At 46.7% G+C, this 126,299-nt stretch overlaps 1 protein-coding gene across 1 annotated transcript; it reads right to left on the reverse strand.

Moving 5' to 3' along the window:
• Positions 1-59,957: 59,957 nt before the first annotated feature.
• Positions 59,958-119,825, reverse strand: KTN1 (kinectin 1). Its single transcript, XM_086614039.1, has 43 exons — positions 119,303-119,825; positions 117,565-117,702; positions 114,967-115,134; positions 112,505-112,635; positions 110,219-110,335; positions 107,460-107,600; positions 105,232-105,338; positions 103,594-103,726; positions 97,669-97,756; positions 97,195-97,361; positions 96,494-96,562; positions 94,621-94,658; positions 93,921-94,011; positions 93,540-93,608; positions 92,774-92,811; positions 92,566-92,656; positions 89,174-89,242; positions 87,797-87,831; positions 87,572-87,662; positions 86,592-86,660; positions 85,646-85,683; positions 84,882-84,972; positions 84,656-84,724; positions 83,019-83,056; positions 82,259-82,349; positions 82,075-82,143; positions 81,401-81,438; positions 80,394-80,484; positions 80,221-80,289; positions 79,753-79,790; positions 78,728-78,818; positions 76,553-76,639; positions 74,588-74,677; positions 73,406-73,486; positions 72,855-72,941; positions 72,672-72,764; positions 71,249-71,320; positions 70,708-70,791; positions 70,430-70,513; positions 67,948-68,031; positions 66,540-66,632; positions 61,161-61,284; positions 59,958-60,031 (listed from the first exon to the last, which is right to left on the reverse strand). The coding sequence occupies exons 1-43, from the start codon at positions 119,823-119,825 to the stop codon at positions 60,027-60,029; spliced, it is 4,080 nt and encodes a 1,359-aa protein (XP_086470165.1). The 3' UTR covers positions 59,958-60,026.
• Positions 119,826-126,299: the final 6,474 nt, after the last annotated feature.

Below are 126,299 nucleotides of genomic sequence, written 5' to 3' on the forward strand. Positions count from 1 at the left end.
AGCAGGGAAGACAAAATGTGGGTGTGTAATTAGGTGACGGCACGTTCTGGCAGATGATTGCAGTGATAAAGCATGCCATATGCTCCGGCTCCTATGTAAATCTTCCTCGGCTGACATCGTTATGGAGCATTTGAGAACATACGCCAGTCCCTTATGTTTTCTCTGTCCTTCGTAAATGTTGCCAAGCGCCGAATACCTAAACACGATTAACCTCTGACATTGCATTGAAAGGTTCTGCTACATCCTCAAAGAGCAGGGACCTCTGAGGGTGGTGAGTCACTGGAACAGGTTGCGCAGAGAAGTTGTGGCTGCCCCATCCCTGGAAGTGTTCAAGGCCAGGTTGGATGAGGCTTTGAGCAACCTGGTGTCGTGGAAGGTGTCCCTGCCCATGGCAGGGAGGTTGGAACTAGATGATCTTTGAGGTCCCTTCCAACCCAAACCATTCTATGATTCCATGATTCTATGACCTCCCAAATATCCTCACAGCTCACAGTACCTCTATGGCGGGGAGATTGCCTTCCAGGGCCAGAACAAATCCATAGGTGTTGCAGCAGCACACAAGGGGAGCAGACATCTCTTGTCCTCTCCAGCCTTCGCCGACCAAAGAATTGGTGAATCAAATGTACCAAACTGATCCCAATTTGAGATCAGCGATACAAGACCCAAATGAGATGGTGTATCCGGGCAACGCCCAGGCCATCAGCCATGACCTTGAGCTCAGCATCCAGAAAGCTACCGGTACGAATTGTTAAGCAATTTAGAAGTATTAGATCAGAGGGAAATCAGGGGAAGAGAAATTGCCAACAGGGATTTTTCAAGAGCAAATTCCTGTCAATCCTTTCTACTCTTTGACAAGAAAACCAGCCTGGCTGATGGAGGGAAGCCGTAGCTGTGACAGATCCTTACTCCAGGGAGGCTCCTAGCACCGTCTTGGTTGACAACTTTGCAAACAAGAGAAACCTGATCCAGGTGAGGTTACAAAGGGAGGGCACAGCCAGAAAGCTGTTATCAGGTGTTCCCTACCAGGCTGCCAGGGGCACATGGTCCACATATATTCAAAATTTGCATTATTAGTCTGGATAATAGACTAAGGAGTACATTACAAAGTGTGCGGATAACTCTGGGCTATGAGACCTCAAGGTTTTTGGAAGGCAGATAATTAGAAACAATCTTAATAAATTCATGGCATTTATATCGTGTGAGCAGAACAAAATTCATTAAAAACAGAGAAGTAAAGAGCTGTGTTTTAGATGGATAACTAACGCCCAAATCCAAGTTGGGGAATAGCCTTTGGTGAGGTTTATAACCCCCCGCAAATAGCTCAGGAGTTTGTGATGGGATCCAGCTTGGGACGCTGCTCAGGAGGGAAAGGGCAGGCACAAGGGCCACCCTTGGGCGCATCCATGGAAGGTGGCACCTCTCCTTGCACGTGATGCTTCGACTCCCTGCGATGCATCATGGCTTAAGGATAGCACAGATGAGCTGGAGCCAATCCAGGAAAGAGCAACCAGACACGTTCTGGAAACAACGGCCGACGTAGAAAGGATTAAAGAATTGGGGGCTGCAGACTTTTTCACCATCTGCTATTTAAAAAAAAAAAAAAAACAACCACCCAAGCTCAGGTTTTCTCTACTTTACCCAGAGACAGAATGATAATTGGATACGTCCAGCTGCATATTTCGCAATAAGCAGCTTCACAACAGTGGTTGGATCTCCAAAGCAGGTCGCTGCCCTGCGAAGGGCTCCTGGGCTGTGGTATCCCCAGGCAGCACCTTCCCTTCTCCGCAACGCACCACAGCACACGAAGCTTGGTCGCAATTTCCCTCTGCTGTGCTGATCATTCTCAGCTGCTTCTTAACTCCTGGAGCTCACAGAAATGCCAGTGAGGAGATTCTTTTGTTTCTATTAATTTTATGAAAGTCATGCAATGGACACATACGTGCATTTCGCTGTACCTGTCCTGGAACGGCTGTAGACATCGTTCTTCATTCAGTTGCTGCTTTCCATCATTTTTTGCAAAGTTATTTTCTGAATCACTTCTTTGAAGTAGCTTTTTTTTCCCTGGGGTAGGTTCTCTGAATTTGCTTCATTCCCAGTGGAGGTCTGGGCATCAGTAGTAAGGAAGCAGGATAACAGGACCCGTCACACAGGGTGGGCAGAGCAGGCATCATACCTATTGTTCTCCACATCCGCTGTGGCTACGAGAGGAGGAAATCAGCTGTATTTGAAGCTAAGAAAGACATCAATTAGGAAAATTATTAGGAAAAACTTCCTGGCAATAGAGTAGCAATGCCTGGGAACAGACACCGCAGGCATCTGCGGAAACAGATGTATGTTTGAGAAATAGGCCTATGGGAGATGCTGTCCCATACGCCACCTCCTGCAGTGTTGTCATCTCATCGTCTGTGGTCCACACCTGATCTTCATCCCATGCTGATTTACAGGGTTCACCTCTCTTCCTACCCCATCACATCACCTCTTCTGGGGTCCCTGCATCCCCCCTCCTCTGAGAGCACCACGCTCCATGGTCTCACCCTGACTCTGGACACCCACTATGCTTACCATCCCTCTAAACTTTAAAAAGATGGTGCACCTTTCCGAAGGGCTGGGAGAAGGGCAGTGCCTTTTCCAAGGCAGTAGGGAGGATGGGGGGACAAGGGTGGGTGTTTCACATTCCCTCGTGAGCAGCTCTTGGCAGGGGGACCCGCATGGTGGTATCTGCTGTGAGCCCACTGCCGTTGGCATTGCCTCTTAACCAACAGCAGCAGAGGAACGTGCTTTCAGGGTCTGCCCTGGAGCCCACCCAAGCATTATCTGCATGCAGGGGGTCCACGCCACCAGAAAAGCCACCTGTTATTCCCTTACAAGGGCAACAAAATCCATTTTTCTTCTACTAGGCCTAGCAAAGCAAGCAACCAATCAACCCAAAAAGCTGTCAGCTCCCTTTTAACCAAATTACTCCCTATGAACAATATTCAAGGGAAGAAAAGAGGGTGCCGTGTAGACCCCCCTGCTTGCCAGTTTGCCTGCTGCTGCAGAGCCAGCCCAAGCAGCTGAAGGCATCTCCCAACAAAGGGGCTACGAAAGGGCCACCACGGTTTGGCACACAGCAGTGGATGAGACCAAGAGGAGAGTAATCTGCTGGCACGCAAGTGGCTCACAAATCAGAGGCTGGTAGGCTTTGCTTATTTATTTATTTGTTGGGGGGAAGGAATCAAACAATGACATAAATTATTTGCTCGGCACTTTTCAGGTGTCCCTCTGCCCCGTGTTGCCCCGAATCTGGGACAAAACCAGGATGCTGAGCTGTAGGGCACATCTGAGCATGGCAACGTGCGTTGGGATGGATGTCTCAGGAGGCTCAGCAGCTCACCATCCTGCCTACAATGAGCACACATTTCCTAAAAAGCCAGAAAACAGAAAAAAAAACACAAACCCACCTCCTCCACCTGTGTCCTTGCTAATCATCTCAGCAGATATCTCAGCCCATCAGGCATGACGGAGGGAACCCCCCCTTGTCCCATCAGTTTGCTGAACCCCTTGGCGTGCGGCAAAGCCTGAAAGCCATTTGGATGCCTGCGGCACGGCACGAAGCCGTGCGGATCCGAGCCAGAGACCAGACTGGCAGACCTGCAGGCAGGAGGGTGCCGCCGGGACCCTGCCAACAAGCTGCTCCTGGCATCCGCCGCTCTCCGGCATCCCTGCCCTGCCGGCAGCCTTTCTGCTTCAACGTACACATCTATTTGGTAGCAAACCCGTCACTGTACTGAGATCATCGCTATCACAAATGCAATATTTAGGATCACATCTTTCCCCTGACTCAATGCTTGTTGGTCCTCGACATTCCCTGTTTTGCCTCTGCAACTCTTCATTTCCAGCTAATAAAATTACGCCGTTTGTTTTCCAACTGGCAAAAAAAAAAAAAATCTCAGACCCCAGGCTGAGGCTCCCTGAGGTCTTGCAGGGTTGGGGCAGCTCATGTCGCGGAAAAGCCATGTCCCGCAAGGGAAGGAAGCTCCAGCAAAGAGATGTATTTTTGTTCCCATGGCTGTGTTTTAAGTTTCTATAGCTACCAGAAGCAAGCTGTCGGGAAATACTGCTGCACCCTTCCCCACGCGATGCTTTGGAGTGGAAAAGCAGGAAACGGCGCCCATCAGAAAGGGTTTTTAACTTCCCATATTTAAGTATTCCTCCTCCTCTCACCTCCGTATCCCCTTTCTGGGTGGGGTGAGCACATTTGACCGTGCGCTAGTGATGCTTCACCGAGCTCGGCGATCAGATTGCAAGGCCAGATGCAGCACAGTTTTCCTGCAGAGCTGCGAGAGATGTTGGCCAAGGACCCCGAAATCAGCTGGGAAGCAACATGCCAGGCTGAGCAGGGACTGCTGCCGGAGGGGTCGGTCCCCAGCCCTCGGGTCTCCTGGTCTGGGGAACCGACATCGCATGCTGCTGGTCATCCCTCTCTCTGCTCTGCCAGGATCCTGCAGCAAACCAAACCCCACTCCATTTTTCCTCCCATTCCCTGTTTCTATCAGTCCTTTGGCATTGACCTACACATATATAAACACATCAGATAACCTTTAAATAACTTGTAATTCTGCTTTCTGATTTTGAGGGACTCAAGCCCTTGGAACAGGAGGAAAAGGGCCAGAGAAAAGTCACAACCTCTCAAAAGTCAGAAGATCACACCGAACCCTGAGGCCACCTTCACATTTTGGCACTTGCATCCCCAGCTCATCGCCAATCCACCTTCCCTCTTCAAACAATGAGCCAGTCTTCCATATGTTTTTGGGAGTAATGTGCATGCTGTTATACATGGTAGATAAATTGCTCCGGGGAGACAGAGGGGTACTCGGACACAAGACAATCAATAGGGTGTAAGGACCATTTCCCCAAAGGGGTTGAGTTATTTGAGGTAACAGACCTCGTCTTGTTTGGGGATGAACGTGTTTCTGGAGGTACTATCTAGATCCAAGGTGTTTCTTCTGCTTCTGCTGAGTGCTGGGACACAACAGTCCAGAGTCATGCACTCTCATCCCTGTTAGTTTATATTCTTGTAACAATTTGGTCATCTTTCCACAGTGCACACACACATGTACATAGATGGACTGGTCCCTCAGTACTTATGAATTACTAAAATGTGAGGCTCAGGAGGTCAGAGGTCGGGTTCATACAAACATCCTCAAGTTCAAATATTTTCCCAAAGCTTGTCTGAACTTTATGTGACCTTCTTCACTCTGGAAATGTGAGGCGGCCGTTGTTCCTAGCAAAGTCTGCAGCATCATCAGCAGAAAAACACGTTTCCTGGAGCATTCAATCCTCGGCTTCAGCTGTCGACCAGGGCCAGGACGGCTGGGCTCTGGGTTGTGGTTAGACACTAAACGATGCTTCAGACAACTTCCAGCTGGTCTCCAACAATGTGAACGTGGTCTTCAGGCATTCCTCCACCTGTCCTTGCTGCAACCCTTGAGACTCAAGACCCAGAAATTGGTCAAAGAGGTTTCCTTATCAAGCAAAAAAAGCCTATTCTGAGCTCTGATTTGCCAGCTCTAAGGCAGGGATGGCCATTAGCCAGATGCTGGAGTAAGCCTTGAAGATTACAGATGCACATCATTACCTGTTACACTGTTATTCTGCAATTCCTGCCATGTCCTGCCCTGATTTAAGGCCCAGCCTGCTAAATACTGGGCACACGTCTAGCAAAGGACAGTGGCACATTCTGACCCTCATCATAAACTCTGTCTCCTTCCCACAGCAGGGAGATGACTCAGATGCCGAGCCTGAACACAGTATTCTGCAGATATTTGCAGAGTAACCAACTACCCAAAAGCGATAATGAAGATCAGGATAGAATCATAGAATGATTAGAATGGTTAGGGCTGGAAGGGACCTTCAAAGGTCATCTAGTCCAACCCCCCTGCAAGGAACAGGGATATCTCCAACTAGATCAGGTTGCTCAGGGCCTCATCCAACCTGGCCTTGAACGTCTCCAGGGATGGAGCATCCACCACCATGTGGACACCATGTGTCCTGGTGGACATTTTGCTGCCTGCTCATTGACGTTACAAGACGTTTCACGACATCAAAATCACTATTCTTTCACATGACTCAGAAACAAAACAAAGCCACCTCAGACCCGTGTTCCAGTTATAAGTTGCTTAACAGCAGGCAATATTTCTGCTGTTGTTTCGAACGTGAGATTCGTTGCTTTTCTGCTGTTGTCTGAAATGCCAGAAGATTAACAATCTCTTTTCTGGGTCTGCAAAATCTCCTTTTACCACTGAAACTAATTACGCTGCTAACCACTAACGCTGCTGAAGGAGAGCTAATGAGTTGCTAGACAGTGGGCGTTTTATCTCCCATGCACAAAAAGGCTACAGCCATACAACATGCAGCACCGACAGAAAACTTCTGCGGCAGCTGCCGACTGCCCGGCGAAAGAGAAAACCGTGGAGGAGGAAAAGCAACTGCTCCGAAACACCTCTCCCTGTCTCCGTCACCTGCAACGCTCAGAGAAACAGCCGTGGAGATGTAAATGAAAGGATGCCCCGCTGCTTTTACACCCCCAGGACATTGTCAGCCTTAATGAGTTAATATCGTTAAATCCTTCTGCGCTCATCAGCTGGGAAATACCGTAGGAAAGGCACTTTCGAAGACGGCCCTCCCAAGACGGCGTTTGTACCTTCTCGTTTCCTCCAGCTGTCTGCTGCCTTTCCACGTGCCCCCAGGAGACGTGTCCTGCATTGTGCACTGCTGTCATGGCTGCTGCTTTTGTTACTGTCATCATCATCATTTCTTGATATTAATATCACAGACGCAGCTTGGAGCACTAACGACGGTTCATGTTGCACAAACGCTGTCGGAGACATCCCACCCAGTCACCCTCCAGTGTAAACTGAGTTAATTCAGGGCTCTGCTGAGCATTGTCCTACCTAAAAATCCTCTACACCCATCTCTAACAGGCTGATGGGCTGCACCACCACAGCCTGCAGCAGACCAGACCAGAAGCAGAGTTTGGAAGGAGGCAAGTGAGTCATCTCCTCCGTGAGGTTTAGACGGTGTCCAGGGAAAACACTCATGATTTGGTTCACCTCAAATGGGTACCTCTAGCAGGACAGGCTATTTCTCCCTATCACAGCTGCATTAGACATCTGTGGTGGGGTGGAAAGACTCCTGCCTGGGATGAAACACAACCCAGCACCACGCAGCAACTGGGTTTTTCAGATTTGCAGCATCTGGTCCTCACAATGGTACCCAGCAGGATATGGGTCAAAACTCCCAACTTGCTTTTCTTCCTCCAACACTAACCCACTTCTCAAAGGCCTTATTCATCACTTTGTCCATAGGGTTGCTGATGTGATCCATTGTCCCTCGGATATCACAGGAATTAAATTAACATGCCACAGTGGAGCTCAGGGGTGAAACATGACCAGAGGTGTTGGCGATACCACCAATTTTACATTGGCCCTTCCTCCCCAAGCAGCTGATTCAAATTCTTCCTTTTCCCCACATCAGCACTGGTATGGAAGTGCTCCTGGGAGCCGAGCCAGAGCTGGGGTACATCTCCGAAGTGCCAGCACAAATACGTGCAGTGGTGGACACCTAAAACGCTGCAACTCCGTTTGTGTTCCCTGCAGACCTTAATACCTATTGCTGATCATGCCATGGCTCATGTTTATTGAATCCAATAGCAACAAATTCTCCTTGACCTCAGCAAAGCCAAGGCTTGGTCCTGGGAGTAGAAGGAGTTGTGTCTATTGCTGACCTAGGGTGCACAAACCCCAAGCTAGGTGCAGGACAGACCCTGCCGTGAGCCCTAGCAGATGAGGATGCCCAGACATGCTGGTGAGATTTCCAGCTCCCTTTCCATCCTGAAGAACGCTAAATCTGCTTTCACACCTACACTTTATCAAGCATCTTGCCTGTCCATGCAGCAGGCGATTTCCCTGCATGTCACCATTTTTCAACCTGCATGATCATGGTGTTAATTATGCTCAGCAAAAGCGGCCTCATCACCATCATGAAACACTCTCCACACTTGTCTGCCTTCCTTCCCAATTCACATAACTCCTCCACGTCCTCTGTGACCAACTTTCTATGCTGTGCAGCCTTTCCCAGCTCCCCCCCCCCCCAGTTTTGAGCGTAAGAACATTTTTATGTTGTATTCTTTGATGGATCATTCAAAGGCTTCAATAACCACATCTTGGGTTTTGCAACCTTTCGTGAGCGCTGCCTACTGCTGTTGTTTACATCTGGGACTTTCGATTGCGCAACGGTTCCTTCATAAAAACATTAGTTCCTTGCACTTGGGTTGAATTCGTGGCTCGAAATTGTGTCTTTCCATGTGTTTGTATACATTTTCTGTGCCTGCTATGGCCAGACAGCAGCTCTCTGCTTCCTGGGGAGAAATTGCTGCTTGAAAAACATCCCCTGCATAGTTATGATGAGTTTTGAAAGAAGAGAATAAAGTGTATGGTGCCACCAAAGTAGAAAAAAGGAGGTCAAAGCACTTCAGAGACTTACACAAGCCTGGAAAGCTTCTTGAAGTGGAGCTGGGAGTGGGGAGGACTTGCAAGGGAGTGGATGCTGAAGGGAAAGTTGTTTTCCCCCATTTTTAACTTCTCCATCATCTTCCCTGTGTCCACCATGGAAACACGGGGTGCTTCTGCTCAGGAAAGGGGACAGGTCCCATCATAGGTCAACAAGTCAGACCAGGGAGCCAGAGATCAGGGCATGCAGAGCCCTGGGGGGCTGGACCCCAAAGATGAACTCAAGTTACGCATTTGCAAGATAATTTCAAGGCAAATTCAGCATTTTAGGAAGCTCAGGAGTAATTAGCATTACCAATGCAAACCGACCCATCACAGAGGCACCCTTGGGGTTTCACATCAGTTAATTGGGACCTTGATACATGTCATCTACCACTGTGAAGGTCTCTTGGGGCTCCTCAGCTTTCAAGATGCCCTACCTAATCCAGGGCAAAGAAAACAGCTTCCCTGTAGGAGGCAGGTACATCTTTAGGGGCTGTTGCCCACCCTGGTCTGGAGCCTCTGGGCTCCTTTCTCCTCCACAGATCATGGGAAGGTCATGGGTCTTTCCTTCACTCAGGGCTCAACATCTGCATCACTGATGGTGACAACCTCACACCTTGCACAGCCTCACGTTGTCACCAAGAGCAAATTGAACCCAACCAAGTGTGGGCGTTGCACAGCCAGAGGTGCTGGGAGTGGGAACTGCCTCCCCCACCAAGCGTTCCTGCAGGGGGTGAACTTTGATGCCTCCGTGTAAACATCTTCCTGCTCGAGGAGCACCAGCTGGAAAACAGACTGTTTCTGGGAAAGGCAGCTTTTTAAGGTAACAGCAAATATGCTGGGCCCGAGATGCCTGACCAGGTATGGACAGTTTCAAGAGTGTATGATGGTGAGCAAACTCTGCCTGCACACAGAACTGAGCAAACCCCACTTGAACAAGGTGGAGAGAAAATCAAAACGAAACTCCTTTTTTTTTTTGCCTGGAAAGGTTTGCTTTCGTTTGTGTCTTCTCTCTCAAAACCAAAACTGCATAATTCTAGAAAAAAAAGCCAACACCTGAGTTCTCTTTCTGGCTAGACCCAAGAGAGTTCATTCAGCCCAGGAGCACTGCTGCTGGGCCTCCTTGGGCCTGGGGCTGAGGTATCTCTTGCTCCTCTTTTCCACCAGCTCAAGTTTTTAAGTCCAAATTCATCTCCCATGACATGATGCTGTATGCCAATGAAGAGCAGTGCATGATAGGACAAGGGGCAATGGCTTTAAACTGAAAGAGGGGAGATTTAGATTAGGTCTAAGGAAGAAATTTTTTACTCTGAGGGTGGTGAGGCACTGGAACAGGTTGCCCAAAGAAGCTGTGGCTGCCCCATCCCTGGAAGTGTTCAAGGCCAGGTTGGATGAGGCTTTGAGCAACCTGGTGTCGTGGAAGGTGTCCCTGCCTGTGGCAGGGGGTTGGAACTCGATGATCTTAAAGTCCTTTCTAACCCAAACCATTCTATGATTCTATGACATAGACCTCGTGATGGTGGTGGCCAAACGTTGCTCATTGCAAGCCCACCAGCGTGGGACTGCATTGTGCTTGCAGGCTACTCTCCTGCCCAGGGCTCTGCAGGTGCCCTGTGCTATGCCCATGAAAACAAGAGCAAAAGGCTGGTGGGTGCTGGGGAAAACAGTGGTGGGGGGGGTTGCTACTTTAAGGTGTGGATCAGAAAGGACAGTCTTCTTAACAGACAAGTCCAGCTTTGCCACAAAATCTGGCTACAAGCCGCAATGGCCCCAGAGCATTAATTTAGGAGAAGAAAAGGCAGGATCAGCAATCGATTAGCTGAATTATTTTTTAAATAGGAGGTTTCAGTGTCCATGACTTACCTGGCACACTGATCCAGCCCCAGGCTTTGCAAAAATCAGGCATTACTGCTTCCCCGGCTCTTCAGGAGCTTCAGCCCCAACCCCTCGTGTACAGCAGTGCACATCTGCTCCAGGGGCTGCGAGCGTGGGCAGGGGGTTCAGATGGGCAGGGTGGCACGGTCGTGTCCCCCCCGGGCCAGGGGTGCCCGTACAATAGGGAGCTTGGGGCGTCTCACATAGTGGTGCCAGTGTGAGCTGCAACAGAGGCTGCAGTCAGGCTGCCGAGGGGCTCTCCCGGGGTGGCACTTGGGTCCTCGCTGACCCCGGGACAGGTTTTGCTTAGTTAAATAAAATACTGTGTGGAAAAAAAAAAAAAAAACCACAAACAAAAAACCCTGTGTTGGATCCAGGCTCAGGCAGCCTGATGGTCTCTGACTGGGGTCAGAGAAGGCGTATGATCACCCAATATTCACCATAACAGCCAATATATAGAATCACAGAATCACAGAATGGTTTGGGTTGGAAGGGACCTCAAAGATCATCTAGTTCCAACCCCCCTGCCATAGGCAGGGACACCTTCCACTACATCAGGTTGCTCAAGGCCTCATCCCACCTGGCCTTGAACACCTGGGATGGGGCAGCCACACCTTCTCTGAGCAACTTGTTCCAGTGCTTCACCAATCTCATTGTAAAAAATTTCTTCCTTAGATCTCATCTAAATCTCTCCTCTTTCAGTTTCAAGCCATCACCCCTTGTCCTATCACTACACACCCTTGTCCAAAGTCCCTCTCCGGGTTTCTTGTAGCCCCTTTAGGTACTGGAAGGCTGTTAGAAGGTCTGCCCCAAGCCTTCTCTTCTCCAGGCTGAAAAGCCCCAACTCTCTCAGCCTGTATCCATAGCAGAGGAGCTCCAGCCCTCGGGTCATCTTTGTGGGCCTCCTCTGGACCCTCTCCAACAGCTCCATGTCCTTCTTTCATGTCTTTCTTATCCCCTCTGGGAACGCAACTTGAAGCCAGAGAGAGATATTATGGATGCCACCCTGCAGGGAGAGACTCACGATGTCCCTGGGTTGTCAGACATGGGTGAACACGACGTGACGGACAAGGCACAGCAAACCCAGCACTACAAGCTGGAGCACTTACATGGCTTTTGTTGCTGACATTTTTAAACCAATTGGTTTGTTGATGCGCCGGAGAAACAAAATGGGGAAAAGGCAATTATGGAGGAGGCCAGCATCATATTAGGGATTGCTGCTGCTGCCATTAATGTTATTGCCCTCTTCCCTCTGAGCCTGATTAGGTGCTTACATGAGAGCTGGGCTCTCCTGAAATGTCAGTGAGCACCAAGTGCTTGAAAATCCAGCCCTGAGGTGCCTTGAAAATCTTGTTGATTATGTTAGACATCGTATGAACATGGGAAACTACAGCAAGCCTGCCCTTGGGTGAGTCCCAGCCACGTACGACAGCGAGAAACAGGGAGCAGAGGCAGGCAGGGCGAAGGGGAGCTGCACCTTTCAGACTTCTTCCTCTGAACCAGTCACGCTGGGAACATTTCTCAGCAACCCTGGGTGCCAGGGGACAAATCCTGTCGCTTGCATTCAATCACAGCGGCCAGGTGACAGGTCCCGTTGCAGTGCAGCCGTTTCGGCAGGCTCGGCACCAAGTTCCCCAGGACCACGGGTTTTCTGAGTACTGCAACTGTGCTCTGCTCCTGGTGTTCAACAAAGGTTTCACACGGTGACCGAACTCATTGCCTGCTGGCAGTGGGGCATCAAGAAGGCATCCTGCCATATTTCCAGAGCAAACATCCTCAAAAATGATATATTCCAGGGTTTGTATTTTGCTACATTAACGTCCTCCAATGTAACACATCCTAGAAAGTGTCCTTCCCTTCTCCTCATTCCTGGATCTCTCTTTTCCTCTCTCTTAGCACTGCATGAGCTCCTATTTTCCCTTGCTCTTCAGAGCAAGCTCCCACATTCTCCATTTCACATAGGGGAAGGGACTCCCGTGCATCCTCATCCATATCCAGAGTTCTCCATCAGCCTTATTAGAAATGAACGAAGTAATGACCTGATTCCAAAGGAAAGCCAGATTTTCCCCACTTTTCCACAAAAGCCAAGCGACTGCAGCTGTAGGAACAGTCCCCAGAACTCTGGAGCTGAGCAGGACCTTTCCTAACGTTGGGTCACATTACAGCAAGTAGAAATGGCTGGGTCTGGTTTTCATATTGGAAGCATGTGGAGGTACGTTCAGAGAGCCAGTGCCAGCCCAGAAGAGCTTTTGGTTCAAAGAGCCAAAGAGCCGGATGGGGAGCAGACATGCTGGAAGGGAACTGGGCTTGTTCCCACACCTCTGCTCGGCCAGGACTGGAGAAGCAGTGTCAGATCTCCTGGTTTCCAGGCCAGAGACCTGTTCATGGCTAATGCTTCTTTTGAACTTTCTCTCCTTGTAGGCTGCTTGGCCATGGACGGTTGTTGAGTTCTTGACTTCTCCCCTCTGTAGGACGTCGGTGGTTTGAGTTTTACAGACGTCTAAGGCACAGGTCCTTGCCGAGGCAGACACAGTGGGCTTGCTGTCTCCTGGGGAGTTATATTTACTCTTCCTTTCCTTGTTGTTTTCCTTAACCTAAAATAAGATGCCCTAGACTGAAAGAAAAAAAAAAAAAAAAGCTGAGCATGTTTTTCTCCCAGTGTCTGGATAAACATATCACTTCCCAATCCTTAAATAGAGCTAACGGGGTGAGCCATGGGGAGATCATTGAGATGCGGCGACTTCAGAGGCTAATGAGAAATGCAGAGGTGATGGGACCCCGTTGCCTTCTTCCACCTGCCCTGCCAGACCCACAGGAGAGTTCTGCTTGGCCATACCCCACTCTACAAGCAAGGCTTGAGAAATCAGCCCCTGTCCGCTTTGCTCGTGCTCTCCTGCTGCGCTTCTCGTTACGAATACGTGGCTGTAATTAGCGCAGCCCATGCCCGCTCGGAGCCCCTCCTCGGGGACAGCTGCTGACTGGAGCCATCTATTTTTTCCCAACACGAAACAGCATCTGTGTGTGAACATGTCGTTTGCTGGGAGCTCAGCTCCGTCGTGGCACGAGTGGCTCAGCGCTCCTCATCCCCCACGAGCCGGGAGGAGGTCTGGGAGGGTTGGGTTTGCCTCAAAGTAAAGGCAATGATCTGGTTTGGCCTTTTGGCAGTGGAGGAGTTGGTATTTTTTTGCTTGGATGGGCTTTTTTCTTTCACATTTTGCATCAATTTAAGAACCAAAGATAGTGATAGCGAGCTTGAGATCTCTCAGAGACCTTCTGATGAACCTCCATCAGCTCTCAAAGGGGGTCCAGGCAAAAAAGCAGCCCATTTGGCCAGGCTCAGTATCTCAGGGAAGACCAAGAGGAATCACCTGCACCATCCTCTGTGGGAAACTCCTGGGGTGCAGGCAAGCCCCATATCCCAGATCCTCCTGTGCATCACCAGTTCTTTTCACTTGTGCCAGGGAATGCTGGCAAGAGCACGTTTCACTCAGTCGGGAGAGCGTAGCACATGAAGAGTCTGCTGAAATTTTGGCATAAGTCCTTCCTCAGCAGTAGGCAACTCCAGGCATCCGAGTAGCAAGGGGACATTTGCTCACGATGCTTGTTCTCAGCTGGGCAGGGCAGGGAAGATGCTTTCCTTGGGTCACAGCTGGTTTCTGTGAAATCCTGCATCCAGGTTTGCCATTCCTTCCTTCTCCCACCTCCAAAACATGACACAGGGAACAGGTCCCTCTCCTCCCCTGCAATGGTCTGGATGCAGAGACTTGGCTAAAACTACTACATCACATGACCAAAACCACGTATCTTCTACTACATGATAAGAGCTCGAAGTTACCTGTGCTCAGCAGCAAGAGCAGCCCATGACTATTTCCTCTACAATTTTGCTTCTGCCATCAGATACCCATATAGGAACCACAGCTCCACCACCACGAGTGATGGAGGAGCAGAGCAGAAGGAAATCCTCCTCTGTGCATCAACACCAGGCATCGTTCAGCCACTACACGAGCCTTGCAATGTCTCTCTGCCCTTTGCAATGTCCTCTCTGCCCACAAAGTTGATCCGAGGGCTGGAGCACCTCTGCTATGAAGACAGGCTGAGAGAGTTGGGGCTGTTCAGCCTGAAGAAGAGAAGGCTCTGGGGTGATCTTATTGCAGCCTTCCAGTACTTAAAGGGGACCTACAGGAAAGCTGGAGAGGGACTTTTTACAAGGATATATAGTGGTAAGACAAGGGGTGATGGCTTTAAACTGAAAGAGGGGAGATTTAGATTAGATATAAGGAAGAAATTTTTCACTCTGAGGGTGGTGAGTCACGGGAACAGGTTGCCCAGAGAAGTTGTAGCTGCCCCATCCCTGCAAGTGTTCAAGGCCAGGCTGGATGAGGCTTTGGGCAACCTGGTGTAGTGGAAGGTGTTCCTGCCCATGGCAGGGGGGTTGGAAGTAGATGATCTTTGAGATCCTTTCCAACCCAAACCATTCTATGATCCTATGATTTCTAGGTGACATAATTTTGGTTGCCTTCTTATATCTTTTGAATTAATCCCCTTCAAAGCCAGCCTTTTAAAAATAATCTCACCTCTGGAGAAAGAGCCCATCTTCTTCTGCCCTTGTCAGCCCAACGTGCACCCTGCTTGGGAGGATGTTCCAGCTGGAGAGGTCCTCTGGCCACCGACCGCCCACTCCACCTCCAGGCTTCTCATTCATCCCAAGCCAATTTCCTGGATATATTTCAGAAAAAAAACACACGTTCAGCCCTTTGAAAGTCTCTGCTCAGCCTCTCTCAGAAAGCAGATGTCACCAGAGCCAGAGACTTGCCAGCCCAAAACATCTCTGTTGACAACTAGAAGAGCTTTATGCTGCTGATGGGAAACGACCCGCTGAGCGAAGGAAGCTGCTCGGCAAGGGAGGCTGATTCAGCAAAAACAACGTGAGTCAGCAGAAGGAAGAACAAGCATCACTTCCTTCAGCTCCAGGGCAAAAGTATTTAAGGACAAGGACTTATCCAAGGAGAGTCCCATAGTGATGTCCAAAATGTCCTCACAGACAGCTGACTGGGAAATAAACCTTCCCATGAGTTACTGAGGATCAGGAACCTTTGTTCCCCTTTGTTTTTCACGGCAGAAGCCCCAGAGCTGTCAACCCCATTTCCTCCCCTCTCTCCCACACAAATCGCAGCTGGTGGAATCCAAAGACTTCATTACATCTATTGCAAAAACAGCTGCAGCACAACATCTGTGCTATGTGCTAAACCAGATATCTGAGCTGTTCATTGCAGGTCTCTGCACCACAGAAGTATCTAGAGGCCCAGACAATGGTGTCCAGCCATGCTGGACAAGACTGGTTCCTGCACTGAAGACCTTACTGAAGGCAAGGGGGAAAGAACTACAACCTCCATTTCCCAGAGGGCAAGCAGGGGGACCACAAAAATATGTGACCTCGGTCACTTTATAGCAGAGCCCTCTTGCACATGGCCCAATGAGCTCTTGTTGTGTTTGGCAAAGCTTCATGACGTTGTCTTATAATAATAAACTAATCTTTTATTGGACATTTTCTTTGTGCAGCAGCAGGCTGAAACTCTTGTCGTGGCACAGTTTAAAAGCCAGGCTGTAAAAGCAGAGCAATTCATCCCGGATCATTAATGTATTTCCGAAAAGTGTTCTCACTTCTTTACTTTGCTTTTCACAGCCTGGATGAGAAAAAGGCTTATGTGAGCAAATCTAAAATTAATCACCTGAGTGTCTTACAGATTTCCAGGTAACAAGGGCAACTGTGAGTCGTTGTCTGTGCAAGATGCACAGACCTCAAAGATTGTACATCTCCTCTCTCCTCCTGCCCTTTCCCTGGGTTTGTTGCTCCAAGACCAGAGCCCACCTCGCATCCTTACATGCAGGCGTTAGAGGCGGAAACCGGGCAGCCTCACATGGATGGGCAGAAACTTGCAAATATTAAGACAGTTCTACCTCAGAAGCAGGTCATGGATGGTAGATCCCTCCCCATCGCTCTGCCCCATCCCCATTCCTCCTTGTCTGCTACACTGTCAGGAAGGAATGATCCTACCCAAGCAGCCAGGATGCTCCAGAAATGATCGCAGAGTCAATGTGACAAACAGGAGCTAACAGCTTAGATTACCACTAGCACGAGTAGCATCATTTCTGACACCAACTGAGATATTTAGACATGCTAAACCTTGTTTTTAAGGGTGCACAAAGCTGGGACCTAACACAGAGTGCAGAGACACATCCACAAGTGTTGCTCACGTTCTGGCTCATGTTCACAAAGAGCTGAGCTAAGGTGGCAAGGAAAGTGAGATGTTTAAAAATCAAGCATGCCTTAAACGTTGAGCAGGCTGGACGTCAGACTGGTCTGCCAGCAGGATCAAAGTCAACAATTTCACCTACGGAAAAGAAACATCCCTGGTGAGATGTTTCCCTGGTGGAAAACATTCCTGGTGAGAAAGACCTGCCTAAAACTCAGCTGATAGAGAATTGCCGTCTACGTATGCTTCACCAGTGATTCCTTTGGAAATGAGTGAGGGATAAAAGGGCATTTATTGTGTAAGCATGAGTGTTGGGGCAGGCTTGATCCAAATCTGTTGGATTGGATTCTGTTTCCATTGACCCAAACCAGACCCCAGGCCAGTTACACTCCAGGAATCCTTACTGCACTGCAAAGTCCTTAGAGCTACAGGTCAATCTTTGAGCTGATAGGAAAGTCTTTGCAAGCAGGGATTAATGTGTAAGATGAACTGAGAGCTGTAGGTGTAAGACAGGGCCCTGACCCAGCATGGCAGGTTTCTTTCATTGCTGCAGTTCAATAATTATTTGAGCAGTGCCTACATTTCACCCAGATACTGCCTTGGAAAACTGTAGAAAACTTGATGTACAGCTTGGCAAAAGGTGCGTCTGCTGCCCACCTGCAGCAAAGACAGCATTTGCCTACCAAAAGCACGGTCTGAACTCCCTGGGATTCAGGCTGGAATTCGCAATATCCTGCCTGCCAAGCTGTTGAGCACATATCCAGCTTTGTGTGTGCAGGGGTAAAAGAGGGAGGAGATCCCTCTGCCACATCCAACATCCTCAGCTGCTCTGAGAACACATTTTCTAGAAGATTTTTTTCCCGTTTTTGTCCAGCCTCTTCCTCTTGGTGCGGTGTTTTCCACCCTTCTGGTTTTCTCAGAGAAGCAAATCTGTGCAGAGCATTAGCAGATCTCCCAGATCCATCATGATCACCTTCTCCCGTTAACTGGAAGTTCATCATTTGCAGCCCGTTCAAAGACACATTTGGAGGATAAGGATAATCACCTTGCCACACCTGGAGATTCTTCCACCCATCCTGGAGGCACTGCAGAGCGTTCAGGCAACTTTGCAAACTTTTCCTTGCCTTTCTTGTTTTGTTGCCACAAAACAGGCAAGTAGGTACTGCCCTGACTTCTCCTAGCAACACAAATCCAGGCTGAGAAAAATTGGAGCCCAAAAATGAAGGAGCTGATAAAGTTATAAGCAGAAGGGGAATATTTCTGCAAGGTCAGGGATGTGCACCTACATTCCATGTAACAGTAACACACTGCACAGCCACCAGCCCGTCCAGGTCCCTGTCTCAACATCACCTGCGGTCTCCAACATCGGGAGGTGAAGCAGTTTTCTCACAACCACCCAGGAAGCATTTGCTAAAACCAACCATCTCTGCTGGTCCAGCCTTGTGCTGTAACCACTTGCAACCCTGGATTTGCAAGACGAGGATCTATAACAGTGCATGCACAAAGCAGATGATTGCAAACTTATGGTCACGTAGGATACTACTCTTCATTTATCCCACATACATCTTCGGCACGGGACGAGGATGGGCACTCAGTAGGCACCAGCCCTTTGGCTGACACAACCTGTGGAGCTGACTCCTCCATTAGACTGCATATTTTCCAAGTGAATATGTCCTTAGTAACGTTCATTGGAGATCATCAGGAGACAAATGCAGACACTAAGAACACCTTACTTCCTCACCATCCCAACAAAACTTGCAGGGAAGCAGCAGTGGAGGAGACTCCTATGCAAAGCTTTCCCACGGAGCAGCACCTGGGGCTGTTGTGGATCTCTGGTGTCTTCCCTGCAGAACAGCAGCAATGAGGGAAGGCAGGAATAAAGATAATCCAAGTGGATGGGGAGAAGAAACCTTGATTTCCCTGCTAGGATCCCAGTGCTGAGACTACCGTGGTTTGGTCCTCTCCTCACCTCTGTGCTTATGGATGGGTACACGTAGTGTCAGCCTGGCAGGTGTCCCTTGTGTCAGGGATAAGGAGCCCCAGTGCAACATCTGCCAGACGTGCCCTACAGAGTCAAATGATTTCTGGAGCCAATGTAATGGTTTAAAGCTCTCTGTCCTTGTCCAAAAAACCCCGCAGGAGCAATCTCTGCTGCTGTGTGCTGTCACTGCTGCCTGGCTCAGTTGGCTCCTCACATAGCCCTCCTGGGACCATGTTTCCATGCTCAACCAGGGCTATCTTGCACCCACCACACTTTTGCGTTTGATTTTCATGGATGTTGTCCTCAGGACATGTCCTCCTTTCCAGCCACTCTACACAACCACCTGCTCAGACCGTTTCCATCACCCATGAGCTACATCCCTACATCCATGTCTGGGACCCTGCTTTTCCATCAAACCCACTCCCAACTTCTGTCTTTTTCTTGCTATCAACCCCCTTTCTGTACAAAGGCTGGGGGCTTTCTAGCCTAGCTTGAGGTAACTTTCTGTGGCCAACAAGAAGGCAGGGTGGGGACAGCTTAGCTCGGAACTTCTTGCAGCCTCCCTGGCTTCAGGACCAGTCAGTCCTTCTGCGAGGATATCTCTACTCTCCATCCACCAGCTGCTGGGAGTGGCGATGCAGGGTTTTAAACCAAAACCCATGCTACAGAGGTCCAGCATGAGCGGCGATCCCTTGTGTTTGATGTTCCTCTTTTTGGCAGAGTTGAACAGAGGTCCACTTTCAATTGGTGCCTCAAGTGTCTTCATTAGAGGCTACCTGAAGGCCCTGGACTGGCGCTGCACAACCTTGCCAGCTCCACGGGAGACATTTGCCAAGAAGAACACTGCAGGCTCGGTTTGTTTTTTCTGAACTGATAAGTCTGGGAACAGGGAGATCAGCTTAAAGCATTCCAGTTTGGAGGCCCGTTTCTCATAAACTCCTAAAGCCTCTTTTCTTCCAGCCTAACCCAATCCAACACATTTGTGACTAGGCTAACATCCAGCAGAGTTTTATTTTGAATGCCAACAGCAAATTTTTATGACCACAAAATAAACCTTGAAATACGACATGTTTAGATAAGCGATGGGAATGCTAAGAGACTCTCAGCGAATTGAATCGAGAGGTGTGAACAGTTCAAGGACATTCAAAAATAATGACACCGGGGCTGTGCTAGAGCTTCCAGGAGGAAACACGCTGGAGGCAACAGTCAGCAGACCATAATAATGCTGCTTTGAATTATGGCTCTGCAAAGACGAGCTATACAGGAGCAAGAGGACATGGATTATGACCAGCCCTGAAGCAAGGACGAGGTCCCAGGGAGTTCAGACCCCAAAGACAGGCTCCGAATTTGCCTCCTGAGGGCTTCCTTCCAAAGCTGCCGAGCAGCACAACTGGTCACATCATTGCTGTCTCCTGTCAAGCAAGGAGAGAAATCTTCTTCCCCTGCTCATCCATATCCAAATAGCCTTACGTATCCCAGTGCATTTTTTTTTTCCAAGCATTGCGCTGAAGAGATTTACATGCTTCCAGATGAAACACTCAAGCTACTCCAGCGCTTGACCTGCTCACCACCACTGCCCATGTCTCTACCACCAAGGTAGTCAGTGTTGGACAAGACCAGTTTCTGTGTGAAGAACAGCTGTCAGAAGGTAAAACTGAAGGGACACATGCTTTATGGATATCCAGGGACCAAACCTATCCCTGCTCCTCCGTTTTACCTTCCAACAGGTATTTTGACAAGCTGCTTGGAAGGGATGTGATCTACCTCGAACAGCCTGGATGGATAGTGCATGTAAGCTATAGCCACAGCTGTCCTACTCAGGGCTCCTCAAAAGTCTGGGGTGGCCACAGCATCAGTCTCCTTGTCTAGGTGCTACACAGCCTAAGCATACCCAGACATGTCCAGGATTTCTGGACATATAGCAGACCTCAACAAAACTGCAGTGTTACTGTGGGTTCTCAACTATTGATGCAAAACTCCACAAATACTAAAGATTATGACTGAATATTTAGAAATGCTCAAAATCTGCCCAGAAGAGATTTCCTGGTGGAAACAGAAGACATTTATGCCATGTAGCCCCAGATGGAGCAATTCCTGGGGAGGAAGAGCCTGCGGCTGTTTGCATGGTCGGAACATCACAAACTCCTGATTTCCCTTCAATGATGAATTCAGACATCACAGCAGCACCCTGTGACCGTTCCCCTCATCCTGATGAGCAACCACTCTGCCCAGGCAGGCAGACAATGACCTGCCCTCAGGCAGACTCCTTGCCAGCTCAGGGCTGAATTCCAGCTGCGGCACAGACCCAAGCCTGAGTCGTCATCGATTTGGAAACCCTGGGGAGATGGGGATGTTGCAGCTCGTGTCTTCAATCCTGTCCTGTCCTCCCATCTCAGTGCTTTCTTCCTCTGAGGATTCAGAGTCACCATCTTAATCCTTGAAGCACACTGTGGTCAGGCTCCAGACCAGCTGAACAAACCAGTAACAAGCTAAATTGCTTGCCAATGGTGTTGCTGTGAGCGGGGCAGAGCTCAGCTGTGCATTAGCAGTGCCTTCTCAAGGGGGTCGTTGGCGATGGGGATGAACTCCTCCAAGAATCGTTGCAGACCTCCCCATCGCGTGCAAAGGGGTTTTTGCTTACCTCAGGAAGGCAAAACAACACATTCTCAAATTAGCAAAGACAAAACAGCATGAGCGGCTGCTCATCTTGCTCCCAGAGGAGAGGATAATGCGACAAACACCCAGCAGATGCTGGCCACCTGGCTCCAGGCATGATGCTGAGACGCTCCAATGTGGTGCACCAGCCTGCAAAACAAAACCTGGGCTCTGACAGTCCAGTGCTTTCCCTTAACATTGACATCACCAAAGGTGTTGGGGGAACTTGGTGTTGACTAGTCTCCAACTGAGGTGCAAGTCTCATCATGGTTAATATTTCATTTAAAGCCCCAGGTTCTGGAGCCAATGTGGTGATGGAGGTGGCTCAGTTCTTTATATTGCAACCAAGTTTAGCCCCTGAATCCTGCATTGAAGCTGAAGACGTAATTTCTTAAATAATTTAACAAATCTATTATCTGAAGTCAAGCCCAAGGGTGAGCTGGAAGCCACTCTAACAAGCTGTATTCAACAACGGGGCTCCATGGATGGCTCCAAGACATATCAGGTATCCTGCTCAGGCAATGACACCCTGCCTGGGTGTCCTGAGCCTTCTGCTAGCTTTCACTGTGAATTTTTCAAAAGAATCAACCCTAGCCTGGGACTCCTCTCTATTTTTATCCTGTTCCATCACTCCCAGCAAGAACCAGACAAACAACCCCAAGAAATGCCTCAGAAAGTCTGGAGGACAAAAATAAATACCCAGACTGTGGTTAGAGGGGCTGAGCTTGGCCAAGCCAACTTGGGCTGGAAAACAAGCAAGCTGTTTTCTTTTAAAATAACTCCAGCGCCCAGAGAGGCAGAAACACCATCCCGTGGGATCAGGACGGCATGGATCCACGAGGAAGGAAAGAAGGACAGGTCTGGACAACCTCAGCCTCAACGTGCCCAAGGAGCGAAACTCTCATAATCCTGATGTTACATTAAACAGCTTCTTTCTCTCCCTTTCTGCCTCCTCCTTTCCCTCTGCCTCTCAGCCAAGCCTGCATCTGGATGTGCCAAAAATAGTCTCGGAAATCCTGTTTTCGCCCAATTCAGCCACCCACGGGCAGGGCTGGGGAGCAGATGTGGGGCACAGTGGCTTTCAGTTAACATAACCCAGAGAAGAACTGGTTTTAGTCTCCTGTTTCACTATAGAGTTTCTGTGCAACCCTGGGCAGGTGAGCACGATGCATCACCCTTTGGAGCATCTCTTCCCTCGCATGGAGATGGCAGCACCATCTCTTTGTCCACCTTATCTGAAAGGTGCAAAATCTGAAATTTTGCAGGTTGAAATAAATGAAACGGGTATGAAAACAGCTGATGAAATAAAATCTGTGATTTCTCCAGACCTAATGCAGGCAGAGAGTCACCTCACCGATGCCCTCCAAGCCAATGCATTGAATTAAGCGGTCCATGGCCAAAGCTGAGCTCAGGAAAGGAGAGACTTGAAGACCTGTGCAGGGCATAGGGAGCTTTCCAGAAAGAGCTTGATCCTTCCAGGGTGAGAAACCCAGGCATGTGGGTGGGATATAACCCAGGAGAAGCTTTTCTAAAAACTGAGATCAAGAACCAAAGGAGAGAGGAGGCACCAACATCTCTTTAGCAAGAAAAAAAGGATCTTTAAGGTAGCCTGTACTAAAGTCCTTGCTAAATCCTCTGCTGAACACAGGTTTGATCTAAAGCTGCTCTTGTGAGTGTGGAGAGCACCTTGAACAGGGGTGGGGATGGCTGTACCAAGCAAGTTTCTACCTACCTCTAAATATTATCTTGTCTAGGACCCTGGATCATTTGGAGATCTTAGTAAAGGATCTAAGATGCTGGCTCTGGGTCCAAGCCACACCTTTGGCTGGCCTTGCAGGCAGAGCAAAACCCTCCTGCTCTTTGTTTGCTCTCAGTAGAGAGACAGCCTACCTCAAGTCTTCTGTATTCTTGGTGAGTCCTAAGAAATTCATGCAATCCTTAGTAGTCAAAATAATGAGATTGTCTCCTAATGTGAGATTTCCTTTGCAGGATAAAGTACACCTGAGGGCTGCTGATGTAATTCTCTCATACTAAGCTGATTAAATGCTGAGGAGTTAGAGCCTTTTATAATTTTATTACATTAGATTCCAGAGATGAAATGAATAGAAATGACCAGACACTGAAGGAGGCAGAAATCTGTGTCCGCAGATTTGAGAGACTATAAATTACATTCGGCCAATATAGCTAGGTGTCTGCAAGAACAAATCTAATAATAGAGTATCCGTCTGTTCGACAATATGGATAAACTTGGGCTATCGGTATGGTACAATATTAAAAGGAGAATTACAAGCGGGACCACAGAGAACAAGTAAAGGTCGTCGTATCCCAAGGATTCATGCCATCCCTTTGAGGAAGATCAGCGGCCGTTAGTACTGCTTAGCAACTGACTGCAGGATATTGTTACCACCACTAATTATTTGTAGCGAGAGATGAAGGTTTGCTGGGCTGGACAGAGGATGCAACATGATAAATCCATCATTTCTGCCCAAAAAGGTCTGAGCTGGACCCAGCTGGACCACATTTGTATATAGAAGCTAGTAAAGTCCTAGATTTGGCTGAGTTTGGGGAGAAATAAGGATTGCAGATTTCCCTGAAGAAGCCCAGATAAGTTTCAAAATCAAGGCAGAAACAGCAAAATGCCTCAAGGTGCAAATCTAGATGCGACGTTGACTTTGGGTGATTTGACTCGTACCAGCCATCCTGGCACAAAACCCTTCATTTCACTAAACTCTGGCTTAGACAAGGCAGCTGGGGACAGAGATTACAAATGGAGCATCTGCTTTTTGAGGCCCTTCTCGTTTTCCTTCGCCAGGAAAGCTGGATTTATAAGTAGCTTCCAACCAGGTCTCTGTGCACACTCTTGGGTCATATTGGCCATATTGGCCACACGATGTGGTTTGCAGTTGCCTGACTGGGTGATTTATGCAACTCATCAACAAAGCAGCCAGTGTGAGTCGGACGACCTGATGTACAATGTGAAATTCAAGGGATATTCATGCACCGATGCTTTACATTTTTCTCCAGGCACCGCCGTCAGCAAAACGCTCCCGTATTCAGATGAGGGTCTGTAAAAGGTCAAATTGAAATTTGCTTGCATATCTGAACAAATATTTGTGAACAATTTTCCCCATTATCCTCTAAGCTTTCCATATGGCCCGTTCAGCTGAGGAGCGTGGGCCTTTTTAAAACACGGGTAGGGACTGCGACGACTTAAAAACCGCCTGAAAGCAATTAAGAAGCTGGCTGTTCAAATGTATTTTCTGCAAACAAAAGTTTATTTGCTATGTATAGATAAATGCTGTCAGTGGACTAATTTGGAAGCACTGTTGATTACCCATTGTAATGAGGCCTATTACATAATTAAAAGAGTTTTCTCCTAACTGCCTTTTCCTGCTAATTAACATTTTATGCCATCTACAATGGACACTTTGGGCTGCATCAAAGACATTATTATGCAATTTTATCCTATGAGGAGTCTATGAATTATTAATTAATATCAAATCTGTTGATTAAAGGGTAATTTGTAAGTAAGCCAGTCATAGCTAGGAACATGCTTTGCCCATAAGTATTCCCCTGAAACAAGCTCCAAAATAGTATGGACTAAACCAAAGGTAGAAGACTGGGAGTGCGAAACATGGGAGACCGGGATAATTTACGAGAACCTCTGATGTTTTTCCAGAAATTCCAGTTGTTGGTGTTTTAATTAAAGAGCGTCTTCTAAACCACTCTGTCATGTCCCGGCAGGATTCACTAAGTGAAAACGGCAGAGGCCTTGCTCTTTGTGCAAGTCAAACAACAACAGACACCTACTGCATGAATCCACCGCAACCTGGTATTTCAAATCGAAAAATACCCGGGCTGGGGGTGGAAGCGTGTTGGCAGAGATTGGAGAACACCTACTGAAATGCTTTTGCTACAGCATCACCTTAAAAAATGAAATATGGGCCAGACCAAGGCTGCAAGAGGACCATGGGGAGGTCTAAATATAGGTTCTGTCAGTCAAACCATGCTGTCAAATGGTTACTGGGAAAAGTCCTGGCTTACTGGGGTCGAGAGCAGACTCCCTTCAATGTGAGCCAATTCATCATCTGAATTACCCACCACGGGTGATAATCAATGCACATCAGGTCCCGTAACATCGCATCCAGCCCAGCTGCACCCCCTGCACCTCATCCGTGATGAGTTGGGGGACTCCAGAGGGCAACGGGTACCCTCTGGGCTTGCTGAGCCACTGGCTGGCAACCACAGTTACGCTAAAAAGCCAAACCTTGGGGCTTCATTAAAGACCAGGCACCCCATGGGACCGGAGGAGGAGGATGGAGAGTGCTCTTCAGTCACCGTGAAGTCAGGGTTCATTAATCACACGCGCCGGGACACGGCACCGTCCTGGGTTTCAAAGGTGAAGGCGCAGCCCGATGTGCCCTCCCCCAGCCCTGGCATCTGCTCACTGCTGCTGCAGCCTGTTTCTGCTCAGTGCTCAAGCTTAAATCGGCTGCAGCTCATCCCGAGGTCAGGAGTGGTGGAATAATAATAATAATAATAATAATAATAATAATAATAATAATAATAATAATAATAATAATAATAATAATAATGGAAGAATAAGAAGAATAATTATATTTATTGTTGTTGCTATTATAATTGCTGTTATTATTACTATTATTATTAATCACCCTGGTGATGTGCATGCTACAGCCTAGCTGGAGATACCTGAAGTGCACTCCACGTGCTGCACAGATTACATGTGAGCAGGGAGATGCAACCTGGCTGCTTTTTCTCCAGCAAATGCCTGTTGGGAAAAGCTACTTGTAGCAATCTTGTTTACCAACATGAGGAGGCTGCAGGAGCACTGTGCGTCACCATGATGGACACGCTGCAATCAGGCTTTAATTAAAATACGGGAAGGGGAGAGGGAAGCACTGGGGGTCATGGTGGTGGCTGCAGTGTGGTACAGCCCCAACTCTGTGCAGCAGCTCGTCATGTGTCTCACACCCAATGTGATCAGAGTGCCATGTGAATCAGGTGAGAAAAAGAGCAAAATAGGTCATAAATAGAAAAACAGGTCAAGGAAACAGTCACACTTCAGGCCTCAGATGTCCACAGATGTCTTAGATGGAAGGGGCATTTCTGAACGCTAAAGGTGGACATGACATCTCTCCCTCAAGATGAGCTCCAGCATATTCCCACCCCAAAAAAACGTGAAAATCTCCCAGATTCCTGCTTCAAGCACATCCCCAACCCTAAAGGGGAAGGTCCTCTCCCTTCTCATCACAACAGCCGCTTGTATGGACTCACCTTCTGCAAGCCTGTCCCCGCACACAGCCTGGCTGGAGGCACGTTGTTAACTCCTGCAGTGTCTGGGAGTGGTAACGAAGCCCAGGACCAATTACTCGTTGTCCTCCTCCCAAGAAAAATACACACAGAAAATAATTGTTGGAATTCATAAGCCCTTGGATACAACGGTGATTAATGAGAGCAGCTAACTATAGAGACCTGTGGAAGATACAGCTCTGTTTACATCAGCCTTTTTCATTGTGTTTTTCTCATTGTGACTTCTCCCATTACTTCGGAAGACATAATGAAGAGCTCCTTCAGTCATGCAAAACTGAAGCCAGACGGTTCCTGAGGTTTATGGCTCGTAGAGAGGATCTGGAAAGCTTTTCTTTACGTACTGGGTAATTTTGAAGGCAGACTAAAGGAAAGGGCTGATCACATCTTTTCTTTACACTGTATGTAGTCATCTCACTGTTAGCAAGAAGTTTTGCACTTTGGGTTAGCTGACAGGCCCTATCTCAAGGGAAAACCACACTGCAGAAGACATCAGTAATAGTAGGTCTCCCAGGTTTGGGTGTTTTTCTTTGGTTCCCAGCACCTATAGCCCTGCTGTACCATAAAAACGAGGAGGTGCTCCCCAAAACTGAGGAGACATTTGTCTGTACCTCCCAGTGCCACATAGTTTCTTTGTGGGCATGGCACCATTTGGGGCTGTGTGAAGAAGGCATCTTCTTTTCTAACACCTTTCTGGCTATCAGGACTACAGAGAGAAGCATCAAAACATTAACTGGATGCAAACAAAGGCTTAAACAGTGCAAAAAGAGCCCTTTCATTGTTATTTTTCTGAGATTTTAAAAGCAATGTCTCACCTGGCTGATTTCTGCTCTTTAACTACAAGAAGGTGGAGAGCATGGGGGTCCCCCATTTACTACCCACCGTAACTCCAGCCTCAGCGTTTCACCTCCTCGCTGACCATTCTCACAGTGAAACCAACCCATTCGTTTCTAAAGCCATGAAAACACAGACAACAGCCGCCTCTCCCATCCTGGTAAGCTCTCTGGGTGGTTAAAGCCATGCCATATTTCCTGCTTCTACCAGACTGCGCTGTGGACTTTCTGACCCCGGCCGCTGGCAGAAAGCCAGGCCATCCTATGGACTACAGCATTTTCTTTTTTCTTTTTTTTTTTTTTTAAATAAATGTTTCATGTATGAGAGCCTATAAATATCCAAGCAAATTACTGCAGATTTACCACTCTCCGTTTTTCTGATCTCAGCACTGGTGCTCCAAGTTCAGCCCCAACCCAAATTAATACACAGCAGTAGCTTTGCATGTCAATTAGAGGGAGAAGGTTATTTTTCTGGCCCGACCTCTGAGATCAAGTGCTAATGCACTACAGAAAAACACAGTGATCCGTCATCCAAACTCCAGCAAGGACCACTTTTTCCTATGAGAAAGGCTTGCAATAACTTACTCGACACCATCAGTCATTTCTTGGCCTTCCCCTTGGGGGTATTCATGGCGTCACGTCCAAGTCCTGCAGGACCAGGAGTATTCAGACCCAGACACTGATTGAACACAACACCTTATTATTCATTTTATGACAGTAGCTTGGTACCCAGGTCATGGAGCAAGACCCAGCCATGGAGAACAGCAGACCTCATGCCCACAGACATTTTGGTTTGAGGATATGCTGTGTTTTGATGGCGGTGCAACAAACGCTCCTCCCTACGGAAGGGTTGCTGGAAAGGGCAGGGGTAAAGGAAGGAAAAGTGAACTGGTAATGAATTATGTCTAGAAGCAGTCAAAAAGCAATGTTTTTAAGCCATTCCACTGCCTTGTGTCATGTGTATTGGAAATTACAGTCTAATCTGTTTTTCTGCACAGACCAAGCGGGGAAGCAGCATCAAACGATCCCTGGGGCCAAAGAGATGAAGCTGCAGCCCCAAAGAACGAGCTACCCATGGGGACATGAGAAGAAAGGAGGGGGCATCCATCACTGCCATCCTACTCCTCTTCCTCCTACTCTCCTCCTCTTCCTAAGCCCCAGACCCCAAACCCCTATGGCTTCGCTAGAGCTGTGACTCTGCCATCCCACACCAGTGCAGCCTCTTGTCTCGCTGGTGAGCCCGTGCCCGTGCGTGGTCGGGACAGGCAGTAGCTATCAAGATGCTGCCGTCAGCCTCCCCTGAGACATAAAGCAATGCCCACCCTGGTCTCACGCCAAGCTGCCTGCACATTGCCACTGGCCTGTAGCCTCCCCAGGCTGTGACAGCGGCACGTATGGGGGATTTGTCCCTGCCTTCACGGATCAGGAGCCCTGGCTGGGCTTGCTAGCGGCCAGGAGGAGCACGACTAGGCTGATGTCACGTAGCTGCAAGGAAGAGCTTCCAATAGAGCTGCTGGAGCCTGGCGTAGCTCAGGGTAGTCTTTCAAAGGGAATATTTGAAGGCAAAAAGGAAAAAAAATTCTTTATTTTTTCTCATGCTGACCTTATGCTTTCCTACTCTTTCCCTCCTCCCCTCCTCCTTTCCTAAAGGGAGGCTTTTAGGCTGGGAACAGGTGAAGAGATAGAAAGTCTTCCCCTCCAGCACAGTACCCAATGCTGAGAACTGATGGCATCGTGTCCCTGTGGGTAACACGAGCTGGGAAGGATGCCCAAAACCTGGGAAATATTTCCAAATACCTGCCACATGGTGCGATCTGCGCATCCCCGGAGTAAAACAAACCTGCTCATCAGAGATGCTCCTGTGAAAGCAGTGGTGGGAGATGGTTTGTGGGGAAGGAAGGATCTCTCCAGACAGAACGGTCCCTAACACAGCTGGGGAAAGTGCCCCTTCGTTTTCAGGAGCAAAACACTGTCCCAGGTGCCCTTCGGGGTGGCTCAGAGCCTTGTTTGCCTTTTTTTTTCCCCGATCGCATATTCATCTGCTTAGTTTGTAAATCCCTGGAGCCTTGTTTGTCCAATTAGTGCTTGCTGAGTCTCTTGCTACTGGCAAATAATAGGCTCTTCCATGCGCTATTGCATTACCCAAAATAAAATTACTTGGCAGCTAAGAACTGAGGCGTCTTAGTGCCACAAGGAATTGGAAGAAGGAGATGCAGCTCCTGCACCTTAACCAGCCCTGACATAAGCCCTGTGCGGACGGGAGGGCTCAGCCTCAGCCCTTCCAGGGATGTGAGGTCGTTTCAGCAGTGTTTTGGTGTTCTGGGAACTGGGATTTGAGAAAAACTTGCCCGATCCATCCCTATCCAACCACTTTAACTTCATGCTTCTCAGCCTTCGCGTTACAGGCGCTGTAGCATCTCACAGCTCCTTAACGGCGTTTCTTACTTTACCCCCCCATTACAGCTTACTGTTGGTGAAAGTTAATCTGGGAGCCTCCCCTCCAGCCAGACCTTTTGCAGAGAATAAATCATTTGAGTGGGTTCAAAAAGATTCCCAAGCATTTGAAGAATGAGAATATATTTTTAGCCAAGAAAAAAAAAAAAAAAGCTTTTTTTTTTCCTTCCCCCCTCCTTCTACTGGTGCAGTTAATCACTTGGTGAGAAGGCTGTTAACACCACCAACACCCAGTTCCCTCCAGCCCACCAAACAGGAGGCTTTTCCCTGCCCACCAACTGCAACGTTATCAAGAGACCGGTGAAAATTAAATTAAACCCTAACGAACTGCCTCAACCCACCTTGAACAGATCATCCCACTTTTCCTAATTAAATCTCTCCAAATCCGGTCCAGGCGTTTCTGGGCACCCCTCGAAGCACAACTGAATGTACTGACATTAATGTTGGAAACACTAGTGGAAATTCAGCAGCAGACCTTGACAATTTGGGGCTGGGGCACCTAACGTGGCGGCGGGACGCCTTGATGGAGACCCATCACTTGGTTTGTTGAGGGGGGGAAAAAGAGGGGGGGCAAAAATGCAGCATCCAGACACAAGAGCAAAGAGGGAAATCACCCACGCTGGGATGTAGCAGGACCACAGAGCTCAGGTTTTCTTCCCTCCAGCCTGACATTTAGGCTAGACATATATATTCCTTGACAGAGGTTTGTGAGCAATTTGACCTGCACTAATTCTTCACCCCCAGCTGGGAGCACACCAGAAATCAATCTGCCTTGCCTCCACTTCTTGTCCGGCTGCGTGCAGTTCCTTGGGAAGAGGCAAGCGTGTCCTCCTCTGATTTATCATACAACTTTAATAAGTGCATTTTATAGTTTAGGTCATATCCTTTCACGAGGCTCATTATTTTAGACTGGGTTTATAGCAACAAAAATGTGCCATAAAAGTGTCTTTTTTCCAGTGGAGTCAACTAGCCCTTCAGTTTAAGCCCCCCTCGTGACTTGGAAAGAAGGCATTTTGTTTGTCAGTGTTGAATAAGACACCAAGATGACAATATAAGTGCCTAAAAAAGGTGTCTAAAGTAATTATGGCTGCAGTTGGAATCTATTGAGTGTGGCTGTAAGGTCACTCACTCCCCCAGGAGCGGTTTGGATGTGCTGTCTATTTACAGCCTGCCAAATCCTGCCCCTGGAGAAGGCTCTATGCCCACAGGTCTGTTCTCCCCGTGGCTCAATTTTGGCTTTACAGAGGGGTAAAGGAGGGCAGAACTGGGCTTGGATCTGCTGGAAGACCATCTGTCCACAGGCCAGCTTGGTATCAAGTGAATTCAAAGCTCCATCAGAATTCAAACCCTTAGTTCTTCTCCAAATAAAACCAACATTAGAACTGGAAATAAGCCAAAACCAGAAATACTTGCCAAATTTCAGAATAAGCTGAGTCTGAATCGAGTTCCTAAAATCTAGAGTTCAAACTAAAGTAGGGATTGATCTGAGTTTAAACTAGGGATCAAATCCACCTGGATTTTAGGGACAGCTTGGTACCTAAGTTAACTCCACCATGTGTCCTCCTTGCTAGAAAACACAGGACCAAAAGTCAAAGCGCCCTTACTTGGCTTTTACAGATCTGGGACAGTAAAGTTTGGATATGACAGAGGTGTTCCCCATCACTTTTCACTCTCTGCCAAGGCAGGGGATCAGCCCTGACCACTGCTTAGCTCCAGCAGAAGACACACATCATTGCATATCAGGAGACCTTTCTGCCACGACCCAGGATTGCACCCTGGGGCAGCCAAGGAGAGATGTGGGACCTCTTCAAGCAGGAGACCATGGGGCGAGATGTGGACAACTCTGTCCTCTGTCTTTTAAAACCACGTTTCCAGCTAGACAGACAGAGAGGAAACAGCTCTAATTTTTTTTTTAAAAATCCCAAATTAGCAAATCTGAACTGAGCCAGACTGAAGGATTAAATAAAATAAGACAAAGGCTGACAGTGTCTGTTAACCTACTCAGGGCAGGGTAAATATTTGCATGCCAGGTCTATTTTGCTCTTCCAGCATACACATCGCTGTCAGCACATAAACCAGGAGATTTTGTCTCTCAGATGTGATCAGAGGTCTGCCTTCACCACGAGGACTTCACATGGATCCTGTCTCCCTCTTTTCTTTGCCTTACTCCAGAAAGAAATGGAGACCCACCTGCAAAGGACACATAGTGGAAGTCGTTCCTGCCCACAGCAGTGGGGTTGGAACTAGATGATCTTGAAGGTCCCTTCCAACCCAAACCATTCTGTGATCCTATGATTTCCTCAACTTTCTGAAGCCCAGACCGAAGTGGGGTGCGAGGATCAGCATGGACACGACAAGCTATGTGCCACCCGTGTCAGCAAGGCTAATGGGGCCAGTAAGCCACAGGCTGAGCCCTCCCCATCCACCCATGGATCACTTTCAGCTGGGAAGTATTTGATCTTCTCCATCTCACTCATTCAAACATCCCTTTGAAAGTGGGAGGTGAAACCCTCAGGAAGGCGTACTTGCTCCACCACATTTTAAGGTTCACATATGCTCTCTTCCTCACAAGCACAAAGACTGGAAAACTGCGTTTCTACTCAACCACCACCCAAAACTCTCCAGCAAGTGGCTGAAGACATGGGCTCCTCTTTACTCAAAAAGCAGCTAAGCTTGTAATAGACATAACTTTTACTCAGTTCTACACGATTTTCCCCACTGGGACTACAGCCACTGGTCCTGGGCTCTGCTTACCTTGGAGAGGCTGCAGATGCTGTCCTCGCTCCTGGTTGATATTCCTCTGTATTCTGCAAGGGGAACTGTAGAGCAGAGGTTGGAGAGGAGTGAAGCAGGGATTTATGGACTGAATTTGCCTACTGAAGAGGCAGCTAGAGGAGTATCTGGCATTAATGCACTTCGAAAGAACTGAAAGGTTTTATTTGAGCTCCTGCTATGTTTGCTGGGAGCATCACCAGTAGTGGCAAGGTTTGACAGAGCTGGCCATGCAGTGGACATCCTGGCAAGACACAGCGAATGCAGCAAACAGGAGCCATCTCCAGCCAACGGGAATAAAAATGTACAGCTGGGTCACAGCTACAGTGCCTGCATCTGGTCCTGGAGCTGATTTTGCAGATGCTAGGTGAAACATCATCCTTGATCTGACGTAGAAAAAGCTAGCAGAGATGTCTACTCACCTATATTTAAAAGACACTGCCTGTGACAACTGGTGTTTAAGGGTCCTTGCTTCACAACAGGACTATGACAACCTTTCCCAGGCAGAAAGGAGATACTCTCTTTTATTTCTATAGTCACGTAGTCGGGAAAACAGACAACAAAAATTTCCCATACGAACTAACAGGGTACACATAGCGTCACTCCCAAATACTATCCCTTCAGCAAAAACCCAGACATCTGCCTTTGAACCTCACACTCAGCATCGCAGAGCGATTATTCCTTATAAGCCTAAGAGGAACCGAGCACCATGTTCTCAACTCCAAGCCTTCAGGAGGACAAGTTGAAGCCATGATTCGTGGCTAGGTCAGCTTTTGGCTCCACGGAAAAGGCTGCATCTTGGATGCTGTGCCTTTATTCCATGATGCCATTATCCTCACATGGCCGTATCCCCTCCATGCTAGAAAATTAGCAACTCCCCCTTCCTTCCCAGCTATGTTCAGACCTGCAAAATGCTCCAATCTGAAAATACAAACCACATGGAGCTGGAGAAGGACCTGCACAGGACCCCACTGCTGCCATCACGGACCCTATAGCAGGGCTGGCCCAGGTCTGCTGTGCACCAGCACATCCTCCAGCCATGGCAAATTGATTTAAGGAATTAAAAACATCACCAATTTGTGCTAAGAACAGAGAGAATCTGTTCCTAACGCTGCATTAAAACACCTAGCTTGGTGCTAAAACAGGTTTTTCAAACATTTCTGGCTCCGGTATAATATTTTAATAACACTGATAATATTTATCATGTGGTTAGGGATGTTTGGGCTAGAACAAGCCATAACTCCAGCTGGCAGAAACCCCAGAAGCCAAAAAACTCCTTTCTCTCTACTGTGAGCTGACATCCCTCGCTCATAAGCTCCCCGGACCATCCCCAGTGATGGGAAGCAGCGCTAAGCCCTTTGGGAAAAGCTTTTTTAATGGCCTAAATGACTTAGGTAGGTAATGCCACATAAAGCCAAGGAGGCTTAAAGCCAGATGTTTTAAAGCAATTCCAGCATGTACCGAAGCAAACATGTTCCTGTGTCAGCCTCCCCAGAGCTCCGGGGAATTATGTTAAGAAAAAGTACAACAGCTCCTGGAGCATCACCTGGAGCAGGCACAGAGCGGGATGCAGAGGAGGTGGTGGGTTCAGACAAGACATCACGACCACTGGATGCCACCACCCCACTCGCCGAGCGCGGGTGCTCCCACTCCAGGGTCTGCAGAGATTTCCTAGACCTCATATCCTGCCAGTACCTTGCCAAAAAGCCTTATATTAATCAATTCTTTATTAAGACAACTCTTTCTACTCCCTTGGAGATGTCAATCAAATGGTAGTGATGTTTGTAGGAATTTGCGGCTCGCCGGTGGGAAGCGGGGTGGGTCGTGGGGGTTTAGGTAAACAGGATATTCCCTGCGAGGAGCGCTTGCATCTACATCCCGCAGCAGGCAGGAAAGAGGCGGATTCCTGGAGCAGAGCATTTTCCACTTACTGATAGAAATAGGTGGACAGAGCCCCGGTCTATTCTTTTCCTGTTATGTGAGCAAAGTTTTTGGTGGGTTTCTTTTTTTTTTTTTTTTTTCTCCATTTCTCTCAGACATTCCAGATCTATTTGGTTGATTTAGTCGAATATCTGAGCATGCCACACCTATTTATTGGGGTTTTCTCCCTGGCTTCAGGATGTCTAATGTGTATCCGTCTACTTGTGCACGTGCATCAGCCCAAGATGATTTTTCCACTGCTTGGAAGGTGCTCAGGGGTTAGAAAGGTGTCCCAGCAAAGACACCAGCACAGCTCCAGCACAGCAGAGGAAATAACACTGAACAGAAAACTGTCAGCTGAAATCCCAGGTCTCACAAACTATGCATACAGCCTCCTTTTTTCCTATACCATCAGTTAGGTACTCACTCGCGCAGCATAAGCAGCACCAGGTCACTGTGTGCAAATCCGTTCACTTGTCTTCTTCACTAATTACTTCTAATTTGTAATTTCTCACTGCTGCCGGGGCCCTGTGCTTAAAAGAGAAAGCTTGGTATGAGCACAGCGCATCACCCAGGCTCCTGCTAGCACCATCCCACCCACCCCATCTGGTGAGCGATGGTGATGAGGCTGGTGATGCCCATCCTGATCCTCATGGAGCTGCAGGAGACACGTGGAGGGGAGAGATCAGGTCTACGATCTCATCTCCTGAAAGGTCCTGCAGCATCTTAACCTTATCATGCTAGCCCAGGAGACTGTGCATGGTATAATTAAGCTTTAAGGGAACTGGGAGAACGTGCTTATGAGGAGATGATGACACCCCCAGGACATCAGCAGCTGTAGGCCTGCCCGGCAGAACCCAAATCCCTCGGGAAGGCGATTAGCAGCTGATAAACATTCCAGCTGTGATTTACCTTTTTGCATGGTAACTGAGCCAGGAGGGGACAGAGACTGGAACTGGGGGGCTGAGGGCAGAAGGATGCAACATCTGCTATCCCATTTAACCACATGCGTGCTGCACTTGAAACAACATCTGGAGCAGCGCGCGGTGAAGCCTGGATTAAGCCACTGCCTATTTTTTTTTTATTTTATTTTTTGGCTATAAAAGCAGGAACATTCCTCGATGGATTATAGGACTTTAACAAGCACGCACCCTACAGTGTCTATGGAAGGAATGAATTCAATGAGAAGAGGAAGGATAGGAGGTTCAGTACCAGGAGTTGGAGCCTCAGCTGGTGTAAAATTGGCTTTGGTGGAGCTGTACTGGTTTATCACAGCTGAAAATCTGAGCTGAGGTGGAAGGAGCAGCTGGCAGAGAGGCATGGAAAAACTTTTTTGCTGGAGGGTGGTGCAGCTTTGGAGCAGGAGCCCAGGGTGGCATCTCCCTCCCCGGGGGTTTTCAGGACTCAGCTAGACAACAAGAACCATCAAAATCCCATGTTGAGGGGCAAGTTGGATAGGAGATCTCACAGACATCCCTTCCCGCCAGCACTGGTGTGATCTATGACTGTGTGTGTGTGGTTCACTCTTGAAGGACACAACACAATGTGACTTCTTCCCCATTAGCTCATCCCCAGTCGTCCCACAGCACTAACCCAACACGGTGGCACATGCAAAAATCCTTATCAAGAATGGTTTGTCAACACATCTAGACCAGCAACCCATCCTGGGTCTCCCTTTTATCAGGCCCAACTGTGTCACCTGTCCCCTTGTCAAGGCAGAGACCCCCACGGTCCTTCAGCAAGCCCTGGTGTCACCACTGACCCTTGAATCTGCTGCCACACAAATTATTAACCATAACAAACCCAAAAACAAGCTAATGGATAGCATGAAGCAACAACAAGGGTCTTCCACCCCGTTGTCAGCACTGCAAGGTGCGGGGCTGGGGTCCCGTGGGCTGGGCAGCGAAGAGCCTGGCACCACCAGGGTTTGCAGACACTCGGCGTCCCCAGGTCCGCTGGTCATTGTGCAGCAGCACTGCCCACCCTCTGGGCTGAGTTTTTTGGCAGGCACAGCTCCCTAGCCAGTGCCCCAGGCTGCAATATCAGAAGGAATCTGAAGCAGCATTGAATTTCACTGGCATCTGATCCCCTGTCCCCCCAGGTCCCTTTCCAAACCCCCACCCCCAGTCAGCAGAAGCAAACACAGCTCTGGGAGAGCAGCATCGCTTTATCATCAGCAACACACACACCTCTTAGATTAGTGCTGGCCCTCCATCTCCATGGGCCTCAAAACACGCTGCTCCCAGGGAGGCCAGCTCCAGCAGAAGACCCCTCCACCACGGGTCCATGTACCAACCGACCTGCTGCTGCTAATTACCCTTGATATTAGTGCTGTCGAGAGCTCATAAGCCTGTAATTAGAAGCAGAAAGAGGAGATGGATAGGTGGCAGGGGGAAGACTGGAAAGTATGAGATGCTGCGGGTCAGCGGGCAGGCTGGAGAACATGTGCAACAAGAGACCTCCATGGGCATCGTTAATCTGGATCCTTTAATTGGGTGTTTGGAAGAAGCCTTTTCCATCTGTCTTCAAAGAGGCAGGGCCAGAGCTGCCCCGAGGAGGCTGGAGCAGGATGACTACCAGCCCCTGAAAGGCTGGCATCAGCTCTCTCGCAACGATTTCCATCTTCCCTCGCTGCGAGCAGCCCCCTGGACAAGGGACACATGTCACAACATGTCCCTGGCCCCTTCCCTCTCCCGTGCTCGTTCAGCCCAGCAGCCCCAGGGGAGGATGAATTTCCATTACTGCTTTCAAGTCTTGCTGCTGGTTATTGCTTACCGCTGTATCAGCCATCAAAGTTCTCGGGAAAACAGTGAATAGGACACAAATTGCAAATTAGGCTTTAATTAGAAGCTGGCACCTGCTTTCTGACCAAGAAATACAATGAAGACGTCTCTATGTTGCTATGGCAGTCCAGAAACATAGATTTCTGCTTCAGGACCCTTTGAAGGCAAATTTACTCAGCACTATAAACTTGTATGCCAAAGTGATTAACACTTTAATGCTAATATCAAGCTGGACCAGTTACACACATTTTATTCATTAGAAGGCATCATTTTTCAACTGTGTCTTATCAGTATGTAAATGAGATTTTGACTCGGTCGTCGTCTGCTCCCAAAAGCGCAGCCGAAGTGAATTCAATTAATGCGATTTACATCCCAATGTGACACGCGAGGCTGTGCGGGGCTCGATAAGGCGGCCAGATGGGAGCCGGGCTCCCAGCACAGCCCTGCCATCACCCTCCTCCTCCTCAGCTTCCTCATCTTCCTCAGGCACCCCCGAAACAAAGACCGCCAGCCAACCCCAACCCAAACCCCATTGTTCCCCTCAATGCTCCTACCGGCATGGGCCATTGATGGCCCCACTGGAGCCGTTGAGATGACGTTGAAGCCACTGGTGCCAGCCCAGGGTCGTGTAGGGGTAATCGAGGACAAACTCCAGCCCTTCTTCCCAGCTCAGGCAAGCCCTTGCAGATGTGCAAAACAGCTGGTTAAGCGGCTTCCACTGCAAGGACAGACCCTCAGGAGATCCTGGCTTCTCCCTTAAAAATCCCTCTAGCTTTTCCTTGGTTTGGGCCAAAATCCTGATGCTGCTTACTCCAGGGCCAGACTGGAGGAAGCCTGCTGCTTTCGGCACTGCGTCAGGCACCAGCCACAGATTTCGGTGTATACACCAACGTAGGATGATGTACACAGGCTCAGGTACTGTTTGGCTGGGCTGAGGGGAAGAAGGACACTTATTCTCCCCACTCACACTGTATGGCATTTCTGCACATGGTCATTTTAGCCAGAAACCTGAGTTTTGTTTCATAGCTGAGGGTTTTTCCTATGGATCCCATGGCTCTGGACACCTATTTGGCTCAGAGGCAGGGAACACACAGGCAATCCTTTCCTGGGAATGGCCTCATGGATATTTTGCCAGTCCCTGGTCAAAACGGAATGTGGTTGAGTCTAAGAGTCATCCCAAAACCTCCAAAAACAAGGCTTGGTGTCCGCTCTTAATGCAAAATGCAGTAATTTGCCCAAAAGGGCTACTGGTATATATGGTGTACGCAAGAACACATACCCAAAAGCCTGGAAGGAAATTAAAAAAAAAAAAGCGCCTTTTCCTAAAGTGACTGAGCTTCATCTGAAAATTAAATAGGTGTTTCTGCCCCTGCTTGTGCCAGGACACTGCCCAGACACTCCAGACGAGGCACCTCCTCGGCTGGAGGGCCGGGTGCGAGGTCGAAAGCATCATCGCATGACTCGCCAGGCCAATTTGTGCAGCGCGTAATAAATTTTCCAGCGAGGGAACGAGCCCTGGCTGAGGTTTCCCAAGCAGGCAGTATTTATTGCTTTGTTTAGGCAGTGTCACTTGTACCCAGGTAAATCACTGGTGTCTCTCCCAACCTCCAAATCTGCCCTGACCCTGGTCCATGCGTTGCCCCCCAACGCGGATGCTCATGGTTGAGCGCAGGGTGGGTCCGCGATGTCAATACAACACACGGCTCCAAGTGGGCACCTGTCCTGAGCCGGCAGCTCCGGCAGAGCTGGGAAACACAGCGGCTGAGCAAAGCCCACGCGTCCGTGACAGCTAATTAATCCAGGGAACGTGCAGCCCTGCTGCTGGTGGGGAACGCAATGGCCGGCTGCACGGGAAGAGCCAGGAGAGCAAAGTGGTGCTCAGCTGACGCTGCAGCCAAGAGCCATCCGCGCTCTGTTGGCACCTCTGCAGGGAGCTGAATTTGTCCCCAGCGTCCCCAGGCTCACCCTGCCCCCTCCGTCCCCTTGGAGACATCATCCCTGACTCTCCTCTCTCACTTCCAAGAAAGCCTCTTGTTTTTTGTGGTTGCACAGTTCATTTTCGCGGCTGCGTAGCACAAGGTGGGAAAGCTTTTCCAGGCATCTCCCTGTCCTACCTTCAGCTCCCACCCAAGCAGGGATGCCATCCTCTGCCTCCCAATACTCCCTGGCCCATTGCCACATCCCCACCACCACCCCAATCGACCAGCTCCCCTGCAGCAATCCCCCACCACAGGCAGGGATCCATCCCAGCTCAATTTGATTTCCAGGCATGGATTTTGTTGGGCAGACCCGTCATGCCGAGCTCCCGGGCAGGAAGCTACCATTAATTCATTGCATGCCATTCTGCAGCCAGCCAGCAGTTTTTTATCTCACCTGTGAGCAAGGTCAACCTTTTTCCACAAATAAAACTTTCCACAATCATTATTCACCTTAACAGAGTGATTCTGGAGGGAAGCAAAGAGGGAAAGATATTTCCAGAGGGGCGAATTCTGCTGGGGAGTTGGAGAGGTCCCCGTGACCCCAACCACAAAGTCAATCGTTGCTCAAAGTCTTCCTTTGTAGGGTTCAAAGGACAGGCAATAAGCGAGCTCAAATTAGCAGCCAGCCTTAATGAAGTTGCATTCAGCCCGAGCAGAACTGCCTGCTTATTCATGCAAATTCACTGCAACCAGCACATTATCCAGCGCGGAGACCTGTGGGAGATCCTGGTTGCCTGGGGGAGATTAGGAGAAGAAACTCAGGACTTTGTATCAGTTCCAGCAGCTAAGGTGCTTCCAAATATCCCGATTAATTCCCAGATTGGGCCCGCATTAAGGCAATAATAGGCCCTTATTGTCTGAGTGCATATGACTGTTAACGACGGGGAAAGTCCCCGAGCACCCGGGACAGCCTCCAGCCGGGCAACCCTACGTGTCCAACCAGGGAAAAACAGGAAAAACAGCACCGTATGGATCAGCGGGTTCCTGGGACTTGATCAATACGTGCTTTGGCTACATGGAAATGCTCATTTATCTGTCGCGTGCAGTTAATAACGAGATTGTCGAGGTTGCTGGCTGAAAGAAATGCCGCCTCCCGGGAGGATGCTAAGGACCCCCGCAGTGCCGGCATCCGCGGAAATTCTCATTTCTCGTTCCCACACGGCTGCGAATTTTAGATACAAAACCTCGTTGGCTTGTGCTGTCTGGGGGAGGCATCTACAAGCCACCGCTCGCCAGAGCACACAGGGGCAGGACTGTGTTTTGCACAAACCAGGCAAGCTCCCAGGGTTTGCTTTAGAGAAATTTGGGCACCCAGCGCCCATGACCTTCACCCAAGGACCCTCCCGAGCACATCTTCAGCCCTGCCTTTGGGAGGAAACCTGTGTTAATCTCAGCAGTTTCATACCAGCTAGTCCAGAGACCTCCCTGCAGTCATCCAGGCAGGACCTACCTCATCCAAGGAGGACTTCTACCCAAATATTGGCCACCAAGGCCATGCCTGTCATGGAGGAAATGGATGCTGGCAGGGCACAGCTTACCTTGTCCTGAGACAGAGGTGCAAAAACATAGAATGGTTTGGGTTGGAAGGGACCTTCAAGATCATACAGTTCCAACCCCCCTGCCATGGGCAGGGACACCTTCCACTACATCAGGTTGCTCAAAGCCTCAAATGGGTCTGTGAACTCATCCAGGGTTTGTCTTTCATTGACAGGATGAGTTGAACACGGAGATTTGCCATAGGTACCCAGGGGCTTTCCTTCTCCAGCAAGTGGTGGCCATAGGTCCAGAGACACCTGCAAGAGCAAAGGGAGTTACTCCAGCTGCAAGGGCCACGGTTTAGCGTTGGTTTTCAGTTACTGTGGGGTAAATGCAGAGTGATCCAAATGCACACCACCACTCGTGTGCGCCTGCAGTCTTGCAAGCGATGGCAGAGTTTGGCCTCGTTGATGAAGCCCTGTAGGAAAGAGCAGTTGGAGGAGCTGCTTGGGACTTGGGGGACTGAGGGAGGAGTGAACAACATCGAGCTGGGAATCCCCCAAATCTCATTAAATTTCATATATAGTACAAAAAAAAAAAAAAAAGAAAAAAAAGATTTGAGTGCATTTAGCTCAAGGCTGGAGTTTGAAGAACGGGGTGAAGGAAACCACAGGGCACAGCACAAAGGGCAACGGCCAGCACAGACCATCTGCTCCCCAGTTAGACCCATCCTACCACCAATTTTTCCAAGCAGATAGCACCAGTCTCCAAGAGGGGCTGGAGTGTTCCCAGGGCACGTGGCAAGCCCGTTCATGGGGGAAAAGCCACATTCGTACAAAACACATGAGCAACACTTGCTCTTGCATGGTGGGAGGAGAGGCAGCCCAAGCAATTATTTTCCAGCTTCAGGAAAGAAGGGTACCTCTGGAAACGTGTTATTTTTCCATTTGTTATTTTCCTATTTAACGAGGCTGTTGCAGGGACACAAACATCAACTTCCTTTTCCTTATCAGCTGAGGGAAAAAGAAATACCAGGCTGCTGACCCCCGTTAACTCCTTCCGGCAGCCACCAGCAGCAGGGTGCTCCATGCACGTTGACTGCATCCCTTTGAGGTCAGTGGGTTATGGCTTTTCCCAAGGGCATCTATTTCAAACCCCAAAAAATCCCCCGCTGCCATAAAACAACAGCTGAAGGGGAAAAAGGGGCTTGTTTTTAACTGAACCTGTTAAAACCATTGGGTGCCATGAAAAAAGAGCCACATATTTCCAAAAGCAGCTTTGTGGCCCTAATACAGCCCACCCAAAACCCACTCCCTTCTACTAGATGCCTTCAAACACCCTGAAAACTGCAGGGCAGAGGCACTGGATATCCAAAGACAGGAAGGGCTAAGGGTGAAGGCGATTTAGTAGAGGCTGGACAGAAGGTGGGCAGGACAGCCAGGGCTCAAACTAAGACCTTCCTTCACTACAGCACTGGTCCAGGCTGTCCAGGGGGTGGTGAGATCTCCATCCTTGGTGGTCTGAGGTTTTCAAGACTCTTTAAAATAGTCTATTGCCATCACATTCACATTCCCTTGGTGGAAAGGTTTCAGTCACATGGTTTGTATCTCTCACCAGCTCAGAACCACCAGCCAAGTGAAACGCTGCCATGACCTAAGCAAGTCCCACAAGGAATCTCTTGCAGCCAGGGCCAGCCTCCAGCTAATCTAACAGAAAGACCCGGCTGCAAACCATCCACGTGCGGGTATAACCCTAGAAAGCCAGAGTTAATTAAGCCTCTCACTGACAAAAGCTTTTAATTGCATAGCAGCAGCCTGGCCAGAGGCTGGGTGATCTGTGCAGAGCTCCAGAGAGACTTTCCCTGCTCATGGTGCCACGGCACGCAAGCCCGTCCTCCGTCTTAAGCAACATCCGTCCAGCCCCACACATTGCTCCGAGGAGGGGTAAAAGACCTCCACCACCCCTTCGCACCCCAAAATACTGCTCTGGGGAGCACTCCTGCATGGTTAGCAGCACATCCATTGCTCTTCCCTCCTCGGGTATTTAAGGTCTGGACCTACAGAAAGGTTTAAGTCCACTCAGGATGGAAGTGCTGGGTGAGACCAAAGGTCCACGTGGGTGTCGATGCCCAAAAACTCAGCCCCAAAGGAAAAGCACAATAGCAGCGTTCCTGCCAGTGTCATAAATCACTGCCCCACACTCCGCTGTGCCTAGATCCCCCCCGTCTGCCCCCACTCCAGAGTCAGGAGCTGCTCTCGCTTCACTTGCCAGCCAGGATGCCCCATCTGCAGGTTTGCACAAGCAAGCTGCACTGAACCCTCATGCTCTAACGCTAAAAGCAAAGGCACAGTCCCTGTCCCTTTGTCCTCCCTCTCATTTTCAAGTGCCAGCTTGAAAATTAAGCCATGTTAACCCCCAGCCTAACCCTGGCTGCTGTGACCTCCCCAGCTCATTCCCACCATCCCTCCCAAATTGTCTCCTGGTGCCTGGACTCGTTCGGCTCAGCCCTCGCGGTGGCTCGTGGCTGTGATTATCTGTGACTCTTTTAAATCCCTACAGAGCTGCGAGGCTGGTGCCTACCCAGGGAGAGGAGCAGCTCCTGGAGCCACAGCTGGCAAATGTGGCCTCGGGGTGACATAACGAGGGTTGTTGAGAAACGAGATGCTGGGGCTCATCAGCTGGAAACAGGGAAAGGGAGATGCTCCAGTGATGGAGCTGAAGGAGATGCAAGATGCTGCTGTGGCAGCCAAAATCTTGGGGTTCTCAAAGCCACCGGTCACCAGCTATGGGCTCAGGTAGCAGCTGGTCCCGTGCTTGCTGAACCCAAAGCTGCATCTGCACTGTTGTCCCTGAAACCCCACCACTCCCAAAACATGGACAATGGAGGGAACTTTACTTTGCAGAAACCACGCAGAGGAAGAGGAGGAGTTGGCTCATCCAGGTCCTCTCCTCCCCATGAGGATAACAGCCTCCTTCCCCCGAAACAAATGCAATCACATCCGATGCCTACTGCACTCTCCTCCCCCAATAACTGGTGCTGCAGCCAGCGGGGACAGTGCTGCTCCCCTGGGGCTGCCATCACCTCCCCACAGCACCCTGGCTACATCACTCATGGGCCAAAAAGGGGCAATGTAAGTTTGGCATCAGACCACAGTATCGAAGCCTTCCTGGGGTCACCATCGATTGGTGCATCGGTGAAACAGGGAGATGGTGGGAGAAAAGGTCTTTCTGCTCTGGTTTCTCCAAATCAGCAGAAATAACATCATTTACAGGTGACACCAAACCAGAGAGGAACATGGTTTTGCCTACAGGTTGAGCCTCCCTGCTAAGAAACCCATCGCTGCAAGGCAGGCTGCTTTCTCCAGCTTTTGAGGATGTTGTCGTAGGCGAGCTCCAATGGCAAACCCAACGGAAAATTGGGCTGGGCAGCCAGAGGCTGGGACCCTGAACCATCTCCCCAGGCACCCACCTCCAGCCCCAGCACATCATGCATTCAGATCTCCATCCCTCTTCAAATCCCATGAGGGTTTTACATCCTGAAGGGACACAATATTGGTATTTTAGGAAACAAAAATTAAAAACTCAGCGCTTATGTGACAGGCAAGAACACACCAAGCGCAGAGCCCAAGTGCTTTCTCCAGCATCATTCCCTTCCAGTAGCAGTGGTTAGACCTGATGTTCTGTTGAGGCTCCATCACAGCTTAAAGACAAGGTGACTCAATGCTCCCCTGCCCATGAAAACCAAAACCCATGAGCAATGCAGGGTCCAGCATGGTGAAAAAGGCAACGCTGAGCCCTGCAAACACCAAACGTGCAGCTGGTTGTGGCTGCGGGACTTGGGATCACGTCAGCCCCTCCACCCCAGGGTAGGAGCCCAGCAGCACTATCCCAACCCAACAGAAACCTGCCACTCTAAATACATAAACAAACCAGCTCAGCCCCAGCAGACAGTCCTTGGGGACGATGAAAAGGTCACTGTCCCATCAACTCACTGCTCACAGCAGAGGGCTCAGAGGGGTTTGCTCCCGTCTAAAATGCCTGTTGCAAAGAGGCTGGTTTGGCTTTTTTGGGGGGTTTTTGTTTCCTGCGTTCCTTCTGTGTTTTCCATTCAAAAATAAAAGCAACAGTAGATCTTTTTAGGAGCGGAGAACAAAAGAGCTGTAAAATTAGGTGACCACATCTGAAAAGCCGCTGTCTGTGTTGCCTGGGCGTTCGGCAGTGCCCCTGCTTCCCTTTTGAAGTGTTCTTGTAAAACCCCATTGTTCTTCACTCCAACACACAAAACAACTGCACTCGGGCCCCTGTTGAAGGAATAATATCTTTGCTTCCATGCCAGCACTTTGCCATTAATGTCTGATTGCTTTTAAAGCACTTCACAACCTCCCTCTCCACGTGTCCCCCCCTTCCTTTTCACGTACCAAGATGTTTTGCAACTTCCAGAGGTGGGCACATGGGCTTCAGCAAACCTGCCGCCCAGCCCTCGATCCTCGCCAGCCGATGGGCTGAGGCTTCGCAGGGGCTTGGCAAGAAGCAAGACTGCTCAGCCCATCGCAGGAGAGAGGCTTTAAGAGACTAAAGACCAAAAGGCAGCACCTGGGGAAATCATTCCTCTGATTTCTGTCGTCTCCTGCGTTGAAGATGATCCTCGGGCTTCTCCTCAGAGGATGATCCAAGGGCTGGAACACCTCTCCTATGAAGACAGGCTGAGAGAGTTGGGGTTGTTCAGTCTGGAGAAGAGAAGGCTCCAGGGAGAGCTTCTAGCAGCCTTCCAGTACCTAAAGGGGCTACAGGAAAGCTGGAGAGGGGCTTTGGGCAAGGGTGTGTAGTGATAGGACAAGGGGCAATGGATTTAAACTGAAAGAGGGTGGATTTAGATGAGATCTAAGGAAGAACTTCTTCCCTCTGAGGGTGGTGAGGCACTGGAACAGGTTGCCCAGAGAAGTTGTAGATGCCCCATCCCTGGAAGCATTCAAGGCCAGGTTGGATGAGGCTTTGAGCAACCTGGTGTAGTGGAAGGTGTCCCTGCCCATGGCAGGGAGGTTGGAACTAGATGATCTTTGAGGTCCCTTCCAACCCAAACCATTCTATGATTCTAGGATTGAATTCAGCTCTCCTGCTTTAAGCATCCCTCAGTAACAGAGCAAGCCTCAGCCTCACTCTCCCCGCTCCTCTGGATTTATTTTGCTGTCCTGTATTTATTTCCCATAGGCAAGAAAATTACTTTTTTCCCCAAGAGAAAGACTGGGAGATGATATTCCAGGGAAATCTTGCAGCAGCTGCAGGCAGGGACCTGCAGCGGGACAGGGAAGGATGCCCACCCGCAGCGACACCCATCCCAGCGCTGCCTCACCACATCACCCATCCAGCTGAAAAGTCACCACAGTTTCCTTCCTACAGGCAAAATAAACCACAAGCATTCCTGAATCAAGCAACATCATTAACCAAAAAGACCATTGACATGGGACAATGCTATCCCCAACTCTCCATAGATGCAGGGAGGAGTAAGGTATTTGTTTCGAAAGGCAGAATAAATGAATCCTCCCACCACTTCTATCACTGTGGCATAATTTCCATTATACCCCACAACCGATGGAGATGTAATCATGTCATTTGATGGATGGCGGTGTACGAGGGTGCCAATTGTGTTATTGATCCGCTGAGTCCAGGCTGCTCCCGAGCAGCAGGACAAGGGGGCACCTCCACCTGCCGAGGGCCCATCAGCTGAACCGGCGCAGCACCGATGCTCCTGTCTGGCCACAGTGGCTGGGGGAACGGCCCCGCACCCCAGCATGTTGGGGTCATCTCGCAGGTGGGCCTTCCATGGGATGCAAAATGACCGTCCCCTCACCTGGGCAATAAAAACTCATTAGCAAAAAAGAAACCCACCAAACGAGATATTTGTAAGTCAACAATATCGCTCTTGTTGATGTCTTTAAACTGTTAATGGCTTTAAACTGAAAGAGGGGAGATTTAGATGAGATCTAAGGAAGAAATTCTTCACTCTGAAGGTGGTGAGGCACTGGAACAGGTTTCCCAGAGAAGTTGTAGATGCCCCATCCCTGGAAGTGTTCAAGGCCAGGTTGGATGAGGCTTTGAGCAACCTGGTGTAGTGGAAGGTGTCCCTGCCCATGGCAATGGAGTTGGAACTAGATGATCTTGAAGGTCCCTTCCAACCCAAACCATTCTATGTTGGAGCAGCTGGCACTGCCATGGTAGGGCTGGCTCTTCCAGGCATTGAGTAGCACAGTCAGCACCTAACTGTCCTCCAGCAAGCTCTATAATTAGGCAAAGCATTAGGACATATTTTAAACCCCTTGTTTACGACGGCTGCATGGTCAAGGAAACATGGCAGGGAATTGGCTATTTCTAGGGAAGGGAAGAAAGTCCCAGGCGTTACGTGGGCAGCTCTGAGCAGGGCTCAGCCTCCTCTCCCACCAACCATCCTTCTCTTAGCACGTGGGGCCGCTGCCCAAATTTTTCAGGCCGGCCAAAGTCCATCACCCACTCCTCTTATCCACGTCCTCAAAGAGGAGAAAGAGCTAACGGCAACCTCCGTCCCCAGGACCGCGCCGGTCACGTGCGGGGCAGAAAAATGCAAAGCACAGTAATTATCTGTTGCAGAGCCCTGTTAATGATTAAGTTTGGGAGCCGCTAACAATCAAGCCTATTGAAAAGACTACAAGGGTTTCAAAGTGTTTCCTCTGAACCATGTGACGGCAAATTGTTCGGAGTAGACGGTTCTTAATTCAAATGCTCGTTGTCATGGGGACGGGATAACACCCCTCCTATTCAAGGATGCCACACAAGAAGCCTACTATTCGCTACAATAGGCTTTTTAGTTCAAGCTACACTTTATAAATAGCCCCCCCCAAAAAATATCTAGAGATTAATATCGGCGCTGACCTTTCCTGGCACGACAGAGCCGAAAGGCCCGCGGGCACCGGGGCCGGACAAAGAGCTGTGAGCACATGGATGGACAGACGGACGGGGGAAGCGGCTCGCTGTGGCCCGTGCTCTCGTGATGTTGACAGGGCTCAGCCACGCGTGCATGGGCGGAGAGTTTCTTTTTAATCCCAAAATGTCACCAGCAAGGTCACCTCCTCCTCACACCAGAGCTGAAAAGCAGCCCAGATTCAGAGCAACCTCCCGTAAAGGTGTTTGCACCAGCGCAGCCCATTTCACACATCGAAGAGGCACAGGTTCTCCGATAAAACCTCTGCTCCCACCAGTGTTATGGACAGGGGCAGAAGCCTGAAGGTGGAAGAAGGCAGCTCCGCAGTGAAAGAGGAAGAGGAGGAGGAGGAGAAGGAAGAGGAGAACTGGATGTTCCCAGCATAACCCACCTCGATGCACCAAAGCAGACACCGTTCCTAGACATTGCTCCAGCCTCTCCACAGGCACATCACTTCCCTTGATCCTCTGGACCACGCAGCAGCAGGATCGAGACCCCCGACACCCACCCTTTGCTGATTGCCCTTAATCCCGCTTCACTCCGTCCCCTAGACCACAAAACAGCAGAAGACTCATCAGCTCCTGCTACCATGAGTGGAGCCCCAGGAGGCCCCAGCAGCATCCATGACAGGAAGAGGCATGTACCGCTGCCCGAAACAAGGGCTGAGGGGGTAAAGGCACCAGCTAAATCTTGGGGAAGTCTAGGCTTAAGCTAGATGAGAGAAGCCACCACCAAGGGTAAAAATAGGAATTTCTGGAACAAACCTCGCAGGCTTTATGAGCTTTGTTTGTGTTTGGGGTTGCACACACAGGACTGATGGTTGTGCAGGATTTAATGACGGATCCCCAAAAGTGCAAGTGCTTAAGCAGAGAATGATAGAACGGTTCGGGTTGGAACGGATCTCAAAGATCATCTAGTTCCAACCCCCCTGCCATGGGCGGGGACTTCTTCCACTACGCAAGGTTGCTCAAAGCCTCATCCAACCTGGCCTTGAACGCTTCCAGGGATGGGGCACCCACAACTTCTCTGGGCAACCTGTTCCAGTGCTTCACCACCCTCAGAGTGAAGTTCTTCCTTAGATCTCGTCTAAATCCACCCTCTTTCAGTTTAAACCCATTGCCCCTTGTCCTATCACTACATCCTTGTAAAAAGTCCCTCTCCAGCTTCCTTGTAGCCCCTTTAGGTACCGGAAGGCTGCTAGAAGGTCTCCCTGGAGCCTTCTCCAGACTGAACAACCCCAACTCTCTCAGCCTGTCTTCATAGGATCAGTAGATCTCCTTGCTTCAGGACACCAAAGTTAGGTGGGCTCCATGAGGGACTACATAAGCACATGGCCTCTTACTAAATACATGGAAACCACATGTGGCTCCGGACATCCCATGCTGCAGATCGCCAGCAGCTGGGAGAGCATTGCTACACGCTGCCCAGCCCCTGGGCTCTGCCCTGCAGCTGTTGGAGATGGGACAAGGGGCTTGGAGGGCTTTGCTTCTTGCCTTGTCTGAAAAGTCTACTTTTTCTCCTTAGGTGAAGCACAAATCCACAGCTCTCCTCAGGTGTGGGAGGTGTGCAATGGCACTGGAGGGCCACAGCGCCCCCACCAAAGGGTCCCGACCAGCTCTCGCTAAAGGCATCTCCAAAAGCAACCAGGACTTTGCACTGCAGGAGACAATGGGCTCCGACAGCTTTATTGTTTCCCCTGATGAGGAAGGAGGAAAACCACCACCTTCCTGCGTGGGAGCAGCGCTGAAGGGGGAGAAGCGACCTGCCAGACAGATGACTCATTTCCATTGCCACCTCCTCCTCCAGTGCTAAGCGCCCCCAGAAAAGGAGAACAGGAGACAATCCTTCCCCTTCCAGCTCCCACTTTGCCTGTGAGAGAAGAGAAAAACCAGAAAAGCGGCCAAAGCCCCATCCCTGCAGCCACAAGGGACACGTGCTGCTCCCCAGATTCAGCAGTGATGGAGCAAAAGCCCTCAGAGCATCACCCGCACCCATCAGCATCGCTCTCGGGTGCAGACTCGGACCACATCAGCAGCCACTCATGAACGTGATTTCCCAGCCCAGGATTTCCCCCACAGCGACACCCCAAACCACGAGAATGGGAGGACAACCCTGCTCATGAGTGGCAGCATGCCCCAGCCCCCCAAAACCAGCTCCATGGAGACATGTGCTGTAGCAGCCCTCAACACCCTGCCACATCTCCAGCTGCTGCAGGTCAGCTGTTGATGAGGAAGATCTCCATCCTCGCTAATGAAACAATGGGAAAAGGCAAGAGGGAGCACGGCGCATCAACCAGGGGCTCTACCGCTCGCTCCCACCTTGGGAGAGGGGTGAGGGACAGCTCAAGCCTCTCCCAAATTCCCTTCCAGGCTGCTGCAGATCAGCCATGCTGATGCTTGTCTCATCTTGCAGCTCCAAGCCACCAAGAGCCGACTCGACGGCGCAGGCAGAAAGCTCCTGCAAAGCCAAGGCTGCCTTCACCGCTCTCCAAGCAAGTGGAAGCCATGTAGGAAGGGATACGAATCATCCAAAACCACTTAAAACTGGCAGGACACACACCACCAGCCCTACCCTTGCTCTGTGCAATGTCTGAAGACTTCAGATGCACAATATTAATTAAGATGCTCTTCATTGAGCGTCTACGCCACAGCTCTGGGAGACAGAGGTAGGAGACTGCGCAACTGAGATGCGGCATTTTTATCGACCAGCGCACAGGATCCATCACGAGCCATCGTGGAAAGAAGAACTGCACGTATGTCGTCGAGAACATCGTCTTCTATCAAGTATCAACCCATTTTAAAAGTCTTCCTACCTACAGGATACGTCGTTCTCCCCAGTCAGCAGCAACCAGACAAGACTCCGTGGTTTCACATAAAAGAAGGGGTTTTTGTGGGAGAAAAATGATGAAAGCTGGGGAAAAAAAATAAATGAGTGGAAAATATTGAATAAAGTCAGGATGCAGCAGTTGAGACCAGCAGCCCTGCAGGCTTTATGTAAGATTAGCTGCTTTAATCTGAGCCCACGTCTCCGTTCCGTAAGACGCCCATCGCTCTGCTCACAATGTGCACAGTGTGTTTATCGTGCAGCCGCCGAGCAAAAGGTAACAGAATATTTTAATCAGATTTGAACAAAATTAAAGCCCGTGCAACCCGAGTGGGAGAGCATGGCAAACACCAGGAAGGAAGGTTTAACGTGCCTTTCCATCCCACTGACTTCAGGCTTGCTACATCAACCAGCTCCAGCAAAGCGCCGCGGCCCCACGTCCTCACCATTGCATCCGTCCCAGCACAGCACGATGCCCACTGCTGGAAGGGCTCCTGCCAAGGACAACCCTTCACCAGCAGCTCCCCACCGTCATTCTGCTCCCGAAGCTGACCTGCTCCCACCACTGCAGCTTACCCCCAGTGCTTAATCCCCATTTCTCTCACTATTATTCCAGCCTAAGGAAGGCGTTTGGCGACGGGGGACGCGGGGAAGGGGAGGAGGAGCCTCCCAGTTCCAGAGGGACTGATTAATGAAAGGTTTTTCTATTATCGGGTTATCGTTCCCTATTTTTTCTTAATTGAAGCGGTGTACCTCCATCCTCTGAACTTCAAGGATGGCAATAATTAGCACAGCCAGTCTTTATTACTCTCATCATCTCTCCCCTTCAGGAAGCACAAGATCTAACGCACCGGCGATGAATATGAAAACCGCCTCTGCGAGGCACACGCTTACGGACCTGGCGAGCTGTCCCGCGATCTTGTAACGAGCAGGTTAGCATAGAATACATATGTGGCCCTTTAAAAGAGAGTATTTATTAAAAATACATCAATATATCACTGCTGGGGCACACACGTGGCTTATTAACAAGAGATCCCCCTCCCAAGCTGGCTTTTGTCAGCAGCAAACAGAGCCACCGAGGGAAACAGCAGCTCCCGTCATTAAGAGCAGCCCTTGTCCTAATCATAGAATGGTTTGGGTTGGAAGGGACCTTCAAGATCATCCAGTTCCAACCCCCCTGCCATGGGCGGGGACACCTTCCACTATACCAGGTTGCTCAAAGCCTCATCCAACCTGGCCTTGAACACTTCCAGGGATGGGGCAGCCACAGCTTCTTTGGGCAACCTGTTCCAGTGCCTCACCACCCTCAGAGTGAAAAATTTCTTCCTTACATCTAATCTAAATCTGCCCTCTTTCAGTTTAAATCCATTGCCCCTTGTCCTGTCACTACACACCTATGCCCAAAGCCCCTCTCCAGCTTTCTGCCTCATCAAGCAGGCAGAGGGCTGGACCGAGCATGCCGTGCCGCACGGGGACACGGCAGCAAAGCCATGCACTGGCCCCAGGTCCCCCCAAAGCCAGCACAGAACCCAGCTGCCCTCCCCCACAAAGCAGAGGGAAAGAGGCAGCAGAGTGTGTACACGCATATATATATATAAAAAAACCCATATAATAATACGTATATTATACACACATATATATACACACACAGAGAGAAGTTTGCCTTCCCCAAAAGTCTCATCTTAGGCTTTTTCCCTACAAACTCTTACTAAAGAGAGGATTTGAGTTCTCCCCTGACCAACACCAGGTTGCTCTTGCTGTTTTTCCTCATCAGGTGTCAGAAGCACATTGAGGGAAGGGAGGTATCAGTTTCTCCTTATTTCAGGTGGAGAGACATCAAGCTTACAGTAACGAAATGCCTTGCTGGGTTGGGAACATGGGCAGATCCCGCTGCTGACAGTGCAGCCATCGGGTTGCACAGACTCTTTAAGCCACAATTATCACTCCATCACAGGAGCCCAAGAGCTGGAGATTCAGGAAAAACATCCTATAGGAGACAACACAGCCTTTACAAAACCAAGGACAAAGGACACGGACCCTGGCATTTGCAAAACAACTCTTTTTTCGCCGTGACTAACAACTGGTTGAAGGCTGGTGGTCCCGTTCAGACTTGCTGAAGATCCAGTAAAACACCTCAATGATGCTAGGCCGGAAGTAGCTCTTAGAATTTTGGCTGTTGTGCTTCTTCAGCTGATTCACAACTGCATCCATTGAATTAATAATGACCAGCCAAGTCTGGCACTGCTGACACGAACCCGCTCCCTCTGCTCCTGAAATATTTATTGATTTTTAAAGAATTGTATCCCAACGCCTGATGCAGCTCAGGTTGTTTTCAATAGGGTTGGATTAGCAGAAGCCTATTTGCTTAAGCAAGAGCTCAGGTCTTCAAGGGCGGCCCAAGGCAGCATTAACACACTGCAGAAACATGGCTGGCTCTAAACATAAGCTTTGAAATGGTCTCAGGCTATTTCTTCTATGTGCTTTAAGCTTGGTTGAGGAGGTGATGGGTGTTTTATCCAAATAGGTCCTGCAAGAACATCACCAAGGGTAAAAGCCCACGAAATTCCTTGGGCCTCCATCCATCTCACGGCTTTTGGTCCCACAGCGATATAAATGTGACCCATGGCTGTATTTAACTGAGACTTTGTCAATACAAAGAATTGCTGATGGCCAACCTGGACAGGAAAAGCCCACCAGGACCCCTTGGCCATTCCAGTACCTAAAGAGGCTACAAGAAAGCTGGAGAGGGGCTTTGGACAAGGGCGTCTAGTGATAGGACAAGGGGCAATGGCTTTAAACTGAAAGAGGGGAGACTTAGATGAGATCTAAGGAAGAAATTCTTCCCTCTGAGGGTGGTGAGGCACTGGAACAGATTGCCCAGAGAAGCTGTGGCTGCCCCATCCCTGGAAGTGTTCAAGACCAGGTTGGATGAGGCTTTGAGCAACCTGGTGTAGTGGAAGGTGTCCCTGCCCATGGCAGGGGGGTTGGAACTAGATGATCTTTGAGGTCTCTTCCAACCCAAACCATTCTATGATTCCATGATCTGAGCTGGATACCAACCCTAGATCTCTAGAAAATAATAGGATGCAATTTATTAGCCGAAGTCATTTGCCTGGATCAGTGCAAAAAGGGGGGGAAACCCAAACCACATCTTCAGCAACACGGAACAGACCCTGCTCGAAGGCTGCGTTTCCCCTTAGTTTAATTAGCTCCTCAACGACGCAGCGCCAGCTTTCCCAGGAGCATAAAGATGTATTTTTAGGTGCAACCGCTCCAAAAATAGAAGCATCCCTGCAGGAAGTTGGAAACAGCCATCAAGGAGCCATGTGCAGGTCGCGCTGCGGATGCACGAGATGAAAGCACAACCTGCACCCATCCCCAGCACAGGGGAGGCCAAAACAGGCTCCCTTCCAGCAGGTACCTCGGAACCTTCTCAAGCACCTGCTTGCAAAAATAGAAGTGAAGATACAAAAATATTCTTAAAATATATTAAAACTTAAAAACTATAAATAAAAAATATTCTAAAAATATATTAAAACATTAAAAGTTAAAAAACAGAATTAAAAAGAAAAATTAAAAACTGAAAGTTAAAAGAAAACTTAAAAATTAAAATGAAAAATAAAGAATAAAAATAAAATAAAATAAAACATAAAAATAAAATAAAAAATCAAAATAAAATAAAATAAAAAATCAAAATAAAATAAAAGAAAAAATCAAAATAAAATAAAAGACAAAATCAAAATAAAATAAAAGACAAAATAAAATAAAAAATCAGAATAAAATAAAAAATCAGAATAAAAATCATTAGACACACAGATCTGGTCGCATCCCACCTGACCAGAAGGACCACAGTTTCTCCTGGACAAAATGCTCAATGCTGTCAGGTTCTGGTTGTTTGGCAAAACTGTTCCCAAGCTGTTGTAAGTTGTCATTGTAGGTATTTTGGAAGGGAGGTATTTTGTTTTCTTTCCTTGAAAAATCAAAAATAATCTCTTTTTTTTTCCCCCCTCCTCTTCCCACTGAAAGAGAGGAATTCAATTTTTTGAACAGTTGGGGACGGTTTAGGTTTTTTGGAAGAGTCGTTCTTCATTTACAATGGTTTTCAACTGACTTATCGTTAAAAAAGTCTCACCCTGCAGTAAAAAACATAAGGGCAAGTTCTTTGGTCCTGCGAATGGCTTTTGTTTCTTCCATAAAAAAAACAGAAATTGTTTTTGGGAATACAGAGTTTCAGGGAAAAACCATTCCATCAGGCCAGCATGATTTCCTCCTCAGCTGCCGAGACCAGGGATGTCTGCGACACCCACCCTCACAAGGGCTTTGTCGTTGGTTTGGCGACGTGCACTTGGTTTGGGGTCGGCTGGGATTGAGGAGAGGTGGGTTTTGGAGGGGGGAACACCATGGGCCACCTATCTCAGCGATCACTCCAGCAAGTCTCAGCGTTCCCATGGGTTGTCCCTGTACTCCTGGTGTCTCACGATGACTTAGGAAACTCCTTGAGGCTTTACTGACCTTTTTGCTTTGGTGGAGTCTCAGAGGACAACATCCAGGTGAAGCTCTAACTGGCTGAGGCCACCTCTCAGCTCTCTAGTCCTGTCCCTGTGACAGGCAGAGCTCTCAGCATAATTTGAACCTTCAGGAAGCTAGTCCAGTCTTATTTCGAGCAAATCTGGGAGAGAAGATGCCCTCCACGATGGGGAAAAAAAACCCAACAAAACAAAAACCAACCAAAAAACACCCCTCACTGAAGACACTTGGCTAAATCTCCCTCCAAGGAATATCCCTTACCCATCACGCCCCCCTAGCCACCTCAGGACACTGCAGCAGAGGAGCTCGAGATCCACGGAGGTTTGTCAGAGCAAGCTAGGTCTCCAAAAGGATGTGAAAGAAAACTACTACTCTTCCAGCATTCAAGCTATCTCTGTTTCATTTTAAAGCTTTTGGAGACTTAGCATCCCATAGCATTACCAGAGACTCTTTCTCCCCAACACCTTTCCTCTCCAGCTAGGGATACATCCATCCCCCTTCCCGCTGCTCCCGGGGAGCCAGCCTAACCTCTCCCCCCCCTCCAGGCAGGGGATTAGGGTTTGCTCAGCTGGGCTTTTCTCAGGATCTTTTTACCATGGAGAACACAGAATCATAGAATTGTTTGGGTTGGAAGAGACCTTAAACTAGTTCCAACCTCACTGCCATGGGCAGGGACACCTTCCACTACACCAGGTTGCTCAAAGCCTCATCCAATGATGATGATGTTTAATCAAACAAATCTGAGTATATCAAACGGCCCAGGTGATGAAGGAAAGCTCCTGCATGTTGATGCCCACATCTACCTTGGTGTCGGATTATCTCCTGACTTTGCATCCTGGCTAAGTTTAGCCAAGACATTAAAGCCAACAAAGCAGGCAGAAATGGCGTTTCTCACCTTCTGAATGTCCCTTAGAAAGTCTCAACTGGCCAGCAGCAGCTCTCTTTGCTCACAGCTTCCCCCAAGCTCTGCAGAAGAGCCTCCCAGTATAACCCCACTGGTCAAGGCGAAAGGCAGAGCCCAGCCAAAAACAGCTTGGGAAGAGCCTTGGAACCAGCAAATGATACAAGGAAACTCCCAGCTGACACCAAGAGCACCGTGAGTGCTGCAGAAAGGGGCCAAGGTCACACCCCAAGCAACGAGGACATGGGGACCATGGTGACATGGACCACCAGCACTCACCACGGTGGAGGAAACACAGCTGCGTCATCGCAAAGGGGTTTTGTAGCAAAATCACTCGAACTATTCGGGATTGAATTAAAGTTGCATGAGATTTCTTTTTTTAATTGCAATAACAAATAGCCGAGTGAGTCACTGCCCGAGAAAACCCAACAGCAGCTACAAGCTGAACAACTCACTGCTCACAGCTGCTGGATACAGCCGGGGAAGGAGGGGAGGTCCGTGCTCAGGGATGAGCGGCACCGCATAGCACGCAGCTTCTCCCAGACCAAATCACCCCAGCCTTGCAGTTAAAAAAAAAAAAACCCACACAACAGATCCATTGCCAGCATCCCAACATCCCCGCTTGGGGTTTTTTTCTCTCCAAGAAAAGCATCTCCGCATCCATTAGCCATTGTCTCCCTCTAGTGCGGGCAGAGCCCAACCTGCCGCGGCTGCTGGCCCGGCTGGAAACCGAGGGATGAAGCTCTGCGGAGAACCGGGAGCTCGCAGCAGGCTGGGAAAACACACCGAGCACCAGCTCTACCTTTGCATCAATGAATCAGCTTCCCACGCATAACCTTTTTTTTTTTTTAAATTTTTTTTTGGTCTTTACATTTTATCTCAGCAGATGCTCCAAGCAGGAGGGATTTCTTAGTGACCCAACTGGCAAGCTAAAACCATCCCAATTTGAGAGACAACTGCCAGCAGCTGCTTTTTGTCAAGGGCTGGAGAGGACACCGAGATGAAACAGCATCCATCCCCCTCCCCGCTGCTCCCGGGGAGCCAGCCTAACCTCCCCCCACCCTCCAGGCAGGGGATTAGGGTTTGCTCAGCTGGGCTTTTCTCAGGATCTTTTTACCACTGCCTTTAACACCCCCGTACGTCTCCTAAGGCAAAATAAAAACCTGCACTTATTCAAAACGAAAGGTCTCGCGCATCCTCTCCTGGGAGGGTTTCTGCCAAGAGAGAAAGGGAATGACGCCGAAAATCCCTCCCCTCTTAAACTAAGCACCGCAGCAGCACCCTCACCCCCTGCTCTGCAGCTCAACCCAATAGAAAATCAAGACCCTGGAGACACAGCAAGGTTTCCATCTCCACGCTCGCTGAGGGCTGCACCCAAAGGCTCTCCAGGCACCACTGTCCCTTCCAGGAGAGTTTCTCCCTTGGATGAGGCACCAACAGCATTTGCAAAACCATCTTTTTGAGGAAGGAGGGACATCACTTTACCTTGAGACTTCAGTTCTCCTGAAGTCCTGTGCCAAGCTCCAGTTGATGTGACCTGTGCCAAGTTCCAGTTGAGCTGCTGGAGAAGGAGGCAGGATGAACACAGCAGCTCCTCAACCTGCTCTACCATCGTGGCACCATGCTGAGGGTAGATACAGGTCAATCAACCTTGTTCCACTTCGTACCTGTCCAATCCATGTCTCGCCACCAGCTTTTCCAGGCTCTTATGAAGCAAGTGCCCCACCTGAACACAGGGAAGGAGGCCCACGATGGAGGGAATTCGCTGGTGCCCCTCTCTGCATGCTCTCCAACCAGCAACGCACATGGCGAGACAAGCAGGAGGCCCCAAGCACCCCTAGACTAGTTACCCACATATACTGGGAGAATTGTTAGCTGGTGAGCCCAAGGAGAATGGGAGACAGCTCCTTGTGAAGATTCCTTGCTGTTCACTGCCCTTATCCATCAGGGGAAACAAGAGGAGCAAAAAATACAGCCAAAAGAGACTCTCATGCATGGAGGAGCCAAAGAAGAGTATCGATCCAGGAGAAGGTCAAGCTTCCACCCCACTGCACACTAGAAAGTGGATGTGACAGCAGAAACTCAGGTCTACTCTCCACCACGACCACATATTTTATGAAGTGATGGCTCCAAGGAACAGGAGCTTCCCAGATGAGGTGGCCATGGGGACTCTCCAGACAGGCAGGACAGCAACACGGACAACTCCAGCCCAAACTAACACCACTGAAGCTTGTGGGTTACGTTCAGAAATAGTTTCCAACCAGTCAAACCTGCATGGACCCATTAAGCTGCTACTTACCCAAAAAATGGGTGTCTAGACATCTGCAAAGGCTCAGCCTCTGACCATAACTTGGGAAAATGTGGAGACCCTCCAGGGTTCTGGTTTCCGTTAGATCTAGTTGCAGGGGGTGTCACTGGCACTAGAAATGCTTTCTACTTCAAAGCACCTATAAAACAAGTAGACTAAAGGCATTTGAGTTTTCCTTAATGAAATCACATCTCCAAGGAACGTGACAGTTTTATGGCTACAGGTGAAACCAAAGGGTAGCTGTTGTAAAGAAACATGTTTTTCAGTTTTCTCTCCCTCTTCTGTGCTATTTCATAGCTCTCACCGGGACTTGCATCATCCAGGAAACCACTGGGGCCACGTAAGGAAGAAACTTCTTCACCTCCTGTCTGGTCAAGGGGGCTGGGTGGTGAAGGACTGAAATATTAACAAGAAAAAAAAAATTCCACAGAGGCAAGAGTGGGAAAAGCTCAGGGTGAGCAGTTTGAATATCTCTGTAATTAATTCACTTTGGCCCTCACCTGTTTTGTTGCCTCCCCTCAGCTAATCACATCCTCAAGCATTACCAAGAATTCAGCAACAACATCTCACCCTGCTTATTGAAGAATCTCCCGCAGAACTGAAGGGTTCCTCTAACTTAAACCCTCCAAAGTAGATCTCCCCACACCCACAGAAGAAACCTTGTCCCTCCCCAGATTTGTTCCCAGAGCATCCAAACCCCCACAAAGCTCCTTCCACAACAGACTCCCATCCCAGAGGCTGGTCTGGGGCAAATGGCGACATCCTGAGCACTGCCAGTGGCCAGGGAGGCTCCTCTGATGCTCCCACGAAAGCTGGCTTGGCCACACAATCCCATGTTTCTAACCATTCCTCCCTCTTTGCACTCCCTGATTTTTCCCAGAGACAATACACGACATGGAACCAGAGTTCACACGGTGGTTTGCTGTGGATTTTTCTTTTTTGTACTTTTTTTTTTAAATTTAGTGCCTTTTCTTTAAAAGGAATACTTGCTCTGAAGTTTGCAAGCACCTCAATTTGCCTCTTCAAGCTCGTGCCATCTCTGCCTCCTCCTCTGCCCAAAACCAAGGACAGCAAGTGCAGTCTGATGCTCATTTCGGGGAGGGGAGAGGTGGAAATCTCACCCGAGTCATCCACATTCAGTTAAAAAAGAAGAGAGCAGGAACACCTTGAATAATAGCATCCCTTTATTTGCTGACACCATTACAAAAACTGATTACATTAGCAACCAAAAAAAAACCAACAAAAAAAAAGGAGTGTTTTACTTGAGGTTGAAGTCAGAGGCAGCTAATCCCAAAAACGTAATTAAGTAAAACAGTGTACAACATCAGTATTAAAATGTTATATCTCATTGGTGACTTTACCACGTTGGAGTTTTCTGAACAAGTTTTATTGAGCAAAATAAGATAAAAGATTATGTGTTTACTGTCTCTCCAGGAATGTAAAGGTCTAATTATCCAAACAGGTTTGGTTTTATTATAAAACTAAACTCTGGAGGTGTCTACAGAGTCGGGTTTTTCTTCTTTAAATCAGTAGTCTAACAAGGATTAGAAAAGACAAAACTCTGTTCAGTGTTTCTGACGAAGTAGAAAGGGTGAAACATAAATAAGGCTTTAATTTGGCAAAATATGATACAATGCCTTCTGCTATCCTCAAATTAACGATTCCCCCGTGACTTCATTCTGCAAGAGAAACACAGAACACCACGTCAGCCCAGCAGTTTCCGAAGGGCAGCGCTCCAGCAAATCCAGCCCGGCGCTTCGGCGGCTCACACCAGCCGCTTCGAAGCCCCGAGGAACGAGCTGGGCTGGTGGAGGCTGAGCAAGAACAGCCTCCCAGAGCAGAGGCCGAGGCAGAGCCAAGACCTTCCTCCCACACATGCCAAGGCCATCCTACGAGACCGGCCTCACTCCACCGTGAACACCCTGTTACCAGCCCTTAAGCCCAGCTCTGCTGCCCACGCTGCAGGACAGAGGCAGGAGCAGGAAAAAAAATAAACAACTAAATTAGGGGAAAAAACCAAGTCTCCATCCTCAGTAGATGAGAGGGAGCTCTGACGCTTCTTGTAGCAGCTCGTTGAGTGCCGAGGCTTTGCTGCCTCCCAAACTGAACAGTTCACAACCCACCTCAGACCCAGCTCGCAGCACACCCAGCAGAGGTTCACCAGCTGCATCAGCTTCCTGAGAAACTTTAGTGTCTTAAGTTTATCCGACCGTTAGTTAACTTTGGGCCATTTAAGAAGTTTACCAGCATGATGCAGTCAACCACAAAGGCCCAGCTTTCCGAGCTGGCTGCATATTAAAATAAAAGCCTTGCTCGTGTGCCTATAATTGGATGAAGAGTTCACGCCAGACTGGTTCTTCAGATACTCATATCCCCATGACCACAGCAAGCCACTGCTGCTAACTCAGTGGAAGCCCAGTGGGTTACTTGATATCCTCCATCCCTAAGCAATGAGAGCATGGAAGTGTATTTTGCTCACGTAGTTGGGAAAAAGGAAACAAGGCGCAGGCACTGGGAGAAGAAAGCTTTGGGAAACCTGCTGCGTTAAGTGGCAAGTAGCAGAAGGGAAGGACAAAGTGTTACATGCCCAGAGAGGACATGGAGATGTGCAATTAGTCCCAGTTAACTGAAGTATGGATCAAGAGAGGGACAAATCTGGTGCCTACTAGAAGCTTTTGATGAATTGCACATGGACAGTTTCAGATTTTGACACCAGACTTGTTAAAACTGAACAGGGCCCTCCATCACAGACCAGTGTCCTTCCTGACAGCCACCCAGTTCAACTAGATGGCCACCAGCTGCACCTACCTACTAGCTGGTAGTGTTCTCGTCCCTTTGACAGCATTTGGCTTACTGACACGAGCAGCTTCTTGAGATGACCTACATCCTGGTTAAGATTCACCGCCACATTTAGTCTTTTATCAGTCAATTCCTGGAAGAAGAGGAAAAAAAAAAAATCATTAAAAACTCATTTACAATCTAATTACCAAGAAAGCCTAGAATTAGATCCTCTGTATAAAATTACAACTCCTTGCGCAGATGGGAACAATTCTTGCAAGTCAGAGGGTTATGGCCACATTTAAAGAGAACATGGTTCAAAGTCAAGCAGCAGTTTCCTGTTCCAGGGAATTACCTGCACATGCTAAAAGCTGACAAGAGCATCACTGACCTCCGGCTCCCACCCTCCCTGCCCAGGATTCCTTTCACCGCTTCCAGGAATTGTGCTTGTAACCACAGCTGCTCCAGCCTCAGAAGTCATTACCCCACATCCCCACAAGCCTGGCTGAAAACTCCATGCAGACGAGAGTACGTGCTTTATCACCCACGCTGCTACGCAGAGCGATGGTGCGCCCAGCAGGAGGGATGGCTTCTGACCCCCGCAGCTGGAACAACAAGGCTGCTGGACCACCAAGGTCTGTAGGAGGCTCTGTGGGATGGTGCCCTCAGCAGTATGTAATACCCAAGCACAAGGCAGCTCCAGCTGTGAAAGCATTTCAAACAGCTGGCTGGAGATGCACACCTTTCCCCACCCACACCGCAGCACCCATGGCTCCCTTTTGGGTTCGGGACATGGGCTGCTGCCCACCAGCTATCCCACGGGTTCACCCTCTGCTCCAAGCCCCTGGGAAATCCCTGCTTGCCAGTGACACCCCAACTCGGATGAGGATTTTGCAATGCTGTCTAAGCACCAGTCAACGCAGAGAAATGGAAAAAGAAAGCTACCAAGAGCTAGAAACTGGTTTCCCACTGAGAAATGAAAATGCTGAGCTTGTTTTTTTAAACAATAAGTGTTTGGGATTTGGTTTGTTTTTTTTTTTAAAGAGTTCAACAGTTTATGAATAGGGAAGTGTCACAACTCGAAACAGACTCTTCCCCTCTTGCCTGCCCTCCTCCCCAAAGCCAGTCTTGCTGAGCTAACAGGGATATAAACCCCGGTTTATTACCTTTATTGATTAGCTCCTCCAGAGACGTACAATGAACTCCACATCCAAAACACACGCTACTGCTCCTTACCGAGCTCCTAAGGCAGACGTGCAGATAACCTGTAGGAGAGCTCTCCCTTGCAATTTAACAGCTAAAAATAAGCAAATCTGCCTCGGTGCCGGCAATACAGAAGTACCCAATTCCCAACACGGGCTCAGAGGTGTTCGCGAGCGCTCAGCATCGGCCAACTCCGCTCCAACCGAGAGCAGTTTTACCAACAGATTGAGACTGATGCATAATGCTGTTGCAAATCTCTCCCCAGAGTTTCAGGGAAATTAGAGCAAGTTCAGAGAGGGCCATTTTCCCAGCTCCCATTTGGCTGGAAACGCCACTAGACTCGCTGTAACGCAGAGTGGGCAGTAAATCAAACTCAACCACCTGCACCATTATAGAAACTACTCCGGGCTCAGGCAAGAGAACAAAGCAATATATTGTAAAGCTCTTACTCGAGTGCAACTGGTAAACATTTTTCTACTGTAAAAAAAAAAAATGATTGGGAATCTGTATTAGGGTAGTCTTAACCTATTCTACCCTTATTGAAGTAAAAAATAATCAAGTCTGTCAAGACTGAGAATTTGCTCAGCGATCCTACCCAGACTGATGAAAGCGGAAAGGCAAATGCAATTAGCAGCCCAGCAAACGAACGAACGGCAGCACTGGGTATGAAAGTGCCTGTGCATTAGCGGAGAAACCATCACAAGGAGAAGCAGGAAGGAGCCTTTCAATTCACTCTCAGCCCTCATCTCTGGGAAAAGCTCTTCTCTCCCTCATTTGTTTCCTCACCCTTCTGTTTTGTGGCTTCACTCATGTCAGGCAGCATTTACTCCTGAGTTACAGACACATCCCCAACTCTCTTGGGGCTCATCTTGATCAGTTACCGATAGATTTGGGCTCATCACAAAAATGATCCAAGGGCTGGAGAACCTCTCCTATGAAGACAGGCTGAGAGAGTTGGGGCTGTTCAGCCTGGAGAAGAGAAAGCTCCAGGGAGACCTTCTAGCAGCCCTCCAGTGCCTAAAGGGGCTACAAGAAAGCTGGAGAGGGGCTTTGGACAAGGGCGTCTAGTGACAGGACAAGGGGTGATGGCTTTAAACTGAAAGAGGGGAGATTTAGATGAGATATAAGGAAGAACTTCTTCACTCAGAGGGTGGTGAGGCACTGGAACAGGTTGCCCAGAGAAGCTGTGGCTGCACCATCCCTGGAGGTGTTCAAGGCCAGGTTGGATGGGTCCCTTCCAACCTAAACCATTCTGTGATTCTATGATCACAGCCATACTGCACGTCCTGTTAACCCAGGAGCACAGGGCTACCTTATGCAGTCGCTTCTGTGCCCCAGCCCCATGGTCTCATTGACTCAAAGCGTGTCTTTGGGATATGGGGATGAAGAGAGGAAGAGGACGGTAGCGGGGAACTCCTGTGATCGCAGATCCAGCGACTAAGCCAGATGCTGAACTGAGAGATTCCCCTCCACCGTGCTTTATGCATACAGCATTTCCAGTTTTCAACGCTGGAGTGTTTTACACCGAGACTGGGGCGGGGGGGGGAAGCACATTAGATTTCATCTAAGCCTCAAAATAAGTTTACTGCCTAAGCAGGCTGCTGAATATAAATGACCGACTTAAAGCACACTAAAAGGCACCCTTTAGTCATCATCTAGTCCCATAAGTGACAAGGAAGCTGATTAGAAAAACCAAATGGGCTATTTTTAAATAGAAAGAAAAGGAGTCTAAAGAAAACACACAGAATGTGTTTGAGGGTTTACGCAAGCATCATTTCTCAATTTTGTGGGTTGGTTCCAGTACACAGAAGGAACAAATATGCTCATTTTTGAACATGTGTTTTCAGGTCCTTCTCGAAAAAAAAAAAAAAAAGAGAGACACTGTTGCTAGGTAGAAGTGGCTGGAAGACTTGCTTTTTTTATCTGAGAGCTATTTTAAGCTGAGTTTTTAGGCTTCTGGGGAGACAGCCTTTTTTTTCCCCTAAAAAAAAAAAGCAGCAAAAAGGGCTTGGGGAATAAGACAAAGAGAACGTTCTAATTCCAGCCTCTGCCAATGGCTACCTGTCAAGTGTGCTGTTTAGACAATTAACATATTTTTACTAATGAAGGCTTAATTATGGGTTTATTAGTACTGTTTTTCCACACTCCTCTTCAGAATAAAGCAATGGATATTCTGGAGGAAGCCTGGTTAGCGTTCCACAACGCACCCACACAGCTGGAGCGGAGTAACACATGAGCCAGAGGGGTTACATGAGTTAAGTCCAAAGCAATTAAATCTAACTACCATACTCGGGCCACCGCGGGGCACATCTAGTGACACCCAGCTCAGGAGGGCTCCCCAGTGTCACCAGTCACAAAAATCACAGAACGGTTTGGGTTGGAACAGACCTTCAAGATCATCCAGTTCCAACCCCCCTGCAATGAGCAGGGACACCCTGCATTACACCAGGTTGCTCAAAGCCTCATCCAACCTGGCCTTGAACACTGCCAGGGATGGGGCAGCCACAACTTTTCTGGGCAACCTGGTCCAGTGTTTCAACACCCTCATTGTAAAAAATTTCTTCCTTAGATCTCATCAAAATCTCTCCTCTTTCAAATACCACCACTGACAGCATCGCTGTTCTGATGTACCACTTAGACAAGCCATAAAGGCACAGTGGAGAGCAAGCTGTTTGGCACTGGTTTGAGAAGGGCTTTTCTTCTCCAGCCTGCTTCAGACAGAGACACAGAGCACCCATTCCCATCACCAGGCTGGCCTTCTGCTAGCAACACAAGAGGGGGCTCGGCAGACCTACCATCCCTCCCAGGAAACCAGCTCACAGGGTTGGGACACCCGTGGTCTCACAAGCCCAGCTGCATCTCTGGGTTGGATGCGGTGAGCCCACAACACAAGGGTCGATCAACATCCACAACTGATCACTCTGGAAAAGCCGTTTCGTTTCTGCTAATGACTACAAAGGCAAAGGCTTTTCTACAGTACTCCTCAGGAGGACTCCCAGCTTCCTCTCGCAGCTGATGAAGCTACTTATTTTCAGCAGCTAAAAGGAGTCGATATAAATGATCTGTCCTACCACCAAGTGCTCCTCTCCCCCTTCAAACAACAGCATTTCCATCCACTCCATCTGTCAGAAGAAAATGGGTAACGAGTTCCACTGACACCACTTAGCCTTGTAAAACGTGCTGGGAAGGCATCTGTTTCAGCCTTCCCCTTCCCAACTGCCTTCTGGAAAGCTGTTCTGAAGCTATTTTGAAGCTGGTGTGAAAGCTCTAGTTTCCAGAGGCGGAGAAGCCCAGATCCAAAGCCACAACTCAACCACTTGTACAGGTGGTGTCTCTTCAGGGCCAGCACTCGGAGTACCAGCTACACAAGCAGTTCAGCAATCATCCATGCAAACAGCAACACACCTGCTCAGGCAAGTCACCTGCAAGCGTGAAAATTAGAAAGGGTCCACCCAATTCCAGACCCTGCAACTGCAATGCCATTACTGGAGGATATAAAACCACCATCAATCTGGAATGTTGCACAAGGCAGTGCTCAAGTCTGCTGTTTACTGAAGCTCAGGCTAGTAAGATTTTGCTGCTGGACCACTTCTAGATCAGTACAAACTTCCAGGAGCCAGGACCAGCTGAAGTTGAATTCCAGCACCTACTAGTGGTTAAGGACAGGTTCTTGCCCACAGCTACAGAGGACCAGAAAGGTCAATGTTCTGGTAAGAGACATTGTCTGCCTCAGAGTTACAGGGCATGCAAGACTTTTCTTTGATGTTCCAGCAAGTGCCAACTCAACAGTTAATAAGCTCATTTAGTAATTAGCAGATTTATTTTTAGCCTCTTTTCTTGAACAGGCAAGTCTGAGGATCTTCCCCAGACTCCTCCCGCTTTTGCCCAAACCAAACCAACAACCCTTTCGAAGCCCAGATCTCACATCCAGAATCTCTCCCTTGCCTCCTTACAAATTTGAGCTATGGGAAAGAGGTCATAATCCATATGACAGCAGAACTCTCAATACTTTGAAAGACGTCGGCATCCTCGGGATACAGCTCCAGGACACCACGCTGACAAGTTGTAGGACAGGAATTTTCATCAAGCCTTAATTTATCACCAGCAGAACGTGTCCTGTTCCTTTGCTGGACCTCACTTCCTAAAGTTCACGTTTCGCATGAGATTTGAGCCCACGCTCAGGGGCAACGCAAAAGAAACACTCACCGACTCTGTGCAAACATCGCTGTTTTCGATAACGTTGGCATCCCCAACAACTTTCCCAATTTCTCTCTCAAGAGATGCCAAAGACTCCTGGGCCTGTAGGGGAGAGAAAAAAAAAACACAACAATGCAACAGAGGAGGCACAACAATTAGCAAAGGCTGAGAAGCAAAATCCCATCTCCCCAAGAGCGCTGGAGACACGGGAAATCACTGTTCAGGAAGAAATCTGTTTTATGCCAGATTTGCTCAGGGGACCACCACATTTGCCAAGATTGACATGTCTCCTTACAATCAGCACGCTGCATGTCAGCCTGCCTGCGTCTGAAAGCAATTCTACGGGGAGGCTTTAATAGTCTCTTGTCAAGTTATTAGGTAAAAATTGTGCAGCAATTTATTTTTTTTTTTTGCAAGGGTAACAGCGCAGGCAGGTCTCTAAAAGCCTAATCATAGATCTGCATTTATAGAGAATATACCCTGAACCAGGGACATCAGGACAGCTCACTTCATATATCGACATCCAATATTACTGTCCTAAGCAAAATGTTTTAAACACCTTATTGCAGCAGGTCTCCTTTGTCTTCTCACCTCCTAGCAGTGTTTTTGCTATCATCTGTCCCTGGTCCCAGGACAAGACCTCCCCACTCCAGCCCTGCAAGAACGCAGCCGCGTTTTCTTACTACGCATCTGCGGCAGAAGGAACAAGGTGTTACGCAGTATGGAGTCAGCCTCAGCCACTCCACAGGCTATTCTTGTCTCCATTTATCAACTCTCCCGTGAGAGGTTCATTTCTGGGGTGACAGACAGCACTGAGACCCCTCATGCTTAAAGATTTCCCACTCCAATCCATCTTGCAAGAGCAGCCATTGAGGAAGAGCAGAGGTAACCCACCTGCTTGTCTCATCAAGCTTGCGTAGAGCTAACTTTAAAGACTTGCAGTTACAGACAATTTGTAACCACGTGCAAACGAGCAGATGGCTTGTAAACACACTTGTAACCCACTACCATTTGAGACTGGAGGTAAAAGCTTTGGGCCATGGTGTGGGCGTAGGGCTGTGGGATGGGCTTTTTGTTAGGCTGAGTTTCTTTAAATAAAGAATTATTTGTCAACCCCAAATCACCACTTGTTGTCATTGGCACAAAATTAACACGAATGAGAGGCTCTTTCAAGGAGGATAATCAGAGTTGTTAGTTGCATTTTCATCGTTTCAACAGACATGCAGGTATCTTGCATGAGCTCTTACACCCACAGTCCCAGTCAGCTGGGGAACCAGTGAGTGGAGTAAGACACCCCACCGGGCAGGCAGTCTGCTCAAGCTGCTCAAAATCACCACCTTTTCCAGCACTGCAAAACTACAGATCTGGAGGGTTTCAATATCATTTAGATCTGCACCTGCTAAGGGTCTCTGCTTACCTTGGGCAAGTCACCAGCTACCTTCTGTCTCTCATTTTGATCAACTTTGAGTTTTGATAGTGTTTCGTTTAGCTGTGTTTTCAGCTGCAAAATAACAAGAAAGAAAATCAGTTTCCCCTCACACACAGAGATTTTCATCTGTCTGTCCCACGGATTAACCCAGCGCACACTGACTGCAAAGGGAGTAAGATTACTAACAATTATTGCACACACCGGATTAGTCAACATGTAGGATGAGGTTTACAAGGACAGTCAAGGAAGAGAGACTCCATCTGTAAAGATAAACGTAAAGAATGGAAACTACAGAAGACAAGACATGGTTGGCATCAGCTTGATTACAAGTGGTTTCAACTTTTAAACTATATTGCCAGTAGGAATATTAGCAATACTGAAAGTATAAGCCTCTCCAGCACTCTTATCACCAGTCAGCCCAGACTTCGACTTAATTCACAGCAAACACGCAAAAATTTAGATTGTCATCTTCCTAATTCAGGCTAAACAGTTACTTTACTGCTGAATAAACTAAAAAGCTCTACTCGTCGTCTTAATAAAGCACCACTTCTACAACTATGTTGACTTAACCAGTCTGTTAATGTCACATCAAGGCATGAATCACTGACAGGGGTATATTAAGTTGTCGATTGTGTTTAGATTCAATCCAAAAAATAGTGAAATTATTTCAGTCAAGAGGGATGAACACTTTGTACTGGCTGCCCTAAAACTACAGCCTTCTAAAGGATATAAACATTTTTGAAAGAATATTTTGATTGTTCTTCAACGCAGCATACAGAACCAGCCACAGCACTTAAGGCTTGAGCCTCAAATAAGAGTGTTAACAAGAAGCTCGAGTGCCAATTTTGTTGGATTTGTGCCTCTGAAGAGCACTGTGCTAATGTTCACTACTCCTGCTGTCAATCTTCTTGGGAGCCAGCGGGAGATTAAAGAAGTGAACAATAGGCTACTAAGAGCCCTGAATTCTCACTGATTTCAAACCTACACATTATATTTGTCTCACCCTTAGAAGGTTTCCCCCTTTGGAGCACCGGGACTGGTGGATGCTGTTTTTTCTACATTTCAGGAAAGCACTGTTGAGCTCCTCTGCAGCTTCAGCGTCTCTCCTTGCTCACCTTATAAGTTACTGGGAAATGCATTTTGAAATCCCATCATTTCTATCCCTCAGCCTCCTGCAAAAAGCACTCACATACACTGGACAGCATGACATTCCTGAGCCATCTGCATGAAGGCAGTTGTTTACCACCTCCTCACGCTCCTACCAGCACAGCACCATCAGATTGCGGAGTCAAGCTTCCCTAGCAGGGAGCTCGGCTTTTTAAGCTTTTGTTGTTCCAGACATAATAGATTGTTGCCTCCAATATTGGAGAGGTTGGCGTTTACTGATTAACTGTAAGATAGGCATTCAATCCCCATTTCCCTTGCTTTCAAAACGAGAGGCTTTGGTTGCTGAGGCAGGATGCTAATCAATGCTGTACTGGACTTCCCAACCATACTATTAACTTAAGCAGATGGTTATTGTGGGTTTGGTGTTGGTTTGTTGGGTTCTTTTTTTTAAAAATCAACTATTTTAACCCAGTTACATTAGTGGCAGTACTCTGGTGAGATCAGCAGCTCAGTCTGCAGTGACAGGTTGTCTCATCAACTACTCTAAAACCCACCAAAGACATGGTGACAGAGACAGCCTTCCCCGATTCTGGCTCAAGAGCAAGAAAGCACTGTTCAAACAAGCAGAGGAAGGATCTGATCGTTCCTGCAACCTTAAGGAACAACACGTCACTGAAACAAATGAGAAGAGAAAGGACTCAAACTGGAAAACCATGCATCTTTGGGTCTATAGGTCTGGCCTCGGTTAATCCAACTCCTTCTTGAGAAAACCTGGTACAGGAGCATTATTGCTTGGATAGCATTGCTAGCCAGAAACGCTGTAACAGATTGCATGCACCAAGCCAGCACAGCTATTCAGCCACATCAGGATGCCAGCTGCTGAATGGCTGGATACTCTGAATTAATCTAACGTTGGTTTTGGCCAATTTCTGTACATACAGAGGAGAACGCAAAAGGCTTTGCCCAGTCAGAGCACAGATACCACAGTTTCACCCTCAAAAGCTTTGGGAAAAATAGCAACCAGAGAATAATCCTCAAGTTAAATCGATGAGAGCACAACTTCTGTTGCTGCAAGGACATTATATTTGCTGTCGCAAACGTCTACACTGTAAAACATTGATTCTCAAGAAGTTTCAGGAATTAAAGTCTTACAGACTTTGGGAAAAAGTCTTAAGAACCAGACATGCTATTGTTAGGAGCAGAGAAAGAGACAAATTGTAAAAGTCAGACTACATAAATGATTGCAATGGACAAAAATATCAAGCTGAAGAGGTTAGCAGAACAGACAGGATTTGAAATAAGTCTCCGCTTCGTAAGTATGCTGGGAGCCTAGTTTGTGCCCAGCGGAGAACAAGCTTCTTACCAAATTTAACTCTTCATTCTGTCTTACTGCTTCAGAATATGAATCATCAAGTTTTTTCTGCAATTCAGTCAACAGATCTTTGAGCTGAAATGAAGTTTAGAGTTTTAGGATTTGTCTCCTTAGGATGCCCACTTTTCTTCTACTCAGTTATTAGTGTGCCGCTCTACCCTAAGGTCACAAGCATATAAACTCAACAGCCACAGGGGCTAAGCATTAGATTAGTTTGCCAGCCAACTAGTAACCAAAAGAAAAAGAACAGTTTGGTCAATTATGTTTACCTCTCTGACTTCTGAAACATAAGTAGATCGTTCTATTTCTGCCTTTTCTAGTTCACTTTCCAAGTGTTCTCTTTCTTTTTTAAGCTAGAAACAGAAAAACAGAGTTAAAACATATGTTTTCAACACTTTCTTGAAGTATCGTTTTCTTGATTTATTAGCAGCTATGAATTTCTATCAAATACTCCATGACATTTAGAGAACATTTCAAATCCAGCGATTGCACAGCACAGATTTAAACTGTTACATTTCAAAAACATAACAAGAAAAAGAGTTGAGCCCAAGATCATCAACAAGCAGTAAACCACTCAGTCTCACAAGGAAAGAGCCCAGTGGGTGAGCACAGAAGTATAAAACAGGACAATATCCAGCACCCAGCTTCTCTTTCTTAAAAACACTGGCCAAAAGATTCAGTTTGAAGTGCAGCACAGGCTGCACCACTTGGAGGAGAGAAGCCCTAGGAAGTTCGGACTTACAGCATAAGCCTAAATCATGTTTTAAGTAACAGAAAGGTTCAAAAAGAAAAAAAAACACCTGCACATACAGTTTCGACTTCTTTGATTTCTTCCTTTAACCTCTCCACCTCGTGCTCCAAAGAAACGACCGAAGAACGCATCTGCAGTTTTCAAGAAAGACAAACATATCATTTAGTTGGGTTGGTCTAAGACAAACTCTCCATACACAGACAAACTCGCTTCTACGATTTCAAAATATTAAGCATGAAATCACAGTGACTAAATAAAATAAGATGCTCACTCGAATAAGTCAGTGTACTGAGCCTCCATTAAAACATCTCTCCTACCATCTCCCAACAAAATGGGTTCTCTGACATACTTGGAGCCTAGATGCCTTAAAGATTTGGAGTATAAAGGACTAAGTCAGTTGTCCATTAGTCATGGTAAGGGAAATACCTTTCCTAAACAGGGAAGGCTACCTCCATCCATGTACTGTATGTAGCCAAACCCAGTATATTTACCCTTCGTAGAGGCTGCGTAAGCACAGTAGACGGTAGCACATCTATAGTTCATGATCTGACAGCCTTTCATAAGACCCTCAAACAAGATGTTTGTAAATCATCTGTTTGCTCCAGGCTCATGCTCTGGAGTTCAGATTTACTAAGCGCAACCACTTTAGAAATATTTTCTTTCCAAAAAAAACCCAGTTTGACCTACTTTAACTCTAGATTAGGAAAGAAACATAAAAGGCTTTTTTCTTACTGCTTTTGCTAGCAACAGAGCCTTCCTAAAAAGGAAAGCTTTGCAGGCAATTTCAAGTGTAATCAATTGACTGTAATGGATTAAGCACTATTTTAACAGTCTCAAAAAAATTGTTTGATTATATGATACTTAAATCTTAGCACAAAGAGTCTGTATCTGTTCACAAATGGACTTTGAAAAAAATCAGATACTTAAGAGAAACACAGTCTGAATTGCCAGGATCAGAAAAATATATATTCCTGGGCACATTTATGGGACACATGTACATTCCTGAATCTTTGGCTTCCTGTCCTGCCAGCAGTAATATTAACTACATGCTATTTAGCTGCCTCCTGCATCACCTGCAAAGGACAGTGACATAGACTTGCCATAAGGTCAAAGACCTTTTATACTTGTGCTGTTCATTTGTTCTTGCTACTCTAAAGACATCAATGGGAACAGCCACACAAATCTCAAGACACCAACAATTCCTCCACTTTTTAGTTTTTTAAAATGGGAAGATGTTCCTCAAAAAAATAAAAGTCACTTTCAGCATGAAACTAAGTATCAGAGCACCAAAAATCCTGTTGTTATAAGGAGGAATCATCCCTATTACACTGGTTGCAGACTTCACCTTTTCATCCCCTGGTCACACACGCACCAAACCAGGCAGCCAGGGCTGTTCTACACCTGCCTTCAAGTGCTCCAACACCCTCTGCGACTTCAAGCAGAAACCACTCGCTGCTGCAAAAAGCAGGTCTTCAGAAATACCTGTTTAAGTTCCTTCTGTGATTCTTCAACTTTTATCTTCCATTTGCTTTCTTCTTCTTCCACACTCCTCTGTAGCCTTTGTAAAATCCCCTCCTAGGAAGAGAGCGGGGTTTGAAAGCTTCCAGCAGAAGAAAGGCAGCTTGCAAAAATCACACGGCACAGGTGACCAGGCATCCTGCTTACCGTCTCCGCCAGAACCAATTTGTATTTCTCACACTCCAGTTGCAGCATGTGCACTTCCTCGGCCTCCTTCGGCTTCTGTTCCGTATCCTGGCAAAGGAGAAAACAGACCAGACGAGTCACGTCTCAAGCTGATGGATTTGAGTTCTTTTGTTTCTCTTCTCTCAACCAGCAAGCTGGTATCATTCACATCAGCAGGTCTGTCTTTCCACCCATGCACCCATTTTGAGTGCAACGTTCACCTACAGCTCTCAATACTCAACATAAACTTTACATGAGTTACTGCAGTAACTCCGAGTCACCTGAAAACAAACCCATTACTTTAAAAAAGGGAACAGGTGTTTTGAATTTCCCCAATGTTTTCACAGCTCCACAAGTTCCTTTTCAAAGATGCAAACACGTTTCTGATTTACGAGACGCAAGTACCTCCAAAACCATTTTCTTGTCACCCGTTCACCAATCTGAACTTCACAATCCAGAGCACAATTTGCAAGATTTATACCTGAAAACGTGCTATGCCACACACAAGGAAGCTGTCCACCGTTTGTGCCTACCTTGACGTCTTCAGATCCCGAAGCCTCTCTCAAGTATTCTTTAGCCATCTTCTCAAACCCACATATCCATTCACTGTGACTCTGTTGGGAAAAGCATTCAGTTAAAGCTGAGAACATCCTCAACAAATCTTATCTTCAGGACATCTGCCTCCCAACTGCAGGCTTACGGAGCAGTGCTTCAGTCCCCTCGGTCCCTGGAGCTGACCACACAGCCTGGCAGCAGTTGTTCAGCTAGCAGGGCACAGCGCCCAGCCGCGCCAGCGGGCGGCCAGCCGGGAGCACGGGGTTACGAGCGAGACAGGTCACAGGGGCTTGGAAGTGCTGAAATATAACTGGGTGACAGAGGCCCCCTGTAAGTGTCAAGGTTCTACAAGAAGTATTTGAAGACTTACAGGAATGTTTTTCCAAAAATCCCTAAGCAGTTAAAGCAGACGCTTGCTACGTGAATTCTAGGGACCTCACTAGCAAGACTGCTTTATAACCTTACAGAAACAGCTTTTTAAAGACTATTTCTAGTTCATCAGGAGACTAACTTTAGCACATTTGAGAATAATTTTAAATATGAATATTCAAAACCTCTCCACATTACAAATGAAACGCAGACCCCAGTTTTCCAGCCTCACTTCACATCCTTCGCACAATCGAAACCATATGAACCCGCAAACAACCGAAAGCCACCGAGAACATAAAGTTGGAAGTCAGTGGTTTTCAAAGGAACTTCGGGAATAAAACAAACCCTGCTGAGGGGTATTCATTGGCACTGAGGCAGCACAGTCCCTCTGGAAAAGGGAGGCCAGCTGTTATCTGCAGAGCAGCCGGGGAAGATGGATGCCCATCGTGCCAGACAGCAAGCAAACACGCAGCAGACCTTATCCGCCCTTGAAAATTTACTCTCTCGGTTAGACGCAAGATAACACAGGCAGATGAAACAGATGTTGGGGCGGCAACAAAAAAAAAAAAGGATAACAATAACTTTTTTGTTGTTTTAACACTTTTCTCCAAGTAACCATCTGCAGCTTTGCCTCTTCACTGCTAGCAAGTACAGGTGTTACCAGCAGAAGACACTCATGTCCCACTGCAAAAGTCCTGGGGCAGAAGGGACTGCGGGGAAACGCTCCAGACTGTCCAGCACAGCAGGACCTGAGCTCCCCAGCAGTAGGGTAGAAGAGCCCTTTCTCTTACCATGTTAGAAGGAAGAGAGACTTTAGGGAACAGCTTCTGGAGTAGTTCACGCGTCTCCACCTCAGCAGCTTCCAAATGCTGCTGTTTCTCCTAAAACAAGAGAAAAGCTCACGTGAAATTGGGAAACGTGCTCCACAGACCTGGCAATAGCCACTTTTACACCTAGAGTAGCTTACTTTACCCAGAAAGTCGTTTAAGTGAGAAAGGCTCTATAGTCTCTAAGACTGTCAGTAAATTGCTTCAAAAATTGACACTGAATTGCTTCGGAATTTGGCCGTCACATTTGTTCATGCTTTTAAGCTTTTATTTTCATCAAGTTCTCCTCCAGTCTAGCCTGTTTGTACAGAAATCACACCATCGTTCACTTGTTCACACCACCAACTACACTGTGCTGAGTAACTGCATCCACAGATCACACCAACCCTGCCACTCAAGTCGAGTGATCTCAAAACCAAGAGTTTGGCCAAGCAACAATTTTTTTTTTTTTTTTAAATCCATACTTATTTTAAACAATTTGAAGTGGGGAAAAGTCACCATAAATTAATGTCACCACATCAAAAATGAATAATTAAAAGGCAAAAGGAAACTTTGTGTTAATGCACATTTGAACCAGGCCAAGAAAGCAAGACTATCTTCTAAATATTACTTTTAAGTACTCAAGAGGGAGACCCTTACATCCTCCTCTTCCAAGCTTGGATGCAATGGGAGATAATTATTAGAGCTGCACGATAATCTGCAGGTTTTCTTTGTCATTGCTCTGCAAATATAAATACACAGAGCCAAGGGGCACCACAGATCCATCGGTCCTCTACCATTTATTTAACATTAAAAGCAGAGGAGGCACAGGGCATCTGCTTGCTGTGCTTGCGGCAGATCAGTTTAATTTAGCCATATAACACTCAGGCTCTCATGTAAGTTTAAACAAAAAAAACCCTGAACCCCTGCACATCAGGCAGCTTTCAGTAGAAATCCTTCACTAAATATTTGGGTGGGTTTTTTTAATTTGACATCGGTGTTACTGCGCCTTGCGGCTCCGAGTTCCTCTGCTGCAAGAGATCGGTGGCATTAGTAGGCTGAGATTCAGAGACAGAAACAGACAGGAGACATTAGGTTGTGAAGTTGTGCTAAGTGGGTTAGTTCTCAGCAATTTGGGAACCACTGAGAAGTGGCAAAGGGCTGTTGGATGGTCTTCCGACTGCAAGAGAAAGCAGGCGAGCGTTAGCACACGGCAAAAGCAGGAACACAACTTCCCTGAAGACAGGGCCGAGCAAAGAGCGGAGACGTCTCCAAAACACAGACACGTGCAATCCCAAACCAGAGCTCATCTGCTTCTAGCTACCCGACTCATGTCTCTGAAGTTATTTGGATGCTTTTTGTTGAAATCTGCACAGTGGCAGTGAACACCCAATCGGGCTCCTAGCAAATGGAAGCTCCTTTCAGAACAATTCACACCCCGTATCATTTTGAACATCGGCTCTGACAGGACATGTCGAGCTTCATGTGTTTTCAAGGAGGAAATTCACAGCTGTGGTGGCACCATTTTCCTGAGAAGTTCCCAGGTTTTTAAATAATAATTTAGTCCTAGTTCTTCACGGGTCCAATTAACTTATTCAAGCACAGCAAAAGCCCAGTAGATGAAAGCAGGTTGCTCATCAGCACAGTTTTTATTCTAGAGCTCCCCACAAAGAGAAAAAAAAACCACAACATTCACGACAGCTCTAACAATTATGCACACAGAAATCAAAAATCAGCATGCCCACAAATCAAGGATTAAAAAAAAAAAAAAAAACAACAAAAAGAAACCTAAAGACAACAAAGAAGCAGAGGTGAGAGTATATGAATGATCACTCAGAACAGACTATATTTAAATTGCAGTAAAAGTTAAATGTCTCCATTTCATTTCAAAAACCAGCTGCAGATCTGCTTCTAGCTTAACGCATCGTTTCTAGCAGTTAACATTACAACCTTGGCAGTCTTGTTCACTTTGTCCTGCAGCAATTTTTCAGTTGATGCCAATGCTTCCATTGCTTTCCAGTTTTTCTCCCGAAGGTCCTAATCATTTTTAGAAAGAATGATTTCAGTTCAGCCAATATTCAAACTGTTTCCGCTTTTACTTCAGAGATATATTTTTGCATTACATTTCACCGTTTGCATTTAAATGCTGGTTACTGCAAGATGCTTTTGCTGGGTCAGATGACATACACTAGCAAAAACAAGTGTGATGTTCAAAGAGTTTGAATGAAAAGGAGGGGGAGGGAAACCCAAAAAAACGCCAATTTTTGCCCAACCTGTCCCCATATCCAAAACTGATCCAAGTGTTACTGCAGAGCGTATCGCTCCAGGGACCTCGCACTTTGACTGCACTTGTAAGAAGAAAGAGGGAAGTTTTCAAAAGTAGTGAGGAACACAGACACCAAACCACAGATTACACAACAGAGTGTTAGCATGTCGCGCTGCAGAACCCAGCATGGACCCCAGTATACATGGAGGTGTGCACACTCATGCCCCTGATCTTGCAGCCAGATCCAGCTGCCTAGATCCTCGTGCCTCAGCCCAAAACCTACCACGTTTTGAGAAACACAAAGCTCAGGGGCCTTGGTTCACAGCATTTACCCATGCAGCTCTCTTCCACTGTGCCCAAAGAAAACTGGTTTGCTCACCAGTGCCCTCCTGGGAGGTTTTGGGGTTTCACCAGTGGCGAGCACACGCCAGATCCACATGGAAACGCCACCGCGCCGTGCTGCGCTCCGGCATCTTTCTTGGCGAGGTCGTCAAACGTGTACTTCACAAGACATCAAGGTGCGAGCTCAGTTAGGAGGCTGAGAGCTCTTGTAAGAGCAGCCTCGCAGCTCTTATCTAGGAAGCATGGTGGGTCTGGCAGGGAGGTGATTACAGCGCCTGGGATTTAGATTTTAATTTATGTTTTTCAACCCTCAGAGCCCTCTGCTTTAGCAAAGGGCTATTTTTGAAAGGCTGTTATTTTTTGACTTCACCATGCAAAGTGGCATCTAAATCCTAGTGTGTACCTACACTAGTTTTGCTTTATCACTTCTGTTTACCTGCTATCCTAAGGGTTGTTTCACAGGACAGAAAAACAAGACTGGATAAAATTGCAATGTGGGAAGCCGGGACCTACGGGAATGGTCTGCCCTTACCAGTAGCCAGGGTTCTGCCTGCACCACAATGGGTACTTAGACCTTGCAGTTCCTCAGGAAACAGGCACACATATGTTTCTATCTTTCCCGTTCATCTGTCTTCTGAGAGTACCCAGCCACTTTTTCTCTACTTTATTTCAGCTCTTAAGCAACACTACTTGCTCAAAAGCTCATGCTTTCAATGTATTCCTTGTGTATCTTCCTTATATTATCCCACTTCTAAGCAATAAAGCTTATTGCACGGTATTCATTGGATTTTATAGGCCATCTAGGAGAGATAGGCGACTTAAAAACCCAGCATTTCAGCATTTTTTTTTCCCACATAACTTAAAAGATGCCATTCTGTTGCCCTGCACAGGTACTGTACTACAAGGAGGTAACTTCACAGCTCTGTGATGGAAGATACAATCTTTACTTCCACCCACAAACAACCCATCGATGGTTGCTGTAAAGGAAGGCTCCCTGTCCTTCACCTTCTTCAGAACATCAGGATAAGTCACACTTAGGAACGGGAAGAGCCAGATTTGAGACCTCTGAAGGCAATGCCTCCTCCCATGTCCCCGCACAAGCGCCATACCTTGGTTAGAGCACAGCCTCCTTCATCCTCTCACCCCCTCCTTGCAAATCCCCTCTTCTTTCCCCCTTGGCAAAGGACATGTTTCTGAACAGGGCTAACAAGGCTTGAATCCAAGTCTGAGAATTTGCTACGCGATGTGTTCCCCAGCAAGTCTTCCCCCTCTCATCAAATCAGCAACTTGGCAAAGAGCTGACGAAATTTGGAGCAGTAAAGTAAGGTATGCTTAGTCAGTCCCGAGGAAAGAGGAGAGGAGTGTCCAGGGGACACAACACAGCAGACAACAGTCAGAAATGTTTTCTTAGCAGAACACCCTAGGCATTGAGGAGTGCTGTGCACACAGGTTCGGTTGTTCTCTGGGGTTTGCTTTTTTTTTTTTTTGAGGGGTGGGCAGGGGAAGAATTTTCTTACGTTGTTCTTTTTCCTCTGTTGCTCAAAAGCATTTCTCTGAGAGGCGAGCTCGTTTTGGAGGCTGGTGATTTCCTTCTCTTTCCCTGCAACCCTGAATTAAGCAGAAAGAACCATCAATAAGTCAGAAGATATTAAGAAATTTCAAATGAAGCACTGACACCCTTCCATATACACTAACTTCCCTTCCCTTCCAGCCTTTGAAAAGCTGCTCTCACTGCCTTGGCAGTACCACTTGCTTCCCACTGCTCTGTGAACTGCGGGCTGCCAGAGCAAAGCCCCTTGTAAAGCTGTTGTTTGCCTACAACAATCATCTGCAGACATTTATCAAGGCCACGGAAAGGCAACGCGTCAGATGAGGATCAGTCAGCCAGCCCACACTAGTACAAAGCCACAAAACAGGCACTGCCTGCTGGATAAGAGCATTCTTTTTTCAAGCATCTAGTCCACAATTTAAGTCATTTAACTTAAAAGGAAAATAATTCAGCCCGCCAAAAACGCGTGACAGCGGCAATTTGTGTAGCACAGTAGAAGCCAGCATGGCATTAGCTTCCACATAGTTCTTTAGTGTGCTTCAGCTCAACGTTATAACACACTTTTTACCCCTAAGATTTTCCCTGGGAAGAGATTTCCACTACATGATTTTAAAACACGAGCAACCCGCTACTAAGCTGAAGTTTCAAGAAAAAAGCCTGTCACTTTTGCTTGAAACACCAACGTTTAACTCTTCAGACGTACACAGCTGAGCTGGCATGCATTTAAAATTGAATCAAATCATGGCTTGCTTACATTGTGGGCACAACATATTGCCAGCAATGTCTGCAGAACACTGCAGCTGAGGATTATTAGCGTGAGCAGAATCTCTATGTTCAAGTTTTATTAGGTAATAAAGACCTTTTTTTTTTTTTACTGGCCACTTCTCACTCACTGATATGGTACATTTGGCATGTATTTCCTCTTTTAAATTTCCTGAGCAATAAGTGAAATGAAGCGCTTATCTACTGCATTCAACTTCTGGCAGTACTCACACTTGCAGAAGCTCCTCGCTTTGGACAGCCAGAGATGCCTACAAACAGATCAGAAACTCATTAGGAGCAGATCAGCAGCAGAGAGATGCAGAGGGCGTGATGTGCCTTGTTAACCAGGCATTGCTGCGACACGAAGCAGCTGTACTCTGGGCCTTCGAGGGAGTCCTGCCCAGCCTCCTTTGGCCAGAAGAACTCAGGCTGTGATACAGCGTGTAAATACAAGGGTGAAAAGCTGGACAAGAACACAGCAGGTATAAGAGAGCACGAGGCTGCAAACTCACACAATAAAGGGAAGCAGGAACAGGTAGAGAATAGCCAGAAAAGTTGGCTTAGTGCAATTCAACCCTGAAGCTTTCCCTGGATTTGCATGGTCAATACAACTAATAGTTTTCCGTGCCATCCATACAACAAGCTGCTACGATCACCCCCTTTGACTTCACTCAGTAACACTGCAATTGGAAGCTGTACCTGTTTGCAATTCTCCTGCTTCAATTCTTGAATTTGAACTTTGAAAGATTCGTTTTCCTTTTGCATATCCTGTTGAGAGAAGAGAGGCAATACATACACATGTATACATCTAGGTATACACTCACAATACATACACTCCTTACAACACAAGATACTGTCTATCAAAACTTTACCTGCAATTGTTTTACTTGGCTTGCAATTTCTCTCTCTTTTTCTTCCACTACAGCTTTCAACTTCTTCATTTGTTCTTCTTCCCTTTTCAACCTGCAGAGATAGTTTAGAAAGTAAGAAAAAAGGGTTAAACTAAGAACTTATGCTAAGAAGGGACAGACACTCTAGCTAGGACAGTTTTCAACAGCAGAAAATAAATAAATTCTGTATGCTGTATATAACAATCAGCCAAAAGGAGAGCACACGCACATGGAGGAAAAAAAAAAACCACACAGTGCACCATGGCTCCAAACCACGAAAACTAACAAAAATACATGCCAGCTGCAACAACATGTATTGCAAACACTTAGCTGGCTCTGAAGGTGCCAGGGACAGTCTCCCAAAGGTGAGGCTGCCTTAGATACCACGTATGGGCTATAGGGGAGCCCTGCTGAGAGGGCAGCGCATTACAAGAGCCACATTGAAGACAAGAACCCTTTTTGGCACAGTCTCATACAACCTTCCTCTGACTTTCGAGCAGCCAGACAAAGTAGAGTCAAAACAGAGGAAAGTCTGGCAGCGCTTCCCTGTAAAACAGGAGCTGGAGAACTGGCTATTGCATCCTCCGACTGAAAAAGGCAAACTGTATCTGTTTCATTGCTTTTACCAACTCAGGCATAGACACTGAAATCCACACTCTTTCAAAAATGCTAAACAGAAGGAGAAATTATCACTAGACACAAGAGGTAGCAGCAATTGCACGAGTTAGCAGAGCCCTGGGCAGTCGTTCACGTTCACAAATATGAGCACCACTACTTGGGCACGCCAGGCAGGGACGCCAGACGCCGGCTATTACACGTAGCAGCAGACACGCTGGCTGGTGCACGTCCGTTGGCACTGACAGCTTATTTTAGCAAAGCCCATAAAATTCCTGAAACCAATTCATACATTCCAATTTCAGACAAACACCAGCCCTGAATATGTATTTATCAGCAGAGGCGCTTGAGAAACTGTTCCTAAAAATACTCACAGGCTCTCCAGGTCCTGGACTTGGGATGCAGCAGGTACCTGAAAAACAAAGCAATTCCCAACCTCATTTTGATGGCACAGTAAAGCTTTGAAATTAACAAGCGAGCAGGGGCACCACACAGCTTGCAAGACACTTGCCAAAGAAATACCAGGAATTTTGCATCAGACATTGCTCGAAGAATATGTAAACACAAAATGGACTGCAGAAGCACAGCTTACACCAAGCATCCCAAACTTCACACCAGCCAATTTCTCTCCATTCCATCCTTCCCCTGGGATAAATGCCTGTCTAGACATCCACCCAAAATAAGAGTACAACTCAGTTTCTCCCCTTTATCATCAAGAAAAATCTCAACTGAGCTAGGATACCGCCTTATTGGAAAAATTCTTCCACTAAGTAACACCTGGCCTCGTGGATGTCCAGTTGCCTGTTCTCAAGTCAAGAAATCAAAAGCCAAAATATTCTGGCCAGTTGCAACTTCTGCAACTGTTTCGAATGAACAGTTGAACTAGTGGGCTCTGCACTGCAGGTTCCATCAATTTAGTCAAGTAGGATTTAAAATATCTCTGCAGGTTGAAGCCAATGCAAACCTTTTACGAGATAAAAAAACCAATCAAAATCTTCCAGTTCAGCTGAGTAGCACTCCCACGCTACATTCACTCTGTAGGCTGTACCTGTTGCAGGTTCTGTTGTTCTAACTCCTGAACTTTACTGGTTAATTGTGCAATCGTATCTTTCTGACCCTTTGGGGAAAAATAAAAAAAAAAAAAGCAAGTTCAGAAGTGTAAATGTAACTTTTCCACACTCAGAAATATCACAACAGAATTTATCTCCCTTTAGAATACCAAGGAAGCTTACCTGCAGCCATTCTCCTTTCTTAACAATCTCTTTCTCCTTCTCTTCCAATAAGGCCTCCATGGTTTTCACCTGCTTTTCCTTCCCCTTCAACCTGTACCATTAAAAACATATAGACACACAGCATAAGTCCTTGCTTTTTTATCCATCTGAAAAAAAGACGCCCTGTGCTTTGCAGCACGTAACAAACAAAAGCAGCATCTGTGACCAAAGGCACGAGTAATTTGCCCACTAAAAATCAAGGGGTGAACACTTCCACGTGAGTCTGCGTTAGCAGGAGACGCCCTTGATCAATGGTGCTACTCCTCAAGTGAAAGCAGACAAACTCTGTGCCGATAAATATATTTGCAGGGATCTCACATACCTGTGTTCTCCTCATCTAAAAATACTTCCTCCTCCCTCCCCACTCGGGGACACGAGGGACTGACACCACAGTGACTCAATACACATTTATCCCCCCGGCTACAGCATGGGCATTACCAAAGTTTGCCGTGGAGCCTTGCCTACATCCTTCCATCCTGACTTGAATTTCATCCCTTGCAGGCTGATAGGGGCTCACAAAGCCACGCAGCACTTCACTTCGTTTGCTGTCTCAGACAGGACCGGGTATTTAATAAGGACAACTATCAGATCAGTGTTAACAGCCTGGTTCACTTCATGTGAAGCACAGACATCAGACAAGAACATTTTAACTTAAAATAGGCTGGAGCAGGGAAGCGAGGAGAGCACACAGCAGATCTGACATGTTAACAACTGTACTCACAGAGTCTGAAGTTCTTTGACTTGTGATGTAATCGACACCTAAAGAAAATAAACAGTACTTCAGTTCAATGCACATGGAGAAGACACATAAATGCTATAAACTGCTTTAGGGAAAATAACAGGAAAAAAGTCATTAGACATTACAAAAATAGGCACTATTTGTTACAGTTATGTAAGCATAAACACACACTTTCTTTTTTGTGGGATAACAAATTATGAGAAGCCCAGTGTCTGCACTATTTACTTTCTCCACACTTAAAATGTGACTTCCAGAGCAAAAAAGGAAACAGTGCAAATGGGAAGACATGCAGGCCCACTGGAGCACCCTCCTGCCACACAAGACTGTCGAAGAAGCAGACACAGATGATGACAACCATCTCACTAGCAATTGCAGCTGAAATCAAAGCGCTCACCTCTGGTCATTTAGACCTTTGCTCAAGCAAGGGCTTTTTAGATGCTCTCTGCAATGTCAGTGCTCCCTTAAATTCCTGTTATGAGGCTGAACATGGATTGAAGAAACCAGATTTTGTGGGAATATTCTCTTTGAATTTTGTAGAAAAGCCTGAAAGTGGCTATCTCTAGCAAAATAGCTTGCTTAGTCCTCTACCACAACATGGCAGGAGTTTCCACATTCCCAAAAACCTCTATTCTGCTTGCAGGATACCAAAAGCCACCTATACATCACCTTTGGAGCAAGTATCCCTCATATGCAGCTTTCCAGAGACTGTAACTATAAACTGCATTTTGTTCTGGGCTCTGTGTCAGTTCCAGGGAAGGAAAAAACATACAAATTCCTGGGAATTTGCTTTAGAGGAAAAGCCCAAGATGGAAACGCATTCTATGAAGCTTTGCCTAAAAAGGACAAAACTTTAACACTAAAGAAAGAAGAAAAAGGGGGAGACATGTTGGAATGTAGCTAGAAAGATTGAAAAAAAAGCACAGACAAAAAAAAAAAAAAGACAACCCACACAAACAAGCGAGCAAACTTCCTGACAGCATGATGGATTGAGCTGCCTGCAGAACGGGCTCCCTAAGGAAACGCAAGTTCCCGGTGTTTTGGATGCCAGACAGCACGCATGCCAAAAAAGCCAATACTCCTCCACTTCTGCATTCCTGAGAGCTAGAGTAAAACTTAACTCTGCCAAGACAGGCTTTCTTTGGACACTGGAAAGAAAACAGTCTTAGGTTTACCTGGAAATCAGATACTATTTGGGCCAGTAGTATTGTTCTAGCAACACAGGAAGGTCAGCAAAAGGAGAAGTATCTTCAGCACTTGAGATTTCCAAGGTGCCAGCCTCAGAGGATGTGCCAGGGTTTCGTGTTTACTACAGGGAGAGTATGCAATATGCCCAGCCAGAGCTAATGCTACAATGGTTTAAGTTACAGCAATTCTTGTCAAATTTCATTCTAAAAGTCCAAAAAGCTTGGGCATCCAGAGAAACGTGGTTTCTGAAGGACAGCAGTAGCTGCAGCACATATTTACAGCTCTATATCCAAGAATAGCACAGCTCTACCATTAAAGAGTTCCCTTACCCAATGACATTCACCAGTGAAAGAAAAACACACTAGAACAAAAAATGAGTGAGCAGCGCATCCAAGGCAAGGCTGTTTCACACTTCTGGCACTAAGGTATTTTACCTGTTTTTCCATCTCAAGCTGGGAATTTCCTACTTCTTCTTTCAGAGCCTCTATTTCCTGTGTCAAAGCCTTTTCAATGACAAAACAGACAGGATTGGACAATGGAAACACAAAAACGCCACAAAAATGGATGCTACAAATTCATCACTATAGAATGCCATGCAGTAACAAATAAATGGTAGTCAGTGACACAGAGAGGAAGGTGGATATTGCAGAGATAAGATACCTGAACAGTCTTCTCCTTGCTGGCTACTTTAAGGATTTCAGCTTGTAGGAGTTCTTCCACTGATTTTATTTTTCCGTCTTTCTCATGGATCCTTAAAACGAGCAGGGGAACACCGTTAGCTGGCTGAACAAACGCGCTACTTGAGCAAACACAGAAGCTTTGGTTCTGCTAACACATCACTTCACCAGCCTCTGGGATCCACAGAGGGACCTCCTGCTATCGCGGGTGCCACCTCTCACTGCAATCCCAAATCAGATACAACAAGCAGGAGAAACAAATAGGAGGAGTAAGACTGGGAATAGTGCAGAACAAGCTGGCTTTATATAACTAGTAGTCGACGCACTAAATAGATACCTTAATTTGCATTTTTAGACAATAACAGCATCGCTAATCCCTGGAATGACACACACTTAACTTCAGCCTTCACTGGACATTCCAGCAAAGTATTTATCAACTTCAAACACACACACACACAGAGCAAACGAGCTCACTCCTTTTGCAGTGCCTACTGAAGGCGATTTGGTGCAATTCCTCATCTAGTCAAAGTTAGGCTTATGAAGTTAATTGCTTAGCAGAGAAGCAACTGGCTTTTCAAGAGGTATTGATCTGACTTGACATGTTTCCAAAGTGATAACACTTCCTGCCACACACACGTACTTCACCCAGTTAAACGCAAATCATTTCAGAGGAGTAAAACACTTGTAGTCATGGAATAGAGAGAGACAGAAGTAACAATCAGAAGTGAAATCTGTGCAGTAACTTACACTTTCTGGAGTTCTTCCACCAGTGACTGGAAGGAAACCTGTTCAAAACAGAGCTTCAACTTAGAAAAACAGAAGACAGGAAAACAAATCTGCAAGTGTTGAGGGGTAAGGAGTAGAGAGCTTGAGCTGCTCTCTGGCACTGGGTAAACTATGTAGCAGCCTAACAATTTTACTTGTCTGGCTGCTCCTGAGAAAATTAACTGTTGGTCTCCAGTTCCTGGCAAACCAGTAATACCAAGTCTGCTGCAAGTTCCAGGAAAACAAAAGCAAATCCACGCCATCTTTACCAGGAGAGGTTGAGGTTCAGGACCAGCATCTGATCAGCTAACCTCTTCATACTGGCACTACTGTACACCTCTCCACACTTACTGTGCTTCTCATCTCCCATAAAGGATTTTCGAGACATTAAGTGCTCTCCTGAGCTGTCCAAGCAGATAGGGACGTCAAGGGAAAGTACTTCCCAATCAACACCGAGCACGCTTTATCAAAAGTGATAATAAGTGATAATACTGTGCCAGTGTCACTGAACAGAGACATCAACAGAAGGGGGCTAAGCCTCACCACCTGTACGAGCGTGGACTAACATTAGAAAGCTCAAATATGCATTATTAAGCTGATACAGAATAAACTGCCTACCAGCCATGCTTGCTGCACTAGGCTTCTTGAAAAAAACGAATCCACAGCCATTGCAGTAAGTGGCAAACTCAAACCAACCCAGAACCACCGCTGAACTGGAACCTCTATCTCTGCCATGTTCCTGACACTTATGCAAAAGGAAGCATTTGACAGAAGTATCGCTGCTCAGACCAACACTGGAAGAAAATAGGGTGCTTTGCCAACGGGCTTCAAAGATGTCTTCACCTTTTTGCATTGACTTTTGCAACCACAGCAAGATTCTTTTAGATTTAGTTTAGGTGTAATAAAAGTTTTAGATGAAAAGTACTACCTGCTCTGATTGCTGAATTTGCAGACTTTGAAGTTCTTTTCTCAAAGATGAATTTTCCGTTTGCAGCGCCTTTGAAAGCAGACACACAGATAATGAAAGACTCATTTGCTGGGGAAAAAAAAAGTGTTAAGCTTGACAGAAAAGTCATTTCTTTTAGAACAAGTGAAAGACTTTGAAAGTCTGAAAGAGTTCCGCTTTGCAGCAGTTGGAGCCAAAGTATTCCATGGACTAATTATTCATTACGGACAACTCAGAGTAGACGTCAATCTACAGGAAGCTAGAGTCCAGGGAAACATCAGAGTGATGTGCTCACGTCTTTGGCTGTTTAGTAATCTGATAGTTTGCTAGTGTGCAACCTCTCCCCAGGATAGGGATGTCAGGGATTCATTTGGAATTTAGGGACATTAAGAAAGTGAGTATTGGCTTGGCTATGTCCAGGTAGAGAAGACACAGGTTTCCAGCAAAACCCAGCTGAAAACAGACATGGATCTTTGTATTGGCTTTCCAGACTTCTCATCACTAGCTTCTTTGTAAACAGAACAGGAAGGAAACAGCTTTAGCATCACCACAGAAGTGTCACTAGCTTATAATCCATTTAACTTTTCAGATCACCAAGTAAGCAAAAAGATGCTGGAGTCCCATACTACCAAGTATTTACAAAACACCCTTTCCTAAAACAGATTTTTTTGCAGATTAGTCCAAACGTACAGCTTGGGAGACGTATTTGCTTCATTCCAAAAGACACCAGGTACTCATCCTAGCAAAATCTGCTCCAGAACAGCAGATAAGCACTTACTCTAGGCCGTCAACGCTCATGCTTAATCTATCTTACCAACAAGGTTTTAACCTTGTCTTCACAAGATGCTTTTCCTATTCAAAGGGAATAATCTCAGACTGCGCTATGAGTACTCAAACGTACACTTTGCACAAGGGCACTTAATCTCTCCTTCCCCATAAAAAGATAATATGGGAGATTTTACCTTCAGCTCCTCCTCTTTATTAGCCACCTGTATGAGTCCTGCCTCAAGCAGCTCTTCAACAGTCTTGATTTTATCATCCCTCTCTCTCATTCTGAGAAATCAAAAGTGAGGATTAGGAAAAAGAGAGTTAAGCTTTGATGGCAGTTTAGCTATCAACAGTAACCCCGCTTCCAACAAAACTGCATCTTTATTTTAGTCTGATTCAAAAGAAAAAAAGCTTCTTACCTTCTTTCCATCTGCTCTAACAAGTCTTTGTTTGCCTATAAAAACACAACAGGGTGATCATTAATTGGATCAATAATGGTTTAGGATTTTAAAAACAGAAATAACTGAAAAGCATCAATTTAGCCAGAACCTTAGTCACCACACTAATCCAGAAGGGAAAATAAAACAGGGACAGAATGTCCTCACGGTATGTGTGTCTAATATTGATGCTGGAAAGATGTCAGTCTTTCAGGGGAAGGTACAGATCCAGCCCAAAAGCCTTGATGATTTTACACTGACGGACTACAGGAGTTCTAGTGACAAGATGCTGTGGAACACGGGATCCTAGCAATCCTAGGGAGTGTCAAGCATGCCAAGCACTGTGTGGCATCTAATCAATAGCAGCCAGCTCAGTACCTGCAAAATCTACCTCTTTTGAGCGTTTATCAAAACCACAAGCTCAACACCAGGCTCGCTCACCAGAGCATTTATGATTTCTCAACAACACCACGTTGTGGGAGACCACACGAGAAACACAAGCCAGCTACCAAGAAAAATCAGCCCCACTATCTCAGACAGGACACCAAATCAGCCAGACCCCCAGGAATAATGCTGTGAATCTGGTTCTCCACCAGAAGGGAGCTGTTCCAGACAGGGAGCTGCTGGCTACCAGACATCAGTGCAGAAAAGGAAATAAGCTTCCTGTCTTACAAGTCTTTTTCCAGTGTTTCAGGAAGTTTTCTCATTCCACAACGGCACAAAGTCGAGGTGTTCACAAGAGCTGTCCCAGGCAACACGTGCAAAGGAGATGGGGCTGAGGACCACAACGGCTTTGAACCCACAGCATTCTGGGTGAGTACCAGTCCAACTGGCTGCGGCAGTGTGCCATGGGCAAGAACATGGAAGAGGTGGGACAAACGACACCGCGATGTAAATAGTTTTCCCATTCCATGAGTCTGTTCTTTGGTTACAACTGGTTTGAGAACTCATTCCAGGATGGAAGAACACAAGTAAGGTAAAGATCTTACTAGGCTGTGGGGAGACCAGAGTAACAGCCCTCTCCCCTGGAAGGGCTGGTTGTTCATGGGATTTTTTTTTATTCCAGAAAATTGCCGATAAAACTAGGAGAGGTTGCAGAAACAAGTTCTTGCTTGTGTTAAGCTTGCATTCTTCAGAGGAGGAAAAAAAAAAAATCCACGTTTTGTTTGGACACTGTTGACTAGGCTTAGAGGACAGCCACAACTGCCTTACTTGAACCCTCCATGAGAGAGAAAACACCTAAAAAGCAACAGGCTTTGACACCAACCAGCTCAGCCCAGGGCCAGCTCAAGAAAAAAAATACTGAAGTTAAAAAGAACAGAAAATATTTGATACCACAACAGCAAACACTGGCTATACCTGCTCAGACAGGAGAGTCTGCAGCTTCTGAACTTCAGCTTGCAGAGTTGCGTTTTGATCCTTGAGAATCTGGAAGGAAATTTAAACATTTTAGGGTTTCAAATTCTGAACTGATAACTACCGCATTTTCATTTCGGCAGTGAGATAATTAAACAGCACAGAAGTCGTTACAGTGAGTTCTTTGAAAGCTACAAGACTACAAAGAGTCCTTTCCCCCTCTTTCTTGCTTTTCCGTATTAATAGTTTTGTCCTTATGTTGCCATGAGAAATTCAGCTGTTACCATCTTTATTCCCTGGCAGAGGATCAGACAGTACCGAGTGTGAGAGGCAAGAGAAACTGCATTTTCCTCCTAGAGCAGTACCAGCAGCATGTCAAGATCTGATAGCTGCCTCTTACAAAACACTCATCTGGTGAAGCAGATGCTCCAGGATCACCTCCCTAGTTTTCTTCGGCTGCCTTAATACCAAGGATGCACAGCAAGGAACCGGCATGTGCTTTGGTCCGACTGTAGGCTGGAAAGAGATGTCTCAGGAAGACAAAGAGCCGTACCACAGCCTCTGCCCCCCTGCCAGCATTCCCACAGCAGCCCTTAAGACAAGCTGCCTGTACAGATTCCTCATATGTATTTTAAAATCCTCCCCTATTATTGCTTTTTGTTTCACAAGGTCTTTTTAAAGGCTTGCTTGATCATTTACAAAAACAGCAGGATGTGATCTATGCTTCAAACTCAAAGCCTTACAGGGACAACACAAGCAGGAAGGGACAGCAATAGTGAGGATTAGAAGAACTGCTCTGCTTTGAACCTGGCTTTTCCCTCTTTCACACACATGGGAAAAAAGCAGCACTTCCTCAGGTAGAAGCATTCAGTACAGAGCTAGTCTGGCATATGCTTGGGATCAAAGACAGGAGGAAGAAGATACTAAAAGAGCACATAGTAGTCATGCTGAGAGCACACTATGGATTTCCACAGTATCATGATGATGACAATCTGCGTTCCGTTCTCCATTCACCTCCCAAGTGTCCTGATTTCAGCTGGGACACAGTTAGTTCTTCTTTTTAGCACCTAGAAGAGCTCTGTGTTTTGGTTTTAGTCTGGGATTTGTTATGGGAAGAACGTTGACAGCGCACTGATGTTTATAGTTGGCACTGAGGTCTCAAGGACTTTTCAGCTTCCCATGTTTTGCCAGTGTGCAGGAGCACATCAGGCTGGGGGGGAGCATGGCCAGGACAGAGGGTCCACAACTCCTCTTATGATTTGAACTTAGACTTGGGACTGAGGGCCAAACTGGCCAGTGAAGCATTCCAGATCATGCAGTGTCATGGCCAGTATAAAATGAGGGTCAGCTGGGAAGACGGGCTCTCACTCTCAGACTCTGAGTGCTCTCTCTCTCTTGCCCTCTTTTTGGGCCTCTCACTCCTCCGGGATTGCGGTGTCGGGACTTATCTGTTTCAAGATCGTTAGTCTGAGATGGGACCAGCCTTGGTCACCGGGTGCTGAGCAATTACATCAGGCATCACTTGTTTGTATATATTATTGTCATCATTATACATATACATTAATATATTAGTAGTATTAAATTGTTCTTATTTCAACCCACAGGTCTCTTTCCCTTTTCCCCTTTAATTCTCTTCCCCATCCCCTGGCGGTGGGGGAGGGTGGTGTTTAGTTGCCAGCAGGTTAAACCACAACACCACCAACACCTTGAATTGCCTCCAGATGATTGCTGCCATTATTTAGCACTGAGTTGACTTCAGCACATAGCCATCCACAACACCTCTGAGGACTTTTTCCTGGGTAACAGTTACTACAGAAACCATCACATAGAAGGAAGTTCAGATTATTCCTCCTCGTATTCATTTTCACCACTTCACCTGCCGTTTTCAGATGTTTCACCACGCTGAAAGTCCTCAGAGCATCACTAACTTGAGACTGACCGACCTACTCAAGCCTGCCTCCTCTTCCCACTCCCCCTTCCAGACTGTTTACGTACTCATTACCCAGCACAGACTTCACTGAAGATTGAGTCAATACCTTTAGTACAAAAATCAACTGAAGTTGTACTTTGTTTCCTATTCTATTATTGAGGAAATTTAGAATCATAGAACCATAGAATGGTTTGGGTTGGAAGGAACCTTGAAGATCATCTAGTTCCAACCCCTCTGCCATGAGCAGGGAAACCCTCCACTACACCAGGTTGCCCAAAGCCTCATCCAACCTGGCCTTGAACACTGCCAGGGATGGGGCACCCACAACTTCTCTGGGCAACCTGTGCCAGTGCCTCACCACCCTCTGAGTGAAAATTTTTTTTCTTATATCCAATCTAAATCTCCCCTCTTTCAGTTTAAAGCCATTGCCCCTTGTCCTGTCACTACACGTCCTCGTAAAAAGTCCCTCTCACACTTCTTCCCTCTTATTCTCTGACAGCTCAGGGAAGGTACAGAAGCCTGCAAGGAACGCTCATCAAAACCTCGAAAAAAAGTGCCACTTTAATATGTCAATCAAGTTTACTACCTGCTTGCCAACACCTTCAGAGACCACCAGGAGACCCACAAGGCATGGCTTCCCCTACAAAAGCCGGCTGCCTCTGCCACTGCCCATCTCCTCTGTTCCTCGCTAGCAAACCTACCCATGTGACATTATGAGATCCAGAGCGAGTGACCTTCCACCAGCAACACCAGAAGAGCAGCAGTACCCAACATGGGCTTCAAAGGAGTTAAAAAGATGGAGTTGTCACCTTTTTCAAGGAAGTAGGTTTATTTCCAACAGTTAAAAGTTCAGAAGAAAAAGCCAAAGGTGGCAGAGGGCAAGGAAGAGGTCAGCTGCTCTCTGTGCACACCATCTAGAAACACGTACCAGCTTTGCTGCACAGACCCCAGATGTCAGAACTAAACGCTTCAGCAATTTAGCTGCAGCCTTGTAAGAAACAATTTGGAAGATGGCAGGAGAAAAATAAGCACTTTTACACCTACCTTGACAGAAGAAAAAAAGACCTGACAACATGATAACCCAAGCAACAAAGGCTCACACCAAGGTCTGGAAAGTCATATTAGAAGGCGGTTTATTGCAGGAAAAAATATTATTGCAGGAAAACTGCAATAGCTTTTACTGAACATCTCCCCTTCCAGATTTCAAAGACCTCACTCTTCACAACTGCAAACACCACACTTAACTCATGTCACCCCATCTCTTACTCTGCTGCACAGTCTGTTGCTACTATTGTGACATCTCACACTGCTCTTGCCTTGCGAACAGAATACTGTAATTTACCTTAAAGCCTGAAAGTCAGTTCTATTTTACAAATCAACATTCAACTGTATGAATTCTCTGCAACCTCTGAAGTCTGGAAAACTTATTGCAAATAAGCATAAGAATAGCTATCCTGTATCTTACCTTGAATTCTTCTTTTGTGTTTGAAATCTGAGCAAGTTCTTCCCGAAGCTGATCTTCAAGAGTTCTTATTTTGTCATCTTTGATGTGAATGCTGAGACACAGCAGAACAGCCAAGTAAGTTTCCTCATCCAAGTCTTACAAAAAGCATCGATTCAAAAGAACAGAAAAGACTGACAAATGTTGTTTATCAAATCCCAGAGCTATTTACCTTTTCTGCATCCTTTCCAGCTCATGTGCAGCAGCCGCCTAGATATAAAGAGGATTAACACGGACTTAGGATACATCACATGATTCAATCAACCTTTCATTCCACAATATTAAAAAGCTAGAACAAGTCATTTGGCCTCTCGGCACATGACTCACTAGCAAGAGTGAAAGGGGTAAGCTTGTCTTCATGCACTTTTAAAACACCAATATATACCAGGCAAGCATGCAATTACGCAAAGGGAGGAATATCTCTAAGAGATTCACTTGACAACCAGGATTATCTCTAATTAAACACTTCTTTTCCACTTCTGTAATGAACAGGCCACACAGCAGTAACGGAGAGATATCTTTTTAGAACTAAGCGAAATGCTGTCTACAGTGAGGCGGCGGGGGGGTGTGTGCTTTTGGGGTTTTTTAGAGGGATGTTTATGACCCTTGTATGCAAATGCCAGGCCTGCATCCTCCAGCACAGTTGTGTTCAGTTCTGTGAAGCATCCTGAACATCACATGCCTGCAAATCTCAATTAACCAAGCAAATGGCTTCAGGAACTTGGGATATCCAAGTAAGAAAGATCTCGCTGGTGAAAGCAGAATAAGAAGTAGGCGTCCCACCAGCTATAAGAATTCTGGGAATCACGTTTTAGCCCGGGTCACTAATGTGCTTAAGCACAGCTTGCTTAAAGCCAACAGAGCTGCATTTGCATTTATGACAGAATAGGTAGCAGGAAGAGAGCAAAATTAAATATTTAATGAAACAATTATTTTACCTGTTCATTTGTCAGAGCCTGTAACTTCTGTACTTCTGATTTCAGTGATAGGTTCATATTCTGTAAGACCTAAAGAAAGGAGAAAAAGAAATATATTTGCACTTTGCATAGAGTCCATATTTCACGTAAATTCACTCTCCAGTGTAACGTATTTCAGGTTACTTTGAGGGACTCTAGAGATAATACCAAGAAAAAAACTTGAGCTTTCTTATCAACAGCTTCCCAGCATTGGCCTTGCCTAGAAGAGCAAAATCAGCAGACCTGTAGCTGAAAGAGCTGTTTCTAGACCCAAAGGCAGCAGCCTTGTGGGCTTCATTTTGTACACGCGGCCAACGAGCCTCTCCCTGTATCAGCTGGCATTTACACACGTTTTTATTGTACCTTGAGCTCTTCCTCTTTGCTGGTTAAGTTGGCATGTTCATTGCCTAACGAGTCCTCCATCTGCTTTATCTGTTTGTCCTTTTCTGCAATCCTGCACAAATGAGAAACGATGACATATGAGTACTACGAGGTCTTGGATGAAAGCAGCACATGAAGCACCAAGCTAAACACCAAATACCTGCTGGCCCCTAAGTCCGGCTCCTACTCTAAATCCTGCTGACAGTACACTTTGGGTCCAAAAGCTTTTCCATCCGTTTTAACTGCTGTTTGCTTGCCAAAATTTTATGAGACATTCTCCAGCTCTGAAACACAACTACCACCCCATCTCCCAAAGGGAGAAATCTCCTGGCGCAGTCATACAGCCCCAACATGAACAATTCTCATGGTCGCACGCATTCCTGCACGCTGCACTGAACCCTGCGCATAGGCAGTGGCAAACAAGAGAGGAGGCACTGCTTTCTGTGTAGCATATAGAACCACGTACAACTGACTCCAAACCTGAGGCCAGACACGGAAGGGAAATCCGCAGGAAGCTGTTTCCCAGCTCCCAAAGTCAATCTCGTGGTGAGAAGTTAAAAGCACAGCCAGCAACGTTTCCTTCACCAGTCCCTCCCATACACACCGCACGTGTGTGGAGGAAAGGTGGCATGCACCAAAAACCAGTAACACCTCCCATATACCAGAGGAAATGAATGCTCACACTTTGTGTAGTTCTTCTGCCAGGACTGAAGCTGACGTCTGCAGGAGAAAAAAAAAAAGAAAAAGAAAAAAATAGCTGAAAGTAAAGCAAGTCAAAGAATCGTCGTCCACTCTGAGCCAGGAATAGCATTTGTAAGATTTCATGTAGTTCTTTTAAATTGGCACGGGACATTTCCAACTACTTCCTGGCTAAGGAACATTGAAGGAATACCAGCACATACTAATGTCCCTTCCCCTTTGGCCTAAGGCAATGTGAAGGGAAAAAGTGAACCAACTTATTTGCCCTTTACCAGATTAAAAAAAAGCCACGGGCATCACCAGCACTTGTCTCCCAAGGATTAAGTGCTTTATGAGACATTCTGCTGACGAACCACTCAAATTTAAAAAAGAAAACCCTGCACAGTGCATCAGGACTTTGATAGGAACAGAAACAGCAATATAAAAATCAGAAAGTGGCATTTTCTTCCTCCCTGGAAAAATCCTATTCCTGTGTGGTTACCCACAAAAGGGCAGGGGATCCCTATCACACTGGTCATCAAGGCATGGAGGGATCTCTGCAGCCTGTTTCACATCCAGTTTGGTAGCAGCTGTGGCAGAACTTCCATGTTCATTTGTGCTTCAGATACATGGTTCTCCTTATCCAGCCTTACCCTCCCCCAGAATCCCAGATCTCACGGAGCCTGTGCCCACGAGACTGTATAGCAATTCCTATACTGCCTCATCCAGATCACAGAACAGAGAACAGCATTAGAGGGGAAAAAAAAAAAAAAATTCAAAGGGAACAAATATTTCCAGTCCCAGAGGGTCATCTTAATGACCAAAACAGTTTCCTCAACCCTCACGTCCAGAGCAGTACCCAGTCCAACCTCACTTCCCCGAAGTGTTATTTTCACATCCAGTGTCCACAGTGAAAAATTCAGCCCTGTGTTCCAATGGTCAGTGGGGCTACACAGGGAAAACACACACCTCCTTCAACAGCCTCCTCCTTGGGTAACCCAAAGCTAAAAAATAAAATTTCCCTAGGGATTTATTTTCAAAGCCCTCTTAAAGGGCTGGGATGAGAAGAGTAGGTCACGAAGATGCAGAGTGCCTCTTCCTTTGCTACTCTCCCCACTTCAACCCAAACCAGAGGACATATTTTCAGTCTGATGTCAAATTTAATCAAATTACATGGAGCACATCCATGATTAAAACCACAGCACCCAACTGCACAGGAACAATCTCCCCTTGTGCCCACAGAAGTTGCAGCCTCTCTGAGCTGGTTTCTGTGACCCAGCTCTACATGGAAGCAGCTTCAGTGACCCTGAGGTTTTACATAGTGTTTACAAAACAGAAAACATTTCTGAAAGAAAGTAGTCAAACTAAAATTTTAGAGATTAAAAGAATTGAGAAAGGCATTGTGCAGGTTTGGTGGGGTTTTGGTGTGTGGTGGTTTTTCTTTTTTTCCTTCCGCACAGAAACGACCACTGGAACAAACAGAGCTTTATATGGGAGCTACCACAAGACACTGTTTCCCAACCTGATGTACAAGAAAACAGCATCATCAGGTGGTTCACAGGAGGACTTCAAAAAGACCAAGAACCACAAGACAGAATTATACACATGCAAAGCTACAGAAAACAAACATTCAGAAGGGTATTCTACCCTTTGGTTATAAACGAAAGGCACTACAGGAGGAAATAAGTGGATTTTTTTTCCCCCAAAAAGGACAGCAGAGGCTTAAGTTTTAAACCAGTTTGAGAAACATTAGAAAAGAGGATGCTAAACGAGTCTTTGCTTTCAGCATTACGTATCTCATATCCAGCTACAAAAATAAAATCTGACTTTCGTTAAAAAGTTCACAATTCAAAAGGAAGTCTGAGAACATGCTGTACCTGGGCTGCCATTTGTGAATGAAACTTCTGAAGCTGAGCATTCAAAGCATCATTCTGCTCTATCAGCTCCTTGTAAGAGAGCACAGAAAGAAAAGCAGGCTGAGATCAGCAGCTAGTCAACTTTTGCTAGGATTAGCTCTTAGCCATGATTACGTTAGTAAGAACAGTTTAGCATTTACATGATAGACACTTTTCAAAGACGCTATTTTTCTCCCCAGTAAGATCAACCAATTTGAATGGAAGCGTAAGAACCTGTTCTGTATCAAGAGAAAAATATTCCCTGCCCCACCATATGCCACTTGGTTTCCCTGAAGCCCTCAAGAGCTATGTCCACACTGCCTCTCACCGTTTGATGCCTAGAGAAGAGAGATCACTCCAGAAGAGCTCACACAAGCAAAGGTACATGGCTGCTCTTCCAGAGTGTTCCCCAGACCACAGTTTCATTTCACAGCTTGGGAAAATGCCTGGCTGGGCACATTTTCCTGACTTGCCCAGAGCACTTCTCAGGTCTGAGATAGCCCCAGAAAAGGTCTCACTTCCTAAGCTGCCGGATGATAGACTGGCACACAATTTTCTCATTCTTTATTCAGTGGGAAAGCTTTTAGCTAAAGCGGCATTTCAAAAGGTATTACTGTGTTTCCATAGAGCACAAAGCAGGTGGGGAAAAAACCCAAACCCTTAAGATACTTGAGCAATACTACCTGCACCTGCATTTGCATGGAGTCCTCCGCAGTAGCTCTCTTTTGCTCAGCCTCCATTAACTGCAACATCCTCTGCTCCAGCTGCTGTTTTGACACCATTGTATCAGTAAGTTTACTGTGCAAGCTCTGGATTTCATTGTCTTTGGCCACAAGCTTGTTCTGCACATCTGTAGCAGAAATGTCAGGATTTTAATTCAGAAGTAAATATTTAACTTTGAGGGAAATAACTTTCACTGTAAACAAGGAGGCTGATTAAAAGCCTCGTTCCAGCAAGCCAAGGCTCAGCGCTCTCATCAGCATTCGAAGTAACCAATATCACAACATATTCTTTCCCCAGAGTGCTGAAGCAGTACTGACTTCACCTGAGCTTTATTTAAGTCAGCAACACCCTAATTCACAAATGGCAACAGCCAAATCACTGCAGTTAGTGTTATTTGGGAATTCTGTGTTACGTGGGAATTTTGTGATACATGCCTTGTTGCGCTGCTTCGTGTTCTGCTGTTCTTTTCCTGAGATAAGCCTGGATTTCTTCCCATCTTCTCTCTGCTTCCTGCTGCTGGACCTTCACATAGAAGAAAGAGTTGATGAAAGGAAGTCTAACCTTTAATTTATTTTTTTGAAACGTTCAGAGTGCATCTCTTCAGAGCTATTCCCCAAACATATGGCAATGAAGTAAAATTGTTTCTTGTTTCCATTAGGGCACATCAGAGAGACAGAGTGCCCTGTAATCCTCCTCCTACAGCAGTTTAGCCTATTAATTTGAAAGGCAAATTGTGAACAGGATTTCATTATAGGCTCTTAACAGAATGGTTTCTGTAGTATGAATGCGTAGCATCATCTTTGCCCTGCAAGTTCAGAATTAACACTAGAAGCCAGACTAGCCATGCATCACATAAATCTGCACCTAGTAATTAAAACATGTCTCAGCCCTAGATACCAGCTCTCCACTTGCAAGAGCTAGAGGCAGGGAGAACTTCTGGTAACTAAGATTTAATTGCAAACATGAAAAGAGTAATGAGCAGCCTCACACAAAACCACTACATTTCTTTTCTGAAAAAGTGTTAATACAAAAGACCTTTTCTTCCAAAGAAAAGGGAAGAGATGCATCCAGAAGCTAGTCCATTTACATTTTACCTCAAAAATACCGTATTTATTTAAAAATTTAAACACACATTGAAGTAAAAGCATGCAGTTTCAAATAAAAGTCACAGGGACAGTGCCATCTGGATGAACTACTCCAAAATATCAAATATTGCTGGAATTGCACACTCACAGAAAACCAAGTTCAATATCACCAATTAAGCTTTTTAAAAATGTTTACCTGGAAGGATAAGATCCACCTCATAGGGAAGTTTGTAATCACTCAAAATACAGAGTATTGGATAAAAACATTAAATTTCTGCGGAGATCCACTTCAGAGCAGGTAAGACTGCGACTGGGGAGAGCTACTGCAGGAAAAAGCCGAAGAAAAGCTCTTTTCTAGGGCTTTTCTGGAAGCATTTTCTAGCCGGGACCAGATCTGCCGCTGTTGGGGGCGGTGCCGGCGTAGGCGGGCTGCTGGGAGAGCCGGGGAGGAGCCAGCACACCCGCGGTAAGTTTAAAAGGGCTGTCATCGTGCCTAACGGTTATTTCTGCGGAGATCCACTTCAGAGCAGGTAAGACTGCGACTGGGGAGAGCTACTGCAGGAAAAAGCCGAAGAAAAGCTCTTTTCTAGGGCTTTTCTGGAAGCATTTTCTAGCCGGGACCAGATCTGCCGCTGTTGGGGGCGGTGCCGGCGTAGGCGGGCTGCTGGGAGAGCCGGGCGGAGCCAGCACAGCTGTGAGTCACTGGGCTATAAATAGCCTCAGGGAGGGCAGCGACTAGTCGCTGCCCACCGCGAAGGAGCTAAGGAAGGCTATTGTTCCCGCCTAACGAGGGGACAACAGCTGCAGTCTACAGCTCCTTGGACGGGATTTGAGGTACTTCATCTTATCAGGGAGTTATGGTGGCGACTCGGAGGAGGAAAAATGTGCTTTCAGCACCCACTCGAGGGGATGTGGGTGTTCAGGTCACAGGCTGTGAGGAATGTCACAGCTTATCCTTGGTAGCTGGGAGCAACCCTGAGGATGGCTGCGTGAGGTGCGAGCAGGTCGATGACCTGCTAAGCCGGGTGGCGCAGCTCCAGGATGAAGTGCTGGAACTCAGGGAGGAGGTGAATAGGTTAAGAATAATTAGGGAAAGCGAGAAGGAAATTGACAGCTGCCATAATCTGGTTGTGGCAGAGCAGAAAGAAGTGGAGAGGGTAAAGGGGATCAGGGAATGTGAGGAATTAGGGGACGAGGAGCAATGGCACAAGGTCCCTGCTCGGCGTGGCAAGCACAATTGCCTGGCAATTCCCTTGCCCCCCCAGGTGACCTTACGTAACAGGTACAGTGCTCTGCGAGGGGAACTGGAAGACAGGGAGGGAGATGGCTGTCCCTGCTTGGAGGTGTCTCCAAAGCTGGGTCGGACTGCCATCGGTATTAAAGCCTCATCAAAAGAAGAAAGCATAGATGAGGGCCCACGCAGAGGGTTGCCTAAGGGGAGTCAGTCTGCTCCACGATTTCTGACTGCCCCTGTTAAAAGAAAAAGGAGGGTAATTGTCATAGGCGATTCCCTTCTGAAGGGAACAGAGGGGCCAATATGTCGACTGGACCCAACCCACAGGGAAGTTTGCTGCCTCCCTGGGGCCCGGGTCAGGGACATCACTAGGAAACTCCCTGCTCTGGTACGGCCATCTGATTATTATCCATTACTGGTCATGCAGGTTGGAACTGATGAGCTAACAGAGAGAAGTCCAAAGGACATCAAAAGGGACTTCAGGGCATTGGGGCGACTGGTCGAAGGGTCAGGAGCCCAGGTAGTGTTCTCTTCAGTCCCTTTAGTGGCAGGAAAGAACATAGGAAGGAATAGAAAATCAGATTTGATTAACAGATGGCTCAGAGGCTGGTGTCACCGACGGAAATTTGGTTTCTTTGATCACGGGGAGGCTTTCGCTGAACCAGGTCTGATGGCACCGGATGGGACCTGCCTTTCTCAGAGGGGAACCAGGGTCTTAGCTCAAAAGCTAGCAGGGCTCATTGGCAGGGCTTTAAACTAGATTTGAAGGGGGAGGGGGGGAATATCAAGAATGGTAAAGATATGCTGGAAGTATCTGTAGAACAGAAGAAGGGAATTCCAGCCAAGAAGTCAGATCTATACTGCTGTCAGCATGGCACCAGTGCCAGCACCGAGGGTCCAGAAGCTGAGGATGGATCGCAGGTATGTTCGAACGATCTTACACTGCCGTCCAAGAGAACACCTGTCACTCCAGCCAGCGAGTCGGCTTTGTCGGAGGCCCATCTCAAGTGTATGTACACCAACGCACGCAGCATGGGAAATAAACAGGATGAGCTAGAGATGCGTGTACATGAGCAGGGCTACGACCTTATTGGCATCACGGAGACGTGGTGGGACGACTCCTATGACTGGAGTGTCAACATGGAGGGGTATAAGCTTTTTAGAAAGGACAGGAAGGGGAGACGAGGAGGGGGTGTCGCTCTCTACGTCAGCAACCGGCTGGAGTGCGTGGAGCTTCGCCTGGGGTCGGAGGACGAGCTGACAGAGAGCTTATGGGTCAAGATTAGAGGACGGGGACGGATAGGGGATGTTACGGTAGGAGTCTGTTACAGGCCACCTGGCCAGGAGGACAGAGCAGATGAGGCGCTTTATAGCCAGATAGGAGCAGCCTCGCGGTCACAAGCCCTGGTCCTCATGGGGGACTTCAACCACCCTGACATCTGTTGGAGAGACAATACGGCAGGGCACAGGCAGTCCAGGAGGTTCCTGGAATGCGTGGATGACAACTTCCTCCTGCAGGTGATAGAGGAGCCGACAAGGAGGGGTGCCATGCTTGACCTTGTGCTCACCAACAGGGAGGGACTGGTGGGCGATGTGAAACTTAAGGATAGCCTTGGCTGCAGTGACCACGACACAGTGGAGTTCAAGATCCATGGGGCAGCAAGGAAACCATTCAGCAAGCTCTGTACCCTAGACTTCAAGAAGGCGGACTTCGGCCTCTTGAAGCACCTGATGGGCAAAGTGCCGTGGGAGGCGGCCCTGGAGGGACAAGGGGCCCAGGAAAGTTGGTCCACATTCAAGGAGCACCTTCTCCAAGCTCAGCAGAGGTGCATCCCGACGAAGAACAAGTCGGGCAAAAAGACCAGGAGGCCGGCGTGGATGAGCAAGGAGCTCCTGGACCAACTGAAAATGAAGAGGTTAGCCTACAGAGGGTGGAAGCGGAGACAGATAGCCTGGGAGGAATACAGAGAAGCTGTAAGAGTGACCAGGGATCAAGTGAGGAAGGCTAAAGCCCTAAAGGAATTGAATTTGGCAAGGGATATAAAAAGCAACAAGAAATGCTTCTATAGGTATGTAGGGGACAAAAGGAAGTCCAAGGAGAACATAGGCCCCCTCCGGAAGGATACTGGTGCTCTGGTTACCCGGGACATAGAGAAGGCTGAGGTACTCAATGAATTTTTTGCCTCAGTCTTCACTGGTAAAGCCTCTTGTCTTACCACCCAAGCTGTGGAAAGAACTAGCAGGGACTGTGAGGATGAACCACCGCCCACTGTACTTGAAGACCAGGTTCGAGAACATCTGAGGAACTTGAAGGTGCACAAGTCCATGGGACCTGATGAGATCCATCCGCGGGTCCTGAAGGAACTGGCGGATGAAGTTGCCAAGCCACTGGCTATTGTATTCGAGAAGTCGTGGCGGTCTGGCGAGGTCCCCGATGACTGGAAGAGAGGGAACATAACCCCCATTTTTAAAAAGGGGAACAAGGAGGACCCGGGCAACTACAGACCGGTCAGCCTCACCTCTGTGCCTGGCAAGGTCATGGAGCAGATTCTCCTGGGAACCATGCTAAGGCACATGGAGAGCAAGGAGGTGGTGGGTGACAGCCAACATGGCTTCACCAAAGGCAGATCGTGCCTGACCAACTTGGTGGCCTTTTACGATGGGGTGACAACATCGGTGGACAAGGGTCGACCAACGGATGTCATCTACTTGGACTTGTGCAAAGCTTTTGACACTGTCCCGCACGACATTCTTCTCTCTAAACTAGAGAGTCATGGGTTTGATGGATGGACCACTCGGTGGATAAGGAATTGGCTCAATGGCCGCACTCAGAGAGTAGTGGTCAACGGCTCAATGTCCAAGTGGAGACCGGTCACGAGTGGCGTCCCTCAGGGGTCCGTGTTGGGCCCGGCCCTCTTCAACATCTTTGTCGGTGACGTGGACAGTGGCATGGAGTGCACCCTCAGCAAGTTCGCCGATGACACCAAGCTGTGTGGTGCCGTCGACACGCTGGAAGGGAGGGATGCCATCCAGAGGGACCTCGACAGGCTGGAGAGGTGGGCCCGTACCAACCTCATGAAGTTTAACCAGGCCAAATGCAAGGTCCTACATCTGGGTCGTGGCAATCCCAGGCATAAATACAGACTGGGTGGTGAATGGATCGAGAGCAGCCCTGAGGAGAAGGACTTGGGAGTACTGGTGGACGAGAAGCTCAATATGAGCCGGCAATGTGCTCTTGCGGCCCAGAAGGCCAACCGCGTCCTGGGCTGCATCAAGAGGAGCGTGGCCAGCAGGTCGAGGGAGGTGATTCTCCCCCTCTACTCTGCCCTCGTGAGACCTCACTTGGAGTACTGCGTCCAGTTCTGGAGTCCCCAACATAAGAAGGACATGGACCAGTTGGAGAGGGTCCAGAGGAGGGCCACGAAGATGATAAGAGGGCTGGAGCACCTTTCCTATGAGGACAGGCTGAAAGAGTTGGGGCTGTTCAGCCTGGAGAAGAGGAGGCTCCGGGGTGACCTTATAGCGGTCTTCCAGTACCTCAAGGGGGCCTACAGGAAAGATGGGGAGAGGCTGTTCAGGAGGGCCAGTTATGATAGGACAAGGGGTAACGGTTTTAAAATAGAGGGAGGTAGGTTCAGGTTGGATATTAGGAAAAAATTTTTTACCATGAGAGTGGTAGAACACTGGAACAGGTTGCCCAGAGAGGTGGTGGATGCTCCATCCCTGGAGACGTTCAAGGCCAGGTTGGACAAGGCCCTGAGCAACCTGATCTAGTTGGAGATATCCCTGTTCCTTGCAGGGGGGTTGGACTAGATGACCTTTGAAGGTCCCTTCCAGCCCTAACCATTCTATGATTCTAAGGCTGAGGCAGCCTATGAGCTATCTGAAAATAGATACTTGCACATACAAAGACGACAGAGATTTAGTGGCCAGGGAACAGCCAAAGCGATTCTCACAAGCGTCACATCCCACTCGACTCGGAAGTTGGCTCAGATAAAGACTCGAGCTCAACTCAACAGGCAGAGACAAACCCAAGTCACCTTTAGCTGAGCAACCGCCTGCTCTGCGTTCTTCTTCTGGAGCTCCTCTTGCTGCAATTTGCTGCTCTTCTCTCCCAGCTCATTCACCAGCCTCGCATAATCCTGGCGCAGTTTGTTCAGTTCAGCCGACTGCCTAAAAATAAACATTTTCACAGCTTTTTCTCTTTCCCCCCATAAGAAGCACAGGACATAACAACAGTCACTCAAATATCAACATCAAGCCCTATATTTGCAGCCAGAGGACTGTACTGTGTTGGGTTGGTTTTCCCCTCCCTACACTGGTTCATCCTGGCAAAGGGATGAGGGTCAGGTACTCTTGGCCATCAGCACAGCAGCTACAACCCACTGAGTCAGAAACAAAACGTCAGCAATAAGCCACAAGCATCAGTTCCTTTACAACATTTTTAAGCTGACAGGCATAATATGGACAGGCTTAAAGAGATTCAGCATAAGGGAAGGTCTCACATTGACATCCACATTCCTTTCCTTTTCCCACAAAAGATTATTGATCTCAAACTTACTCAAGACTGTTCCTCCTGGACCACTAACTGCACGCAGGTCTTCGGACTATACATTGCCTCCTGGCCTTATCTATTAATTCATGTGAAGGTATCTGATGCACCCTCTCACTTAGGGAGAGAGGATGCACTTGTACAGCCCAAGGGGAGAATTTTTAAAAGGCTTCTCTTTGTGTCTAAGCAAATAAAAAGCAGTTTATTTTTGTCTTTATCTCAAGTTTGCCTGAATTAAGGATTTTGAGATAACTCACTGATGCTTCATTTCTACAAACAGGGCACCTTTAAAATCAGAGCACCAGCACCCTTCTCGTGCTCGTTACAGCGACCTGCCCCAGGAACACATGCACAGGGAGCAGCACGCACCTCTGCTGAGCTGCACTCAACAGCACACAGGCCATTAAGAGAAAGGTCCATATAGAAGCAGCATCTCTGCAAGAACAGCATAGCTAGAAAAGGAAGATATGGAGCCCTTTCCAAGTCCTGACAGTGGTTTTGAGGTTCTAGTTTCCAACACCAAGAGATCAAATACCTGAGAGCATCATTTGAAGCGTTGGTTTTGCTTTCTACAGGCAGAAGCCCACTGGCAGCAATCCACCTGTCTGACTACGCACCGCATCAGGATGCTCAGCTTTTACCACAACATATACAACCCTCTCTGCCAGCTCAAGGACAGCCTAAGTCATAAGACAAAACCTTGAGATGCTTCTTGTTTCTCCAAACATGTGCACCACCAGCAGATAAATCCACATGTTGCCCCAGCGGTACCATTAACTGCAGGGTGTCGATGCTTTTTTCTTATTGCAAGACTGATTTATAACCTTAGAGCTGTTGCTCTCCCAAGAGGCCAGCATCAGTACCTCTCCTAAAGCCCCAGGGGAAAGGATACATACCCTGCCAAAAACACCAACTGTGTCTGAGCACTTCTGCACTTCTTTCTGTTAAAGCCTCAGCACCCGCTCCCTAAAAGCTCTGGCTTCAAATGAGCTTCAAATTTTAACCACAAATTCAGAGACGGCCAAGGAGATGGTAACAAAAGGAGCAGAAGCTAGAACAACTCTTCAGAGAAGGCTTAAAAAAAAAAAAACAAACCACACAAGGCTCCGAGTAGCTGCTAACGTACTTGCTCTCCATTTGATTGGCAGAAGTACTGACAGCATCTCTCAGGATACCATTTTCCTGCTTCAGGTGGCTTATTTCTGCCTCCATCTGCTCACGGAGTTGCTGGAACTGATAGGGGAAAAAAAAAAAAAAAAGATCAATTCCAAAAAAGATTAAACTCAGAAGCAATAAAAAAACCAACAACTTGTAACAGTAGATAAGAGATCACTGTAGTTTAAATAAATAAAACTAAGCAGATTTTTTTGGGAGAGAGGCAGCTTTACCTCCTTCCTCACACATCCACTCTTAAACTAAACTGTGCAACTCAGATCCTCTTGCTTGATAAAAGCATCTGTTTCCTTTTATACCAGTGTATCAAGGCAATCTTTTTTCTTTTTTTTTTTTAAATAATACACAAGTGTTGCTTAGGATACGACTGCTCAGCTGTATAACTTTAGACACTTGTCAATAACTGGATATCAACATATTACTTTTCCAAAGGGAAATAAAACAAACGCACTGTGAATTAACATTAGAAGTTCACAAAGCCTTTAAACAAAGCAGAAAAAGTATAAGATAACTGACAATAGGCAGATCATAGCATGTAAACTGCAGGAGGCTAGTCCTGAAGTCAAGATTACACAATAGATCCTTTATTTAGGCAATAATATGCTTTGATTGAATTTTCAACACTATTACAAACTGGGATAGAAAGAAGCCCTGATAACCCGAGGCTGCCTCAGAAGACTGCAAACAAAATTAAAATTAAAAGACAGGACTCAAAGGAATAAAAAAATGGACTCTGCCTGTGCAGATGACAACATAGTCGGTGTCTTACACCCCAACAGCCTGGTTTGAAAATGCTCGAGCACATACAGCTGTAATGCTTTCTTCCTCTACCAGTGCCAGATCGCGGATATGGCTGACACCATCACCAAGACCCAGTTTCATCAAATGGCTGATCCACCAGGGAGGATTGTGTATATAAAAAATCCAAATGTATGTTTCAGTAACAACCACAGCAGGAGACAGCAGTCCCTTGTAGGGCAGCCACCTCCAGCTCAGCAGCAAAACCTGTAACAAGCTATTCCTTGGATGTTTGTTGGGGAGGCCTCTTTGCTTCCCCCACTTTTTTTTTTTTTTTTAATGCCAACAGATATACAAGATTCCAACAGAAGCAGGGGCACAAACCCCACATAATTGGAAGTCTGGACAATTAAGTTTCAGTTTCTCTGCAATGCTACAACCCATCAGGAGGGGGAGCAGAACCAAAGCACTGGTTATTCTGTGCATCCTTTCTCCAGCTTTTCCTGCAGTATCAGCATTTGCAAAAGTCACCCAGTCGTACCCAGATGTCCTTCACCCTCCCCCAGCCAGCAGCAAGACCCTCTCCTTATGCAATTGTCTGTATAGGTTCAAAGGAAGTTGTCTCTGCTCAGGAGAACATACTTCTGCTCCAAAACTGCAGAGATGCTACTCTCCGAAGTGCCAGGACAGAAGATAAGAGTATTAAAGCTGGAAAGTTCACGTGCTAGGCTTGATGTTGTAGCATCCATATAGGAAAAAAAATATTAGAATGTAAAATCTAAGCACCAGTCAAGTTGGCATAAGAGGGACCATTTTTCTCAGAAAACTTTAAGTCAAACTTTTTAATCTCATGAAACAAACTCTTCTGAAGTCACTCCATTACAACACAACTTCAGGAGAGGACAACAAGGGTCTTAATGCAAGTGTCTGCCCTTCAAATGTTTTCAGCAAAGCACTATCCCAGACAATGATATTTCTTGTATATTATTATGCTATGCTGTCACTTTACTATAATGTAAAAAAATGAGATTTATCAGCTGGTAAATGATCATCAGCATTAGTGACTCTCTTACGTTGAGTATTTCAATTAGATTTTACACCTTAATTGAATAACATTTCAGCAGAACACCACAAAGGAAAAGTAATTAGATCAGATACAGGCTATCTAGCTAGCACTGGTCTTTTACAGACTATGAAAGTCACCTCGGAGAACTCCTTGTCTCTCCTTTAAGTCAGGAAAGTGCCACAAAGTTTCCCATCCTCATGCAGATGTGTTACACCAGCAGCTACCAGCACACTGCCTTCAAGGCTCGGGGTGACCCATGAAGCCAATTTCTGCATGAGCAAACGACAAACGCTGCACCTCGGCTAAAGTGACGGTTTCTCAGCACTGACCTGCTCGTGCACAAACATCAACAACAACAGTTCTGGTAAAGCATTTACCTTTATCTTCATCTGCTGAGATTCTTGGTAACTAACGTGTATTTTACTCTGAAAAGTGCCGTGCTCCTTTTCTAGAGTGTTGATGCGCTCTCGCATTTTCGCTGTAAGCAAGCCGTTCCTTTCCTTTTCTGCAACCAGCTCCTTGGGTGGGAAGTGAAAGGAAAAAGGGAAAGAAGTCACCCACTGATCCTTTCTAGAGTCTAACAGTCAGTGTTTCAAGATAACTACAAATATAGCAAGCGTGCACCAAACCAAAGTCAGCATCAATCTTCAGCTCAGGGGAGTTATAGCATTAGACCTGACCAAACTTCCAACACCTTTATGAGGATTTAGGATCTGCATAATTTCACATTCATTAAAAAGAGGTTTGTCAATTTAAACACTGATCTTCTGTTGTCTCAGAAGAGCTGGAGTCTTATTCCTATCGAGTGTGACCAAATTACAGATTCCTAACAATTAAAACCACAGACATCACATACCACAGAGCTTAGATTTTCATCCCAAGTTTAGCAAAGCAAAGAACACAGGTAAAGAACTGGCAAAACACCACAACATTTTAGAGCAAATAATTGCCTTGTTGCAAAGCCAGCAGTTCCGCCAAAGGAGATGGGCTATTAGTACCCAGCAACAGCCAGAGAAGCCCTGAATGCCACCAGCATGATGCCATATTACATCTTTCAAATGAAAATACACATTGCTATTTAGATTAATCATTTATCAGCCACTAATCCAAGCCAGACACCTGAGAAATCCATAAAGCTGCTCCTCTGCAGTACAAATGCACTTGCTGGAGTAAGCAAAAAACATTAAGCGCAGCTTTCAGCACGCTCCCATCGCAGAACGAGGTATTTGCACCACTTAAGCTTCGGGTGTCTCCAGCTATGCAGCCCAGCACGCAGCTCCTTACAGTGCCAGGGAGCCCTGACACATAATTTAAGCCTCCATATTATCAGCTGTATTCAAGCTCTCCATCTCTTCAGAGTAATTATAGCTTTTTTTCACATTTTAATTTAAATAAAAGCTACTCTCTCTTTCAAGTCAAACTTAGTAGCTTCAGGAGCCTGGTCCCCCGGAATGAAATAAGTGACATGACTTCCCAAGCCCATGTTCATGGAAGCATTTAGGAACCTGAGTCACACCAAAAGTTTTAAGTCACTTCTGCACACACAGTGTAAACCAGCTTGACCCAAAGCCTCCTTCGAGTTATATGTGCATCTGCTAAGACACAAGAAAAATAAGGGCATCAGGACATACCGCAGCTTCCTTCTACCCCTCCACCAATTCCACCATGTGTCTGCAGCCCTCACTAACCCAGCTACCCTGCCGAGGCAGTGTCAGAGATCCTGGGAAGATTAACTTTCACCTAGCTTGCGTTTTGCCAAATACCTCCGAGGTCAGGCACCTCTTGCTCTCATGTATCCTCTCCTGTTATCATCTTTATCAATATCTCTGTGGGAATATCGCTGCATCTTAAAGTCCCTTCATAGCTTTCGGCAGTGTTTTCAGAGAAGCTCATTAATTAGAAGGTGAGAGCTTTTTGTCAGTCAAGCTGAGCTTTTTCCCTTGATTATCCTGATACTTGAGCACTGCAGCAACTTCTTTTACCTATTCTCTCCCAGCTTTCAGGAATATCCATTTATTTTTCTCCCTTCACTTCCCCAATCCAGATGGCAAAACCCTCCAACGAACCCTACTTCTCTGCACCTCCTGCCTTGCCTTCACAAGCACCACTTTGCAGATGTTTTTCCCCAACCACATCAGCTTCCCTCAAACTCAGGCTCTGTCATATATTCCCTCTGCTTCTTCACCAGCAGATACTTCCCCCCTTTCATCCTGCAGTCCTGAGCCAGAGCTTCTTTTTCCCCCCTCCAAACACAAGTCCTTTCTCCCTACAGTTCCATATTGACTATCCCAAACTTCTCAATTCCACCTGCACATATACACCTACCTGTGCCCTGCCAGGAGCTCACACCATGCCCAATCCCTTCTCATCTGCCAAGCCTCTCAACTCCCGTATCCACTGGCCACTCTGCTCCCATCTTTAGCCACTGAGCTTTCTGTGCCCAACTTTTGTCCTGTAACACAACCTTCCTGAGCCTAATGCCCATGTGCTTCCAAACTAGCCAAAACATAAGAATCCTCTCCCCAAAAGAATCTCCAATTCACTCCATATCTGCCTAATCATCTGTTCTACCATAACTGCTTTCCTCTGAAATCTTCATAATAAAGAAGTTTCAGAAACTAGTCTTGACAGTGGTGCCTCAGCACCCCTGTAACTCTAAAGCAATCAGAGCTGCAACTCAAGGGGCTGAGCAGACAGTTCACACTTTCTGTAGCTTCCTTCTTGAAGGAAACTGATGATTGCTGTGCCTAGAAGCACACAAGCACATGAATGCTAGAGTACATATCAAACTAAAACTGTGACGCAGAAAAGCTGTTTAATATTTGCATTCACAAAACCATATTATACTCATGAAGGAAGTTTTCTTTTTTTAAGTAACCTTTTGAAAAGAAAAATAGTCTCAGCTTAAAAGTTTCAGTAAATGAACTCTCAGGAAAAACTACTGAGAAATAACTGCATAAATACATCACTAGCATCATAAAACCAAACATAGTGTCTTGATAAGCCTTCCCAATATAAAAAATTCCACTTTTCATTTTATACTAAGCGTAGTAAACCAGCATTTGCCAGCATTAGTCCTACAAGCCCCTGCTCCTCTCCCACAGCTCTCTATATGCATGAACCTCTTTACATTTACCTGGGTGAGCTGCTTGCACTGCTCCTTTGCAGAGGCTGCCTCCTCCTTCATCGCAGCGAGCACCTTCTCTTTGTCCTGCAGCTGATGTACAGCTGCAGCCAACTCAGCCTTGCTAGCCTGCAGCAAAAGTAGAGAAAAATGATCACACATGCCACAAGTACTTGCACAGCACACTAGCAGGCAGCAGAGCAAACTTGAGAGGAAGAAACAACCCCTCCTGGCCCTGAATCGTCCATTTGCATGGCGTACATGGCACCGCCAGTACTTAATTCTGCTGCTAATGGATCCTGCAGCACTGATTTCATTAGATGAGGAAATGCATTTTCAAACGCACTGAAACCAATTAAGAGAATAAATGGGCTCTTAAGGTGCTTCCGTGTTGGAAGAGAGCCACTGCGGGTGGCACTGGTCAAAAGAACAGCCATTACAAAAAACAAAAGAAAAAAAAATAAAATAAAAAATAAAAAAAAAAGAAAAGAAAAGAAAAAGTTGCAGAGATGCTGAATCATTCAATAATTGCAGTTAGAAGGGACTTCCAAGATCACCTGGCCCAATCCATGCTCAAAGCAGGTATAATCCAACAAACTTAATCTCTCGAAATATCTCGCTACAAAGGGAAAAAGGGAACCCTGTTCTGGTCTCTCCTTCCACCTCACAGGAGAGCCTCCAGTTGACATAATTACGTTTCTGCTGGCACACTGACACAACATTCCAGAGATACTACAGGGACCAGAACTAGAGGAACAATCCCCATGGTCCTGCTACTGGTACACTGGTCCTGAAATGAAATAACTGTGGTAAGGGGCAAACCTTCCAAATATTTCCGCTCAGACTCAATGAAGTCTGATAACTGACAAAGCAAAGACATGCCAGTCCCATAAATGCACTCTGAATTTGTGTGGAAGTTCTCCTTGAGTGGTGTTGCATATGTAAGCCATACAAAACACACTGTCAATGTCTTGCATGAGCTACAGAAAGGAAAATACTTTTCTGTCTACAGAAACCTATAGGTTTTGGTTGATATACAAACCCAGGAACCCATTTTGATCCTAAAGGTTGAGCTTTAACACCAATCCTTCCTTTAAAAGACAAAAAAAAAAATACACAAGCAAGCCGGCAGCTGTTCCAAATAAAAGAGGCAATACCATTGCGAGTGTACCACTGCTGGGTTTTTAGTCAAGCACTGAAACAAGGGCCAAGAAAGAACCTGCAGTCTCCATCTTTGGAGGTTTTCGAGACCCAGCTGGACAAATCCCTAAGCAATTTGCTCCGAATTCAATGTCGACACCGTTTTCAGCAGGCAGTTGGACTGCACAACCTCCTGAAGTCCATTCCAACCCAAATTAAGTGACATGCTACAATATTGCGTTAACTGAACTGACACAGACTCAGTTCTGCATTTCTGTTGTGGTGTCCTATCTGCAGAAGAATACAGAACCGCAAGACTTCCAAGAGTGACAAACAGGATGTTACAAGCACCAAGTGATAACCACAAGTCATGGAAGGGAGGAGGAGTAGACATTTGTAAGATACTGGTGGTCATCATTCTCTTCTGTCTTAATACAGAAATTAAAAAAGAACTGCCGAGCACTGGCACAGGTTGCCCTGAGGGATTATGCAGTCTCAGTCCCTGGAGTTTTCAAGCCAAACGGGATAAAGGCCTGAGTAGCCTGGGCTGATCTCAAGAGTTGGCCCTGCTTCCAGAAGGAAATTGGACTACAGACCCTCCACAGTCCCTTCCAAATCTGAATTGTCCTACAATCCTAGGAAAAACATCCAACGAACTCAGACAACAAGAATATATAGACTTATAAGATGGAGAGACTTGCAAATACAGAATTAGCTAGTTAAGTGCACGGCCACAGCAGCTTTGTTCTTAATTTCTACTACAGTTTATCCTACTTGCACATTTGTGAAAGTCACAATGATGAAAGTCATCGTTCCTGAAAGTCACCAGACAGCCTTCCCCCATGCCAGCACACACACATCAGCTGCAGCAGCAGTCCTACGTTATAGACCTTATTCTCCACAGTTATGTCTGCTCTTTAGGAGCGGTCAAAAGCCATCAGCCTGTCTAGCCAGCCCATGGGATGGCAGATGGCAGCACACAGACATCTGACAACTGCTTTCTGCATGCAAAGCAAGCACAGACCAGCTGGAAAAAGTCTTCCAAAGACAGAATGCAGAAATCACAGCAGAACATTGATATAGCTAATTTGACAGCCTCTCTCCCAATTTCTCCTTAGTTAATAGTCTTTGCTCCCCACCACCACCACAGCCATTCACCTTTTGCAAGACATCATGAATTGCACTGGATTTCTCCTTTAACACCTCCACTATGCGACGGGCCTCATCTTCAGTGAAGATAATATTCTTCATGGCCATTACAAAGTCTTTAAATTTTACTTCAGCATTCTCTGCAACACAGAAAGGAGGATATATTTACTTTGGACTCCATACAGAAGTATTTATTTTGCCTCAAAACAGCATGTGACAGGGTATCATTATGCATTATATTTAATTGCAGTCTGAAATGCCAAGAAGCAAAAGGTCACAAACGTTTAGCAAAAACAACATATCTCCAACTTAAATCTGATAACAATCTGCCAGCTGACAGTTTTGGGAAAAAAGTCCCACCACTTTGTTTGTACAGTTGGTAACATTTATAGTGTCGCTAGCAAGAAGACAAAGCATAACACAGATTTTTGGGGAAAAAATAGCATTAATGTGAAAACTTGAAGAGTCCTTTCTAGTGTGTTATGACAGTAATTCAAACTGAGCTCTTAATTTAAAGGACAGCCTGGCTCCACAAGCAATATGCAAACGACAAGGTAACAAATTTGAGAACTGGCACATTTCTGATTGCAATATATCAAAACCAGAAAAATATTCCATCAGTTTAAGATTGGAAGTGAACTGCTGCAGAAGGAGTTCAGCAGCAAGAAGATAAATCAGCAACTGTTAAAAAAGATGTTTAAAAAGACACAAACAAGGAAACACAATTCAACTCAACAATGGTCTTACAGGAACAAAACACATTTGTTCCTAAAAAATAGGCTGCACACACGTAGGTCATTAGGTGGCCCTCTAACTTAAGTAAACGGAAGCACAAGACCAAGGCATCCAGTATCTCTGTCAAATATTCATCAGTGCACAAAAGTACATCAAGGGACTGAAAGGGAAGGAGGAATAAAAAAAAGAAAAAAAAGAAAAGCTTAAAAGTGATGCTTGATTCAGAAAACGTCCCAGAGACCACAAAGAATGGTCCAGGTTTCCCACCACAGGTACTAAACATGCTGTTGAAACCAAGCTACACATCAAACCCAAATCTCTCCAGAGTTGGAAAAATAAATGAAGAACAAAAAAGTGCTGGTGATACTAAGCCCCTAAGAGAAATTATCAAGCACAAAACCAAATCACTGAATAAAAGAGTCCAGGGATGCAGGGACAAGCGTTCAGAAATTCTACCACACTCTCTTCTAGTCCTAAATCCAACTTACTCTTGGCCACAGACTTCAGATCACATCATTGCTGCACTGACATCATCAATGATGCTGTTACCAGGAATATGCCGAAATCCTGAGACCTCAGTCCGGTTAGCCAGGAGCCCAGAGTAGGTTGGCCTGGACCAGCCTGAGCCCTGTGCTCCCTGAAGACACGAAGACCTTGCCCTTGCACCCAAGAAGCTTACAATTAGAATAGGGGAAGATTTCTATATTGGGAGGGCAAATCCCAGCTGACACAGGAGAATTAGGTGCTCATGTAGAAGGCTACAGCTTGCAAAGGAAATGAGAAGGGACGGGAGAGGCTTTGACGCTGCAGGGCCATAACACACAGATATCGAGCTAGAAGCACACGAGGAGCCTCAGGCAAGTGGGAATCCAATCTAGGTACCACAACGAGTTGCCAGGCAGCTTTCAAGCATTTTAGAAGACAAGCCTAAAAAGAGGTTTCAAAGAGCACTGTGAGTGATCAGGCAGACGGTGTTGGAAAGCCAGTCCTCTGCACGAGCCCGAGCAGGGAGTCTCTGCTCAGCCACTTGGCTTCTCTCCAGCTGCCCACGAATTTGAGGGTCTCACCTCAAGGCTCAGTTGAGTTTGGCATGCTTTGAGCAAGTCAGTGGCCTGTTTAAAGTTTCAGGGCAGGACAACACTCACAAACCACTCCAGGCCTCCACGGGAGAGTACAAAGGAAGCTCCCCTGTCCCAACCAATTCCAACTGCATTAAAAGGAAAATTCACATCTTGCTGGAACCTGTCAGACTCGATCTCCACCAGCAATTTGCTTCAGGTAACTGTGCTGCAGTGAGAGACAAGAGCTGGCTGATGAGCCCAAGCTCGCTCCACGAACTGCCCTAGAGCTGCATTCCCAGTCTCAAGCAGACTCCAACGGCTCACGCTAAAAGCTCCAGTGTCCAGCACCATTAGTGATGCCTGAACTACCTACTGCGGCACTAGATTGTGTGCATCTGTGTGGTCTGCCATCACCCGTTTGCTCACTGTAAGGATACAAAAGCCTACAGTCAGCATTAAAAGGATTCGGATGGCGTAAAGCCCTTTTGACAGTGCCAAAGACAGGGGAGAAACGAGCACAGACAAGAACAGTGTCCTGCTGCCACAAATGCTTTCCTCAAATCACTGTTTCTTGGCAAGTAAGAGAGGATCCCCCTCCCCACATACACAGCATTTTCCCTGTTCAGGTTTGCAAGCAGGCTATACCAGAGCCAAACTGCATTATCGGTTTCTTACCTTTATCCGTCTCGTTCTTCAGTTTCTTGCCACCGCTCTTCTGGATCCCCTCATTCGCATTTTGTTTTGCCACTTCAACCACTTCTCTCTTTTCCAAAGCGCCAGCATCTGAATTATCCATCAAAGGAATATAAGTAGTTGCTTGAATAAGAGGTTCATCGACCAAAACTGTAACCAAATGTCCACAGGATGGGTTAAAGCTTTGTAATAACTAACATCGATATTTTTAGAAAAGGTGCGTAACACATTAGAGAGCTGGATTAAAGCATCTCTAACTTCAATAGTTAGTTATACTCTCTATTTCTATTACCCTTCACAGCTTAACTCATTAAAGCTCTTCAGGTAAGTTCATTAAATAAAGGCCTCTAATGCATAGTAATTTAATAGCTTCAATTAAATTTTTATTTTCAAAGCAGCCTTTTAGCATTTTAACAAGTAGCAGAGAAGAACTTTTACATTTTGACTTTCATTTCACTTCAATGAGAAAGTTTGCACATAGCATCAATGAGACTGGTTTACTTGCGGCTGCGTATGAAATCATTCAGCATCTCTGAAGCATGAGAACAGTGAAGTCTTTTGTCCCTATTCTGTTAAAAGCTGGTACCTTACTGCCAGCGTTTTCACCCAGATTACATCACCAGTGAACTAACCATTTGAGTCGAGCATGCGGTAGGGACAGCAATCAAGCTTATTTCACGTGCAGACTCAACTGCACCTAATGGAGATATCTCATCTGTCAGGAGAAGGCTTTAGGCATCATTAGTATTCAGAGAGGTACCCAGAGGTACTGACCAACCTCAGGTCTCCATTCACACAGCACTGTATAAAACGGGGTGAGGATCAGCCTCTGCCCAAAGAACTTCTCCGCCTGCACCGCCGAGACAAAAGCAGAGGAGAGGAAGAGCAAAAGACCAAGGACAATGGATACGGCCAGCAACAGAGCTAACAGAGCTGGATCTGCTGTTTGCCCAGCTCCTCAGCTGCTGGTTCACACTGCCCGTAGGACAGAAGATGTTATGCATGGAGCCACGCCACAGCAGGAAAGCTCACTGACCCAGCCAGCCCAGACTGAAGGGCTGATGGACAACAGATGCTACGCAGCAGATCAGAAAGAACAGGAATTAGGTGGGATGTAAGGTTTTAGGCATCAGTGCAAGACAAATATGCATTCCTGGCTGTCAAAGAGCTGGTTAGAAAACACTTTCATATTCTGGCTGCTGTTAAGGAGCAGAAAATAGGCTTACAGACCTTTTGTGTCACCTGCTAGAGTCCTTCCACTTAAGCAGCCAGCAAACACCTGCAGGTACACTGCAAGCTCAGAAATGAGGAGAGCTCTCCTCTAGCAGAAACAGCCACCACCTAACTCAGTTACCATCCTCACCTTTCTCATTCCTCTCCTCATTAACTTCCCCTCCTTCCAAAACCTTTTTAACATCAATGGGACGTTTCACATCAGCAACATTTGAAATCCCCATAGTACTGTCTTGGCTAATGCAGGTACCTACCACAGCTAATTTTTGCTCTGTCATTTCGGAGGAGTGGCTTTAAAAGAAAGCAGCTTGCATTCAAATAATGCATGAGCTATTGCCCTGTAGCACTGACAGCTCAGCTTTAATGCTGGCTGAGCTGGTACTGACACTTATTTGAGCATTATTTGAACATGTCACAAACAGACAAGTTTGTGGTCCCTTAAGGGCAATGAATGCATCAGGAAAAGCACAAGAACATCCACAAAAGGCAATTACATCCTAGGTTCCCCATGTAGATTTCTTCCAAGAATAATTTGAAAGTTTTTCAGTCATCATAACACACAGGAACCCTACACTACTCGAAAGCCCACCCTGGTCTGACCTGAACCTCGATGACCTGACCAAAGCATAGAGGAAACAGTGACTGACACTGTCTACTCCAGGAGCAGTCCAGCAGCCACCAACTTCTTCATCGCTGTCCCAGTAAATAAGAATTTTGAGAAGCTAACAAGGTGGCCTCGCAGAACTTTATAGTCACGCTCTTCCCAAAAGCCAGAGACACAACAGCACTCATTGTAAAAAAACAAACACAGTGGCAGACTGAGCCAAGAGGAGACAAGAAACAGCATCTTGGCAGAGAACGAGAGATGACGAACAGTAAAGGCCTTGACAGCAAAGATGAACAGTTTATGTTGGAGCAACAGCTAGCTAACAAAAGGACAATAAGAGAGGAACGTGGTCAAAGCAATCAGCTAAAAAAACTGCAGTCTTGTTTGGGGCAGATGACTGCAGCAGTTCCAGACATGCCTTGCTCAGAGCAACTTAGTGCCTGTTCAGCTTAGGGTGTAAGTCAACCCATTACTCATCAATTCAAGCGTGGATGTTTGGACACAAAAGAGCTCAGAAAGGTTCACAGCATCATCCCATGTTCAGTGGTACCAGATGTTAATAAAATTAAAAAATAGCTCAGGCTGAACAATCTTTCCTACCTGGAATTCCTGCTTTTTCAAATTAAAAAGAGTTACTCTTCTACAAGTTTCTTTTTCAAAGGAAGAGAAAGTAAAGTAGGGATGACAAAAAGGTTTAACAGTCAGGTTTCTCTGAACTAAGTCACAGGCTGTACTCTCACCATTATCAACTTTCTGCTTCTTTGCAGAGACTTTCTTCTTTCCCGATACATTTTCTTGCTTTATCTCCTGGTGAAGCAGCACTGGCTCTTGCTTTTTGGCAGGAGATACAACAGAATCGGTCTTAGTATCTTGGTCATCTGTAATAAACAATTAAGACAATATGCTCTTCTGTATATTCTCATCATTACTTCAAAACCAGTAAATCTGTAATAACCACTGAAGACCACTCCCAGAAAAAAAGAAATTCATATTTTAAATCAGAACATGACATTATCCATATATATATGTACACACACGCACTCACAAACACATACACTTCCCATATCAGATGGGACCCCAAAGCAATAGAAAGGTTTAGCAGAGTCAAGAGCCACAGCACCTAGTGTTTTGACAGACAGGAACCTTATCTGCAAGCAGAACGTACGGCAAGGAATAGTTTAACAAATCCAATCCAGGCTTCACTGCGACAGAGCGGACAGCACGCGTTACCCGTAGTAGTTTCTTACTTGCAAGAAGTAATTTTCCCCCTCTCGGCACTTCAAACACACACCCCCAATAGCTACTGGGACTGTGAGAAGCAGAAAATTAAGTGTTTCACATTAGGGAACTGTTCTTTTAAAACGTTTTTTCTAATGAGAAATTCTTTATCTTTTTGGACAGCCTGTGCTAGACAATTTTCTCGTCAGAGCTGACACACACGATCCGGGGTTACGGTGGTAGCTCCTGCAATCGAGGATAAGAGTTAGTTGTGGCTGCCCTCAGCACAGTGCTTGCAGACCACATTTTAACCATGCCACAGAGATTTTCGGAGAACACCCACAAACAAGATTTGATACTTTTTTGGTTGGTAGTGGGTGGGTCCTTTTTCTCCCTTTTTTCAGCAAACGAAAAAATCCACTACATCAAGCAGCAATGTCTTTTTTTTTTTTCCTCTCTCCCTGTAGCAAACCTGTTACGCCTGCATCTCCAAGGGTGATCTGCAAATATCTCGAGTTTCACTTATTTCTGAAACTGAGTATCTTTATTTTTTAATTTCTATTTATAGTGAGACAACCACAGAGACATGACCATATCCTCAGCAGAAGTTGACAAAACAGTCTCAGGCAATTCTGACTACAGTTTTATAGTCTGTTCTAGGGTGGATGCTTCAGCTACAACGGCCGGACCAGTTTCCTTTCAGCATCAGTTCCATTCAGTTAAAGAGGTGAAGCAGGTGGGAAGCAGCTTTAAGTGCTTCTTTCCATGAATCAGCCACCAAACACCTCTTTGTACGTTAAGCCTGCACTTCAACAGTGATTTATTTTGCACACTCTGCTTTGAGGTTTCTCTAGATGCCCTTCCTTATCAGAGCAACCACTCTCAGGACTCCACTTTTTCAGTGCTTGACATCAGAACACACACAGCAAACATCTAATGGCTTCCTTCAGGTAATCATAATTTTGACAGCTCAAGAGCAAAGTAGCCAAACCACAGAGCAAAGCAGAGATGTGAGCTGCTCTGTTTCCCTCAACGATCTTTAGCAGAAGAAAGCAAGGACAGGAGGAGGAAAACCAGAGCATTGCTGCCAGATGAAAACAGGGAGAAAAAAAGCAATAGCTCATAAAAAGGAAAAGGTTAGAAGTGAGCTTTGCCCCATAGAGATCAGGCAGAACAGTTGTGAGAGACACTCTGTGGCCTTGCAAAAAGCAGAACACAGTTTTGGCGTTCTGTGCAAGAAGCATATGCAATATCAGATACCCATTCCATTTTTCTGCTTCTTCTGCCCAGGCTTCTTCTTAGATGCTGCTGATTCAGATGGTGGAGTGGGCTGTTTTGTAACAGGGACTGGTTCTACTTTCTTGCCTGAAGACTTGGATCCTTCCGAATCCCTAGTTACATGATCATCTTGAACGGCCTTATGCTTCTTCTCCTTCTTCTTCCGTTCTCTAACGCCGGTAGATGCTTCAGTCACGCTCAAGGGAACAGGAGCGACATGCTCTTCATCCGTGCTCAGGGCATCGGAGAGCTTGAAGTCCCGAGGTGTACTTTCAGAGTCAGACTCATGGATGTTCCCGTTCTGAGCTTCTTTCTTCTTGTTCTTCTTCTTCTCCGTTTTCTTTTTATCAGTCTTGGTAGGTGGAAACTTTAGGTCCCTTTTCTGTTTTGCAAGGACTTCATCATATAAAGTTTCTTTCATGAAAAGCCAGAAGAAGAGGAAGATGACTGTAATAACCACAGAAGGAATGAGGATGATAAAGTAGGTAGACTCGTAAAACTCCATTGTGCTTTTTTCTTAGCTATATTTAAAAAAAATCCTAGAGAGGAAAAAGAAAAGAAAAAAAAAAATTAGGCTGTGAACAGGTTTTCCTTGATATTATTTCCCTCACCAATTATAATAATAAAAGAAGCTTTGTCATTGTTTTAGAGAAGCCTTAAAATAGCTTTTAATAAAATTACCAAGCTATATCCACCACAGAACAACTTCTGGAACCATTTACCATCTGCTTCAAAGCTGTCAGCTTGGATAGGAAGGAACTGCAGTTTGCAAGACTGCTGCTCTTGGAAGAGAGCAGTTCTCCTCTTTCTTATTTTTCTCCATTTTCCTCATTTTCCCTTCCCAAGTGAATTTCATAAAATGAAAGCTTCTGATTTCAGAAATACATGAGACAGCACTTTCAGAGGCTGTGAAATAAAGACCAGTACCAGAAGAGAAACGTTTGTGGGTTTTTTTTTTTCCTGCTGTAAATCAAACATAATGAATTAAGATTTTTATCTTGGCAAGTGGGAGTTAAATTTCCACTTCCTTTTGTTCCCAGATTTATGACAGCTTCAGAAGTGGAATGAGGGAAAGAGCCCTAAATTTTAGTCAACCATAAAGAATCAGGTAGTTTCAAAACTGCTTTTTGAAGTCTAAAACCCAGCCTTAAACTCATGAAAATTCCACACATTTATAGGAAAACAGGAAGATCTGTTACTTATTTTGTGCATGTAACAGTGTACAACTTCCAGTGCACTAACAGACAAGATGACTCTAGGATAATTTGTTGAAAACACTACTTAAAACTTGAGCATTAATTTTAGTTTTTTAAAATAAAGCAGGAACCACAAAGTTTAAAAAAGTCAGGATGAAGCAAAAAACCTAATTTCAGGGGTCAAGACAAGCCAGATTTTCCCATTTCACAACTGATCATGACGAACAGACTTGGATTTTTGAAGGAAGAATTCAAATCTTCTCCAGACTGTTTGTTTCAAGGAAAAAAAAAAAAAGCACTATTGAAAAAAACCACAATCAAAACTAAATAAATAAGTGCAATTCCCAATTCACCAACTCAGTTTGAAAACCACTACGGAAAGCACATGCTTCAACTACATTTTTCTCCATAGAAGAACAGGCAGCTTTTCAAACTCAACTGTCCCTTAAGAAATCCATTCTCTTGGGAATGAAAGGAAAGAGATCTAACCCAGGTTGTGTTCCTCAATCTTTGTCACCTTCTCTGCAGTCCCTGCTCAACTGCAACATCCCCCAACACAGCCAACGCGTGCAAAGGCCCCCAACAACACTTGAGAAACCTTGTACTGTTAGTGACTCTGGGTACAGCTACACATCGGTTTGTCCTTCTGCTTCTCCTCAACCAAGCTGAGGATGAAAGCTTCACACAGGCTGAGACATAAGCAAGATGACCCCAAAAGAGCAGGAGGGTGTCTCCACAGCTTAAAGCAATATTGCTTGGGGTGTTTCCACTGCTACTTAGAAGATGACAGATGTGCCTACTGAGGGCACAGGCTATAAAGTCCATGTAGAAGTTGCATGGTGCAGGGAGAGGACAGGCTCTCCTTGCTTCTGGACAGACAGAGGATTACTCTTTAAATATCTGGAAGTATTACATTCAAGGTTGTTTTACCTCGACTCCTGGTTATGCTGGAAGATGCTGTCGTAAACTAGCTTGCCATCCTGCCACGTTGGCAAGAGCTTGGTTTGGAGCCTGGCTCTAGCTCAAGAGGGAAGAGTTGTCATATGGAATAGTTTCTGAACAGAAATGAGTTACTGTGATATAATGTATTTGTACAGTGCATCGAGCAGCACAGAAAGCAAGGAGTGGGAACTCTAATTCAGCTATTAAGTTATCCAAATAAAAGACTAACATTTCAATACACTAATTATTCATCAGTCATCTTAACATTAAGTCTCCTCCTAGTCTGTGGTTTTTTCTTGTGTGCGCACAGCTCACTGAAAAGGTTGGGTCTAGAATTACCTCCAGCACAGAGTTTCAGAAGGGCTGAGAGGGATGGGAAGAAAAGCTTGTCTTTTGGGGGAAAAAGCAGCACAGATGCTCAAAACTAAGCTGGAGCTTTCAAAATTATTAGTTACAGCTACTTGATAAAACCAGCTCCCTGCATTAAGTGATCTAATATTAGTCATCTCTTGAAGGAAGCAGATCTTGAAAATTTGTCTCAGCCAAAGTCAATATTGAACGCTTACGGGAGAAGCTAATCCCCAAAGTAAATATGTAATTAAGCAGATTTTTCACAAGTGTAATTCAGTTGATCAGTACAGTACATTACTGCAACAATTACAATACCTAACCACAAAGAGCCCAGAACAACCCACCTCTGCCTTGCATACACAAGCACGCAGCTGGCCGTAAATTCATCCGATTGCTTCAGCCGAGCCGGGACAATCACACCCTGTAGCCATCCCTACACATTCCCCAGCACCTGACACCAGATGCTCAGGCTGAATCACACACTCAGCAAAACGCACATTGTAAAGGCTCAAGACGTCAAGCGTGAGGAGGTATGATGGTCCTCAAGGCAGGACCAGATAGATGCAGAAAATGATAGTTCCTTTGAGACCAGAGAGGCTAGACGCATTTAAAAGCTTCAGCTGCTTCCAAGAGGAGCCATAAATACGTAATTATAACAGCTAGTCTGAGTGGGGAGTATGTACTGGACAAGATGAGCTCTGATCTCAGAGCTGGCCGAGCATCAGAGCTCTCCCAAGCCTCCGTCCACCACCCTGCTCGCCCCTCCTTGCATTTAACTCCACTTGTGCAATAGGAACATTTGCACCTTACGCCAGGATCCAGAGCCTCCTCAGGCTCTGCTGCTGCTCCTGTCCTCCTCTCCTTCATCTAGGCAAAGCAGAGCGTGAGCCAAATGAACACTTAGAATCACAGAACGGTTTGGGTTGGAAGGGACCTCAAAGATCATCTAGTTCCAACCCCCCTGCCATGGGCAGGGACACCATCCACCACACCAGGTTGCTCAAAGCCTCATCCAACCTGGCCCTAGAACACTTCCAGGGATGGGGCAACCACAGCTTCTCTGGGCAACCTGTTCCAGTGCCTCGCCACTCTCAGAGTGAAGAACTTCCACCCCAAACACTGCGAACAGAGGCAGCAGATCTGATCTCCAAAGTCCAGCAGGAAATCCCTCATGCACAAATCCAGCCTTTCACATTTACGCAGGGTTCAAAAAAAAAAAAAAAAAATAAAAACAATAGCCTCAGGACGTAACTAGAATTGATTAAGCACACCCAGTAACAGCAAACGAAAGCTCTGCTCTGATGGTTATACTCTTAATTTTCAATCTCAGCCCATCGCAAGCAAGAGGATTTAAAAATCACTCCTAGAAGAAGGATACCACTGCTGCTGGCTTGTAGGCAGAACGACAAGATGACATCCTTCACCATCCCCCCTTGTCAAGACGTCTTTATAAAGAGAAACCCTTGCCATGGGGCAAATACGCAGTCTTTTGGCTCACACAGTCTCCAGTTGTCCTCCGACAATCTACAATTACTAAAAAAGTAATACTTCTGTATAACATTGACAAGCCATTTAGGAAAAAACAGAAGCGATCTATAGGGGGGGAAAAAAGAGTCCTATGGCATATGAAAATAAACAAGACAAAGCAGCTCCTTCTATTAAACTAGAAAAAAAGCAAACGCTCCATAAACTTTAAAAAGCCCTTCACATACCAGCTTAACTACTCCTCAGGATTTAGTTTTATGATTCCTCCCATTCCTGTTAGCTATGGAAATATGAGATACCCTCACAAAAGTATTACTTCTCTCCTTAAGAAGTGCTGGCAAGGGGACTTATCACTCTCAGCCCTCCCTCAGACAACTTTCTGGGGCGGCTGCATCAACTCTACCCACTCAAAGCCGTGATGCCCAGGCAAGGCACACGTGGCAGAAATCGCACGTACACACGCCGTTGCTACTGCCAAGAGGCACATGGACTTTAGCTGCATTCAAATTTCAAGGTATTTGGTTAAATACTCACCTTTGAACTGTATTTGCTATTTAACCTGATATTTATGGGGCACGTTTCTCAGAGCCCAGCTGCCCAGCGCCCCGGGCAGGCTCCCCACTTGCAGACACGCTCCCGTCTCGCTTGTCAATTCAAGAACTCGCATCATCCCGTTAGTCATTCTGGAAAAGGGGAACAAACCGCGTCTGTCCCAGCCCGCGCGCAGCCTCGGTCACTGTTCCCACTCTGCGTTTAACAAAAGAATCGCACTTTTGTTCCCCTCAGCAGAGCCCGTGCCACAGAGAATAACTATTTCTGAACTCCAGCGCCGTGCCGCTGCTTGCACCTGACCTCCTCCGCTAGTTAACGCTGCCCTGGATTCTGAAACACACCCCTTTGCTTTTTGCATTTAAATCTCAAGTTTCACCCTGCGCAGATACCACGTTCCGCGGGATATTTGTTCAGTTTAGGTCCAGGGGATTAGCTTACTCGAGAAGACAGAAATAAATTACAGCTCCATCTGGCTAATGAGTCACTCGTAGCTTAGCCCCGGCACGTTAGAAGCACGGCTTCTACAAACGCCTGGGTCCCAAGATGAACGTAATCGCCAGGGATTTGTGCCTCTTTGAAAAACTAACATTAAAGGGGGGAAAATATAGGTACCAAGGTAATTTTATTTTTTTTTTTAAATATTAAGCAGTTTAAGAGATACCACATATGATATAGCTAAGGCAATGGCTTCTTTAATTGGGGTATTTTCCCTGGGATTTTCTCAAGCTGGCAAGCGGACTAAAAGCAAGCGCTCACATTCAACAGTAACCAGGAGCACAGCAAGAAGTCTCAGAGTAGTATCTATGTTTAACTAATTCCTCAAATAGATAACAGTATTTTTTTCCTTAATCTGCACACAGTTAGCGACGCGTTCCGTATCAGCCAGCCACGACGAGGATCCTCTTGATAACAGCTTCACTCCCAAACTCATCTTCCCCCAGAGCTCTTTGGGAGAGGATGTCCAGCAACTTGGGCTAGACAGGGAAACTAAACCCAGACCTGCCACAGGTAAAATATAATATTAAACAAGATGTTTAGCCACTCTGTGCCCATTCCTCATCTATACAGTCACCTCCGTGACTTTGTTCATGAGCATTAACTAACTAAAACACAGCTGGGCTCAAGCTCTAGGAAGGACTGTCAGAAAAAGCTAAAGGTAGTTCGTTTAACATCAGCATTGCTACAGTATGAGAAAAAAATGCAGAGTTAGAACTCAAGGCTGCTTAAAAAACCTAAACCAAACCAACCTACATGTCATTCAAAAAACCAAGACGTGTTCTTCATGCCCTAAGATGAGACACAGAAGCCAGCAGAGCTTCTGCGATGCGATACTAAGAGGCAGAGAGTGAAAGCTGAGCTATCAGGGATTTCAGTCCATCAAACTTGCTCCAAGTTCATTAACAACTGGCTAATTTCAGCAGGTTAGCAATACTGGGAATGAAGAGAGCCCTTGCAATAACTCAATGTCCTCCTCATCCTTCCCATTCAAGGGCTATCCACTCCCAAAAAACACACTGCCTGGTGAACACCAGTGAGGAGCCAACTACACCTGAACACCGTTTTTTAAGACAGGAAAATAAGATATTACATATAAATCTTACTTCCCACCTATGTAAGAAAAAAGGCACAGCTCCCAGCAAATCACACACAATCTTCTTACACATCATTTAAATTTGCACAACTACGAGGTGCATGTGAAGCATCCACCACCTGGAAAAGCTGGAAATCTAAACAGCTCTGCCACTTTTGACCCAGATGGCAGAATTTAACCTACTACTTTTGTTCAGAAGGTGAACAACTACTAGGTTGTAGTACTAGGGATTCTGCCCCTCTACTCAGCTCTCGTGAGACCCCACCTAGAGTACTGTGTTCAGCTCTGGAGTCCTCAACACAAAAAGGACATGGAGCTGTTGGAGCGAGTCCAGAGGAGGCCACGAAGATGATCCGAGGGCTGGAGCACCTCTGCTATGGAGACAGGCTGAGAGAGTTGGGGCTGTTCAGCCTGGAGAAGAGAAGGCTCCAGGGTGATTTTCCAGCAGCTTTCCAGTACCTAAAGGGGGCCTACAGAAAAGCTGGAGAGGGACTTTTCACAAGGGTGTGTAGTGATAGGACAAGGGGCAATGGATTTAAACTGAAAGAGGGGAGATTTAGACTGGATATAAGGCAGAAGTTTTTTACATTGAGGGTGGTGAGGCACTGGAACAGGTTGCCCAGAGAAGTTGTGGCTGCCCCATCCCTGGAAGTGTTCAAGGCCAGGTTGGATGAGGCTTTGGGCAACCTGTTGTAGTGGAGGATTTCTCTGCCCATGGCAGGGGGGTTGGAACTAGATGATCTTTAAGGTCCTTTCCAACCCAAACCATTCTATGATTCTTTTGGATCCTTGTCAAACTCTACTTCTATAACTGTATTTCCATGCTCTGTTTACAGAAGTCCTCTCAAAACTAAGACTGGAG

This window comes from Tauraco erythrolophus, chromosome 6 (assembly GCF_009769465.1).
Source record: "Tauraco erythrolophus isolate bTauEry1 chromosome 6, bTauEry1.pri, whole genome shotgun sequence".
Lineage (NCBI taxonomy): Eukaryota > Metazoa > Chordata > Aves > Musophagiformes > Musophagidae > Tauraco > Tauraco erythrolophus.

Excerpts from the sequence above, each read along its gene's own strand:
- KTN1 (XM_086614039.1), bottom strand. The coding sequence starts at position 119,825 with ATGGAGTTTTACGAGTCTACCTACTTTATCATCCTCATTCCTTCTGTG. Across the intron at positions 103,727-105,231 it reads GCCAATCAAATGGAGAGCAA|GCAGTCGGCTGAACTGAACA; the intron begins GTACGTTAGCAG and ends GTTTATTTTTAG. Across the intron at positions 89,243-92,565 it reads ACACAAAAGAAGAATTCAAG|ATTCTCAAGGATCAAAACGC; the intron begins GTAAGATACAGG and ends ATTTCCTTCCAG.